This window comes from Oncorhynchus clarkii, chromosome 6, assembly GCF_045791955.1.
Source record: "Oncorhynchus clarkii lewisi isolate Uvic-CL-2024 chromosome 6, UVic_Ocla_1.0, whole genome shotgun sequence".
NCBI lineage: Eukaryota > Metazoa > Chordata > Actinopteri > Salmoniformes > Salmonidae > Oncorhynchus > Oncorhynchus clarkii.
The window spans coordinates 68,350,195-68,494,373 of record NC_092152.1 but is presented as its reverse complement, the minus strand read 5'-3'; the positions used below and the strand labels follow the sequence as shown (position 1 = coordinate 68,494,373).

Below are 144,179 nucleotides of genomic sequence, written 5' to 3'. Positions count from 1 at the left end.
GCAGAAGGAGAGAGTGATGAGAGAGAAGGAGCTACAGTCCAAGGCGATGGAGAGTCACTACCTGGCTGAGCTCCATGCCATGAGAGGACAGGAGGACAGAACCAAGCCTGAGAGACTCACCCCCAACCGGCCAGGTACGACACAACACCGCCCCACCGTCCTTCAAACCTCTCAAGCACAGTCCTGCCTAACTTTATATTGTACCACTGAAAATATTTGACATGACCCATGTCACCTCAATAAAAACAGTTCACATCACACTGATATGGGTCTTCAATAATCAGGATAAAAACACATTTTCCCCTTCTTCTCAGACAAAACCAAAGAGCCCGCCCTCCAAGCTCCTAAGCCAATGCCACCAGGCCTCCACTCCTCCCTGAGCCAATCACATCACGGCGTTTCCGGCCTGGTCTCTGCCCATGGCCTCTACCTGGGGCCCGGCGGCGTGGGGGCGGGTCTCACCGCCGCCATGATGCTCCAGCGGACCAATGAGGAAGAGCGCTGGTTGGCGCGGCAACGGATGCTTCGCCAGGAGAAGGAGGATCGTCAGTACCAGGTGTCAGAGTTCAGACAGCAGGTCTTAGAGCAACACCTGGACTTGGGACGACCTGGGGAGGGAGGAGAGCTACGCTCCGACACACACAGGTTAGACACACACACACACATACATACAAATCAATCAAATTCAATCAATCAAATGTATTTATGAAGCCCTTCTTACATCAGCTGATGTCACAAAGTGCTGTACAGAAACCCAGCCTAAAACCCCAAACAGCAAGCAATGCAGGTGTAGAAGCACGGTGGCTAGGTAAAACTCCCTAGAAAGGCCAGGACCTAGGAAGAAACCTACAGAGGAACCAGCATATGAAGGGTGGCCAGTCCTCTTCTGGCTGTGCCGGGTGGAGATTATAACAGAACATGGCCAAGATGTTCAAATGTTCATAGATGACCAGCAGCGTCAAAAAATAATAATCACAGTGGTTGTGGAGGGTGCAACAGGTCAGCACCTCAGGAGTAAATGTTAGTTGGATTTCATAGCCGATCATTCAGAGTTAGAGACAGCAGGTGCGGTAGAGAGAGAGTCCAAAACAGAAGGTCTGGGACAAGGTAGCACGTCCAGTGAACAGGTCAGTGTTCCATAGCCGCAAGCAGAACAGTTGAAACTGGAGCAGCAGCATGACCTGATGGACTGGGGACAGCAAGGAGTCATCAGGTCAGGTAGTCCTGAGGCATGGTCCTAGGGCTCAGGTCCTCCGAGAGAGAGAGAGAGAGAAAGAGAGAAAGAAAGAAAGAAAAAAAAAGAGACAGAGAGAGAATTAGAGAGAGCATACTTAAATTCACACAGGACACCAGATAAGACAGGAGAAGTACTCCAGATATAACAGACTGACCCTAACTCCCTGACACATAAACTACTGCAGCATAAATACTGGAGGCTGAGACAGGGGGGGTCGGGAGACACTGTGGCCCCATCCGATGATACCCCCGGACAGGGCCAAACAGGCAGGATATATCCCACCCACTTTGCCAAAGCACAGCCCCCACACCACTATGGGATATCTTCAACCACCAACCTATTACCCTGAGACAAGGCCCGAGTATAGCCCACAAAGGTCTCCGCCACGACACAACACAGGGGGGCGGGGGGGCAACCCAGACAGGAAGATCATGTCAGTGACTCAATCCACTCAAGCGACGCACCCCTTCTAGGGACGGCATTGAAGAGCACCAGTAAGCCAGTGACTCAGCCCCTGTTAGAGGCAGGGTTAGCGGCAGAGAGGCAGGGTTAGAGGCAGAGAATCCCGGTGGAGAGAGGGAGACCGGCCAGGCGGAGACAGCAAGGGCGGTTCGTTGCTCCAGTGCCTTTCCGTTCACCTTCACACTCCTGGGCCAGACTACACTCAATCGTGGGACCTACTGAAGAGATGAGTCTTCAATAAAGACTTAAAAGTTGAGACCGAGTCTGTGTCTCGCACTTGGATAGGCAGACCATTCCATAGAAATGGAGCTCTATAGGAGAAAGCCCTGCCTCCAGCTGTTTGCTTAGAAATTCTAGGGACAGTATGGAGGAATGCGTCTTGTGACCGTAGCGTACGTGTAGGTATGTACGGCAGGACCAAATCAGAGAGATAGGTAGGAGCAAGCCCTACACAGGAAACCAGTGTAGAGAGGCTAGCACTGGTGTAATATGATCAAATATTTTTATTCTAGTCAAGATTCTAGCAGCCGTATTTGGCACTAACTGAAGTTTATTTAGTGTTTTATCCGGGTAGCCGGAAAGTAGAGCACTGCAGTAGTCTAACCTAGAAGTAACAAAAGCACAGATGAATTTTTCTGCATCATTTTTGGACCGAAAGTTTCTGATTTTTGCAATGTTACGTAGATGGAAAAAAGCTGTCCTTGAAACAGTCTTGATATGTTCATCAAAAGAGAGATCAGGGTCCAGAGTAACGCCGAGGTCCTTCACAGTTTTATTTGAGACGACTGTACAACCACCAAGATTAATTGTCAGATTCAACAGAAGAACTCTTTGTTTCTTGGGACCTAGAACAAGCATCTCTGTTTTGTCCGAGTTTAAAAGTAGAACATTTGCCGCCATCCACTTCCTTATGTCTGAAACACAGGCTTCCAGGGAGGGGCAATTTTGTGGCTTCACCATGTTTCATCGAAATGTACGGCTGTGTGACATCCGCATGGCAGTGAAAGTTAACATTATGTTTCCGAATGACATCACCAAGAGGTAAAATATATAGTGAAAACAATAGTGGTCCTAAAATGGAGCCTTGAAGAACACCGAAATTGTTGATTTGTCAAAGGTTTGTCAGAGGACAAACCATCCACCGAGACAAACTGATATCTTTCCGACAGATAAGATCTAAACCAGGCCAGAACTTGTCCATGTAGACCAATTTGGGTTTCCAATCTCTCCAAAAGAATGTGGTGATCGATGGTATCAAAAGCAGCACTAAGGTCTAGGAGCACGAGGACAGATACAGAGCTCAGTCTGGGGCCATTAAAATGTAATTTACCACCTTCACAAGTGCAGTCTCGGTGCTATGATGGGGTCTAAAACCAGACTGAAGCATTTCGTTGTTTGTCTTCAGGAAGGCACTGAGTTGCTGCGCAACAGCTTTTTCAACATTTTCAACAGGAATGGGAGATTCGATATCGGCCGATAGTTTTTTATATTTTCTGGGTCAATGTTTGGCTTTTTCAAGAGAGGCTTTATTACTGCCACTTTTAGTGAGTTTGGTACACATCCGGTGGATAGAGAGACGTTTATTATGTTCAACATAGGAGGGCCAAGCACAGGAAACAGCTCTTTCAGTAGTTTAGTTGGAATAGGGTCCAGTATGCAGCTTGAAGGTTTAGAGGCCATGAATATTTTCATCAATGTGTCAAGAGATATAGTACTAAAACACTTGAGTGTCTCCCTTGATCCTAGGTCCTGGCAATGTTGTGCAGACTCAGGACAACTGAGCTTTGAAGGAATACGCAGATTTAAAGAAGAGTCCGTAATTTGCTTTCAAATACCCTATACACTCTAATAGAGAGGGATTTGTACTCTCTAGTTCTCCAGATGTAGTTCTTCTACTCACTTCACTGGTGCAGTTTGCAGGAGCTGTGAGATATGGTAGAATCTGAGTTGCTCTCCCTCTTTCTCTCTCTCTCTCTCTCTCTCTCTCTCTCTCTCTCTCTCTCTCTCTCTCTCTCTCTCTCTCTCTCTTTCTCTCTTTCTCTCTTTCTCTCTTTCTCTCTTTCTCTCTCTCTCTCTCTCTCTCTCTCTCTCTTTCTCTCTTTCTCTCTTTCTCTCCCTCTCTCTCTCGCTCTCTCTTTCTCTCCCTCTCTCTCTCGCTCTCTCTTTCTCTCCCTCCCTCCCTCCCTCTCTCTCTCCCTCTCTCTCTGTCTCTGTGATGTGTGCTGGCTGTGATCGTGTCACTGCCTTCCTGATGGGGACAGTTTCTAGCTGCGTACGGTGCAGTGCCATGCTGCTGTATGGCAGCCTTCACAAGTCTGTTAGGCAAGAGGATGTAGGGGAAGATAAAGGCAGTCACATGAATCATCCTCTCGATTCCTATCTCCTAACACCTGACAGCCCCATCACACACTCACACACACTCACACACACACACTCACTCACTCACTCACTCACACACACACACACACACACACACACACACACACACACACACACACACAGTAGGCTCTAAGGCTTCTGGGGTAGTGATGTCAGTTAGTTGGGGTCCTAATGCCTGATGGTTATTGGCTCATCAGGAGGATATTTACATTATCATTCAGGCAGTGAGGGGGGCAGCTAAAATATAAAAAGGTGAATTCTTGCCTAATCTTCTCCACCTTGTACAGCTTAAGCCCCCTGTTCTCCCTCTGTGTGTGTGTGTGTGTGTGTGTGTGTGTTGCTGGCCCTGCCATGTGTTTTAGTAGGTAGGTCAGGTTTCATGGGTGGGGTTAATACAGGTCTGGTAGACACACTGTTCCTATCTGTAATCCTGCTATATAATCACCTTGATACGGTGTGCTGGGTTCTTTACAACCCAGGGCCTGCAGATTGCAGATACACACACCCACACTCAGAGAGAGTCCATATCGCTGGAGGCATGTAGAGTCAGATTAGGAGGTAGAGTGCCAGGTTTGGTATTGAGAGGTTCTGGACAGTTCTGTCCCTCCGTCTGTGTACTTCCATCTGCCAATCTCTGTCTCTGTTTTTGTTATCTGTCTGATAGTTGTTTTCTCTCCCTCATCCTGAGTCTGTCTGTCTGTCAGTTGAATCTGTGTCTGTTTCATCCTGTCATGTTTGTCCGTCTGTCAGTATTCCTCTGTGTGAACCGTGTGTGTTGAAAGGCAGTGGTAGATCAAAGCAACCCAGGCTGGCTGTCGAGGTGTAGAGCAGAGGCCTGTGTACTCTGACCACATCCTCCTCTCCTTTCCTCTCCACTATACTCCGGGCTACTCTGCCTGGACCTGATAAGACCATCACAGAGAGGAAAAGAGAGAGAACAGAGGGAGGGAGGTGCCTACCTATAGGTGTGTGTATCTGGGAGAATGTGTATCTGTGGAGTTTAGGTGTGTGAATTACAGAGGAATGTGTGTGTATTTGGGAGAAGATGTATGTGGGGAGTTTAGGTTTGTGAATCACAGCGGAATGTGTGTGTATCTGGGAGAAGATGTATGTGTGGAGTTTAGGTGTGTGAATTATTGAGGAATGTGTGTGTATCATGGCTCATTGTGACACAACACAGTGCTCATTACAGTCTCTCTCTCTCTCTCGCTCTCTCTCTCTCTCTCTCTCTCTCTCTCCCCCTCTCTCTCCCTCCCACAGGTCCATACCAAATCACCACGAGCCGGGTGGCCGCGACATCCACCCCCACCTGGGCGCCCCTCCTCCTCTCATCTCCCCCAAACCCCTCCAGTCCCGCGACCACCTCCACCCCCCTCCTCCCACCACCCTGTGGAACCCCGCCGCCCTCATCGATACCGCCTCGGACTCACGACGCACCACCCACCACGACCCACCGGGCTTGGGCCACTACGACCTCAGCCGCTTGCCTCCCAAACTGGAGGATGGGCTCCGGAGGGGCAGGGACCGGGACGGGGGCCTGGAGAAGTACCACCCCCCACTCCGAGGCCCCCCGGGGCTGCCTGAGCCCAGCACCTTCCTGGCAGAGCTGGAGAAATCCACCCAGACCTTCTTCAGCCAGCAGAGGGCCTCGCTGTCCCTGCCCAGCCAGTACGGAGAGCTGGGGGGAGGGATGAAGAGCAGCGGGGCCCTGAAGAGCCTCCAGGGGCCCCCAGGAATGGGGAGACAAAGCCAGGCCCAGGGACACAGTCTGGGCCAAGGAATGGGGCCCGAGTCTGGCCTAATGTATGATGAGTTTCTGCAGCAGCACCGTAGGCCTGTCAGTAAACTGGACCTGGAGGAGAGGAGGAGGAGAGAGGCCAGGGAAAAAGGTGAGAGATACCCTACTGCTGCTAAACCCATTGTTTCAGGCTTGTGTTTTTAGAGTTTAGTTGATTTTGTTTCGATGTTTAGTTTTTGTGTTATGTTGAAAATGCATTCCAGGCTAAAAAAGTGTTAAGATTCGGTTTGTGTAGTGGTAGTATGTACTGAAGTTGTTAGTTGTGGTTGTGTAGTGGTAGTATGTACTGAAGTTGTAGGTTGTGGTTGTGTAGTGGTAGTATGTACTGAAGTTGTAGGTTGTGGTTGTGTGGTGGTAGTATGTACTGAAGTTGTAGGTTGTGGTTGTGTGGTGGTAGTATGTACTGAAGTTGTAGGTTGTGGTTGTGTGGTGGTAGTATGTACTGAAGTTGTAGGTTGTGGTTGTGTAGTGGTAGTATGTACTGAAGTTGTAGGTTGTGGTTGTGTGGTGGTAGTATGTACTGAAGTTGTAGGTTGTGTTTGTGTAGTGGTAGTATGTACTGAAGTTGTAGGTTGCGTTTGTGTAGTGGTAGTATGTACTGAAGTTGTAGGTTGTGGTTGTGTGGTGGTAGTATGTACTGAAGTTGTAGGTTGTGGTTGTGTAGTGGTAGTATGTACTGAAGTTGTAGGTTGTGTTTGTGTGGTGGTAGTATGTACTGAAGTTGTAGGTTGTGTTTGTGTGGTGGTAGTATGTACTGAAGTTGTTAGTTGTGGTTGTGTGGTGGTAGTATGTACTGAAGTTGTAGGTTGTGGTTGTGTGGTGGTAGTATGTACTGAAGTTGTTAGTTGTGGTTGTGTGGTGGTAGTATGTACTGAAGTTGTAGGTTGTGTTTGTGTGGTGGTAGTATGTACTGAAGTTGTAGGTTGTGGTTGTGTGGTGGTAGTATGTACTGAAGTTGTAGGTTGTGTTTGTGTGGTGGTAGTATGTACTGAAGTTGTAGGTTGTGGTTGTGTGGTGGTAGTATGTACTGAAGTTGTAGGTTGTGGTTGTGTGGTGGTAGTATGTACTGAAGTTGTAGGTTGTGGTTGTGTGGTGGTAGTATGTACTGAAGTTGTTAGTTGTGGTTGTGTGGTGGTAGTATGTACTGAAGTTGTAGGTTGTGTTTGTGTGGTGGTAGTATGTACTGAAGTTGTTAGTTGTGGTTGTGTGGTGGTAGTATGTACTGAAGTTGTAGGTTGTGGTTGTGTGGTGGTAGTATGTACTGAAGTTGTAGGTTGTGGTTGTGTAGTGGTAGTATGTACTGAAGTTGTAGGTTGTGGTTGTGTAGTGGTAGTATGTACTGAAGTTGTTAGTTGTGGTTGTGTAGTGGTAGTATGTACTGAAGTTGTAGGTTGTGGTTGTGTAGTGGTAGTATGTACTGAAGTTGTTAGTTGTGGTTGTGTAGTGGTAGTATGTACTGAAGTTGTTAGTTGTGGTTGTGTGGTGGTAGTATGTACTGAAGTTGTAGGTTGTGGTTGTGTGGTGGTAGTATGTACTGAAGTTGTAGGTTGTGGTTGTGTAGTGGTAGTATGTACTGAAGTTGTAGGTTGTGGTTGTGTAGTGGTAGTATGTACTGAAGTTGTTAGTTGTGGTTGTGTGGTGGTAGTATGTACTGAAGTTGTAGGTTGTGGTTGTGTAGTGGTAGTATGTACTGAAGTTGTTAGTTGTGGTTGTGTAGTGGTAGTATGTACTGAAGTTGTTAGTTGTGGTTGTGTAGTGGTAGTATGTACTGAAGTTGTAGGTTGTGGTTGTGTAGTGGTAGTATGTACTGAAGTTGTAGGTTGTGGTTGTGTAGTGGTAGTATGTACTGAAGTTGTTAGTTGTGTTTGTGTGGTGGTAGTATGTACTGAAGTTGTAGGTTGTGGTTGTGTAGTGGTAGTATGTACTGAAGTTGTAAGTTGTATGTAAGTCAGTACTAACTGTCTCTGGTCATTCCAGGTTACTACTATGAGCTGGATGACTCGTATGATGAGAGTGATGAGGAGGAGGTCAGGGCCCACCTCAGGAGGGTAGCAGGGCAGCCCCCTCTCAAACTGGACGACTCCACAGAGGTACGGTTTTATCCTGCACACACACTCTATACACACTGTTATCTCTTGGCTTTATAATGCGTTCCTCTCCCCATGTAGAAAGTGGACTTCCTGTGTGTTTTTGGTCTGACCACGGTGTCACGACGTGACCACCTGGTGCAGCAGAAGAGGAGGAAGAGGAGGAGGATGCTGAGGGAGCGGAGCCCCTCGCCCCCGGCTGTTCTGTCCAAACGCACCCCTCCTCCCCCGGCCCCCCTCAGCACCCACTTCACCCCAGAGGAGATGGACAGAGCCCCCCAACTGGAAGACAAGAAACGCTTCCTCACCATGTTCAGCCTGTCCCATGTCTCTGTACAGCAGAGGAGAGGTATGTACCCTACATCCTAAACACTACACCCTAACCCCTACTCACCATCCAACCTCACTGCACAGAGCAACTAACCCCCTAAAGCTGTCATGAACATGGTTATCATGCCACTGTGCTCTGGAGACATGTACACAGTGTGACAGACACCTGACATTTCACTATCTGTATTTTACATTATAAACTGGGTGGTTCGAGCCCTGATTCTTGATTGGCTGAAAGCCGTTGTATACCAAACCGTATACCATGGGTAAGACCATTTGTTTTGACTGTTCTAATTACGTTGGTAACCAGTTTAGATGTGTTGTGCCTAAGAACAGCTCTTAGCCTTGGTATATTGGCCATATACCACAACCCTTGTGCCTTATTGCTTAATTATACGTTATATATTAAACACACTGCTGCTAGCATGCATTACACATTACTCTGCCTCCCTCTTCAGTGTGACAGCTGGACTTTCTGTGAGGAGAAACAGATACAAACACACAAATATACACACACACTGCTGTGGCGAAGCGGGGAGTGGCAGCGGCAGGTTTATGGTGAGCCCACGCTAATCCTGTGGATTTACCACATGCTGCCTGCAGATGGCAGCGTGCAGCCTCCCACACACACACACACACACACACTCTCACAGCAGAGGTGCAAGGATTAAAGAGATGGGGGTGAGATGTTAATGCTCTCTTTCTCCCTCTCTCCCTTCTCTCTCTCCTTTCTCTCTCCCTCTCTCTCTCTCTAAATATATCTCTCTTTCTCTATCTTTCTCTCTCTCTCTCTCTCTCTCTCTTTCTCTTTCTCTCACTCCCTTCTCTCTCTCCCCCTCTCTCTCCCTTCTCTCTCTCCCTCTCTCTCTCTAAACCTATCTCTATCTCTTTCTCTCTCTCCTTCTTTCTCTCTCTCTCTCTCTCTCTGTCTCTCTCTTTCTCTCTCTCCCTTCTCTCTCCCTCTCTCTCTCTCTCTCTAAATCTATCTCTCTTTCTCTCTCTCCCCTCTCTCTCTCTCTGTCTCTTTCTCTCTCTCCCTCTCTCCCTCTCCCTCTCCCTCCCTCTCTCTCTCTCTCTCTCTCTCTCTCTCTCTCTTTCTCTCTCTCTCTCTCTCTCTCTCTCTCTCTTTCTCTCTCTCCCTTCTCTCTCTCCCTCTCTCTCTCTCTCTCTCTCTCTCTCTCTCTCTAAATCTATCTCTCTTTCTCTCTCTCCCTCTCTCTCTCTCTCTCTCTCTCTCTCTCTCTCTCTCTAAATCTATCTCTATCTCTCTTTCTCTCTCTCCCTCTATCTCTCTCTCTCTCTGCCAGATAATGAGACAGTGGTAGAGTTGCTTCAGGCTATTAAACAGAAGAGCGTAACCTTGGATACCATCAGACATGCCCGTCACCCCCTATGTAAGACCCCCCCAGCACAGAACTCAGGTAAGCGCACGCGCGTGTGCGCGCATGCACAAACACAAACACACACACACACACACAAACACACACCCTTCCTCATTCCTTCCCTGCTGTTTGTGGTTAATCTAGCAGACAGGTGTGTGAGAGACATCTCTGTAGTAATGTTACAGCAGTAATGTTATGGGTTGGGGTTCAAATGACTGATTGCCTGCTGATGTCTTGATACAGTATATTTATATGAATCTGGGTGGGAATGTGTCTCAATGCGTCTCAGTTCATTGACAGTAACATACGCCTGTCCCGACAGATCCTGCCTCAGCGCTTTCCAGCGAATCAGATGAGCCATTCAGTGTCAGTCCCTCCTCCCCCGGCGGACTCCTGGGGCAGCCTAAACCCCCCTCCTCCTCTGACGCACTGAGACCAAAGGACCCCCCTCCTCCGCTCCCCTACTCGGAAAAGACCCGTGGGCTCCCTGAGGGCCCCCCCTCCAAGAGGAGCTCGTCATCCAGCCTGCTGAATAGCCTGCGCCCCCCCGTGCAGCCTAAAGATGCTCCCCCCAGCCTGAACGGCCGGACCAAGCCCTGGGAGAGCTTTACTGCTGAAGAGTTTTCCCAGCAGTTCCACGAGTCCGTCCTCCAGTCCACACAGAAGGCCCTGCAGAAGCACAAAGGTACCACAGCAGCTCTCCTTCATACTCCAGGTAGAAGTTATCCTCAGGCACAGATCTAGGATCAGCTTGTACTGTGAATCTACAGATCAAATCGAATTGCATTTGTCAGATGCGCAGAATACAACCTTATCGTGACATTCTTACTTTCAAGCCCTCAACCAAAAATGCAGTTTTAACAAAAATAAGAGTTAAGAAAATATTTACTAAATAAACTAAAGTAACGCAATGAAGTATCAATAATGAGGGTATATACAGGGGTTACCGCTACTGAGTGAATGTACAGGTTAGTCGAGGTAATACTGTATGTACATGTAGGTAGGGGTAAAGTGACTAGGCATAGATAATAAACAATATACAGTGAGTAGCAGCAGCGTAAAAAAAGGAGGGGTAAATGCAAATAGCCTTTTGTCTAACTGTTCAGCAGTCTTATGGGTTGGGGTTAAAAACTGTTGAGAAGCCTTTTTGTCCTAGACTTGGCGCTCCAGTACCGCTTGCCATGCGGTAGTAGAGAGAACAGTCTATGACTAGGGTGGCTGGGGTCTTTGACAATTTTTTTGTTTAATTTAAAAAAATATATCCCTCTCTCTATATTCTCCCTCTCTCTCTCTCTCTCTCTCTCTCTCTCTCTCTCTAGGTGGAGCCACAGTGATCTCAGCGCCCTCTCACCTCCAGGACTCCTCAGTGCACTACAACATTCCAGAGCTGCAGAGCGCCCCCAGCCGGCCGCCCCCGCCACACACACACCCTCACACACACCCGCACGCACACTCAATCCAACACCCGCAGTCACACCCGCACCCCCAGCCCAATGGGCAGCACTGTCCCCCGCACCCCCACCGAGAGCCCCCAGGAGTGAGGGAGGAGCAGTCTGCACCAGAGGACTCAGAAGAAGAGGAGGAAGAGGAGGAAGAGGAGGCCCCAGTACCCAGGTGGCAGGGGATTGAAGCGATCTTTGAAGCCTATCAGGAATACATTGAAGGTAAGCAGTCAGTCACTTGTCTGTTTATTTAAAGGCCCAGTGCAGTCAAAACGTCATTTCAGCCTGTAATTTAAAAAAATTAAATATATTATTGTTATTATTATTTTTTGGGGGGCTGTTTTAGTGGGGTGAAGTTTTGTCCTGCCTGGTGTCATCACCAGGCAGGGATTTAGTTAATAGACCAATAAGAAAGAGAGTTCCAAACCTCTCTGCCAATAAAATATAGTTTTCAGTTTTCCCCTTCCCACTTAGAGCACTAATATTATATAGAGCACTAATATTTTTTGTTGTTGACCATTTTAATTGAAAACAATCACAATAAGGTACTTAATTGTTACCCAGAAATTATTTGATATTGAGATAAAAATGGCTGCATTGGACCTTTAATGTCTATTGTCCTTGGTTTTGGAATGATTCATGTATGGTTGAAATCTGGAGACCAATTAACATTTATGACTTTGGTTAAGAGTAGTTGTAGCGTATTCCCAACACTAGAGGGTAGTATTTATCCTTTTCTACTACTCTCTGTTGGTCCAACAAATAGGATGTAAACAGTCAAACATACATACACACACTATCTGTAATGAGTTGTGTAGTGAGTTGTGTGCTGTATGCTGCTTGCCTGTGGCAGTATGGTCTGTTGTAGCTCTAGCTGTGTGCTGTTCTCTGGTTATTGGTACATGGGGAGACAGACAGGCAGGGAGTGTTAGCGTGGATGCTAATGAGAACCCAGGTCACATCCCTCAGGCTCATTGTTATTATCTTCTCCTTCCACTCTCCCTCTCCTCCTCTGCCTCCATCCTCTCCTCCTCTTTCTCCACTCCCCTCCTTCTCTTCCCCTGCCTTCCCCTGTCCTCCCTCCCTCTTCCAGAGCAAGGTGTGGAGCGCCAGGTGCTGCAGAGCCAGTGTCGGAGACTGGAGAACCAGCACTACAACCTGAGCCTGACAGCAGAACAGCTCTCCCACAGCATGGGGGTAAGACCCTGTCTGCTACATCTATCATCACTGAGCTTCCTTTAAATCGTTTGGAGAAAATATTCTTTCTATTTTAATCAGCTATGTTCAATTGTAGTCTTCATACTGTACAATAATATTAAATAATGCCACAGAATTCTAAGTAAGTGTGTGTGTGTGTGTGTGCGTGTGTCTGTCTGTGTGTGCGTTTTTGTTACTTTCTCTTTATGCAGTAGTTACATTTTGTTAATGTGGTTTTATTGACTCTACTCCTCCTCCCTATACTTCTCTCTCTCGCTCTCTCTCTCTCTCGCTCTCTCTCTCTCTCTCTCTCTCTCTCTCTCTCTCTCTCTCTCTCTCTCTCTCCCTTCTTCTCTCTTTATAGGAGTTGATGTCTCAGAGACAGAAGCTGGCGGTGGAGAGGGAGAAGTTACAGGCCGAGTTGGAGCACTTCAGGAAGTGTCTGACGCTGCCGCAGCCCCACTGGGCCAGGGGAGGGCACTACAAGGGTTACCCCCCCAGGTGACAGCTCCACTGACCCCCAGGCCTGGCCCCCTCCCTCCCCGCCCAAACAGAGTTTATTTTTATGACCTAGCCTGGATCTGGACCCGGATGGACAGCTCCACAGGAGAGAGGGATGGACAGCTCCACAGGAGAGAGGGATGGACAGCTCCACAGGAGAGAGGGATGGACAGCTCCACAGGAGAGAGGGATGGACAGCTCCACAGGAGAGAGGGATGGACAGCTCCACAGGAGAGAGGGATGGACAGCTCCACAGGAGAGAGGGATAAAGGATTAATTGATAGATGGATGGGGCAGCAGGGCCAAGCAGTGAAGCACTGACTGGGGCTGCTGCCAGCCTGCCAGGGATGGTGCCACCAGCCAGTGGTCTGTGCTGACCCTGGGGTCAGAGGGTGCAACGGGCACGTCACACATGGGGCAAAGCTCTAGGACGGTATGGTCAACACACACACAAACATACAAAGAGGCACACACTCACACCATTCTCTTCAGCAGGCACCAGTTACTCTCTTACATTGCTGTCCCAGACCCATCCTAGGCTCCCCTCACAGCCACGCCCACACGGACAATCCTGCCCTGGAATGGGTGTGGTCACGTGACAGAGCGCCATCTACCACCAATCCAATGCCCCTACCTCTGGCCAATCGGACAGGACTGAACCTCCCAGCATCTCTCCTGGTGGCAGGTCAGGCCAGCTTTCAAACTTGAAATGCACTTAAAGAGAAAGACCTGAAGAACTACCTGGTGGTACTGTGTTACGACAAAGAACTGTTCAAATTAGGGAAGAACTTACAAAATGCACATTTTGGCATGAATAAAGGAAATGTTTTATTTCGAGATGAGAATAAGAATTTAAAAGGTGCTTCAGCCTTGTATTGTAAATACTATTATGACGAAAAATAATTTTGTATGTTTTTATTACTTTAATCATTGTTCTTTTAAGAAGAAAATAAGCCTGCCATTTTTTTATATGTTCATGCTTTTTTGGGTGAAACAGAAAGCTTTGCTTTTAGTGTTTGTTCTGCTGCTGGTCAGGACTGCCCTGTTCAGAGGTGTAGATTGAAGGAGAAAAGGAGAGAGAGAACATGCTCCTCTTCTCCTCTTCCCCTTTGACCCAGCCATGTGTGCTGCCGTGGCAGCAGCCTGAGCTCCAGCCACAGCCCTCCCTCCCCTGGCCTCCAGGCCCCGTAAGGCTCACTGACTCCAGGCCCCACAGGCCTCCCAGATCCATGCACTCCGTCAGAACACCAGCCCCACACAGAACCCCTCCTGTCAGGAACAGCGTGTTTTACCACTCTCCCTGTGTGAGTAGTTACCCATGGGAAATAGTGAGTGACAGCTACAGTTACAATGTCATCCTTTATTTCTCTCTCTCTCTCTCTCTCTCTCTCTCTTTCTCTCTCTCTCTCTCTCTCTCTCTCTCTCTCTCATTCATATATATATATATATATATTCCTATTCAGCCCTAGTCAAGGGATGAGCCCTTAGTAAAACTGTTGTCTGATAACTAGACCCATCTCTCTGGGCCTTATCATTAAGAACAAGGGACACAACACCCATTATAATGAGACATTCATATCATCACTAAACCCAGAGAGAGGAAACAATGCAGACAGTACCATGTGACAATGCACCGAGGGAGATCTTGTGAGATTCTTCTCCTTTGTGTTTGCCATAAAAGGAAACAGTGCCAAAAAGTAGCCCTCCCTCTCACAAAATATCATGAGGCTTTTTTTAAACCTCAAAATAGAGTAATTAAGCTAACTCCCTGAATTTAAATGGCCAACCCACTTCAAAACTTGTTATATTACTAAATTGATCCCACTTATTATAAATGTCAAAGCCCTTGCCAACAATTGGATAATGGACGATTTTTTTCTCCACTTGAGGGCCCTCAAATCCAAAGTCAATGAAAGGTTCTCTTTTGCCAAGTATATGAATCATTGTCCTGCTCTGCACTGTGCATCTATAGTGTGTGTTTTCATGCCTACATCAGTCCACCTTGCTGCTGGCCATAGCTGTCTCCTGTGCCTCAGTACCCCTGTTCCCCAGTCTCTCTATTCCCCTACCTTCCTTCTGTGGGAGTGTCTGGCCGGTAGTTTTGTAAAATAAAACGTTTAGCCTTACAAGAGGACCTCCGGCAGCATAGATCGCAATGCAGCGTGGGTATTGTAGTGCTCAGTCAGACTTGACAAGGCTTTGAGTATGTAGTCCTAAAGGGGTTCTGTTTGAACTCCAGTCTGATGCTGTGGATGTGAGATGACAGGGAGGGGAGGGTGGCTGCAGGTCTGGTCCCTACATCCCTCTTTGTTCCACTCCTGGTGAGCTTTCAGAGGAACACCCAGTTAGGGAGGCGGAAGCATGTTTACAGACCAGAGCAGAGCTACAATAGGAGCACCACCTGTCAATCAGACAGCAAGCGCTACCACTGAGTTAAGCAGCCAATGAGCGGGAGGACCCTAGGCCTTTCCCCAGAGCCTCCTTACTCTACCATGCACACGCAATAGCCCCCTGACTCTATGGAGGACGTCTAGACTCTAGATGCTGTGAAACTCTGATTTTAAAATGTACTTGTTTGAATTAATTGTAATGTAATATATTATTTGTTGAATGTAGTAATTAGGTATTTATGAATATATTGCTGTAATTTCAGACAAAAAATAAAATAAAATATTTGAAAAATGTACTTGAACTTACTTGAATGTACTTGAACTTACTTGAATGTACTTGTACTTCCTGCAGGTTCACCATCTATTTTCAGTGTCTGAGTCAAATTCGAACATTGATGTTTGTTTAACAGTGAGAGTGAGAGTGCATCTGATAAGAGATGGGGGTTATCAATTAAGTGTTTCTACTACATTGGATTTACCATCTGTTTATTATGAGGCAGGCAAAAACTGACAGACACATATAGTGAAATCATCAAATCATGTGATTACTGATCATAATATGTGATGGTTATAATGATAGAACATACATGTGATGGTTATAATGATATAACATACATGTGATGGTTATAATGATAGTTAGAACATACATGTGATGGTTATAATGATAGTTAGAACATACATGTGATGGTTATAATGATAGTTAGAACATACATGTGATGGTTATAATGATAGGTTATAATGATAGAACATACATGTGATGGTTATAATGATAGAACATACATGTGATGGTTATAATGATAGTAGGAACATACATGTGATGGTTATAATGATAGAACATACATGTGATGGTTATAATGATAGAACATACATGTGATGGTTATAATGATAGTAGGAACATACATGTGATGGTTATAATGATAGAACATACATGTGATGGTTATAATGATAGAACATACATGTGATGGTTATAATGATAGTTAGAACATGCATGTGATGGTTATAATGATAGAACATACATGTGATGGTTATAATGATAGGTTATAATGGTTGGTTATAAAATGACAGTGTAGGTACATATTGTTCCAGTACTTAACCATTACACAGCATATCTTTCTATAGTTTTCTAAATGGTTAGTTCTGGCCTGGCATTATGAATAGTTCAACCTAAAAGGTGTTTTCCATTCATGCTATATATCACTGTACTATATCAACAACTCTTTATTAATATTACTTATGATTCAAATCAAAAGGTTCACAACAAAGTATCCAGTGATAAAGTACATATGAATCTCATCACAGCCTGAAGAGCAGTCATGCAGTCACAGTCAGACAAGTTTCTCTACTCCTCCATCAAACCCTATCTACCCTACATGCATGTTCAAATGGAAAACAGCCATTTCAACTTAACAGCCATGTTCCCATGTTTGTGGAGACTGCGTTCACGGTAAAGGCTGCATATATCGACTCAATTACAAATGTACATTTCAATCACACTGTAGCGCAGCTCTTTAGTGCTATGTGTTGAATGGAGCAATTATATAGGACACAACAAATATGTATACAGTAGGCTGGAAGTGGTGTTGGAGGGCCAGTAGGGGGCACTCTTCCCTCTGGTCTAAGGAGTTCCCAATGCCCAGGGGCAGTGACAGGGACATTGCCCTGCGTTAGGTGCAGCCTTTCAGATGGGACATTAAACAGATGTCCTGACTGTGGTCATTAAAATTCCATGGCACTTATTGTAACTGTAAGTGATTTAACCTTTGTTTCATGAATAACTTATTATACCCGTCAATTCCTAATTGTTTTATACTGTATTTCACTCCTCACCTCTACACCATTAAAGCTGATGTCTGGTGAGTATTCTGGCACAAATGGTTACACCCATAGTTGTGTACGACTAGAGATTCATCCAGGTCATTTAGCAACATTTGAGTTTATGTCTTGTTTGGAAATGACATTCTTATTCTGGATTGGATAGATTTGTATAACTCTTATTTCTACTTGTAGGTATTAAACATTACCTCCAACAGAGGACTTGTGGAATAACTCTTATTTCTACTTGTAGGTATTAAACACTACCTCCAACAGAGGACTTGTGGATTGGCAATAAAAATAACACACGGGCTACAATGGAAAACTGTTACGTGTAGTTGAATTTCTCTGGACCAAGACATACAGCCACGCAGTCATTAACATCCACTCTGTCTTTTTCTCCACACTCTCTCAAAGGTGCCTCTGGGAATATTATCGCTTTCAAAATAAAAGTCCCCAGGCTACAAACAGTGTCTCAATACATTTTGGCAAAATAAAAGTCGTAACAAAAGTAAGGCTACAGATTTTTATGTCAACATAAGTCTAGGCTTTAGAAGTGCCATGAATTGGTATGCGTTACATCTCTGGTTGCTTTGCTCTGCTCTCTGCCGGACTCCTCTTATCCTGTTGGTTCTCATACCCCCTCACTTTCTTTCTGTATTCTCGGACCTCACCAGCTGCCTTACACAGGCTCAGAAATGCATCATTATTTACCACAGGAAGTTTTTTACACTTGTCCTCAAATTCCTCATCTGGACAAGTCAACAGTTCCATCAATAATCGTCTTGTTTTACCAAAACTTCCTTGGCCCATTAGTTCACTCTTTATCTCACCATGGATGTATGCACTTGTTGCCCAAACTCTAGGATTAAAATGTGATTGAGCAGTTGTCAGGCCATCCTTATTTATTTTACACCTTGCTGGAACAGAGGTAATTATGGGATTGTCAGCGGTAAAGACTGCTGTGAATTGTTCACGCTCCTTAACTTTTTTGATAATTTTTGGCGACTCCATTGTTTTGTCTTTTCCAAGAAAGCTCTCTGTTAGTGTGTCCTCCCTGTTTAGGAGTAATACACAGAAGTTGGGCTCTGGATAGTATGTGCCTAGAGAAAAGTGTTTTGCTGTCTCAACTCGAATCGCTCTGTCAACCTGGCTTGACCTCTTAAAAGCCCCGTCCGGAAACTCATAGCCTGTTGACATCACCGTTGGGGGGATGCCAGAGTGAGTGTTAGAGTGCTTTCTGACTATCTCTAAATAAGAGCTGTACACTTGGTTAAAGCTTACAGTATCAGCGTCAATAAAACTGAAATAGATCAGAGCGTCAGGATCCTCTCCTCTCAACTCTCTAACAAGCTGTTTAGTTTCTTCATGATCTTTTAGATTTTCTCTGATATCCGTATATGGTATACCTTTTATTTTATTTCTACTGTCTACATATTTAATGTCACCATTGGGTCCCCAGGTAAATGAAATCTTTTTAAACTTCAATACCGTATTCTCCTTCATGTTCATCAGCATTGTCAGCTGTCTCCTGAGCTCAGGAGAATCTTTGCCATTGAGGCCAATGATGATGGCCACATCTTTCAGGTGCTCCTCATCTTCCTCCTTAAATCCTGTATCCTCCATCAACTTCAGTAACCTTTGAACCTGTGACTGGATGTGGTCCAGTGGTCGGTTGTTGTCAGGTAGTGGGACCCACATGGGCACATTGATCAGAAACTTGATCTTTTGATCCTGGTTCTGCTTCTGGGTTTGTCAGGAGAAACAACAAAAACAAACCATGTAAGGTTAAAAAATGATAATACTTTTGGTTAAAGGTGTCACGACTCTGACCGAAGGTGGCTCCCCTTCCCGTTCGGGTGGCGCTCGGCGGTCGTCGTCGCCGGTCTACTAGCTGCCACTGATTCTTTCCTCCCCCTCCTTATGTGTTTATTGATTACACCTGTTTTGAGTTTGTTGTAATTAGTTGGGCTTTATTAGTCAGCCGGCCCGCCCGTTTCTTTGTGCGGGATTGATTATTGTAACCCTGGTGTTTGTTACAGACGAACGTGTTGGTTTATGTTCGTATATAGTGCTGGACTGTTTCGTTCCCCGTGTCTGGGGCATTTTGTTGTGAGCACCCAGTGTTTAGTGGGGTGGCCGTGGTTCACCGTGTCTGGGGCATTTTGTTGTGAGCACCCAGTGTTTAGTGGGGTGGCCGTGGTTCACCGTGTCTGGGGCATTTTGTTGTGAGCACCCAGTGTTTAGTGGGGTGGCCGTGGTTCACTGTGTCTGGGGCATTTTGTTTTGAGCACCCAGTGTTTAGTGGGGTGGCCGTGGTTCACCGTGTCTGGGGCATTTTGTTGTGAGCACCCAGTGTTTAGTGGGGTGGCCGTGGTTCACCGTGTCTGGGGCATTTTGTTGTGAGCACCCAGTGTTTAGTGGGGTGGCCGTGGTTCACCGTGTCTGGGACATTTTGTTGTGAGCACCCAGTGTTTAGTGGGGTGGCCGTGGTTCACCGTGTCTGGGGCATTTTGTTGTGAGCACCCAGTGTTTAGTGGGGTGGCCGTGGTTCACCGTGTCTGGGGCATTTTGTTTTGAGCACTAAGTGTTTAGTGGGGTGGCCGTGGTTCACCGTGTCTGGGGCATTTTGTTGTGAGCACCCAGTGTTTAGTGGGGTGGCCGTGGTTCACCGTGTCTGGGGCATTTTGTTTTGAGCACCCAGTGTTTAGTGGGGTGGCCGTGGTTCACCGTGTCTGGGGCATTTTGTTGTGAGCACCCAGTGTTTAGTGGGGTGGCCGTGGTTCCCCGTGTCTAGGGCATTTTGTTTTAAGCACCCAGTGTTTAGTGGGGTGGCCGTGGTTCACCGTGTCTGGGGCATTTTGTTTTGAGCACCCAGTGTTTAGTGGGGTGGCCGTGGTTCCCCGTGTCTGGGGCATTTTGTTTTGAGCACCCAGTGTTTAGTGGGGTGGCCGTAGTTCACCGTGTCTGGGGCATTTTGTTGTGAGCACCCAGTGTTTAGTGGGGTGGCCGTGGTTCACCGTGTCTGGGGCATTTTGTTGTGAGCACCCAGTGTTTAGTGGGGTGGCCGTGGTTCACCGTGTCTGGGGCATTTTGTTGTGAGCACCCAGTGTTTAGTGGGGTGGCCGTGGTTCACCGTGTCTGGGGCATTTTGTTTTGAGCACCCAGTGTTTAGTGGGGTGGCCGTGGTTCACCGTGTCTGGGGCATTTTGTTTTGAGCACCCAGTGTTTAGTGGGGTGGCCGTGGTTCACCGTGTCTGGGGCATTTTGTTTTGAGCACCCAGTGTTTAGTGGGGTGGCCGTGGTTCACCGTGTCTGGGGCATTTTGTTGTGAGCACCCAGTGTTTAGTGGGGTGGCCGTGGTTCCCCGTGTCTGGGACATTTTGTTTTGAGCACCCAGTGTTTAGTGGGGTGGCCGCGGTTCACCGTGTCTGGGGCATTTTGTGGTGAGCACCCAGTGTTTAGTGGGGTGGCCGTGGTTCACCGTGTCTGGGGCATTTTGTTTTGAGCACCCAGTGTTTAGTGGGGTGTCCGTGGTTCACCGTGTCTGGGGCATTTTGTTTTGAGCACCCAGTGTTTAGTGGGGTGGCCGTGGTTCACCGTGTCTGGGGCATTTTGTTTTGAGCACCCAGTGTTTAGTGGGGTGGCCGTGGTTCACCGTGTCTGGGGCATTTTGTTTTGAGCACCCAGTGTTTAGTGGGGTGTCCGTGGTTCCCTGTGTCTGGGGCATTTTGTTGTGAGCACCCAGTGTTTAGTGGGGTGGCCGTGGTTCCCCGTGTCTGGGGCATTTTGTTGTGAGCACCCAGTGTTTAGTGGGGTGGCCGTGGTTCACCGTGTGTGCATTAAAAGAGCACTATATTGAACTCTCTGTTTTCCTCCGACTTCACACTCACGACACCCAGTACCTTACAAAAGGTCACTGTTAGAAATTTGCAGTATCCCTTGGAGAGGACCGATTTAAACTCTGAAGATCATTGACCTCTCACTGTATTTCATATATTTGATCCCTGATGTTTTTCTATTACAATGACACTGTTGTTGGCTCACCTGACTGGACCCCTGGTTGAGCTCGTTCCTTCCATCTTGGTCCCCTCTTTTATTCTTCATCTTATTAGAAGGCTCTGGCTGCCCTGGTTGTGGGGTGTTGTTCGACCTCTTGGCACCAGTGGGAAACATTTGCAGCTCAGTATTCTCCAATCTGCAGAACAAAACGGAAATAAATCATGGTTTAAAAAAAAAAGTTATAACAAGTTATAACATAGCTACCAGTAATAGGAAAACGTACTTTGAGAGGACTGTGCCCCCCCCATCACCCATATGTTTTCCTCCAAAACATCCTTCATGAGTCATTTTCTCCCTACCGTAGTATGCGTTCGCTGGTGTCTGGGTTGTTGACATAAGACTGTCTGGTGGGCTGCTTCATAATAGAGCCTGAGGGGAGAAACAGGCTATTCAGAGACAGAGCATTTTGGGAAAGAGGTAGAGTTAGTTAGATTGAATGTGTAGTGATAAACCATTCTCTTCTAACCTTGTGTTACATTACTAGCTGGGACGCCTACAGGTTCATCAGATGCCATCCCCAAACAGCAGGAGAACATTGAGGAGCGTGGCTGGGTTACCGGAACCGTCATAGGAGACATCTCTGGGGATCTTTCTTCTGATCTTTCTCTCTGTTGTCTGTTGTTACCCTCCATGATGTCTCAGACAGACCTACTGTATAAAAGCACAAGACTCAGAGGAGGAAAGGATCTATTTCAAATCAAATGATATGTGCAATACATCTCCTTTTCATAAATCTTCTTCTTAATTTGCTAAATAATTGTAAATAGTAATATTTTTTTGCACTGTCCTGTTACCGAGAATGGATTCTCATTTCATTACTGGCTATTGACATTTTATAAATCCAACCATGCTTCATTGATACTTGAATGTTGATAGAGAATATACTAGAGCTTAGAATAGCATACTACATTTGATGAAGATATCGATAAACGCATTCACTATTTCCTTGTTTCTTAGTGAAACAAAATGATTCAGATGAAGGTTTTTCCTAATGCCTCTAAAGACGGAGATGAGATTAGGCCTATCTAAAAATACATATCTGTTGATGTTCTCAGCAATCTACCCCAGTAGTTTCCCTGTGGGACTTGTGTTGTGTTGCAGGTCACCAACATTCCTCCACCATGCTGAATCTTTCATTAGAGACCCATCTTCCTTTTCGGATATGTTCGCAAGAAAACACCCGATATATCTTGTCACATTATAGCCTATATAGGGGTTAATATTTAAGTGCGTAGCCTGAATGGTCCCAGAAGCATAGCAATGACTATGCATCCGGGACCATCCCGGACGAGACCATTGTGGCTATGCTTCCGGGGCCATTCTGGCTACGCTTCCGGGCCATTCTGGCTACGCTTCCGGGCCATTATGGCTATGCTTCCGGGCCATTCTGGCTATGCTTCCGGGCCATTCTGGCTACGCTTCCGGGCCATTATGGCTACGCTTCCGGGCCATTCTGGCTACGCTTCCGGGCCATTATGGCTATGCTTCTTGGACCATTAAGGCTATATGTGATAACCTCCCCTCCTGCAATGCTTTATTATAAAGGTCATATTACTTCACCCTTCCCCCTCGCGGTGAGTCAGCCCCAAGAAAACACCCGACGGAACTTGAGAGGATCTGCAGAGAAGAATGGGAGAAACTCCCCAAATACAGGTGTGCCAAGCTTGTAGCGTCATACTCAAGAAGACTTGAGGCGGCGGTTTAACAAAGTACTGAGTAAACGGTCTGAGTACATATGTAAATGTTATATTTTCGTTATTTATTTATTTATTTATTTTTAAATGTAACAAAATGTGGAAAAGTCAAGGGGTCTGAATACTTTCTGAATGCACTGTATCTGTTTTTCCATTTCGAAATAAAAGCATTTTATGTATCTAGCCCCTCTTATGAAACTACTATATTTTAGTTATAACATTTTCATGAATCTTCAAAAAATGTTAGAATTTTTTCCACTTTGTCTTTACAGAATATTTAGTGTAGCTCATTGACAAAAAAATGGCAATCAAATCATTTTAATCCCACTTTGTAACGCAATCAAATTTGAATAAATGCAAGGGGGTTGTAGACTTTCTAGAGGCACTGTATATCCAAAATGTAAAATGTAGTTCCACTGTCAAAATTCACAGTGCTTGACTTGTGTAGGAGCTCACCAGAGCTGAGTACCGGCACTTAACATTTTCTACTGCTTGAGCTCAAATACAAATAAGTTTCAAACATACACATCATACCAACTTCAAAGGGATATTTTCATCAAATACAAATTAACATTATTTTCCACCTACTGGTACCTTGGCTGTAGTCGATTCAACAAGGCCGTGTTTAGATATTCCCGTAGATACTTAGTCTTATATTTAGTTTTGTTAATATTACTGTTAACACTTATGCCGCTGTAATAACACTAACATTTTATTAACATTGCATTTTCCCAATTGCATAGCAAGGTAGTTGAGTTGATCATTTACAGTAAAGGTAATTTAAAGGCAATTTACACTCGAGTCTTGTACTGAATCCCCACCCTAGTCCTTTAGTGTCAATAGAATTACATAACAAAAATACTTTGCTAAGTTGTCATATAGGCCTATATTCCCTGTTTCTGATAGTCAATCCTGTCAATTTAGACAAATACGTAAATATACAATCAAAAGTCTTACCCACTATTCGTCTGCTGATCACTCCCCTGTCTTTATATTCCTTTTTTATTTATGCTTCAATGAGTGTTCCTTTGAGGCAGAAGCTCTGTATGTGAGCTGTTGAAGGTTCCTCTTTATGAAGCCCAGAATAGGATGTGGCCTCTTATACCTCTGAAGAACGAAGTTATCTACATATTGTGCTCCTTTTGTAATAGGTGGAGGGAAGCATCTGAGAGGGAGAGGCATACTGTATAGCCTTCCCTGCAGTCATCTGTCGTGGTAATTTCCTGTATTACTAAATAAACAGAAGCCACATTTCAGGCTTCAAACATAAAGATATAAAACTGTATTTTTTTGTGAAGAATCAACAACAAGTGGGACACAATCATGAAGTGGAACAACATTTATTGGATATTTCAAACTTTTTTAACAAATCAAAAACTGAAAAATTGGGCGTGCAAAATTATTCAGCCCCCTTAAGTTAATACTTTGTAGCGCCACCTTTTGCTGCGATTACAGCTGTAAGTCGCTTGGGGTATGTCTCTATCAGTTTTGCACATCGAGAGACTGACATTCCCATTCCTCCTTGCAAAACAGCTCGAGCTCAGTGAGGTTGGATGGAGAGCATTTGTGAACAGCAGTTTTCAGTTCTTTCCACAGATTCTCGATTGGATTCAGGTCTGGACTTTGACTTGGCCATTCTAACACCTGGATATGTTTATTTTTGAACCATTCCATTGTAGATTTTGCTTTATGTTTTGGATCATTGTCTTGTTGGAAGACAAATCTCCGTCCCAGTCTCAGGTCTTTTGCAGACTCCATCAGGTTTTCTTCCAGAATGGTCCTGTATTTGGCTCCATCCATCTTCCCATCAATTTTAACCATCTTCCCTGTCCCTGCTGAAGAAAAGCAGGCCCAAACCATGATGCTGCCACCACCATGTTTGACAGTGGGGATGGTGTGTTCAGCTGTGTTGCTTTTACACCAAACATAACGTTTTGCATTGTTGCCAAAAAGTTCAATTTTGGTTTCATCTGACCAGAGCACCTTCTTCCACATGTTTGGTGTGTCTCCCAGGTGGCTTGTGGCAAACTTTAAACGACACTTTTTATGGATATCTTTAAGAAATGGCTTTCTTCTTGCCACTCTTCCATAAAGGCCAGATTTGTGCAATATACGACTGATTGTTGTCCTATGGACAGAGTCTCCCACCTCAGCTGTAGATCTCTGCAGTTCATCCAGAGTGATCATGGGCCTCTTGGCTGCATCTCTGATCAGTCTTCTCTTTGTATGAGCTGAAAGTTTAGAGGGACAGCCAGGTCTTGGTAGATTTGCAGTGGTCTGATACTCCTTCAATTTCAATATTATCGCTTGCACAGTGCTCCTTGGGATGTTTAAAGCTTGGGAAATCTTTTTGTATTCAAATCCGGCTTTAAACTTCTTCACAACAGTATCTCGGACCTGCCTGGTGTGTTCCTTGTTCTTCATGATGCTCTCTGCGCTTTTAACGGACCTCTGAGACTATCACAGTGCAGGTGCATTTATACGGAGACTTGATTACACACAGGTGGATTGTATTTATCATCATTAGTCATTTAGGTCAACATTGGATCATTCAGAGATCCTCACTGAACTTCTGGAGAGAGTTTGCTGCACTGAAAGTAAAGGGGCTGAATAATTTTGCACGCCCAATTTTTCCATTTTTGATTTGTTAAAAAAGTTTGAAATATCCAATAAATGTCGTTCCACTTCATGATTGTGTCCCACTTGTTGTTGATTCTTCACAAAAAAAAATACAGTTTTATATCTTTATGTTTGAAGCCTGAAATGTGGCAAAAGGTCGCAAAGTTCAAGGGGGCCGAATACTTTCGCAAGGCACTGTAACTGTAGTACATGCATTTGTGGAAAGAATTACAGTAATGTGTGACTGGTTATTTTAATGAATACATTTAGTTTTAATGAGGCAGTAGTGTAGGCCTACAGATATCTCTATAGCCAGGTTTGGCACGCCCTGATCTGTTTCACCTGTCTTTGTGCTTGTCTCCACCCCTCTCCAGGTGTTGCCCATCTTCCTCATTATCCCCAGTGTATTTATACCTGTGTTCTCTGTTTGTCTGTTGCCAGTTTGTCTTGTCTTGTCAAGCTTACCAGCATGTTTTTCCGTGCTACTGTTTTCCTAGTCTCTGTTTTTCTAGCCCTCCCGGTTCCCTGACACTGAGCCCGCCTGCCTGACAGTTCACCCTGCCTTGACCTCGAGCCTGCCTGCCCCCACTGTAACTTTCAGACTCTAACCTGGTTTATGAACTTCTGCTTGTCCCTGGCTTGCCTATTGCCTGCCCCTTTTATTTCAATAAACATCAGAGACTCAAACCATCTGCCTCCTGTGTCTGCATCTGGGTCTAGCCCTGTGTCAATATAAGGTTAGCTGACAATGTCCCGAAAACGATGTGCACGCTTCAATGGGGCAGAAGTCCATGTGTTGTTGCCTGATTGTTCGCAACAATGACAAGAAGCTGCCTTGTGGGGAATCGTAGGTGTCTCGTTTCAACTAGTTTTAACTTGCTCTTGATACCATGTCTTGTTTTTTTTAGGTGTTTTGACTGTTGCCACATCTATGCTAATATGCCAAAACATTTGCTAGCTAGCTAACCAACAACTGTAACCATGTATTTGAGAGACAACAAGTGCTCATTGTGTAAATGTATTTATGTTTTCAATAAACATTGGAGATGAAGAATAGTTTACATGTTGTCAACAATCTTAGCCAGCCCCATTGGTCAAAATTATCCAAGATTAGACCAGAAATAGATCCCATTTGTGACCGATGTAAGCAGGCTCCTGCTACTTTATTACACATGTTTTGGACATGCCTGAAATTGACATATTTCTGGATATCAATTGTTGATGTTTTCTAAGATACTGGAGAGATTACTGCATTATTGGGAGTGGCACCACAGGAGGTCCCTCTAAACAGTTCTATGGAATGGTATCACAGGAGGCCCCTCTAAAAAGTTATATGGAATGGTATCACAGAAGGCCCCTCTAAACAGCTCTATGGAATGGTATCACAGGAGGCCCCTCTAAACAGTTCTATGGAATGGTATCACAGGAGGTCCCTCTAAACAGTTCTATGGAATGGTATCCCAGGAGGCCCCTCTAAACAGTTCTATGGAATGGTATCACAGGAGGCCCCTCTAAACAGTTCTATGGAATGGTATCACAGGAGGCCCCTCTAAACAGTTCTATGGAATGGTATCACAGGAGGCCCCTTTAAACAGTTCTGTGGGCAACATGCTGGCATACTATTTAAGTGGAAGGATTGGTTTTCTCTTACTTTTAGGAAGAAGGAAGGAAGTTATGCAACATCTCAAGCTAGAGAAAATACGCTCCTCCATTAGGGGATCTCCAGTCCCATCTGTTTTGTCCCATAGTTGACACGCGTGGGTTGTGTTGCTAAAGAACCATACTATACTTCCTGAACAGAAACGTCATCAGAGTTTCAGAACATTCAGGGCTCTGCCCTGAAAACTTGGGTCTGATTCACCGCGAGGGGGAAGGGTGAAGTAATATGACCTTTATAATAAAGCATTGCAGGAGGGGAGGTTATCACATATAGCCATAATGGTCCAAGAAGCATAGCCATAATGGCCCGGAAGCATAGCCAGAATGGCCCGGAAGCGTAGCCAGAATGGCCCGGAAGCGTAGCCAGAATGGCCCCGGAAGCGTAGCCACAATGGTCTCGTCCGGGATGGTCCCAGATCCATAGTCATTGCTATGCTTCTGGGACCATTCAGGCTACGCACTTAAATATTAACCCCTATATAGGCTATAATGTGACAAGATATATTGTACATTAATTCATATTTAATAGGATTAATTCAACCAGAACAACAGTAGTCATGGCATGGGTTAACCAGAGATGGAAGAGGAAGGACTTTTGTGTGGGTGGAGGACATTTCTCAAGTATGCTGAGATCTAATTCTCCACCCTATCGTTTCTTAGGAACTGTGCAACATGCGGCAGGGCTACCCATGAAAACACTTCCTGAGGTGTAACTTCTCATCTACAGTAAATAGATACCTACCAGTAAAATGCAAAATCAGCAAGAAACCACTCCTATAATCATTTCTTAGGAACTGTGCAACATGTAGCAGGGTTGACCACTCCTATAATCGTTTCTTAGGAACTGTGCAACATGCGGCAGGGTTGACCACTCCTATAATCGTTTCTTAGGAACTGTGCAACATGCGGCAGGGTTGACCACTCCCACATGGAAAACACTTCCTGAGGTGTAACTTCTATTCTGTCAGTAAATAGAAAGGCTACACAACATTGTTAATAATAAAACCTGTATGATTCTATTCTATGGTCTTACCAGGGAGGAAGACTCATACTAGTTAGCTGTAGTGTGACAGGTGTGTTGTTCTTACTAGCGCTATCTAGGGCTGTAATTCTCCTGCAGCAAACCATATTCTTGTGAGGACATTATTACATGAAATCATGTCAGTTTACACTGACAACACTGCAACACTAGACATTTTATGAAGAATGCATACGCTGAGGCAAAGTTCTGTGCATAGTTATTTGGACATAGATTGAAGCTAAAACTTTTCATTTGGTTGTATACTCCAGCATTTTGGATTTTAGATCAAGGTGACAGTACAGAATGACGCCTTTTATTTGAGGGTATTTTCATACATATGTGTTTTACCGTTTAGATATTAAAGCACTTTATGTATCTAGTCCCCCCATTTGAAGGTGTCATAAGTATTCTGAGAAATTCACTTACGGTGTATTCAATTTCATCAAGTTTAGTATTTGGTCCCATATTCCTAGCACACAATGACTACATCAAGCTTGTGACTCTACAAACTTGTTGGCTGCATTTGCAGTTTGTTTTGGTTGTGTTTCGTATTATGTTGTGCCTAATAGAAATGAATGGTAAATAATAGTGTGTCATTTTGGAGTCACTTTCATTGTAAATAAGAATAGAATATGATTCTGAACATTTCTACATTCATGTGGATGCTACTATGATTATGGACAATCATGAATGAACTGTGAATAAATTTGGCTCCATCCATCTTCCCATCAATTTTAACCATCTTCCCTGTCCCTGCTGAAGAAAAGCAGGCCCAAACCATGATGCTGCCACCACCAAGTTTGACAGTGGGGATGGTGTGTTCATTGTGATGAGCTGTGTTGCTTTAACTCCAAACATAACGTTTTGCATTGTTGCCAAAAAGTTCAATTTTGGTTTCATCTGACCAGAGCACCTTCTTCCACATGTTTGGTGTGTCTCCCAGGTGGCTTGTGGCAAACTTTAAACAACACTTTTTATGGATATCTTTAAGAAATGGCTTTCTTCTTGCCACTTCCATAAAGGCCAGATTTGTGCAATATACGACTGATTGTTGTCCTATGGACAGAGTCTCCCACCTCAGCTGTAGATCTCTGCAGTTCATCCAGAGTGATCATGGGCCTCTTGGCTGCATCTCTGATCAGTCTTCTCCTTGTATGAGCTGAAAGTTTAGAGGGACAGCCAGGTCTTGGTAGATTTGCAGTGGTCTGATACTCCTTCCATTTCAATATTATCGCTTGCACAGTGCTCCTTGGGATGTTTAAAGCTTGGGAAATCTTTTTGTATCCAAATCCGGCTTTAAACAGTATCTCGGACCTGCCTGGTGTGTTCCTTGTTCTTCATGATGCTCGCTGAGCTTTTAACGGACCTCTGAGACTATCACAGTGCAGGTGCATTTATACGGAGACTTGATTAACACAGGTGGATTGTATTTATCATCATTAGTCATTTAGGTCAACATTGGATCATTCAGAGATCCTCACTGAACTTCTGGAGAGAGTTTGCTGCACTGAAAGTAAAGGGGCTGAATAATTTTGCACGCCCAATTTTTCAGTTTTTGATTTGTTAAAAAAGTTTGAAATATCCAATAAATGTCGTTCCACTTCATGATTGTGTCCCACTTGTTGTTGATTCTTCACAAAAAAATACAGTTTTATATCTTTATGTTTGAAGCCTGAAATGTGGCAAAAGGTTGCAAAGTTCAAGGGGGGCGAATACTTTCGCAAGGCACTGTATGCTCAAAAACCCTCCCACTTGCTGGCCAACAGATTTTCTCGTGGAGTTTTCATTCAATAGGATTTTAATTTATCTAAAGCTATTCCTTTAAATTGGTGTACCTCTTAAACTGACAGTCCCTGAAATCAGGCATTAGAATTACTTCAAAAAATGTGTATATGTTTACATTACTGATACTGTCATTTAATCATGCCAATGTGTTTTCATTAATTGAAAACCCTTCATCTATTTTATGAGAATTTGTAAGATTCTTGTTTGCATAAAATAGACCGAGACCAGCCATTTCAATAATAGGTAACAGAATTTATTCTCGGAGCGCGCTGCCACTTTACCATGAGCAACAGTTTATCTACAATAACATGACATCATTTCATTGCTTAACAGAATCCCCTCCTCTCGACCGGGACAAAGTGAGGTTAATAGTTCATTCTAACTTACTAACACACACACAGGTCACACAACATAACTGAATTAACTTTTGACCCCCCCAACATTATCAATCACCACTTAGCTGACAGTTCTAATTAACAGAAAACCTAGGAATGCACTCACTTCCTTATCTAAAAACCCCAGAGCTCAGTTTCGTCGGTTCAACCATAGGTTAAATACCTTATCTGTTTACTTAATCCACAACCCATTATTTTCTTCCTAGTTGGAATGGTGTTCATTAACTTTAATTACTCCTTGTCCATGTCTCACAATCCCTTCTTATGAACTCATATTGTTAATCAGATATAACAAAACAGAGTTTAAGTTTTACTTAGTTACAGTTCTATTTAAAATGATTTGTTCAGTCATTTAATCATAATTTCCCAACAATGACTTATTTTATTGATTTCCCTCCGTTTTATAAGTCAGGAGACAGACCTCCCTCTGGTGGTCGGCTGCATCATCACATCGATTTATATCACTTCACTGCGACCAATGGTGTAAAGTACTTTAAGTAAAAATACTTTAAAGTACTACTTAAATATGTTTTGGGGGTATCTGTACTTTACTTTACTATTTATATTTTTGACAACTTGTCAAAAACTTACTTCACTACATTCCTAAATAAAATAATGTACTTTTTACTCTACACACTTTCCCTGAAACTCAAAAGTACTCGTTACATTTTGAATGGCTAGTATGACAGGAAAATGGTCCAGTTCATGCACTTATCAAGAGAACATCCCTGGACATCCCTACTGCCTCTGAACTGGCAGAGTCACTAAACACAAATGCTTTGTTTGTAAATTATGTCTGTGTTGGAGTGTACTCCTGGTTATCCGTAAATAAATCAAAACAAATCGTGCCATCTGGTTTGTTTAATATAGGGAATTTGAAATGATTTATACTTTTACTTTCAATACTTAAGTATGTTTTAGCAATTACATTTACTTTTGATACTTAAGTATATTTAAAACCAAATACATTTAGACTTTTACTGAAGTAGTATTTTACTAGGTGACTCACTTTTCTTGAGTCATTTTCTATTTAGTTATCTTTACTTTTACTTACTGACTGCGTCATGTCAATGGAGCAGTCCTTAGTAAAACATGTATCCAGCTGGACTGCTTCATAGCAGACATGGCAAAGCAATCGCTGAATTTATCTAGAGCAGGTGGATCTAAATATTACTATGGATTTCACATGAATGGGCAGGGGTGCAGCATTGGGTGGGCCTTGGAGGGCATAGGCCCACCCACTTTTTTTTCAGCACAAAGGGACTTTATTACAGACAGAAATACTTTATCCCCCCGACAAAAAAAATCTGTATGTTTTATTATACTTTTGCTGTGTACTAGATCATGTGGGTTGAAAAGTGTTTTTTTTCCTCAGACATAAATAAACAATTCCAGGTAAGTCAAAGGTAAGATTAATAAAACATTGCCCTCTTGCTAGATTATTGACTACAGACATAGCAAAACAGTGCAAATGGCTGTCAGCTCAACTTTAATTTGAATTTTCGACAGATTTAACAGAATGTATGGACAGAACAGTTCAGAATATTAGGGATCAATGAAAGAAAGCCATGTCAATACACGCATTTTCGTCTCTTTTTCAACCCCAATTTGTCAATAACATTTTTGTTCTAATATTGTATATTATTTAGGGTTAGGAAAGTATTCATAAATAATCATAACAAATATGTTAAGAGAGCCTTTACACACTAAATATATTGGTGAATAAAAAATACAGTGGTTTGATTCATCCTGAATGTTGCCATATTCAAATGTTCAATCTATGAAATATTTGAAGATTAGACAAATTTATAATTACAACATTCTAGAAATCATAAATCAACTTGGTAGGTTTGGCACTACATTGTCATTTGTGCTTGGTTACAGAAGCCTATACTTGGGTCTCCAAATATCATCTCTGCCAGCATTTCATAAACTTAATTTTGTCTCCAGCAATCATAAGGTAAGAGATTCTAAACAATTGTCATTTATAATTACAATCCCATTATCCAAACAGATTACTCATTTACCTAGCTCTTATCGAGTTGTAAATTACAGTGCATTGAGAATGGTATTATTTCTGTCTGAAAAAATAAAGTAGATGTTGTTCCACTTGGAACCGACAAGTTGCTCTACCTTATTAGTTTTGTCATGCATAATGGGTGTGGAATTATGAGGGAATTACGTTTTAAAAAACAGTGTAGAATACAGAGTATCTTTAGACACACCTCCACCACACCTGCATTCCTTTCATCTCCACCTCAAACCTCAAAGTTGCAAGATGGCGCTGACAGAGATGGTCGCCTCGCTTCGAGTTCTTAGGAAACTATGCAGTATTTCGTTTTTTTATGTATTTTTTCTCACATTGCTACCCCAGGATATCTTATGTCTTACCACACCTCCTGGGTGGTTCATTTCTTTACTATCAAAAGAGGAGAGACAAACGTATCACACAAGTCAGAGTTATACTTAAACCAAATCTTTAATAGTGAGAGCTTTGCAATAGCGATGGCTTGTCAACGAATCACCGTCTCTTTGATGATTCGTTGAAAGCGCCCGAGACAAAAGTACAAAGGTCTTTTATAGCCAAGATACATCCCTTTCAACCTACATGACGATCAACAGATATATGGAATGGGTCACAAGGTTCAGATCTGTATGAAATATACCTATTATACATAGCAGACAGTATCTGCTGTGTCAACAGTTTTCACTGTATAGAGACCAGTGTCTGGCCCTCCGACTCCAAACTGGAACCATCTCTCCCTGGTACGGTATAGGACAGAAACAGTAACTCATGCTCTGGAATGCTCTTTAGGTTTTATCACCCAAAAGACATTGTAAATCTCCTGTCAGTGTGATCTCCCAGAGGCCCATCCTCAGTAGAACACACAAAGAATAGTTAACAAAATACTCTATTATGTTGAATAAAACAACCATTTGATGTAATAAAAGTATTATAAAATAATCTTGCAATTTCTCCTCTGACATATGTCTTATTACATACAACCTGGAAGAACTATTGGAGAGCGACGTCAACATTACGACCAGGAATTCAACTTTCCCGAAAGCGGATCCTCTGTTTGAACCACCACCCAGGACAATGGATCTAATCCCAGAAGCCGACCCAAAACAACGGCGCCACAGAAGGGGCAGAAGGATCAGCCTCCTGGTCAGTCTCCGTAGACGTGCACACCGACCACCGCTCCCGAGTATACTACTCGCCAATGTCCAGTCTCTTGACACGGTAGACGAAATTCAAGCAAGGGTGGCCTTCCAGAGAGACATCAGAGATTGAAACATTCTCTTTTTCACGGAAACATGGCTATCTCGGGATATGTTGTCGGAATCGGTCCGACCACCGGGCTTCTCCATGCATCACGCAGACAGATATAAACACCTCTCTGGGAAGAGGAAGGGTGGGAGGGTATGCTTCATGATTAACAACTCATGGTGTAATCATAACAACACACAGGAACTCAAGTCCTTCTGCTCACCTGACTTAGAATTCCTTACAATCAAATGTCGGCCATTTTACCCCCCAAGAGAATTCTCATCAATTATAGTCACAGCTGGGTACATTCCCCCTCAAGCAGACACCAAGACAGCCCTAAAGGAACTTCACTGGACTCTATGTAAACTGGAAACCACAAGGGTGCGTTCTCAGCCCCCGCCTGTACTCCTTGTTCACCCTTAGACTGCGTGACCATGCACACCTCCAACTCAATCATCAAGTTTGCAGATGGCACAACAGTAGTGGGCTTGATTACCAACAACAACGAGACAGCCTACAAGGAGGAGGTGAGTGCACTCGGAATGTGGTGTCAGGAAAACAACCGCTCACTCAACGTCAACAAAACAAAGGAGATGATCGTGGACTTCAGCAAAAAGCAGAGGGAGCACCCCGTTATCCACATCGAAGGGACAGCAGTGGAGACAGTGGAAAGTTATAAGTTCCTCGGCGTACACAACACAGACAGACAGAAATGGTCCACCCACACAGACAGTTTGGTGAAGAAGGCGCAACAGTGCCTCTTCAACCTCAGGAGGCTGAAGAAATCTGTCTTGTCACCCAAAACCCTGACAAACTTTTACAGATGCACAATGGAGAGCATCCTGTCGGGCTGTATCACAACCTGGTACGGCAACTGCACCGCCCTCAACCGCAAGGCTCTCCAGAGTCTGCACAACGCCTCACTAGGGGGCAAACTACCTGCCCTCCATGACACCTACAGCACCCGATGTCACAGGAAGTGTATTTTTTGCCTGATTCCATTCGATTTTATTCAAATTTTCCTTTTGTTTTTCAGGTTTTTGTCCAGTTCTAGTCCGTAAATTCAGGTTTTCACTAAAAAAAAACATTTTTTAATAGAAAAGTTACAGGAAATACAAATCACTGATGCATTCTGTTCATGCCTTATGATAAACTTGGGCTAATTAATGTTCAATAACATTCCCTACTAAGTTCAATGCATTTTAGAATTTAGTTGAATTCTGTTTTAATGTCTGGATTCCGTGATTCCGTTATTTTACTTTGCAGCCGGTGCAAATGTTTAGTATAGCTGGGCCTAAGTCTGCTCCATCTTGCTTTGGAGAGGAGAGGCTGCGGCCCAGGTCCAGTTCTAGTCCGTAAATACAGATCAGTGGTGCTGGGCTTTGCCCCCACTGGAGCCGAGCTGGAGGTTTCAGCGCAGTTTATACATGCAGTTGAGAGTGTCCAGCCGGAACGACTGTGTCATGTTAATCTACATCAGAGTTAGGTTATCCAGCTGGAGAGGGAAAGATGGAGAGGGAGATAAAAAAAGAATGTAAATAAGGGGACAAATAATGTTTCTACACAAAGTTCACACATTTAACAACATATACAGATGCATTCATCTAACTATGCTTTACTTCTATCATCTTATTAATGCCAGGTGTCTTTTCTTGTGTGTGTTGGGACCGTTGTGTAAATGTATGTGAAATGAAGTTGGATTGAGTGAGTTTGTTTTGCTTGAATTTCTTGTTTTCACATGCAAAACGGTTTGCTCTTGATATAAACCCATGTATCAATTTATCTGCCTTTCCAGACTAGCCTATGTTTCTGAACAGTCTATCATGCTGCCTTGTTGACAATATGACCCGGTGGCGCCACCTACTGTTCGATTTGAGCAAGGCAGTCCGCCCTCATCGGTTTTGCTCGGTCACATGAAGGGCCACAACCTGGTTCTAATCGAACTTCCTCAGTGATTGATTGATACCAAGGCGTGTGCTTCCTGCTGGCTGATGAAGCTGTCAGCGGAGAGGCGGAACTTGGCGATGCGCGTGTCCCAGATGTCCTTCACCAGTGTGCGGATCTCATCCACTTTGGGAATGTTATCAGATGCACTGCAGAGAAACAGGGATATATGACAACACACTAAACACACAATTAGGAGCCACCTTCCAATTCCAGTCAAATTATAAATCAATAGCTGTATCCAAACTAAGACAACATATCCAAGCTTAAAGTTAGGAAGTGTAGGATGATACTGACTGATTGAGTAGCAGCTTGGTCAGCTCCATGTAGTATGGACTGGGGACAGGGGTGAATGTGTCTTCCTTCCTCTCTAGCTCTCTTATCTCCTCCAGTTTCTCTGTACATAGATGAAAAAGGAAAGAAGTTCAACTCTGACAATGGTTTAAATAGAAGTACCATCTTTGTAGAGAATATATTAACATACATCATTTATACATATTGATATTTAACCATGACTATGATAAACCCTCTGGGAGACATCTGTCTCCTTAACTTACCTACATCCATCCACTCTGGTGGCACTATCCTTCAGATTAAGGGCCAGCCACACAGGCACGTCGACCGGTAGCCCTGGGTTAAAAAGACCAAGGTCACCCTGGAGACAGAAATCCACTTCTGAGTCATACTTGGCAGAATGTAAACAAACGTACAATATCAGTAACGTTAGCTAGTTAGCCATGTCCCATCCCCATGGATCTGATGGAAACACATGGGAGCCTGGAGTGTAGCTAACTAGTTAAATGGCTTTCCCCCTCCCCAGATTTTTGGTCTTAATTGTGGTTAGTTTTGCTACATTCTCTTAGTATTTTTTTACATTTTAAAAGGATTGTATGGTATTCTATTCAGACTGAAAATAGTTTGGGGAAAATGGTTCATATTAAGTTATGGCTGCAATCCCACTAACAGGATAAGTGTCATCAACAACCGCTGAATAGCATAGCGCTACATACAATAAATATTACTACAAATATTTATATTCATGAAATCACAAGTGCAATATAGGAAAACACAGTTTAGCCTTTTGTTAATCCACCTGTCGTGTCAGATTTTGAAATTATGCTTTACAGCGAAATCAATCCAAGCGTTTGTGTAAGTTTATTGATCGCACGACAAAACATTAAGTACACTTAGCATCAAGTAGCTTGGTCACAAAAATCAGAAAAGCAGTCAAATTAATCGTTTACCTTTGATGATCTTCGGTTGTTTTCTCTCATGAGACTCCCAGTTACACAACAAATGTTCCTTTTGTTCCATAAAGATAATTTTTATATCCAAAATACCTCCGTTTGTTTGTCGCATTATGTTCAGAAATCCACAGGAAAGAGCGGTCATGACAACGCAGACGAAAATTCCAAATAGTTTCCATAATGTCCACAGAAACATGTCAAACGTTTTTTATAATCAATCCTCAGGTTGTTTTTAAAATATATAATCGATAATATATCAACCGTAAACTTCTTTCACAGTAGGAGAGGGAAAAGCAATACATATCCAAACTCTGTTGCGCGAGCAAAACTCATGTGACCACTTGACGCAATGTTATTGTTCTGGCTCATTTTTCAAAATAAAAGGCTGAAACTATATCTGAAGACTGTTGACACCTTGAGGAAGCGATAAAATAAATCTGGTTCATATCCCTTTAAATCCAGCAAAGGGAGGCTATGGAACATGGCGTTTTCAAAATAGAAGCCACTTCCTGTTTTGATTTTCCTCAGGATTTCGCCTGCAATATCAGTTCTGTTATACTCACAGACAATATTTTGACAGTTTTAGAAACTTTAGATTGTTTTCTATCCAATACTAATAATAATATGCATATATTAGCAACTGAGACTGAGGAGCTGGCCATTTACAATGGGCACCTTTTCATCCAAGCTACTCAATACTGCCCCTGCAGCCATAAAAAGTTACAAATCTTTAAAAATATAATTTAAAGACAGAAAGAAAAAAAAAGAAACTGGTTAGCAATGCTAATGACATTAACCAACTCACCCCGATCAAGTAGATTTTGTCAAGACTGAAATTGGGGATAATCTTCACTACCTCCTTCTCGGCAACGAATTCGACTTCAGAAGGGTCCATTCTAACCTTACTTTTATCGTTTTACGTGTAACGTTACCTCCGCAGCAATATTGCCTGTAGTATCGCTGTTGTTGCAAGTTCCCGCAAAATATTCAAAGAGGTGTCACATGGAACGCGGAAGTCCCTCCTCCTCTCCAAATCAGTCAATTGCATACAATCGTCACTGGGTGGCAGTATTTCCCACACTAGAGGCACAGACGCACAACATAGCCAGAGACGTTAGAGAAAGACCTCCAGATAGAAACAACACTTCATATTGCCACCTGAAATATTTGGATGGGTGTAATAAGCAATATGGGGTCGATTCCGACCCGAGTTAAGCGTGCGTAAATGGAACATAGGCTAATTCCCTTTTTATGCACTTTTCTCTCTATGTGTATGCTGACCTTGATTCTATTCAACCCGCTATTCGTTCAGGCTGGAGAGCTAATACATTAAGGTGTGATGGAGATATGTCTAATAAGAAAAACGTGCTGAACAGTGTTCAAAAGGAATCGGGTAATTAACAATGGGATTTAAAAAGTGTTTTCTAAAATTAAACATTATAATTATTATTAAAGTATTATTATTCATATTGTTATTACTATTATTATTAATAGTAGCATTATAAATAATGTTTGTTATTTTGAACTGCTCTTACCATGATAACTATTTAGTAATCATTACTTTTAATGCCGTTAACAATAATGTCAATGTTACACGGAACCCAAACCGGCTGCGCGTGTGCGCCATCGTGCGCTATCGTGCATAAATGTATTTTGTCCCCCTACACAAAATGCGATCACGACACACAGGTTAAAATATTTTTAAAAACTCTGAACCAATGACATTCATTTGGGGACAGGTCGAAAAGCATTAAACATGTATGGCAATTTAGCTAGTTAGCCTGCACTTGCTAGCTAATTTGTCCTATTTAGCTAGCTTGCTGTTGCTAGCTAATTTGTCCTGAGATATAAACAATGACTTGTTATTTTACCTGAAATGCACAAGGTCCTGTACTCCGACAATTAATCCACACATAAAATGGTCAACCAAATAATTTCTAGTCATCTCTCCTCCTTCCAGGCTTTTTCATCTTTGAACTTATATGGTGATTGGCATCTACACTTTCATAGTATTACCACGACAACCGGCAAAACAGTTCGTCTTTCAATCACTCACGTGGGTATAACCAATGAGGAGATAGCACGTGGGTGTAACCAATGAGGAGATGGGAGAGGCAGGACTAGCAGGGCGATCTGCGTCAGAAATAGAAAGGAGTTCTATTTTAGCCCTTGGCAATGCAGATGCTCTTTGGCGCGCGCGAGCAGTGTGGGTGCAATAACTGAATAACATGGATTTCAAAATTCATTTTGCAACGCTCACGCACGCGATGTGTCCTTGACTGGTCAGCATGTTATAATCACACTGTATATATACTTTTTCTATTGTGTTATTGACTGTACGTTTCTTTATTCCATGTGTAACTCTGTGTTGTTGTTTGTGTCACACTGCTTTGCTTTATCTTGGCCAGGTCGCAGTTGTAAATGAGAACTTGCTCTCAACTGGCCTACCTGGTTAAATAAAGGTGAAATACATTTTTTACATTTTTTTAATCAGGCTGACTGGCTCTTGTTCAGGCAAATGAGAAATAAGTGCACTCAGGCTATCCGGAAGGCCAAGGTTAGTTACTTTAAGGAGCAGTTCTCTCTCTGTGGGTCTAATCCCAAGAAGTTCTGGAAAACGATTAAAGACCTGGAGAATAAACCCTCCTCCTCACAGCTGCCCATGTCCCTTAATGTTGATGATGTGGTTGTTACTGACAAGAAGCACATGGCTGAGCTCTTTGAATACCACTTCATTAAGTCAGGAGTCCTATTTGACTCCGCCATGCCTCCTTGCCCGTCCAAAATTTCCTCATCTCCCACCCCTTCTAATGCGTCTATCCCCAATGGTTCTCCCTCTTTTCCCCCTGCCCATCTACAAAGTTTCTCCCTGCAGGCAGTCACTGAGTCCAAGGTGCTAAAGGAGCTCCTGAAACTTGACCCCCAAAAAACATCTGGGTCAGATGGTTTAGACCTTCTTCTTTAATGTTGCTGCCCTTATCATCGCCAAGTCTATCTCCGACCTTTTTAACCTGACTCTCCTTTCTGGGGAGGTTCCCATTGCTTGGAAGGCAGCCACGGATTGTCCTTTATTTAAAGGGGGAGATCAAGCTGATTCTTACTGACCTATTTCTATTTTTCCCTTTTTATCAAAAGTGTTGGAAAAATGTGTCAATAATCAACTGACTGGCTTTCTTGATGTCTATAGTATTCTATCTGGTATGCAATCTGGTTTCCGCTCAGGTTATGGATGTGTCACTGCAACCTTAAAGGTCCTCAATGATGTTACCATTGCCCTTGATTATAAGCAATGTTGTGCTGCTATTTGTATTGACTTAGCCAAAGCTTTTTATACGGTAGATCATTCCATTCTTGTGAGCCGGCTAAGGAGTATTGGTGTCTCTGAGGAGAGTGCAGTGTATAAAGTCGAATCTGCTATCTCAGCCACTGCCTGTCACCAAGGGAGTACCCCAAGGCCCCATGCTCTTCTCAATTTACATCAACAACGTAGCTCAGGCAGTAGGAAGCTCTCTCATCCATTTGTGTGCAGATGATACAGTATTATACTCAGCTGGCCCCTCCCCGGAGTTTGTGTTAAATGCTCTACAACAAAGCTTTGTTTGTGTCCAACAAGCTTTCTCTACCCTTAACCTTGTTAGGAACACCTCCAAAACAAAAGTAATGTGGTTTGGTAAGAAGAATGTCCCTCTCCCCACGGGTGTGATTACTACCTCTGAGGGTTTAGAGCTTGAGGTAGTCACCTCATACAAGTACTTGGGAGTATGGCTAAAGTTAAATCTAGGCTTGGTTTCCTCTATCGTAATTGCTCCTCTTTCACCCCAGCTGCCAAACTAACCCTGATTCAGATGACCATCCTACCCATGCTAGATTACGGAGACATAATTTATGGATCGGCAGGTAAGGGTGCTCTCGAGCGGCTAGATGTTTTTTACCATTCGGCCATCAGATTTGCCCCCAATGCTCCTTATAGGACACATCACTGCACTCTATACTCCTTTGTAAACTGGTCATCTCTGTATACGCATCGCAAGACCCACTGGTTGATGCTTATTTATAAAACCCTCTTAGGCCTCACTCCCCCCTATCTGAGATATCTACTGCAGCCCTCATCCTCCACATACAACACCCGTTCTGGCAGTCACATTCTCTAAAGGTCTCCAAAGCACACTCATCCCCTGGGTCGCTCCTCTTTTCAGTTCACTGCAGCTAGCGACTGGAACGAGCTGCAACAAACACTCAAACTGGACAGTTTTATCTCAATCTCTTCATTCAAAGACTCAATCATGGACACTCTTACTGAGAGTTGTGGCTGCTTTGTGATGTATTGTTGTCTCTATCTTCTTGTCCTTTGTGCTGTTGACTTTTCCCAATAATGTTTGTATCATGTTTTGTGCTGCTACCATGTTGTGTTGCTACCATGTTGTTGTTATGTTGTGCTGCCGCCATGTTATGTTGTTGTCTTAGGTCTCTCTTTATGTAGTGTTGTGTTGTCTCTCTTGTCATGATGTGTGTTTTGTCCCATATTTATATATATATATTTTAATCCCAGCCCCCATCCCCACAGGAGGCCTTTTGCCTTTTGATAAGCCGTCATTGTAAATAATAATTTGTTCTTAACTGACTTGCCTAGTTAAATAAAGGTTAAATAAAATACAAATAAATAAATACAAAAAAATGTTGTGCTATAATGGCAAATCCCTTTATTCCTTTTTGTCTACAGATATGCTCTATAATTCCCTTATTATTCCACAGCCTTTATACCCTAGGAAACCATGAATAAGGTCAAGTGAACCTGCCCTTTCCTAGTGGAAAAAGCATCTACTTCATTTTTCCCCCATAGAAATTACAGCATTCTCCATGCACTGTAATTCATCAACTGATAAGAGCTATTGTTAAGATCTAGGTAAATTAGTAATCCGTTTGGTGAAAGGGATGGTAACTAGACATAGCAATTTTTTTTATATGATTTTCCCTTATGATCCCTGGAGACTAATGTGAAACCAGTCATGTGGAAGCAAACAGGAAATCATATAAACACTAACAGTTAAATAGGCTACAAATAGCTGTGCCGTTATTCAGAATTGCAATTGTGTGCCTTCACAATTTAAGTGGATGAAATTTGGAGACCCAAGCTATAGGCTTCTGTCGCCTCTTCACTGTTGATGTTGAGACTGGTGTTTTGCGGGTACTATTTAATGAAGCTGCCAGATGAGGACTTGTGAGGCGTCTGTTTCTCAAACTAGACACTCTAATGTACGTGTCCTCTTGCTCAGTTGTTTACCAGGGCCTCCCACTCCTCTTTCTATTCTGGTTAGAGACAGTTTGCGCTGTTCTGTGAGTGAGGGGAGTTGTACACAGCGTTGTCCGAGATCTTCAGGTTCTTGGCAATTTCTCACAGGGAATAACCTTCATTTCTCAGAACAAGAATAGACTGACGAGTTTCAGAAGAAAGTTACATGTTTTTGGCCATTTTGAGCCTGTAATCGAACCCACAAATGCTGATGTTCCAGATACTCAACTTGTCTAAAGGCCAGTTTTATTGCTTCTTTAATCAGAACAACAGTTTTCAGCTGTGCTAACATAATTGAAAAAGGGTTTTCTAATGATCAATTAGCCTTTTAAAATTATAAACTTGGATAAGCTAACACAACGTGCCATTGGAACATAGGAGGGATGGTTGCTGATAATGGGCCTCTGTAGATATGTAGATATTCCATAAAATATATTAAGTTTCCAGCTACAATAGTAATTTACAAAATTAATAATGTCTACACTGTATTTCTTATTGTTTGATGCTATTTTAATGGACAAAAAAGTGCTTTTGTTTCAAAAACAAAGACATTTCTAAGGGACCCCAAACTTTTGAACGGTAGTGTATATACCTGGTCTTTTCTCCATTTATGTTACAATTTGTACCATGTTAAATATTGGCTAATATCAGGACCCACCATCAGTAATACCCACATACATTTATAACTGTCACGTTAGTGTTTGTTTTCTTCAATTTGTAGCTGACATTTTGCATCATTCCGTTTACCTGTCTTTCCTGTCACGCCTGTGTAGTTATTCCTGAGGGTCGCTAGCATTAGTGGATCATGTAAAGGTAATGTTGTGCAATAGTGTGGGACATGTAGCCTATTTGAATAATTATGGAACTCAGACCCCACATACACATTGTCATACAGTTCCGTGATTGGTGAGGATTAGAGTAGATTAATAGAACTGTTGTTCAACCCTTATTGTCCGCTTTTTTCCACCTTCCAATATTTAATGGTTTGAACTCGAATTTGACAACCTTCAGGATGAATCAAACTGCTCTCCAAACCTGTTTTTTTTTATGACTCATATATACTTTCTTAACCCTAAAATGTATCTAAAATATCAGTGCATTTTATAGTCTACCAGTTGGTGCTGAAACAGAGATGAATATCCATATATTTAGATATCTTTCTTTCATTGATCCTATATTCTGAGCCCCGTCTCGCTATGTTTCCTAGTCTGTCTACAAAAATCGAATTAAAGGCACACCATATTTAAAGGGATGGCTTAAGATAAATGTACTTACTATAAATCCTATTGAATGAAAACTCTGTTGGCCAGCAAGTGAGAATGTTTTCAACGTTGAATTCAATGTAATCAGCTCATGCAAGGGAACCACCTCAAATGTTCTACTGCTAGAGCTCCTGTTCCGCTTATAAAATATTAGCTCTAAAGTATTGTGGAGCTCCTGCACCTAAATGTAAATAGTAACGGAACCAAAAATGAGTACCGACATCAATCCAAGCTCTGGATAAGTTAGACTACTAACTACTGAGAAGTACTTAGGAAAGGTGTGTGTAAGAAAGGCGTACATTTCCTGTCGGAATTGAGCCCTATGGTAGTAGTTCCATCATATTCTCTGATAGGTTATGGAAAGTTCTTTGGGGTAGGGACTCTTTCAGGAATATTTTTTTTACCACACCATTTGTCATGGCCCCTTACTTCTAACAGAGATGGTTTGGCTGTGACCGGGAGTCCCATAAGGTGGCAATGCAAATGCTTTAATCCCAAGTGACTTAGTTTATTACTTATGCAATAACAAGATTTATTTCAACAAATAAAGTAAAGAATAATCAGATCATCCTTTAACAAATAAATACTAAGCCATCTCTTATAAGAAAACAGGAGTGAAACAGTTCTCTGAGAATATAAACATTAAGGTAGTGAAATAAAAAAACATAACATCTCTTGTTGATTACAATTCTGTAATATTTCAATAAGTCAAATCTCAGAACAATAATTTATAATGTCTATCATCTCTGAAACACTACTATTTCTAAAGAACCTAAAGTATTCAATATAAGTCTAAATAAATTATATTCATGTTTCCCTACCATTCAGAATTTCGCATACATCTTCATTAACTATTAGCATACAAAACCCGTACTCAAAAAATTAGAAAGAAAATTAACACGTTGCATTGAATGACACCTAGGTCTTGATCACCTTGATCCTCCCTACTACGGGAACAAAGATCCCAATGGTACCTGTGTCCTGCTTGCCCATGAAAATAGACTGACCAGTGCTCTGAAAGCTCTCTTCCCTGTGAGAGCAATTCACTGGGAACAAAGCCTTAGCATTCAGCATTCCTGCGCTACAGTAGTATTAGCACGTCCAACGCCGTTTTGGCCGCAATGTCTTTGTCTGGTGCAGTGCAGTCACTCAGCTGGGAGGCTTAGCACAGGTGCAGGACAGACTTGTTGATCTCAGGGTTGGTCCAGTCATTCCTGAGGTCGTCTAGGTGATTGTCGAAGTCGATCAGGCTCTCGTAGGACCTGCCCTCCAGCAGAGCCGACGTGATCTTCTGAGCCTCACACCAGTCGTCAAAGCTGTCCCTGCAACACACACAAGCCAACACTCCAGAACCTCAGCTCCACATTCGGGAATCACAAATCAAATCGTATTTGTTACATGCACCGAATATAACTGGTGTAAACTTCACTTTGAAATGCTTGCTTACGAACCCTTCCCAACAATGCAGTTTAAAAATAAAATAGTAACACAAGGGGAATAAAATACACAAGAATAAATAAAATACACAAGAATGGAGCTATATACAGGGAGTACCAGATCAATGTGCAGGGGTATGAGGTATTTGAGGTAGATATGTACATGAAGGCACGGTAAAGTAACTAGGCATCTTGATAGATAATAAGAGTAAAATAAATATCTACCACACTGGGTTCTATTTCACTAACAGATATTGGCATAGTATACCATGTCGTTCCAAATCTTTTTGGATAAATGGCTGTTCAGTAGCTGTGATATTCCACATGACATATTTGGTCAGCTCAGGAACACTTACACATTACAGTCCCTGCATTTCCACTTGTTTTCATGGTGGTCATAGATGGCTAATATGGGCTCAAAGCAGCCCATGGTGAATCTGGTGCTGTCCACCTGAGGAGCACAACCTTATTAGAGATAGTGGTCAGTGTAGATCTTATGTGTGAATTCAGTAATGTGGCAGTTCTGATACTGGACAGCTAATAGAGGATTACCATAATCATTGCTGCTTCGCTGAAGTTCTCTGCAATCCTGGCCCCAACTTTTTCAGCAACCTGGTTAGGTCTGTGGGAGTCAAAAGAAGACAGAGTACATTGTGTATCATATCAACACAACTCTCCACAGAGCTTGAAAGGGATCCTGCATCAAAATCTTGTTACCTGAAGTCCTTTGTGCGCTCGTTGGCCTGGTAATACCCAGCTATGACATATTTGTTCTCTTTACACCACGTGTCAATCTGGATGTGGGGAAAGAAAAAATATATTCGCTTGTTTGACTTGCTGACTAAACTCAACACCATTGTGAAGGACGTTTCTGATAAACTCCACCAATGTACAAGTTGAAACATCAGAAACTTCTTTCACCATGATGTTGAGTTTAGCTTGACAAGTCAGCAGGACTGACAGCTGTTAATGCACTTCTACTTTAACAGGCCCAGTAACTTGCAGTGGTGAACATGCAGTGGTGAACATGCAGCGGAGTAACATGAACATTTTTGAAACATGACATGTGAATAGAAGATAAAGACGATCAATTCACTCACCAATGTAAGTGCCACTTCCAGCATAGGTGCCAATGCAAGTGTGCCGTGGAATAGCGGTATACAATCCACACAGAGGATTGGAGTGGAGTGGCTGTCTTTTTTCTTCTCCTTCTGTTTCTCAGCAACCAGTAATCCGTTCACGGCGCAATGGGGATATTTAGCAGCATGCAAAAGCATCTTGCAATAGGCCTGAGTTGTCAATTTAATACTCATTCTCATTTCGAGATAAACACTAAACTAGCTAATTGTACAAGGATGGTCTGGAGACTGCTAGCTTTACAGCTAGCCAACGGATATCATACCCGATACAACAGAGAGACAGTGACAGCTCTGCCAGGTTGACTACGGTAATCGAGTCTCTTATAACTAGCTACCTACATAAAGGTAACTCTTCGTGAATGTTACAGTGCATTAATGTTGTTGGTCACGACGGTAACGTTATATCCTACTACAAATGAACGCTGCTTGGCTTCTCTCTGGTGGTTTGCACCGGCACCATATTACACACACACACACACACACACACGCACCGCTGTGAAATAGGCAAGAATAACTAAGTACTTCCGGGTCACGGATTTTTTGAATAATTCATAATAAAATCCAGCCCTGTAGAATGAATAACTAGGGCGAAAATTATGGAAAATGTGCACAATTATCGATACATTGTATACTACTTATCATACAAAGAATAATTAAAAGTAATTATATAAGACATGTCATTTATTTGTTGATGTTTATTTTTTAAAGCCCAAATGGTCATCAATGATTTTTTTTGTGTGAGTACTCATTTATTGCACATTATAAAAGTATCTGTACATTGTGTCACAGTAAAAGGGGGTTCCACTCTACTCAGGAGTACTTCGAGTTTCCAAATCCAGAGTTTACACCCAGAGCATCACTGCTGATTTGGTGACCTTTAAAGAGTGGCCCATCAATTTAAATCCAATGTCCAATATGAAAAATCTGTTTTATTTAAGTTGATGGGCCACCCTATAAGGCCCAACCAAATGAGCAGCGACACTCCTCTGTAAACTCTATGGATTTGGAAACTTTGAGTGCTCCTAAGTAGAATAGATTGTGTACTACTGTGCAAAAAGAAAAACGTACTGAACAGTTTTCAATATGAATGGGTTAATTAAGAATGGTATTTACAAGTCTTTTCAAAAGTTGATTATTATAATTATTATATTATTAATATTGTTATTACTATTAGTATTAATAGTAGCATTATAAATTATGTTTTGTTATTTATTACTGTTCTTACCATGATAACTATTTAGTCATCACTAGTTTTGTCACAATCTCTTCATTCAAAGACTCAGTCATGGACACTCTTACTGACAGTGGTGGCTGCTTTAAGTGATGTATTGTTGTTTCTACCTTCTTGCCCTTTGTGCTGTTGTCTGTTCCCAATAATGTTTGTACCCTGTTTTGTGCTGCTGCCATGTTTTTGTCATGTTGTGTTGCTACCATGCTATGTTGTTGTCTTAGGTCTCTCTTTATGTAGTGTTTTGTTGTCTGTCTTCTTGTTACGTGTGTTTTGTCCTATATTTTTAAATGTAATTTATTTTTAATCCCAGCACCCATGACCAGCAGGAGGCCTTTTGTATTTTGGTAGGCCGTCATTGTAGATAATTGGCTCTTAACTGACTTGCCTAGTTAAATAAAGGTTAAATTAAATTAATTGGAATGCTGTTAACAATAATGTCAATGCTATAATATTATTTGTGCTATAATGGCGATTAACTGTATTGCTTTTTCACAAAATTCTAAGTCTGCTAACATTTCCTCATAAAATGTTACGAATTTCGACCATTTGTATAATTGTTCACCATCTTCATTGCGAAACTTTTATTTTAAAGTAAAATCCTCGAGGTCACGGCCTTGTTCTTGCTAGGTCTTTCTTATTCTTGCTGGCGGGACGAAGGTAACACACACCCGGGATGAATCCCACACCATATGGCAGGCCGCAAACACCATTTTGGTTCATCTCAGGGCACACCGTGTGACAGGAAGAATGCCAATGCTGCGCAACATGGTAGCAAATTAACACTAGTTTTCTACATTAATGTCGTAAAAGTTCGAATTCAATTGCACAGCTAAATGAATCACCACTCACATTATTTTACAAACATATTTTAATATGTATATAATAGTGTGACTACATTTGCACCGAGCACAGGTTCCCTCACCAGCTACGTATTTCCGGTTAATCACACTTCCTTTATGGTTTTTGGAGCGTCGGCGAAAGGAGAAAAAGTAAGAGATGGCGTGTGAATTTTCTAAATTATTAGACGTCTGATATTCAGCTATCGTAGAACATATTATGTATATTTTAATTAAGACAAACATGCTACATGTCTGCTGTGTTATCAGAAATGGATTTGTCAATGTTTCCGAACGAGCCGAGTGAAGAGATTGACATTGACATTGAAAAGAGGCAGACAAGACAAGGGGCAAATATGCAATGGTTGGCTAGGCTAGCATCCTAGCTAACGTTAGTTAAGGTGCCCTTTTCCTGTATGTAGTATAATGTTTTGTGCGTATTCCTCCTCATAGTCATTTGTAATGTTACCGTGGAGGTTAGTCCGGAGCAGGAATATTACACAAGGGATAACATGTTGGGTGTCTGCTATGTATTTGACCTTGTACCAGTTAGCGATGATTAGCATCGTCAGCTTGCGTGTGAGCGTTCCTGCTACTAACGTTTGAACCAATGATGTGTATAAACCCCGGATGCCTGACTGTATTGAGATCACTGCGTAGTCATCTTGGCATTCCTCAATTGTAAAACCGTTTTTTGGATGCAATAGAAATTCCTTTTTTAATTTCGCCATTCGTTTTTGACACGTTAATTCTATTAGACACCTTCATGCATACGTTTACATTGAGAGCGAAGCAAGCAATTTCCTAATATATTTGTTTAGTACTAATGTTACTGTCCAACAACAAATATACTTAAATACATAACATTTTGTCTCTCAATGACCAATACATAGGTTGCAGTCCAAACACTTAAAAGGCACACTATTCCCTCAGCCCTCAAATATTAAGTGGACACTTTCGATGACGTATCATGATGTCTGACGAGTATACACTTGCAGGGTGAGGAAGGAATGATTTTTAAATTTGATTTTTTTTTCTGTAATGCTATTAAGACTATACAAATGGTAACAGCTATATCAAATTGAAATATGGCACCTCACCTAGATTTGAGTTAAAGAGAGGAATTAGGAAAGGTTGTCTTATCTCCCGTACCTGTTTTTATTAATCACCCAACTTCATACAAATTCTTTCAATAAGCTGGTAAAGAAATTATTATAAGCCAGCTGGCTGACAATACTACACTTTTTCTGAAAGATGCTAAACAAATTCCCATATCGATCAATGTGATACAATCCTTTTCCAAAGCTTCTGGTCTATATTGTAACATTAATACATGTGAACTCATGGCTGTCAGATTGTGTGACACCTTCATATTATGGTATTCCAGTAAAATAATAACTTACATATTTAGGCATAACCATTACAAAGTATCAGAAGTCTATAGGTTTACTCAATTTTAACCCTCTTGTTTAAAAAAACAAAACAAAAAACAGAAGAAGCTAAATCAATGGCTACAGAGGGACTTATCTTTAAAAGGAAGTGCCCTAATAACCAAGGCTGAAGGTATCTCTAGGCTAACATATGACGCTCTATCTTGACGGTAAAATAAGCAAGGAGATAGACCAGATGCTTTTCAACTTTGTGGAGAAACCGTACCCATTAAATTAGGAAAACTGTTGTAATGAACACTTATGAGAATGGTGGGCTGAATTTTTGACTTTACTACCTTAAATAATACTTTTTAATATCAATTGGATAAAACAATTCCTAAGAAGTTCTATGTGGAATTGTATTCCTCATCATGTCTTCTCTTCTTTTGGTGGCCTTCATGTTGGTTTGCAATTATAATATTGACAAAGTTCCAGTGAAACTTTAAGGAAAACATCAACTCAAATTGTTCCTTTTGTAATGACCACCCAGAAACTGTGTTGCATCTTTTTTGGCATTGTATTCATGTAAGAAAACTGTGGAAAGACATCAGTAGATTTATAATTGACACATTTATGAAGATCTTACACTATTGCGGAGAGATGTACTGCTTGGATTCTTTACCTACGATAGAAATAAGCTGAAACATTTTTATATAATTAATTTCATAATTTTTTGGGCCAAGTTTCATATTCACAAATGGAAATTTACAAACAAACACCACATTCTATTACCTTACAAAAATAAATTGAACTGTATTTTAAGACAATTAAATACTCTAACAAAAAAGCTGTTAGAATAATAAGTGTATGTATGTCCCTTAAGGTCCTTGTGTAATGTGATATTATACCCCCTAGCCCAATTGTCCTTTGTATATTATTGATATATACTTTTCTTCCCACATGTACTTCCTGTATTGATTTGTTGTTCATAAAAAATAAAATAATGATTTTTTAAAATTATTATTTTATTTATTATTAACAACAAATCAATACATAAAGCACATGAGGGAACACAAGCATACATAGATTACAAACAATGGACAATCGAGATAGGGGGTACAATATCACATTACAATTACACAAGGACCTTAAGGGAAATGCATATTCTAACAGCTTTTTTGTTAGTAGAGCATTTAACCGTTTTAAAATACAGTTCAATTTCTTTTTGTAGGGTACGAAAACGAATTTTCAGGCAAGGGCGGTCCATTTAAAAATCATTATTTATATATTATTTGGTAAATAATGATTTTTAAATGTACCGCCCTTGCCCGAAAATTCGTCACTCGTTCGTCCTGCGATGATTGTTTTCAGCCACCGTTTGTGGGTGCTTTATATGCGCTACGTCAATTATGATTGCATGTTTACTTATATTAACTATATCATTTTATATACGCCTACTGTATGGTAGCTAGCAAATTAATTAGCTAACTAACGTTAGCCTGCCTAGCTGGAACTTCTGATAAAGGAACATTTCTACAATTTCCAAAAGCTAACCAAACAAAAACATCATTACTTTTACGAGACGTGTTTGTGCCGTCATGTGCATTAGTAGCACAATTTATAACCTTTTTACAATAATTTTTACTTACACTTGTATGTTCACTTCTCCATTCATGTTTTTAAGTTTTGGCTGACTTTTCTTAGCGGAGGGGCTTACGTTGCGGTTGTACATCCGCTAAGAAAAGTCCGCCAAAAATTAATAACCAATGGAGAAGTGAACATACAAGTGTAAGTAAAAATGATTGTAAAAAGGTTATAAATTGTGCTACTAATGCACAAACACGTCGCATAAAAGTGCATATGTTTTTGTTTGGTTCGCTTTTGGAAATTGTAGAAATAAAACATTTTCCTTCAGAAGTTCCAGCTAGGCAGGCTAACGTTAGTTAGCTAATTAATTTGCAAGCTATCATACAGTAGGCGTATATGAGTAATTATATAGTTAATATAAGTAGACATGCAATCATAATTGACTGTAGTGCATATAAAGCTACCGGTGGCTGAAAACACAATCATTGGAGGATGAACGAGTGACGATATCCGGGCAAAGGTGGTCGATTTAAAAATCATTCCTTGCCCTGCAAGTGTATACTCGTCGGACATCATGATACGTCTCCACTTAACCTGTTGCGACGACCAAACCCGGATCCGGGATTCTATTTATAGACCTAAGCTCATTACCATAACGCAACGTTAACTATTCATGAAAATCGCAAATGAAATGAAATAAATATGCTAGCTCTCAAGCTTAGCCTTTTGTTAACAACACTGTCATCTCAGATTTTTTAAAATATGCTTTTCAACCATAGGAAAACAATCATTTGTGTAACAGTAGCTAGCTAGCGTAGCATTTAGCGTTAGCATTAGCGTTAGCATTAGCGTTAGCATTTAGCAGGCAACTATCACAAAAACAAGTAAAGCCTTCAAATAAAATAACTTACCTTTGAAGAACTTCTGATGTTTTCAATGAGGAGACTCTCAGTTAGATAGCAGATGCTCCGTTTTTCCAAAAAGATTCTTTGTGTATTAGAAATAGCTCTGTTTTGTACATCACATTTGGCTACCAAAAAAAAAAAAAAAAAACGAAAATTCAGCCCTCAAAACGCGAACTTTTTTCCAAATTAACTCCATAATATCGACTGAAACATGGCAAACGTGGTTTAGAATCAATCCTCAAGGTGTTTTTCCACATATCTCTTCAATGATATATCCTTCGTGGAAGCCTGGTTTCTCCTTGCTCTCAAATGGAAAAATAATTGCACCTGGCTTTACGCTCCAATTTCGACGCAGGGACACCAGGCGGACACTTGGAAAATGTAGTCTCTTATGGTCAATCTTCCAATGATATGCCTACAAATACGTCACAATGCTGCTAACACTTTGGGGGAACGACAGAAAGTGTAGGCTCATTCCTTGCGCAATCACAGCCATATAAGGAGACAATGGAAAACAGAGCTTCAGAAATTCTGCTCATTTCCTGGTTGATGCATCATCTTGGTTTCGCCTGTAGAATGAGTTCTGGGGCACTTACAGACAATATCTTTGCAGATTCTGAAACTTCAGTGTTTTCTTTCAAAAACTGTCAAGAATATGCATAGTCGAGCATCTTTTCGTGACAAAATATCGCGCTTAAAACGGGAACGTTTTTTATCCAAAAATGAAATAGCGCCCCTAGAGATCAAAGAGGTTAATATTTGAGGGGATAGTGTGTGTCTTTTACATCTGCGTTGCTTGCTGTTTGGGTTTTTAAGCTTGGTTTCTATATAGCACTTTGACATCGGCTGATGTAAAAAGGGCTTTATAAATACATTTGATTTGAAGTGTTTGGACTGCAGCCATAGAATCAGCAATCCATTGTTTATATACGTTTAAACCAGTACCTGGGCTTGAGGAGATGATCAGATCCCTCAATTCAAAGTCCCATTAGCCAGTTCTGCAAATGTTATGTCAAAATGTTCGGTACTCAACAATATATGGAGTTTCATAGAGCAACTATTGTCATTACTGTCGTTACGCATGGTTTGTACTTCCAAAAAAGATCAAAGTAAAATAACTGTTTTTGTTTACCTTTTTTTGAAAGTGCGTGCCATGCATAAAATCAGTAATAACGATAGTAATTCTGCGAAACTACATATTTTGATGAGTCCAGAACGCGTTTTGACATAATTCAAGTTTGCAGAGCTGGCTAATGGGACTTTGAACTGAAGGATCCTGAGTGTCGGAGGAAATCTCATCATATTCATCCCCTCCACAAACCCAGGTACTAGTTCAGTTTACGTTAGCCTAGTTTGAATATAACTCAATATTTTCAACTAGCGTCTATCTATTAGCCTGTTTGTTACCATTGAAACGTCCTTTGCAGATGGATGGCTAAATCGAAAGATGGCAAGCTATATTTAGTTTGCTAGGCAACTTTTTAGCATAGACATTTTAGCTGGGTAACTTTATCTAGGTTAACGTAGCTAGCTAGTTTTTCCTCTTTTTTTGACAGTTCTGTTAACTAGATTTTATTTGTAACAAAAACTGGTTGCTAGTTACGTGTGCTTGAGCAGTGACCATAACTAGTTGCTAAATGTCAGATTAGGGATGCGTGCAGTTTCATAAATTCTTGTTGAACAGTTGCTATTTTTCTATACATTTAATTGACTAAGAATAAAACTAACCAAACTATTTTACAAATACCTAATGGCTAGCCTTAGGCTATAGTTTCATGTCATCAGAATAACTTCTTTGTGATTCGTTGGTCAGTAATGTTTTGTTACGGTAGTAACTAGCTATATTCATTTTTCATCAAGGGTTTTCTCATGCATGTTATTTTCTTTCAGAATGCTGGCCACCAGAGCCCTTAGCCTTGTTGGCAAACGTGCCATTTCCACATCAATCTGTGTACGTGGGGGACATGGTGAGTGACTATGTTGGCAGTACACACCACATACTTGACCTTCATGGTATGGACCTTTAAAACCATCCTCTGTAAATTGTACCTACCACTAAAAAGTTGGCACACAAACAAATGTAAACAATGGATAAAATATACCTGCATGGTTTGGAGATATACAGATATTTAAGATGTACAGTAATCAGACAATACCGGCTTATTGTAGAATAAGATATTTAAGATGTACAGTAATCAGACACTACCAGCTTATTGTAGAATAAGATATTTAAGATGTACAGTAATCAGACAATACCAGCTTATTGTAGAATCAGATATTTAAGATGTACAATAATCAGACAATACCGGCTTATTGTAGAATAAGATATTTAAGATGTACAGTAATCAGACAATACCGGCTTATTGTAGAATAAGATATTTAAGATGTACAGTAATCAGACAATACCAGCTTATTGTAGAATAAGATATTTAAGATGTACAGTAATCAGACAATACCAGCTTATTGTAGAATAAGATATTTAAGATGTACAGTAATCAGACAATACCGGCTTATTGTAGAATAAGATATTTAAGATGTACAGTAATCAGACAATACCGGCTTATTGTAGAATAAGATATTTAAGATGTACAGTAATCAGACAATACCAGCTTATTGTAGAATAAGATATTTAAGATGTACAGTAATCAGACAATACCAGCTTATTGTAGAATAAGATATTTAAGATGTACAGTAATCAGACAATACCAGCTTATTGTAGAATAAGATATTTAAGATGTACAGTAATCAGACAATACCGGCTTATTGTAGCATAAGATATTTAAGATGTACAGTAATCAGACAATACCAGCTTATTGTAGAATAAGATTTACAGTAATCAGACAATACCGGCTTATTGTAGAATAAGATATTTAAGATGTACAGTAATCAGACAATACCGGCTTATTGTAGAATAAGATATTTAAGATGTACAGTAATCAGACAATACCGGCTTATTGTAGCATAAGATATTGAAGTTTTTTAGGTAAACTGAAAAAGCAGTTATGCGGCTCCCAAAGGCACACAGTATGTATTCGCGTATGCACATATTTGCTATGCAGGTCCCATGCAGGTTTGAATACATGTATTGGTTGTGTGTGTCAGTCCTATGTAGTAACAGGGTGAGTTTCCTGCAGGTGTTGCCAAGGTAGACGACTACGCTCTCCCAGCCTACTTTGACAGGCGGGAGAACCCCCTCCCAGACGTCCAGTTTGTGACAGAGCTGAGTGCAGTGCAGAAGTCCTTAAAGGAGAAGGAGAAGGGCTCCTGGGCCACACTCTCCAATGAGGAGAAGATTGCATGTAAGTGGTTTTTACCTTTGTTGTTGAATACTTGACATTTGTCAGTTTTGTTGCTTACTCAAAACAAGACAGAAGTATTGTTTGCCTATCTGTTCTGTTAGTAGGGATATTTTTATTTTTTTACCTTTATTTAACCAGGTAGGCTAGTTGAGAACAAGTTCTCATTTGCAACTGCGACCTGGCCAAGATAAAGCAAAGCAGTGTGACACAGACAACAACACAGAGTTACACGATTCGCCGATACGCGTCAGTCCCCGGTTCAAATGTTTAAGATGTGAGTGCATCTGTCCGTGGGAGCCCAAACCGATCCATATGTAGCATGCATCGGTAAGAACCAATGAAAATGTTACAAATCGCAGGTTCACTAATGTTTATTATGCTATTTTTTTTGTTGCCTTATTCTGAAAATACCTCATCTGTTTGAATTGATGCGTCCTCTCCTTCAGCCTATCAAACTTCTTTTCATGTATCTGCATGTGATATTGCTCTACAAGTCAGATAACTGTGCAGTGCAGGAGACGCAGCTGCTCGCGCCAACGTGAGCTAGGGCTTCCATATCCCTGTTCTAATATTCGTAGGCAACATCTGCACAGCACCTTCAGCATTAAGATGTTTTTAAACTGGCTTTCACAATATTAAATAGGTTTTATTGAGGGATAACCGATGTCATTTAGTTAGGCTTCCGTCCAATTGGTGAGAGATTTTCATGCGAATATTCTCAAATCTGCAATAAAAGAATATGCACATTTTCTTAAATTTTTACATTAAATTGACTTGTTGAGGATTAAAGGCAGTTCAATTCCCATGTACCGAATAGAAAATACAAGTTAAGTGGGTTTCCACTGCATCTCTACTGATGGGTTTGTCACAAAAAAATGTGCGTTATATAGCACGTGTGCCCACTCTGGTATTGGCACGTGCACTGTAGCCATCAGGTCACAGACACAGTGTGGGTATAGCCTACATTAGATTATTATGGACACGAGAGATTATTCTTGACACGGCAGCCAAGTGTCAACGATCATGTCACCAGAATAAGACCCTTTATTTATTGGAAAAGAGCATCACGCTCATCACCTGCACTTTCACCACCCTGTGAAGTTCATCAGAACTTATTTCATCTGTATCCTAATAAACTGCTGGTTTTCCTAATGTGGGAGGATCACACGTCATCGCGTGACTCCAAGTTTACTTCGATATGATGGTTATTATATCAATATTTGCTCATTAAAGCGTTTCCACCGACATTTCAAGCATAATTAGTTTACAAACACTACAGGATCCCACCTTGTCTAGCGTGTTTTGTTGACATTTGGAAAGTTTACCGACAAATTTTCCATCAGGAATGGCATAAATTGTTTGGGGTTCCAACAGGTACTTTACTTGCATTAACAGGTTGGATGGAAACCTGATTTGTGTTACCAAATGCGCTGTATAAAATAATTTTACTGGTGGAGCTCTGTGGGCTACCGGAGTGGACATAACTCACATCTTGCTGATTGCACATCTAACTGCTGATTTGGGGTTTTTCGATTGCCAGGTTCACCGTACAAAATATTTTTGTTAGTTCTGTTTGGATTTGGTCATTTTTACATGAACAGGGTAAAGGTGTAGTTTCATAGCAAGGACCACAGTCATTTTCTCCAGCCGCACTTGTCAGAATGGGAGAATAGATCACCTCTGGTTCCAAATGGTCAAAACCATTCACTTTGGAGGCAGGTGAAATCCAAAGCTGTGTTTATATTAATTGGCTATGTATGTCAAAGCTAATTTCTTAAGATAAATATATACATTTTACTAGCTCAATGTATATGACAAGTTATAGCAGTGTGGGGACAAAACATAAATTGCGCCCCCTAATCTGCTAGTGGTAGATGCTCAGTCTGCCCTATGGATCAACTCACACATTACATTACACACACACACGGCAGAAATACTTTTCTATCATACAGCAACGACAAGCCATGGTTCATTCACTCAGCTCAGAGAAGTCAGCTCAGACATCCAACTCAGCTCCTGAGCTCCATCACTATCAGATATGAATTTAGAATGGAAAATGAATGTGTTCATGCCATCATTGTTAATCGCATTGATTCATTCCACTAATTAAATTGAATTGCGTCAAATCGTTTCAAACTAAAAATATCATTCCTGTATCGGAGCCCATGTATGAGAATGTATGCATATTGAATCGTGCTTGTAAGGAGAGATGCACATCCCTACCCGTTAGGCTGTGTTAAATTGTTATTTAACCAAGGTCTTGCATTTTCTCTTTACCAACAGTGTACCGTATTAGCTTCAAGCAGAGCTTCGCAGAGATGAACGAGGGCACAAAGGAGTGGAAATCGGTTATCGCAGGAATGTTCTTCTTTATTGGCATGACAGGACTGGTTGTCCTATGGCAGAGGAAGTTTGGTATGTCTTCTAATAAGAAAAGGAATGGGAACATTTATTGTGGAGGGAGTCTGTGCTCATTCAGTTGTAATATCCTGAAAAAATATCAATGCAACAATTTCAAAGATTTTACTGAGTTACAGTTCAAATAAGGAAATTAGTCAATTGAAATAAATAACTTAGGCCCTAATCTATGGATTTCGCATGACTGGGTAGGTGTGCAGCCATGGGTGGGCCTTGGAGGGCATAGGCCCACTCACTGGGGACCCAGGCCCAGCCAATCAGAATGAGTTTTTCCCCAGAAAATAGCTTTATTCCAGACAGAATTACTCCTCAGCATCCCCCACCCACCCACCCTCAGACGATCCTGCAGGTGAAGAAGCCGCATGTGAAGGTCCTGGGCTGGCGTGGTAACACATGGTCTGTGGTTGTGAGGCCGGTTGGACGTACTGACAAATTCTCGAAAACAACGTTGGAGGCAGCTTATGGTGGAGAAATTAACATTCCATTCTCTAGCAACAGCTCTGGTGGACCTTCCTGCAGTCAGCATGCCAATTGCAGGCTCCCTCAACTTGAGACATCTGTGGCATTATGTTGTGTGACACAACTGCACATTTTAGTGGCCTTTTATTGTCCCCCAGCACAAGGTGCACCTGTTTAATGATCATGCTCTTTGATCAGCTTCTTGATATGCCACACCTGTCAGGTGGAGGGATGATCTTGGCAAAGGAGAAATACTCACTAATAGGGCTGTTAACAAATTTATGCACAAGATTTGAGCAAAAAATATTTTTGTACAACATTTCTGGGATATTTTATTTCAGCTCATGAAACATGGAACCAAACGTTTTACATGCTGTGTTTATATTTTTGTTTGGTGTACATTGATGTTCATGGTTTTTCCACCCACCTGTTAAAAGCCATAAGTCAGCATTCTTTCTCAATGAGATAGATATACAAGATGTTATTTATGACATAATTCAAATACTGTATTTGGCCATCAGTGCCCCTTCAAATAAATAGGTTATGTGTCTTCTCTCCCATTGTATTGCCTCAACCATAATTGTTTTAACAGACAAGCAACCAGGTTGCTTTTGTGAAACAATGTTCTCAATAATGATTACCTTGGTAGATAAATGTTCAATACAGACTATTAAAGAATATATGTTCATGGGTGAACTTTGAGGCAGAGCCTAACAAGCTGTCTGTCTCGCTGCAGTGTACGGACCTGTCCCCCCCACCTTTGAGTCAGAATGGAAGGAGAAGGAGGTACAGAGGATGCTGGACATGAGGATCAACCCGGTGGAGGGCTTCTCAGCCAAATGGGACTATGAGAACAAGGAATGGAAGAAGTAAACCAACCATCCAGAGGACCACATTACATACCATGACACCAACAAACGTACAAACGTACCAATTACTTGTCTGTATTTATCTATTGTCCACATTACCTCAGTCAATACGTTTTGGAAGGTCTCTTCCTCTTAAGGTCATCATGTATTATAGAGCAAAATAAAAGTTCCTATGTTTACCCAATAGTATGTCTCCCCTTTGCTGTTATATCTACCATGTTGTGGAGGGTTAAATGCCACTGGAGGAGTAGGCCCTACATGTCAATAATATGTAGGGTTTACTAGTACACCGCATAAACAGAGCATAGGTGTGATATATCCACATCCATGGATTTACCCTATTTTGAAACCTGGCAAGACTTTTCCTGCCTCTTATCTAATTGTGTGAATATCGTACTAGCATCATGTTTTTAGTTGCCATTTTTAAGGAATCAACGCTGTAGTCCTGGATTAGGCTATGGCAGGCATGTGTGGGTTTACAGGAATTAAAAAGCATAGGCTATTCGATACTTCAAATCCATTTATTTAGGACATAGTACAAATAAGTAGTACTGGATGAATTGATGATAATCCTAACAGGGTCTAATGTCACGAAACCCGCGCGGACTGGGCTGCATTACGATCCCATGTACCAATGATATCATTTCTAGGGGGGAACCCGGAAGAGGATTATGGAGCGAAGGTTATACCGAGCAGCATTATGGCGATCGTCTTGTGAAGCAATGTAGACAAAGCGGTCAAAATACACCCATGTTGTTGAACTACAGGGAAGCAAAGTGGTCTCACAAGTGACGGACCGACCATTTCGCAATCACTCGCACCCCTTCGTGTTATTGTCCAATATTTTGAGTTGTTGCATTGAGACGTAAATACTTCATTTTTGTCGCTGCGAGAGACATGGGAAATGGAATGAACAAGGTAGGGAGGGGCCTTTGTGTTTTTGTTATTAATGTATCTGTTCTGTTCAATGGCTTGATTTTTATTTTGTAACATGGCACTTCCTCAGAGGGGCGTAAACGTTGCACATAGATATGCGCTGAATATATTATGTCATGGTATTTACATCAGTCATCTACATGTCTATCTGCAATACTGAACGTCCCTATGGTCCCCTGAATAAAACCAAAGGGTAGGCTACTCATCACACACTGTCAATTAATATAATAACGTGAAAACTCATACAGGTTTGGATTTAGGGTTTCAAATGGAGAAAAACACCTAGCCCTACTATTTTGACTGTTTTAAAGCCCTTATTGTTATCTGTCAATAGTTGGGTGTTTAAATGTTTTGTATATACAGTACCAGTCAAAGTTTGTACAGAAGTATTCATTCAAGGGTTTTTCTTTATTTTAATAGTGAAGACACCAAAACTATGAAATAATACATGGAATCATGTAGTAATTAAAAAAGTGTTAAACAAATCTAAATATTTTAGATTCTTCAAAGTAGTCACCCTTTGCCTTGATGACAGCTTTATACACTCTTGGCATTCGCTCAATCAGCTTCATGAGGTAGTCACCTGGAATGCATTTCAATTAACAGGTGTGCCTTGTTAATTTTGGGAATTTCTTTCCTTCTTAATGCGTTTGAGCCAATCAGTTGTGTTGTGACAAGGTAGGGGTGGTATACAGAAGATAGCCCTATTTGGCAAATTACCAAGTCCATATTATGGCAGGAACAGCTTAAATAAGCAAAGAGAAACAACAATCCATCATTACTTTAAGACATGAAGGTCAGTCAATGCAGAATATTTAATAAGTGCAGTCTCAAAAACCATCAAGCCCTGTGATGAAACTGGCCCTCATGAAGACCGCCACAGGAAAGGAAGACCCAGAGTTACCTCTGCTTCAGAGGATAAGTTCATTAGAGTTACGAGCCTCAGAAATTGCAGCCCAAATAAATGGTTCACAGAGTTCAAGTAACAGACACATCTAAACATCCACTGTTCAGAGGAGACTGTGTTGAATCCTGCCCTCATGGTCAAATTGCTGCAAAGAAACCACTACCCAAGGACACCAATAATAAGAAGATACTTGCTTGGCCAAGAAACTCAAGCAATGGACATTGGACCTGTGGAAATATTTTCCTTTGGTCTGATGAGTCCAAATTTGAGATTTTTGTTTCCACCCGCTGTGTCTTTGTGAGACAGAGTAGGTGAATGGATAATCTCTGCATGTGTGGTTCCCACCATGAAGCATGGAGGAGGAGGTGTGATGGTGTGGGAGTGCTTTGCTGGTGTCATTGTCAGTGATTTATTTAGAAATCAAGGCACACTTAACCAGCATGGCTACCCCAGCATTCTGCAGCGATACGCCATCACATCTGGTTTACACTTAGTGGGGCTATCATTTGTTTTTCAACAGGACAATGACCCAACACACCTCCAGGCTGTGTAAGGGCTATTTGACCAATAATTAGAGTGATGGAGTGCTGCATCAGATGACCTGGCCTCCACAATCACCCAACCTCAACCCAATTGACATGGTTTGGGATGAGTTGGACCTCAGAGTGAAGGAAAAGCAGCCAACAAGTACTTAGCATATGTGGGAACTCCTTCAAGACTGTTGGAAAAGCATTCCAGGTGAAGCTGGTTGAGAGAATGCCAAGAGTGTGCAAAGGGTGGCTACTTTGAAGAATCTAAAATCAAAAAAATGTTTTGTTTTAACACTTTAACATTTTGTTTGGTTACTACATGATTCCATATGTGTTATTACATAGTTTTGATGTCTTCACTATTATTCTACGATGTAGAAAATACACTGCTCAAAAAAATAAAGGGAACACTTAAACAACACAATGTAACTCCAAGTCAATCACACTTCTGTGAAATCAAACTGTCCACTTAGGAAGCAACACTGATTGACAATAAATTATACATGCTGTTGTGCAAATGGAATAGACAGGTGGAAATTATAGGCAATTAGCAAGACACCCCCAATAAAGGAGTGGTTCTGCAGGGGATAACCACAGACCACTTCTCAGTTCCTATGCTTCCTGGCGGATGTTTTGGTCACTTTTGAATGCTGGCAGTGCTTTCACTCTAGTGGTAGCATGAGATGGAGTCTACAACCCACACAAGTGGCTCAGGTAGTGCAGCTCATCCAGGATGGCACATCAATGCGAGCTGTGGCAAGAAGGTTAGCTGTGTCTGTCAGCGTAGTGTCCAGAGCATGGAGGCGCTATCAGGAGACAGGCCAGTACATCAGGAGACGTGGAGGAGGCCGTAGGAGGGCAACAACCCAGCAGCAGGACCGCTACCTCCGCCTTTGTGCAAGGAGGAGCACTGCCAGAGCCCTGCAAAATGACCTCCAGCAGGCCACAAATGTGCATGTGTCTGCTCAAACGGTCAGAAACAGACTCCATGAGGGTGGTAATGAGGGCCCGACGTCCACAGGTGGGGGTTGTGCTTACAGCCCAACACCGTGCACGACGTTTGGCATTTGCCAGAGAACACCAAGATTGGCAAATTCGCCACTGGCGCCCTGTGTTCTTCACAGATGAAAGCAGGTTCACACTGAGCACATGTGACAGTCTGGAGACACCGTGGAGAACGTTCTGCTGCCTGCAACATCCTCCAGCATGACCGGTTTGGCGGTTGGTCAGTCATGGTGTGGGGTGGCATTTCTTTGGGGGGCCGCACAGCCCTCCATGTGCTCGCCAGAGGTAGCCTGACTGCCATTAGGTACCGAGATGAGATCCTCAGACCCCTTGTGAGACCATATGCTGGTGCGGTTGGCCCTGGGTTCCTCCTAATGCAAGACAATGCTAGACCTCATGTGGCTGGAGTGTGTCAGCAGTTCCTGCCACAGGAAGGCATTGATGGACTGGCCCGCCCATTCCCCAGACTTGAATCTAATTGAGCACATCCTGGACATCATGTCTCGCTCCATCCACCAACGCCACGTTGCACCACAGACTGTCCAGGAGTTGGCGGATGCTTTTGTCCAGGTCTGGGAGGAGATCCCTCAGGAGACCATCCGCCACCTCATCAGGAGCATGCCCAGGCATTGTAGAGAGGTCATACAGGCACGTGGAGGCCACACACACTACTGAGCCTCATTTGGACTTGTTTTAAGGACATTACATCAAAGTTGGATCAGCCTGTAGTGTGGTTTTCCACTTTAATTTTGAGTGTGACTCCAAATCCAGACCTCCATGGGTTGATAAATTTGATTTCCATTGTTAATTTTTGTGTGATTTTGTTGTCAGCACATTCAACTATATAAAGAAAAAAGTATTTAATAAGAATATTTCATTCATTCAGATCTAGGATGTGTTATTTTAGTGTCCCCTTTATTTTTTTGGAGCAGTGTAGTACAAATAAAGAAAAATCCTGGAATGAGTAGGTGTGTCCAGACTTTTGACTGGTACTGTATATATTACACGTCTTCGTGTCCCGTTAACGGTGATGGGAGTGTCCAGAAGCACCTCTGGGCACCACTGTAATTCCACCCTGACTGAAGCTCTGAGCTTTTCTGAATTTCAGAGGACACTAACATCATAGGCAGGCATATACTTTTTATTTTGACGTCTTAAATAATGCAGGAGTCTTGTAATGTCTAGAGATGAGATCATGATCGGATCGCTACAGCTTTATTGCACAGCTTTGTGTCAACATGGCCTTAACCATCAGAGTTGGTTCAGTGCTCCTCACTCCCAGTCATGCCAGGCAATACTATTTATTACATACCCTATAAGGCTTGATTTAGCCATGAGAATGGTTCTTGTTTGTTTTCTCAATTGGGAAAATACTGTTTGACCAAACTGGACACCTGAATATGTCCTACGATCATAGATAAGGAGCATCACTAAGGTTAAGGCCATGCTCAAATTGTGAATATCTAACTAGTGAAATGTCTCTTTGTTTTCATATTTGCAGGTTGTTGATGGGCTCTACCTGGGAAATATCAGAGGTGAGAACAGGATTCTGTTGAAATCCATTCAGTTGTTTTATATGTTGCACAGTCAGGCATCCCACCCAAGAGACAACACTCACTAATTCCCTAGGTGAGGCACCAGCAGCAGCTTGCTTGAATCCAGGGCAGCTTTCAAAGAGACTCGGGCATTTTCTTCTGTTATTGATGCACACGAGCTTTACTTTCTCTGTCCCTCTGTTGTTATAATGTTGTTGATACGTTACCTGTAAGGTACGGTCAAATCTTACAAGGGAAGAGATAACAAGAATATCTAGTGAGTGGAGTATAGTTATGTATAGATCAAAATAGAGTAGCAGAAGGTTATACGTGTACTGTAGCTCAATGAACTAAGGCATGGCCTGAATTAAGGCTGCTGCATGCATCATACTGTATCCATCAGTAGAATATGGCACATTTACTCCCTCTGGTAGTGTTGGTGATGTATCTGTTCCTCAGCCAAGGGGGTTTCTGCCCTACCAGCTTAATGTGACATAAACCCTGCTATAATTTTAGCCATACTGATGATGGCTTCACTAGATGGTCCAAGTACTGCTCACACACTGAAAATAGCTTTAAGTGTCAAGGCCAAATGATTGCTACCCAAATTACAGCCACACAGTCACAGATGCTGCTTCTGGGCAAGCCACTCCTGGGTCTTAAACACTTCAAATGATGCATTTCCTCTCTCTCCTTATGGCATTGCTTTGTCTACTGAGGGTCTCATAGAAATTCACTGAGAAGAATCACTGATCGACATTTTCTCCCTCCCTTCGTCTTTTGCCAGACTCGGAGAACAGAGAAAGTTTGTCCCAGAACAACATCACCCACATCCTGTCTGTGTATAACAATGCTAAACCCGTGCTGGAGGTGAGTGGAGCAGGCAGCCATGGAGGACACAAGGCCAGTTTCATAGACAGACTGAATACATTGTTGTGTATTGAGTCAGGCTGGAGTAGGCTTCATTCTGGTTTAGTTGGTCAAGAACTGAAATGGGATTTCATGACCATTGACCATAACCTTGAATAACATGTCTTACATGAGTCAAACCTAAATATTGAAATGATTTTTAACTTCCTCATACTCAGTCAGTGAATATGGGATGTTGTCTCAAATTCTAGAGAGACGTCTAATAACGTTTTGGGTCAATATTCAGTTCCTTGATTTGATTCATGGGAATTGTGTAGTGTAATGAAATCCGTACAGTATGACATCATTTTGTAGAAGTGGAAAACAGAGATTTTGTAGTACATAGTTGAAGCCTGCTGGGGGTAGTGGTGTCTCAGTTTAATACATACCAGTGACATTGGGCTGAAGAACTTCAGACAAATCTTTAACTGTTCAATAAAGCACTTCACTCTTGAAGCATCATATTTTAGTTTTATTTTACCTATGTGGTTCATTTATAAAACTCAGTTGAGTATGTATTTACTTGACTCATCCAACAACAGTGTGCAGTTGATGACCACACACCTTACCTACTAATTACTGTTTCAAACAATAGAAAACATTACAAGAATGCTAATTGGCAGAAAGTGAATGATATACCGCTGATAAACTGTACTGTGACCACACGTATATGGTATGTGTTGTGTGCAGAACAAAACTGACCCTCGTGTTGTGTTTGTACTCCTATCTGTTTACCTCTCACAGGACATGACCTACCTGTGTATCCACGCAGCTGACGTGTCTAGCCAGAACCTGTGAGTTACCACACACACTCACACACACACCATTCATTGTCAAACAAATCCACCAACACAAGCCACTCCGCTGTGTACCATCGTCAGAGGTCCCTCTTTTCTTCCTGTGAACAAGACATGACTCATGTGTCATATTGTTTCAACAACATCAGTTGAACGTAACTCTTCAGTTTGTGTCTCCAGGGTGACACGCAGGCAGGAAAAGTAGATTCGTCACTTTGTCTTTGAAACGACTGAAATAAGCCTGGAAGTCTTTTAAAGGTTCATACAGTATGTATCAGGTAGAGATAAACAAGGTACCTACATTATCAAGTCAGAGACCAAAACAGTAAAAAAAAACACTAAGACCTGGTAATCTAAAGGACTCTGAGAGAAAGACATCTCAGTTTGACTTGTCTGGCTTTGCTATCAGAGCAGGAAAGAGTGTGGAGATGGTGCAGTATTTTAAATGGCTGTAGTTTTATATAGACCCCATCACCACTGTGTGAAATGAGCTAGATAGACTGCTGCTGCTTCACGTGTGTTGTCAAGTCCCCCTCTGTCATTATAGCAGCAGACCAAAACATTTACTTCTCTGTCTCTAAGCTGCTCTCATGTTTGGTGGGTCTCCATTGGCATACTACCATTTAGTATAAATACTGTTATAAAAGAAGTTGCAGAAATGTAACAGTTGAAAATAAATAATAATTTTATAATCAGGGGTTGGAATAATCAGGGGTTGGAACCGAAATCATTTCCCAATCATTTCGTTCTGAACAGAACCACTATTTATTTTGTTCCGTTCCACTGTTCCGACAAGCAAAATAAAGTTCTGAACCGGTTTGAATCCCAAAAAAGTACCAGTTTATATCGTTCCTTTCTGTTTCTTTTTTAACCTGTGAAATCTTCTGTTTTTTACATTTTACTCATTATATTACTTCCCCAATCAGTACAGATAGAGCAGGCAAGCTAGTTGTTTACATGCATGATGGACAGACAAGTGTAGCCTATTGCGCAAGATGTGACTGAAATTTTCTGAGTGGTGAGAGAACAAGAGTGGGTTAAGAAGCAGGCTTGAAGCACTAGGCATCTTGTTATTATATGAATTAGTTCCACAGAGTTATACAGTAACTAGGCCTATAATATTCTTAACTAGCATTGAAAAAGTTAATGCATTTTTCTTTAGCTAATGAAAAATAGCTCTCCCCATCTTCTCACGCTTTTAACGTCAGTACAGTAGCCTATGCTTCGGAAGGGGAAGAGGCAGGTAACTTAAACATGCACACACACCGGCAAAGATTTTTAGCTTGCAGGCAGACGCTGGAATAAGTTTCTGAGTGACAGAGTGTGGGCTTTGCATTGGCGCTTTGTTGCTTGGAACGTAAAATAACGTTATTAACCGGTTTTCCTTGCTAATAAAATAACGCTTCTGTTCCGGAACGGTATGGATCACTTTCATTCCCGGTTCCATTTCTGTTCCTTGAAAAATGTCATTCTTATCTGGTTTTCGGTTCTGTTCCTTGAACCGGTTCCAACCCCTGAAAATGATAATACAAATGCTGTAACAGTGTGAGACGAGAATCATTTCAGTAGTAAGGGACTCCGACTCTAGTGTTGTTGTGGTCATTGGAGGCAGGTCTTTCATGTCACTTGATTACACATTGTGGTTATTTGAAAAGAAAAGTAGGGTCAGAGTCCCCCTAGCATCACATGGTAACCCTGTGATGTCTCTCCAAGTGACTTGACAGCTGAGGGTAGAGTCCCTGTAGCACTGAGAGCGTTCTCCTCAGCTCTGCTCTGCTCTGTGTGGGTGTCCTTCCTTCCACCCATGCCATTATCACTTTCACATTCAGTCTTGAGTAGAGTTGAATATTTTCCCCGGATTTAAAAAATGTTCCATCCCGAGAATAAATCACTTTTCTCTCAGCTGGTATCTGAGAGGTATTTCCCCCAAAACCGGAAGTGTCATTCCAAAGCATATAAAACATATACACTGAGTGTACCAAACATTAGGAACACCTTCCTAATATTGGGTTGCTCCTCCCCCTTTTGCCCTCAAAACAGCCTCAATTCATCGGAGCATGGACTCCACAAGGTGTCGAAAGCGTTCCACAGGGATGCTGGCACATGTTGACTCCAATGCTTTCCACAGTTGGCTGGATGTCCATTTGGTAGTGGACCATTATTGATACACATGGAATATTGTTGAGTGTTAAAAATACCAGCAGCGTTGCACTTCTTGACATTCTCAAGCCAGTACACCTGGCACCTACTACCATACCCCATTCAAAGGCACTTAAATCTGTTGTCTTACCCATTCACCCTATGAATGGCATACATACACAATCCATGTCTCACTTGTCTCAAGGCTTAAAAATCCTTCTTCAACCTGTCTCCTCCCCTTCATGTACACTGATTTGAAGTGGATTTAACAAGCGACATCATTAAGGGATGATAGCTTTCACCTGGTCAGTCTGTCATAGAAAGAGCAATGTTTTGTACGCTGGGTAAGTACAGTTGAAGTCGGAAGTTTCCATACACCTTAGCCAAATACATTTAAACTCAGTTTTTCACAATTCCTGACATTTAATCCTAGTAAAAATGTCTCGTCTTAGGTCAGTTAGGATCACCACTTTATTTTAAGAATGTGAAATGTCATAATAATAGTAGAGAGAATGATTTATTTAAGTTTTTATTTCTTTCATCACATTCCCAGTGGGTCAGAAGTTTACATACATTCAATTAGTATTTGGTAGCATTGCCTTTAAATTGTTTAACTTGGGTCAAACGTTTCGGATAGCCTTCCACAAGCTTCCCACAATAAGTTGGGGGAATTTTGGCGCATTCCTCCTGACAGAGCTGGTGTAACTGAGTCAGGTTTGTTGGCCTCCTTGCTCGCACACGCTTTTTCAGTTCTGCCCACAGATTTTCTATAGGTTTGAGGTCGGGGCTTTGTGATGGCCACTCCAATACCTTTGTTGTTCTTAAGCCATTTTGCCACAACTTTGGAAGTATGCTTGGGGTCATTGTCCATTTGGAAGAACCATTTGCAACCAAGCTTTAACTTCCTGACTGATGTCTTGAGATGTTGCTTCAATATATCCACATCATTTCCCTTCCTCATGACGCCATCTATTTTGTGAAGTGCACCAGTCCCTCCTGCAGCAAAGCACCCCCACAACATGATCCTGCCACCCCCGTGCTTCGCGGTTGGGATGGTGTTCTTCGGCTTGCAAACCTCCCCCTTATTCCTCCAAACATAACAATGGTCATTATGGCCAAACAGTTCTATTTTTGATTCAGCAGACCAGAGGACATTTCTCCAAAAAGTACGATCTTTGTCCCCATGTGCAGTTGCAAACCGTAGTCTGGCGGTTTTGGAGCAGTGGCTTCTTCCTGGTTGAGCGGCCTTTCAGGTTATGTCAATATAGGACTCGTTTTCCTGTGGATATAGACACTTTTGTACCTGTTTCCTCCAGCATCTTCACAAGGTCCTTTGCTGTTGTTCTGGGATTGATTTGCACTTTTCGCACCAAAGTACATTAATTTCTAGGAGACAGAACGCGTCTCCTTCCTGAGCAGTATGGCGGCTGCGTGGTCCCATGGTGTTTATACTTGCGTACTATTGTTTGTACAGATGAACGTGGTACCTTCAGGTGTTTGGAAATTGCTCCCAAGGATGAAACAGACCTGTGGAGGTCTACAATTCTTTTTCTGGGGTCTTGACTGAGTTCTTTTGATTTTCCCATGATGTCAAGCAAAGAGGCACTGAGTTTGAAGGTAGGCCTTGAAATACATCCACATGTACACCTCTATTTGACTCAAATTATATCAATTAGCCTATCAGAAGCTTCTAAAGCCATGACATTATTTTCTGGAATTTTCCAAGCTGTTAAAAGGCACAGTCAACTTAGTGTATGTGAACTTCTGACCCACTGGAATTGTGATAGAGTGAATTATAAGTGAAATAATCTGTCTGTAAACAATTGTTGGAAAAATTACCTGTGTCATGCACATAGTAGATGTCCTAACCGACATGCCAAAACTATAGTTTGTTTACAAGAAATTTGTGGAGTGGTTGAAAAATGAGTTTTATTGACTCCAACCTAAGTGTATGTAAACTTCCGACTTCAACTGTATGTCTGGATTTGATTAGAGCTTTGATTGGCATAAAAATTCAAGACTGAAGCCACCTGAGTCTGATGAGCCATACATTAAAGACATTTTATGAGCCTAAGCCCAAAAAAGCACAAATGATTGTGTCATTTTCCAATACATAGCCACACATTACGCTGGCCACGCACCACTTTTAGAGATCCTATAAAAGAGAGAGCTACTTCCCTGGTACCTATGACCTGCACCATCTGTTGAGTTTGTTCTGTGTCCACTATCCATGTTAATTACGGCTCATTACATTAGTATTGTAGAACGCTGTGTAGCGCAGTAAGTATAACTACCAGGGTGGAATATCCTACCCTGCTTTTCATACCTGGACAGAAACACCCTGTCTGCCAGTCAGTCAGAAAAAGACAGACACTAGTGTTATAGACATGCTCCTTAACTTTGGCGTCTAGTAAGTATTTTTTTTAACCTCCCGTAAGCAGAGCATAACTCAGTCAGTCTGTCAATCACTTGTCTTCTCAGAGGAAAATAAGAAGGAGAGAGATGATGATGAGGGTCGTTGGAGGTTGCGGATGAGGGGAGGAGGGGATGTTGTTGGGTTGGGGGGCCTCTGACCCCCCTGTCGCAACCAACTGGTCTGCAGGCAGCAGGAAGGAAGCCTTGCTGTGACATCCTGCTGTGCCTCGGTCACCAGGCCTATTATAGTCCCTCTCTGTCACAATCCCTAGGCTGGGAAAACAGGGCTAACGGTCTCCCTACTGGTTTCAACACGTCCCCCTGTTCCCCGCTTTTAGAGACCAGGCCAGGGACTGACATGGCTAGGGGCCCTAGGGGCTAGGACTGGGGGCCTCTCTCCTGATGAGTCTCTGAGAGTATGTCATTATTGTGGTAGGATGCTGACCTGACCCCCACTTCATGTTGTTTTATTAAAAACTCAAGAAACAAGAATTAGAATTAGATTCAGGTGGACATGTCCTATATCTTCAGTTACCAGATATCACAAACTAAAGCACTACAGAGTCTTTGTTTGGATTCAACCATACAGTTTGCCACTGTCCTTCATTTGTGATTATAATATGGGTGGTTGAATGCTAATCAGCCCTGAATGCTGATTGGCTGACAGCCGTGGTATATCAGACCGTATACCACGAGTTTGACAAAACATCTATTTTTACTGCTCTAATAACGTTGGTAACCAGTTTATAATAGCAATAAGGCACGTCAGGGGTTTGTGATATTTGGCCAATATACCACGGCTATGGGCTGTGTCCAGGCACTCCGCGATGGGTTGTGCGTAAGAACAGCCCTTAGCCATGGAATATTGGCTATATACCACTCCTCCTCGTGGCTTATTGCATAAATATACACTGAGTATACCAAACACGCCTCCCCTCCCTCATTGCAGTTCTTGACACAAACTGGTGCGCCTGGCACCTACAACCATATCTGTTTCAAAGGCGCTGAAATATTTTGTCTTGCCTATTCACTCTCTGAATGGCACACAGACACAATCCATGTCTCAAGGCTTAATTTTTCTTTAGCCTGTCTCCGCCCGTTCATCTACACTGATTGAAACGGATTTAATAAGGGTTCATAGCTTTCACCTGGATTCACCGGGGCAGTCTGTCATGGAAAGGGCAGGTGTTCTTAATGTTTTGTAACCTCAGTGTAAGATCCTAATTGTTTTTGTTTTCATTTGGAGTTCAGCCTCTCAAAACACAAAACAATCACCACATAATACATTTCTGCACATTTAACAAGATAGCCTGAAACCTCTGGACCAGAAATCATTTGAAAAGTGCTGAGGAGACTTCCTTCAGCAAGAGTTTGACTCCAAATGAGAAGGAGGGAACGTGCAATCCATCTATTTTAGCCCCTGGCTGTTGAGTTGGTTGGGTAACCAAGCAGACTTTGCTGTTATAGGACAATACTCCCCACCATATGACTCTCCTATTGCGCAACACTTCACTACTATTTCCTAATAGTGTTTGGAGTGGTAGTCATCAACACCAAAAAACAGTTTAGGGTAGACTGAAGGAGAATGTTAGTTGGGGTATATGCTGTATTGAGCTACATTACAGTTTAGGGTAGACAGGAAGGAGAATGTTAGTTGGGGTATATGCTGTATTGATCTACATTACAGTTTAGGGTAGACAGGAAGGATAATGTTAATTGGGGTATATGCTGTCTTGATCTACATTACAGTTTAGGGTAGACAGAAAGGAGAATGTTAATTGGGGTATATGCTGTATTGATCTACATTACAGTTTAGGGTAGACAGGAAGGAGAATGTTAATTGGGGTATATGCTGTATTGATCTACATTACAGTTTAGGGTAGACGGAAGGAGAATGTTAATTGGGGTATATGCTGTATTGATCTACATTACAGTTTAGGGTAGACAGGAAGGAGAATGTTAATTGGGGTATATGCTGCATTGATCTACATTACAGTTTAGGGTAGACAGGAAGGAGAATGTTAATTGGGGTATATGCTGCATTGATCTACATTACAGTTTAGGGTAGACAGGAAGGAGAATGTTAATTGGGGTATATGCTGTATTGATCTACATTACAGTTTAGGGTAGACAGGAAGGAGAATGTTAATTGGGGTATATGCTGTATTGATCTACATTACAGTTTAGGGTAGACAGGAAGGAGAATGTTAGTTGGGGTATATGCTGTATTGATCTACATTACAGTTTAGGGTAGACAGGAAGGAGAATGTTAGTTGGGGTATATGCTGTATTGATCTACATTACAGTTTAGGGTAGACAGGAAGGAGAATGTTAGTTGGGGTATATGCTGTATTGATCTACATTACAGTTTAGGGTAGACAGGAAGAAGAATGTTAGTTGGGGTATATGCTGTATTGATCTATATGAAAAGATGATCTCTAAAGATGGAATGATAGTGGTTGTAAAGTCTGGAAGGGGAAGCTGAATAGGAGTCCCCTATACTCTCATTACCTCACAGTCCTACAAAGGTGCATGAATTGACAAACCAACGGGTTGTGTGAGAGAGATTAAGACTTTCTTGGGTGACAATGGAAGTTGAATAGAAAATAATTCTAGGTTCTCCTGGTAGTGTCCAGTGGAGAGTTCTACTAAACAAGACAAGATCACTTCCACCAACATCTCGAGAGTAAGCTACCCATCCCTTCCCCCTCCATAACATTGTTATGCGTATTTTCCTACTAGCACTGACTTTGCTGATAACCACTTTGTTCAGGGAAAATGTACTTGCTACGATTGTGATGTGTTGTTGTCTCACCTACAGTAGCTATCTTAAGATGAATGCACTAATGTAAGTCACTCTGGATAAGACCGTCTGCTAAATGACTAGACTGTAAAATATGTCCTGGGACTTCCCAGTGGTGTGATGTTTAGACACAGATACTTGGGTATAATACAGGACAGGTCTGGACATCATGACTAAGATGAAACGGATTGAAGGAACTTGTGCTGTGCAGAGATGGGGTCCAGATGACTTTTACACCTTAGTTTCACTTCTTCCTGTTCTTTCTCATATCCCATAAAATGTGACCTGAAATCAATTTATATATTTATAGATCTGGTCTCACCTAAGGCTGTGGCGGTCATGACATTTGCTCAGCCGGTGATTGTCAAGCAAATAACTGCCAGTCTCACGGTAATTGACCATTAATTAACATGAACACATTTAGCTTCTCCTGGCTTCCACACATTGCCACTGATGCAGATCTTTGGTACATCTACATTTTAAAAAGTTGAATATATCCATGTAAGAGCCTACATCATCACAATAAATCTGTGATTTATTTTAGACCGGTCTAAATAAACATAATATGAAGAAAATGTAGTCTATTTCAGAAGAACAGAATAGCACACTCTGAGTTGTCCTTGTGTTAGGCCCTGATCTGGCTATGCCATATGGCTGTGGAACTGTACACTAGTTCATTAAGCAGACAAGATTTGCTTAGAATTCTGTGACATTATTTTACATGATTGTATAGAATGAAGAATACAATTGAACATAGCTGAATAAAATAGAAAGGATATTTTCTCCAAACATTTTAAAGGAGTGTGCATATGCAGCTATTCTGTGTTGAGCGCTTAACAAAGAAACAGGTACTCCTAAAATACTTAATTTCAAGTTATTTATGTATCTTTGGTTGTGATACAAACATCGGGCGATATCTTCTGATTTTTAATACAATAAGGCTGCATGATGCGACTCTAATGATGTTTTGAAAAAAGTTGCATGAAAGGCATGAGCTCTGCTTGGTTTTTTGCAAAGGCTGTACACACTTTGACAAGCTCTTGATAATGCCTCAAATTTTCCGGTGGCATCACCTTTGTGTGGCTGTAATGTCACATAAAAAAAAATCTTTGTATTTTGCGGCCAGTGGCCATTGTGCTCTTGGGCTGAATATAATGATTATAATTCCCTTCTCCCGGTTGCACGCTCTGAAGCACCTCTCACTCACATGGCTCTCCATCATGTGACGGGTCTTTCTCACAGGCTACAAGTGAAGACAGACACATCGGGGAGGCAACTGTGTGCATCCTTATCCAATTCCGAGGAAGAACTGTCCACATTTACTTTTCGTCAGCCAACAAGTTGAGTAGGTCTAATGAACAGCGAAAGCACTATTCTATGTCAATCTACTTTCCCCCATAGTACAAAAGTCAACATATTCTGTGCGAGAAATAAATATTCCAAATATAGTGTAGGACAGTTGTGGGATGTGATAGATTCCAAATTAATCCAACCACTAGCATCAAAACAACTTTTTTAAGCAATGAGCCTGAAGCAACAGATCAGAACATTTAGCTTAAAATGTTGATAAACTATTAGGATATTTCTTCACATTATAAGTGCAGCAATGTGCACACTGTAGTAAGCTATAAGCACAAATCTTCCATTAGCAGGAAAACACAATTCTCAAAAGTGACCGCAAAGGTAATTATGAATGTAATGCTTTTATTATACAGTGGGGAGAACAAGTATTTGATACACTGACGATTTTGCAGGTTTTCCTACTTACAAAGCATGTAGAGGTCTGTCATTTTTATCATAGGTACACTTCAACTGTGAGAGACGGAATCCAAAACAAAAATCGAGAAAATCACATTGTATGATTTTTAAGTAATTAATTTGCATTTTATTGCATGACATAAGTATTTGACCACCTACCAACCAGTAAGAATTCCGGCTCTCACAGACCTGTTCGTTTTTCTTTAAGAAGCCCTCCTGTTCTCCACTCATTACCTGTATTAACTGCACTTGTTTGAACTCGTTACCTGTATAAAAGACACCTGTCCACACACTCAATCAAACAGACTCCAACCTCTACAAAATGGCCAAGACCAGAGAGGGAGTAAGGACATCAGGGATAAAATTGTAGACCTGCACAAGGCTGGGATGGGCTACAGGACAATAGGTAAGCAGCTTGATGACAAGGCAACAACTGTTGGCGCAATTATTAGAAAATGGAAGAAGTTCAAGATGACGGTCAATCACCCTCGGTCTGGGGCTCCATGCAAGATTTCACCTCGTGGGGCATCATGATCATGAGGAAGGTGAGGGATCAGCCCAGAACTACACAGCAGAACCTGGTCAATGACCTGAAGAGAGCTGGGACCACAGTCTCAAAGAAAACCATTAGTAACACACTACGCCGTCATGGATTAAAATCCTGCAACGCACGCAAGGTCCCGCTGCTCAAGCCAGCGCATGTCCAGGCCCGTCTGAAGTTTGCCAATGACCATCTGGATGATCCAGAGGAGGAATGGGAGAAGGTCATGTGGTCTGATAAGACAAAAATAGAGCTTTTTGGTCTAAACTCCACTTTCCGTGTTTGGAGGAAGAAGAAGGATGAGTACAACCCCAAGAACACCATCCCAACCATGAAGCATGGAGGTGGAAACCTCATTCTTTGGGCATGCTTTTCTGCAAAGGGGACAGAACGACTGCACTGTATTGAGGGGAGGATGGATGGGGCCATGTATCGCGAGATCTTTGCCAACAACCTCCTTCCCTCAGTAAGAGCATTGAAGATGGGTCTTGGCAGGGTCTTCCAGCATGATAACGACCCGAAACACACAGCCAGGGCAACTAAGGAGTGGCTCCGTAAGAAGCATCTCAAGGTCCTGGAGTGGCCTAGCCAGTCTCCAGACCTGAACCCAATAGAAATTATTTGGAGGGAGCTGAAAGTCCGTATTGCCCAGTGACAGCCCCGAAACCTGAAGGATCTGGAGAAGGTCTGTATGGAGGAGTGGGCCAAAATCCCTGCTGCAGTGTATGCAAACCTGGTCAAGAACTACAGGAAACGTATGATCTCTGTAATTGCAAACAAAGGTTTCTGTACCAAATATTAAGTTCTGCTTTTCTGATGTATCAAATACTTATGTCATGCAATAAAATGCAAATTAATTACTTAAAAATCATACAATGTGATTTTCTGGATTTTTGTTTTAGATTCCGTCTTTCATGGTTGAAGTGTACCTATGATAAAAATTACAGACCTCTACATGCTTTGTAAGTAGGAAAACCTGCAAAATCAGCAGTGTATCAAATACTTTTTCTCCCCACTGTAAATGTGCATTTTTATGGTGAAAATTATCTTCCCCATACTTGAAACTCACATGCTTCATATGTATGCCAGTTAGTCTCTACACCTGTTGTAAAACAGATTATTGTGCTCCATTTTGGAGCACAATAATTAGGCTTGGAGAAGCCTAAAAAGTGTATCACTGATCATATCAGGATGTGGATTGTCTTGTCATAGGTGAGACTAGGGCTGTTAAGATGACCATATTACCATATTAAGATGACCACCAGCGGTCGAGTCATGATGGCAATCAAATTCCACGTGACCATTTAGTCATGGTAATTAGGCTTGGAGAAGCCTAATTACAGTGAATAAATGGTCACGTGGAATTTATTCTGTACTTGTACCTATAAGGCCATATGTTTGTGTCTTTGCAGATCACAGCATTTCAAAGAGAGCATCAGGTTCATCCACGAATGCCGTCTAAATGGAGGGGCCTGTCTGGTGCACTGGTACGTACACCACCTAACCATAAACCACTAACTTTCTGTTGACCGTACCTGACACCTCATGACTATGCTCTCCCTGTCCCTGTCCCATAATGCAGCCTGGCCGGTGTGTCCCGTAGTACTACCATGGTGGTGGCCTACCTGATGACCGTCACCACCTACAGCTGGGAGGAGTGTCTGTCGGCTGTTAAGGCCGTGCGTTCCTTCGTAGGCCCGAACTATGGCTTCCAACAGCAACTACAGGAGTACCAGATGAACCAAGTCACAGAGGTAGGTACACAGACATTGAAACACACACACCCTGTATATCAAATCCCATGCCACATGCGCCGAATACAACAAGTGTAGACTTTACCGTGAAATGCTTACATACAAGCCCTTAACCAACAGTGCAGATCAAGAAGAAGAAAGTATTTACCAAGTAGACTAAAATAAAAAGTAAGAATAAAAGGTAACACAATAAGAATCTGTCTTGGTACGTTTGGACCATGATAGTTCGTTGGTGATGTGGAAACCAAGGATCTTGAAACTCTAGACCCCCTCCACTACAGCCCCGTCAATGTTAATGGGGGCCTGTTCGGCCTGCTTTTTACTGTAGTCCACAATCAGCTCCTTTGTCTTGCTCACATCGAGGGAGAGGTTGTAGTTCTCTGACCTCCTCCCTATAGGCCGTCTCACCGTTGTTGGTGATCAGGCCTACCACTGTTATGTCGTCAGCAAACTTAGTGATAGTGTTGGAGTCATGTTTGGCCATGCAGTCGTGGGTGAACAGGGAATACAAGGAGGGGACTAATTACACACCCCTGAGGCGCCCCAGTGTTGAGGATCAGCGTGGCAGACGTATTGTTGCCTACTCTTACCACCTGGGGGGGGGCCCTTAATGCTCCAGGGGCGCTGTATAATGGTGACCCAGTCCGTGACCCCACTCCCTGCGGGTGTCTCACGGGGAGTTGGGATATGCAACAAAAAAACAGGACAAATATAAGCACCCCCCAAATTGTTGTTATTATTCTACAGCTTCCCGCAATTCAATGTGGGCAGAAAAACACCCTGTAACACAGCTCAAGTGTAATATTTAGACTTGAATAGTTCAGGTAAACAATTTCAGTGAGTAAGAAGAATGCCGGTTAAGGCCCACCTTTTCTCTAACACCCTCTCGGAAGCCAAACTGTTAGCTTACTCCCACTCATCGTACAGAGTCACAGGAATGTGTCATCATTCAGCTGCTATCAGTTAATGATGCAGTCGTTTTTTACAAGGCCACTCCTGCCCTGTCAGGTTCATACTTTTGGTTTACTTTCACTTCTGTAGATGGAGGTGGGTCTCTGACAGTAAACCTGGAGCCCATCCTTCCTGGTTGCCTGACTTAACTTTGTATGGCCTACCAGGGATCTTCCTAAACTCATCATACTGCTCATTAGCAATCTGGGAGATGATCTTTGTGATGGCTGATGGCTTTCTCTGGACTTGCTGTTATGACCGAGGTGGGTTATGAACCCTCAATGTATCTAGGCAAACAGAAGACCACTAGATCATGTGTAAACTGTTACTATGTGACTTTCATCTGGGCCACCAGAAATACATAAGTTATTTAATTAGAAGTGCCACCATCATGCATATGAACCGTGACTTCACTCTCATGTCACTAGACCTACACTAAAGTGTTTGCTGGTTTCAAAGTGAGTATCTGTGTTGTCAGTTTATTTATACGCATCTGCAAATTATTCACAGAAGATGTAGTGGGGTGAGAAAATGGCTTTCCTGTTGTGGGACAGCTATTTCCACACACATCAGACTTCAAACCTCAAATCAAATCAAATCAAATCTGTGAAATGATGTGTGACATGTACACGCACAGACACACACACACACACACACACGTTTCTAGACCATTCTGCAAAAAGAGCTGTGTATGGAGGTTGCTGAGAAGGGCTTTGTTTCTCTAGCTGATGACATGCACCCAGCCAGTGGTACTCAGTATGTGTGTGAGGTATACAGAAAGGGAACTGGAGGGGCTTGCTGAAATTGCATTAGCCTGGTACTAACCATCACGTGACTGTAATTACTGTCAAAAGCTTGCAACATGTCTTCACTGAAGAAAAAAACATTTATTTTCTTATTGTTTGGTTGAGTTGGCAGTGATTTTGAGGATCAAAGGGGAAATGGAATTCCTTTCTTCATGTTTTTCCCACGACTGTGTCTTAGAGAGAATTTGCTCTTGTCATCCCAATAGTTTTATCTATAGTGTTATACTTTATATAGAGGTGATCAATTGTATATTTTTTTTATTTCACAACACTTTGCCTAAAACACTGATACAACTAAGGCATGTCTGTTGTTAAAAATGATTATAAATGCATTGTTATGTGGGTGTTTTGTTGTGCGTAAGTAAGGTTCAGTAAGTGTGATAGTGTCTTAGGGGTTGTGTCCAGGTCACTGTTCCTTAGTTTGGACTTTGACTTACTTTAAATGGATTCAAAGCAGGGAGATGTTTTCAAACAAACAAAACTGAAATTTACATAATTTGTTCCAATTTTGAGTAATCCTTTTCTAATGAATAGTTGATCTGGAAGTGAAAACTGGTAAAGGAATGGTGTAGAGTCTGACTCAGCTGGGTTTGGGACTCAAGTCTCCCATCTGTCCTTATCGTGTGTAGTCTAACTGTTCATTGTACCTACCTGTGTATTTTTGTAACACAGTCCATTTTCTTGTAAAGAGGTTTGAGTATGTTGTATGACTGGTTATGGATGGTGGTAATGTGTGGGAGTCGCTGTGACACCTGACGGTTGTGTGGGAGGAAACATACACAGTGACACACCTGATGTCACGACTTCCACCGAAGGTGGCTCCTCTCCCTGTTCGGGTGGTGCTCACACCTGTGTCTGATTAGTTGATTTCGGTGGGTATATTTACCTCCACTGCCTGCTAGTCTTTGTGCGGGATTGTTTTCTGTGGTTACGTTATTTAGGGGTGCGTGTCTGCACCACGGGGTTTCTTTTCTCTTGGCAGTTGTGCCGTTTAGGTATTGAGTTTAGGACTAGAGGTTTCTCCTCCGTGTGTAGCACTTTATTTCCCTGTGTGTGGCAACCTCGTTTGGGCGTGTTTCAGTCCCATGTTGTAGTTGTGTTTTGGACTACTCATTAAACTATTTTGCCACTGGGAATTCCTTGCTCTCCTGCTCCTGATTCCTGCACCTCCCTCTGTCAGGAGGCACGTAACACCTGAACACAACTCTTCTCTTTTACCAGACATGGGAACTGTCTTGGTTCATCTGGAACTCCTGCATATATTTTGTATATAACATTAAAATTATACTGTATTTCATGATTACTCAACTAATGTAAATAATGTACCACAAGTTTGTTAACCTTTACACTACTGTAATAAATTATAGGTCATTTATAAGAAAATTACTAAATAAATACACATTGCAATCTTTTGTTGAACTATCACATTGGTGGCTATGCATTGATACTAGTAGCCACCCACCACTCCATCCAACACCTGTCTACCAGAAGCCCATGATGTGATTTTCAACACCTGTCTACCAGAAATCCATGATGTGATGTTCAACACATGTCTACCAGAAGCCCATGATGTGATGTCCAACACCTGTCTACCAGAAGCCCGTAATGTGATGTTCAACACATGTCTACCAGAAGCCCATGATATGCTGTTCCGTTGTTTAAAATGTTAGCCATGTCTTCCCACAGCACAGCTGAGAACTACACTGATCAATCCCACTGTCCTGTGTGGAAGTCTGACCCAAAAGAGCATAAACTCCACTATACTCGGCTGGTCTTACAACGACATCCATGTTTGATGTGTTCGGTGAGGGGTAGCAATGTTCATGTCAGAACAATAATATGTCCAACTGTGTTGTTGTTTTAATGTGTCACTGCATTTCCAAAATGTTCATAAATTATGTCTATAGATCCAGCAGTGTGGAGCACATCTAAGCTGCATAACCTTGATTAGTGAACACACAGGTGGCAAAAGAATATGACAACTGAAGCGAAACGAAACTGAATGTTTAGGTTCATTAAGTTCACACTAGTGTGAACATTTTATTTGTCTCTTTATAATCTACAGTTCCCTCTTTGTATTCATATTGCGTTACTGAAATGGAACATAATTCCATATATTACTTTCAGAAACACTTTCAGTTCTTCCTATTTCGCAATATATATGGTGTTACACAACAAATGATTAGATGGAATTTCCTGGATTCCCTCCAGAAACTGCAGATCTGGATGGTCTGTTGGACTTGTTGACCTAAATGGTTAGAGCTTTACTGTAAGGGCAAGATGGAGCATGTCCCACAGGTTGTGGTTCCACTGCGGTGAAAGGAGGGCTGGGTAATGTTCAATTAACGTATGGTGTGTTACACTTACAGAATCACCAGGACTGACATAGAAATGGAACACATGAATAGAAGGAATGAAAAACAATATCGGTCAAATACAATTTCTTGTGTATTTGTATTTATTATGGATCCCCATTAGCTGCTACCAAGGCAGCTAATGAAGATGGCGCCGGAGCTAATGAGGATGGCGCCGGAGCTAATGAAGATGGCGCCGGAGCTAATGAAGATGGCGCCGGAGGGCTGCCGTCTTATCGGCTCTTAAACAACCATGCTATTTTTTTTGATGCGTTGTTCTTTACTTGTTTTGTACATAAAGCTGCTGCTACCTTCTCCTATGACCGAAAAGAGCTTCTGGACATCAAAACTGGGATTACTCACCTAAAATTGGACGAGGAGTTTTTCTTCAATGAGTCGGACGCGAGGGATATACTACGGACACCCGACCAGGCCCAGATCCCCGTGATTCGCTGGAAAAGGAAACGTAGGTTTCGCGGAAAGAGATCAGGATGCCTTGTGAGGATCAGGCGACGAGTGGCTAATCTGCCCATGACTTCCATTCTGCTAGCTAGCTAACGTTCAATCGCTGGAAAATAAATTAGATCAACTGAAAGCACATATATCCTACCAAACAGGACATTAAAAACTGTAATATCTTATGTTTCACAGAGTCGTGGCTGAACGCCGACATTAAGAACATACTGCTGGCGGGTTATACACTATTGGCAGGACAGAACCGCAGCCTCTGGTAAGACATGGGCGGGGGCCTGTGCATATTTGTAAACAATAGCTGGTGCACGATATTTAAGGAAGTCTCAGGGTTTTGCTCGCCTGAGGTAGAGTATCTCATGATAAGCTGTAGACTACACTATCTACCTCGAGATTTCATCTGTATTTTTCGTAGCTATCTACAGACCGAGGCTGGCACTCAAACCGCACTCAATTAGCTGTATTCCGCCAAAAAGCAAAGAGGAAAAGCTCATCCAGAGGCTGCGCTTCTAGTGGCCGGGGACTTTAATGCAGGGAAACTTAAATCAATTGTACCTCATTTCTATCCGCATGTTAAACGTGCAACCAGAGGGAAAACATAGAGACGCGTACAAAGCTCTCTCTCACCCTCCATTTGGCAAATCTGACCATAACTCTATCCTCTTGATTCCTGCTTATAAGCTAAAATTAAAACAGGAAGCACCAGTGACTCTGTCAATAAAAAAGTGGTCAGATGAGCCAGTTTTGACCAGTATTTGGCTGAGCTGAACACACAAAGCAAAACGTGTGAATTTGAAAATCTGAAAGACTCACTAGTGAAAGACAGGATAGTCTGTGGCATACTTGATAATGGACTCAAGGAGAGATTGCTGCGGATCAAGATTTAACTTTGGATAAAGCAGTGAATATGTGTGGAGCAGCTGAAACCACCAGAGCACAAGCTAAAGAGCTGTGCAGGGATGTCAGTGCATGCAATAAAAAGAGAGGAGCACCACACACAAGGCCTTACAAAACAAAAACAAGCAAAAGAGAGAAATCAAAACACTACATGTGGAAAATGTGTATTTATCCACAAGCCAAAAAAATGCCCTGCACATGGCAAATCATGTAACAACTGTGGGGAAAATCGAGCAGATTGAAGAATTCTTTGATTATTCTTTGGAAATATGCAATGCAGTAAATGCTGAATGGATTGTGCCATTGAAGGTGAATGAACCTATAATACCATTCAAGCTTGAAACTGGAGCACAGGTAAACCTGTTGTCTCTGGATGACTACAAAACACCGAAGGTGAAGAGCAAAATACACCCAGTGAAAATGAAGGTTACTGGTTATACTGGGGAGAACGTACCAGTCAAAGGAAAACAGTTCAGAGCACAGCTGCTGATTGTGGAAAAGAGTGTACAGCCTATTCAAGGAATCAATGCATGTGAAAAGCTCAATTTGTTGAAAAGAGTATATGTAGTGACAGACTGAAAATGACCAAGAATCGCTACTGGGTGAGTATGAGGATGTGTTTGAGGGTCTTGGATGTTTACCAGGAGAACACAAAATATGTACTGATGACAAAATTACTCCAGTTGTGCATGCATGCAGAAAAGTTCCATTTGCACTGAGGGAAAAGCTCAAAGAGGAACTCTTTGACGTCTATCTCATGGAAAAGTTAGACGTCATCACAAAAATGGATGAACCTACAGACTGGGTAAGCTCAATGGTTATTGTGGTGAAAAAGAACGGCGATCTCAGGATATGTCCAGACCCGAGAGATCTCAACAAATCAATCAAGAGAGAGCATTTCAAGTTGCCAATCAGAGAATAGATAATGTTGCAGTTTGATGGAGCAAAGTGGTTCAGTAAGCTTGATGCCTCATCAGGATTCTGGCAAATGAAGCTAGATGATGCAAGCTCAAGGCTATGCACATTCAACACACCTGAGGGCAGGTACAGATTTCTTCATCTACCATATGGGATTCTCTCAGCACCAGAGGTCTATCACAAGACAATCCGCATGATCTTTGTGCGCATCCCAGGAGTGGAGACTATGATGAATGACATCATCGTCTGGGGGTCCACAAAAGAAGAACACGATGCGAGAGGGAGACAAGTGCTGGACCTGACACGGAAAGTCAACCTAAAACTAAACATGGACAAATCCGAGTTTGGTGTGAAAACACTTACTTTCGTGGGAGACATACTTTCAGAGGATGGAGTCAAACCAGACCCAAGGAAAACATCAGCCATCAACAACATGGAGCGCCCAAAGAACAAAGACGATGTGAGATGCTTCATGGGCATGATCACCTACCTTGCAAAGTTAATACCTCAACTGTCAGCACAGTCCGCTCCACTCAGATGTCTTCTGGAGCAGAAAAATGAATAGGAATGGTCCCATGAACAGGAAAACTGCTTCAAAACCTAAAGAAGACAATCACAGAAGAGCCAGTTCTCAGGTTCTATGATCCAGAGAAAAGCACAAGGATTTCTGCAGATGCGTCACAGTTTGGCCTGGGAGCAGTTATTCTGCAACAGCATGACGACACATGGCAATCCATCGCTTATGCGTCCAGAGCCTTGACAGGCGCAGAGACGAGGTATGGTACAAATAGAGAAAGAACTACAGGCGAGCACATACGCTTGCGAAAGGTTTCACCAACACATCTACGGACGAGATTTCGAAGTAGAAACTGACCACAAAACATTGGTGTCAATCATGTCTAAGCCACTGAATGATTGTCCAATGAGAATCCAGAGAATGTTGATCAGACTGCAAAAATATGATGTGAAGATGATCTATACCCCGGGAAAGTTCATGTTCGCCGCCGACACTCTTTCTCGAGCAGTCGACAAGAAGGAGAGATTCGACACACAGAAAAACACATTCAGGCCTACGTCGACATGATTGTAGCATCACTTCCTGTGTCTTCTGAGAGAATGGAGCAGATCAAAAGAGAGATCACAGATGACCAGACAATGACAGAGTCGAAAGAAACAACACCGATAGGATTGCCCGCACAGAAAAACAACTGTCCAAGGAGAATACAGGATTATTGGATGTGCAGAGCAGAGCTCACCGTTGTGGATGACATAGTGTTCAAAGGCAACAAAATTGTCATTCCCATGACACTACGCAAAGAAATGCTACAGAAAATACACGAGGGCCACTTGGGTGAGGAAAAATGCAAACGACGAGCATGCAAAGTAGTGTACTGGCCAAGAATGAACCAGGAAATCAGCCAGACCACTGTTTCATGAGAACTGTGTTTGACCTACAGGCCAAAGCAGCAAGCAGAGCCGCTAATGCCTCATCCAGTACCCAACAGACCCTACTACAAAGTTGGAGTTGACGTTTTTGACTGCAATGGCAAAAGTCACATTGTTGTTACCGGCGACTACTCAAACTACCCTGAAGTAGCAACACTGCCAACTACCTCCAGCAAAGCTGTAATCACCTACCTGAAATCAGTCTTTTCAAGACATGGGGTTGCGTCTGAACTGTACTCGGACAATGGCCCGCAGTTCTCAAGTTCCGAATTCCGATTGTTCGCTAACGACTGGGCATTCCGACACAACACCTCCAGCCTCAACTACTCGAGATCCAACGGCTTAGCAGAGAGTTCAGTCAAAATTGTCAAAGGTCTGATGAAAAAGGCACACAATGTAAAGGAGGATTTCTTTAAAAATCTGATGATCTACCGCAGCGCACCGCTGCAGAACGGACTTTCACCTGCACAAATGTTAATGGGACGTCGCATCAGAACCAACCTAGCCATCCATGAGGACTTGCTAACAGTCAGAGGTGCTCACAAAGTCAAACTCGTGAAGAAAAAACAGAAAGACAAAAACAGCGACACAAAGTGCAAGACCTGAACTGAAACCTGGAGATCATGTACGACTCAGAGACATCACTACAGGAACCTGGATGCAGCAAGGGTGTGTGCACCGTGATCCTATGAGATCCAAACTAAGCATGGATAACAACTGAGACGAAACAGAGTGGATCTAAGGCTTCAGCCATTCACTCAAGGGACTGAGGATCACCTGGAGGATACTGCTGAAGCGTCAAATGCCTTTAGAAATGGACAATTCAGTCAGAACACCCTGACTGACAATGAACGCTGTCCAACTGTTTCAGGAAGCACTTCAGCAGAACAACCAAAAAGGACTATCAGAGCCCCTGAAAGGCTTATTGAGAATTGCTATTAAAAAAATACAAAAAAGGGGCACCTGGACTGTTTTGTTTATGTGAAAGGAAATAGAGCCACAATAGAGTATTGTTGGACAAACTATATTTAGTTGAAAAAGATTATATTAAAAATAAAAAAAATTGGGGGAAAGAAATGTGTGTTATTGAAAATGGCATGTTATGCAGGTTGAGTAAACAAATGTGATGTGTAGTTACATTGAAAAGTAGTTTTATTTTAAAGGTAAGAAGATGTGTTGTTATGTTTCAATAACATTTAGGCTATGTTACCCAGCAGGCTATGCAGGTGGTTGAAGAATGCCTTTCATGGCTAAACATGGAGTTTTCTAGCTGAAATATATGTTCATTAAAAGTAGTTTAACCTTTTTTGTCATTATATAAGGAACAAACATAACACACTCCAATTTGCATACCGCACCAACAAATCCACAGATGATGCAATCTCTATTGCACTCTACACTGCCCTTTCCCACCTGGATAAAAGGAACACCTATGTGAGAATGCTATTCATTCACTACAGCTCAGCGTTCAACACCATAGTGCCCTCAAAGCTCATCACTAAGCTAAGGACCCTGGCACTAAACGCCTCCCTCTGCAATTGGATCTTGGACTTCCTGACGGGCCACCCCCCAGGTGGTAAGGGTAGGTAACAACACATCCGCCACGCTGATCCTCAACATGAGGAACCCTCAGTGGTACATGCTCAGTCCCCTCCTATACTCCCTGTTCACTCATGACTGCACGGCCAGGCACGACTCCAACACCATCATTAAGTTTGCCGATGACACAACAGTGGTAGGCATGATCACTGACAACGATGAGACAGCCTATAGGGAGGAGGTCAGAGACCTGACCGTGTGGTGCAAGGACAACAATCATTCCATCAACATGATCAAGACAAAGAAGATGATTGTGGACTACATGACCGAGCATGCCCCCATTCTCAATGACGGGCCTGTATTGGAGCAGGTTGAGAGTTCCTTGGCACCCACATCACCAACAAACTAACGTGGTCCAAGCACACCAAGACAGTCGTGAAGAGGGCACGACAAAACCTATTCCTATTCCCCCTCAGGAGACTGAAAAGATTTGACATGGGTCCTCAGATCCTCAAAAGGTTTGACAGCTGCACCATCGAGAGCATCCTGACGGGTTGCATCACTGCCTGGTATGGCAACTGCTCGACCAGTACATCACTGGGGGCCAAGAGGGAAACCGGTTTGTCTTCCAGTACTGCTGCTCTTTAAATATTTGTTATTCTTATCTCTTACTTTTTTAGGGATTTTCTTAAAACTGCATTGTTGCTTAAGGGCTTGTAAGTAAGCATTTCACTGTAAGGTCTACCTGTTGTATTCGGCACATGTGACAAATAATATTTGATTTGATTTGATTAACTCATCCTGGTATCCAGAAAAATTAAAGCAGTTTATACAATTTGTCAACGATTAGGTGAATCGATAAGGCGAAGTCAGGCGCAGGACACAGGTATGAGTAATAATCAGAGAATTTCCTCAAAAATTAAGCAACGTTCCAACAAGGAAAAACACAAATATCCAGAGCACAAAATAACGAAACCACATGACAATGACAATAACGCACAAAACAGAAAGGGACGCCAGAGGGTTAAATAAGGAACATTGATTATGGAATTGAAACCAGGTGTGTAATAATGAAGACAAAACAAAACGAAAATGAAACATGGATCGGTGGTGACTAGAAAGCTGGTGACATCGACTGCCGAAAGCCGCCCAACAAGGAAAACGGGGAAATCCACCGATAGGTGTGACCACAGTCGTTGTTGAACGGGAAGGGGTTGTAATTTCCCTCTGGGCAGGTGTCTAGGTGCCTTGCACTGTGCGCACACCAAGCAGGAGGAAACATAAACCCTCATGTCCTTAGCTAACGTGGGCCACCAGTACTTCCCAGCAAGACAGCCCACTGTCCGACCGATGCCAGGATGACCAGAGGAGGGTGACGTGTGGGCCCAACAGATCAAACGATCGCGGACATCAAACGGAACATACAGACGCCCAACTGGACACTGTGTGGGAGTGGGCTTTGCACGTGACGCCCGCTCGATGTCCGCGTCCACCTCCCATATCACCGATGCCACCAGGTAAGAAGCTGGAAGTATGGGAGTGGGATCCGTGGACCGCTCCTCTGTATCATACATCCGGGACAGTGCGTCTGCCTTAACTTTCTGGGAACCTGGTCTGTAGGATAGGGTAAAAACAAAGCGGGTGAAAAACATGGCCCACCTCGCCTGGCGAGGGTTCAGTCTCCTCGCTGTCCGAATGTACTCCAGAATGCGGTGGTCAGTCCAAATGAGAAAAGGGTGTCTAGCCCCCTCAAGCCAATGTCTCCATGCCTTAAGAGCCCCGACAACAGCCAACAGCTCCCAGTCCCCCACATCACAGTTTCGCTCCGCCGGGCTGAGCTTCTTTGAAAAGAAAGCACAGGGGCGGAGCTTAAGTGGCGTACCCAAGCGCTGAGACAGCACAGCCCCTATCCCAGCCTCGGATGCATCCACCTCAACTATGAATGCTAAGGAGGGATCAGGATGAGCCAGCACGGGAGCCGAGGTAAACAGAGCCTTCAGGTGACCAAAAGCCCTGTCCGCCTCAGCTGAGCACTGCAGTCGCACCGGTCCCCCCTTCAGCAAGGAGGTAATGGGAGCCGCTACCTGACCAACCCCCAGATAAACCTCCGGTAGTAGATGGCAAACCCTAAGAACCGCTGCACCTCCTTTACCGTGGTTGGAGTCGGCCAATTACGCACGGCTGAAATGTGGTCATTTTCCATCTCCACCCCTGACGCAGAAAGGCGATACCCTAGGAAGGAGACGGACTGTTGGAAGAACAGACATTTCTCACCCTTGACGTACAGGTCATGCTCCAACAGTCGACCAAGCACCCTGCGTACAAGGGACACATGCTCGGCGCTTGTAGCGGAGTATATTAGAATGTCATCTATATACACCACTACACCCTGCCCATGCAGGTCACTGAAAATCTCATATACAAAGGATTGGAAGACTGATGGAGCATTCATTAAAACCTTTTGTTACTCCAAAACCCGCATGCTGGAGCGTAATCATCGCCTGAAACTAATTAGCATAACGCAACGGACATAAATATCCCTAGAAAATATTCCTATTCCTGAAAATCACAAATGAAATATATTGAGACACAGCTTAGCCTTTTGTTAATCACCCTGTCATCTCAGATTTTCAAAATATGCTTTACAACCAACGCTAGACAAGCATTTGTGTAAGTTTATCGATAGCCCAGCATAGCATTATGCCTTGCTAGCAGCAGGCAACCTTGTCACGGAAATCAGAAAAGCAATCAAATTACATCGTTTACCTTTGATGAACTTTGGATGTTTTCACTCACGAGACTCCCAGGTAGACAGCCAAAGTTCATTTTTTCCCAAAATATTATTTTTGTAGGCGAAATAGCTTCGTTTGTTCTTCACGTTTGGCTGAGAAATCGCCCGGAAATTGTGGTCACCACAACTCCAAAAATGTTTCAAAATTAGCTCCATAATATACACAGAAACATGGCAAACGTTGTTTAGAATCCATCCTCAAGGTGTTTCTAGGACCGATTGGAGTAATGGCTACCTCTGTATTTTAGGTGAGAATCTCTCTCGGAGCCACCATGTGACCACTTACGCAATATAGCCTACGGCTATTCTTCAACAGAAATGCGTAAAACTACGTCACAATGCTGTAGACACCTTGGGGAATACGTAGAAAGCGTAAGCTTGTTAATGGTACATTCTCAGCTGAGTAGGGAGTCATTGGAACGCAGCGCTTTCAAAACCTGGGGCACTTCCGGATTGGATTTTTCTCAGGCTTTCGCCTGCAACATCAGTTCTGTTATACTCACAGACAATATCTTTACAGTTTTGGAAACGTTAGAGTGTTTTCTATCGAAAGCTGTCAATTATATGCATATTCTAGCATCTTTTCCTGACAAAATATTCTGTTTAAAACGGGAACGTTTAAAAAAAAAAATGAAAATACTGCCCCCTAGTACCAAGAGGATTAACCTCTCCCGTACGGCATGATGAGGTACCCATAGTGCCAGAAGTGGTGCTAAATGCCGTCTTCCACTCATCCCCCGCCCAGATACGCACCAGGTTGTAAGAGGTCCAATTTTGTGAAGAAGCACGCCCTGTGCAATGACTGTCATACTGGCTATGAGAGGTAGCTGGTAACTGTATTTTACCGTGATCTGATTTAAACCTCGATAGTCAATACACGGGCGTAAACCTCCATCCTTCTTCTTCACAAAAAATAAACTCGATGAGACAGGTGAAGTGGAAGGCCGAATGTATCCCTGTCCCAGAGGTTCGGTGACATATGTTTCCATAGCCGCCGCCTCCTCCTGTGACAGAGGATACACGGGACTCCTGGGAAGTGAAGCGTCTACCGGGAGATTTATCGCACAATCCCCCTGTCGATGGGGTGGTAATTGAGTCGCCTTCTTTTTACAGAAGGCGAGTGCCAAATCAGCATATTCGGGGGGAATGTGCATGGTGGAGACCTGGTTGGACTCTCCACCGTAGTTGCACCTAAAGAAACACCTCCCTGAGCACTGACGGGACCATCCCTTGAGAGCCCTCTGTTGCCACAAAATAGTGGGGTCATGAGAGGCCAACCAGGGAATGCCCAACACAACAGGAAACGCAGGAGAGTCGATCAGGAAAGAGACTAATTCTCTCCTCAAGACCCTCCTGCGTTATCATACAGAGTGGAGCTGTGACCTCCCTAATTAGCCCTGACCCCAAAGGACGACTATCTAAGGCATGTTCAGGGAAGGGAACATCAACAGGAACAATAGAGATCCCTAATCTAAGTGCGAAGGAACGGTCAATAAAGTTCCCAGCTGCGCCTAAATCTACTAGCACCTTATGCTGGGAACGCGGGGAAAGCTCAGGAAATTCTATATACACCCACATGTGTGCAACAGGGAGCTCTGAGTGAGTCACCTGGGATGATCCACCAGTGCTCCGCCTGCTACCTCGACCCCCTGGCGAACCTCCCCAGCACCGACCAGCAGTGTGCCCTCTGCGGCCAAAGGTGGTGCAGGGAATGGTCCCCCCTCCGGTCCCCCTCATAGCAGCACCTCCCAGCTCCATCGGTGTTGGATCAGAGGTGCTGGGGGATGGAACTGACGGACCCCGATCCGGACGTCCGCGGGAGGCCAACAGATTATCCAGCCGGATGGATAGATCCACCAGCTCAAATCAAATCAAATCAAATCAAATTTTTATTTGTCACATACACATGGTTAGCAGATGTTAATGCGAGTGTAGCGAAATGCTTGTGCTTCTAGTTCCGACAATGCAGTAATAACCAACAAGTAATCTAACTAACAATTCCAAAACTACTGTCTTGTACACAGTGTGAGGGGATAAAGAATATGTACATAAGGATATATGAATGAGTGATGGTACAGAGCAGCATAGGCAGATACAGTAGATGGTATCGAGTACAGTATATACATATGAGATGAGTATGTAAACAAAGTGGCATAGTTAAAGTGGCTAGTGATACATGTATTACATAAGGATACAGTCGATGATATAGAGTACAGTATATACGTATGCATATGAGATGAATAATGTAGGGTAAGTAACATTATATAAGGTAGCATTGTTTAAAGTGGCTAGTGATATATTTACATCATTTCCCATCAATTCCCATTATTAAAGTGGCTGGAGTTGAGTCAGTGTCAGTGTGTTGGCAGCAGCCACTCAATGTTAGTGGTGGCTGTTTAACAGTCTGATAGCCTTGAGATAGAAGCTGTTTTTCAGTCTCTCGGTCCCAGCTTTGATGCACCTGTACTGACCTCGCCTTCTGGATGATAGCGGGGTGAACAGGCAGTGGCTCGGGTGGTTGATGTCCTTGATGATCTTTATGGCCTTCCTGTGACATCGGGTGGTGTAGGTGTCCTGGAGGGCAGGTAGTTTGCCCCCGGTGATGCGTTGTGCAGACCTCACTACCCTCTGGAGAGCCTTACGGTTGAGGGCGGAGCAGTTGCCGTACCAGGCGGTGATACAGCCCGCCAGGATGCTCTCGATTGTGCATCTGTAGAAGTTTGTGAGTGCTTTTGGTGACAAGCCGAATTTCTTCAGCCTCCTGAGGTTGAAGAGGCGCTGCTGCGCCTTCTTCACAATGCTGTCTGTGTGAGTGGACCAATTCAGTTTGTCTGTGATGTGTATGCCGAGGAACTTAAAACTTGCTACCCTCTCCACTACTGTTCCATCGATGTGGATAGGGGGGTGTTCCCTCTGCTGTTTCCTGAAGTCCACAATCATCTCCTTAGTTTTGTTGACGTTGAGTGTGAGGTTATTTTCCTGACACCACACTCCGAGGGCCCTCACCTCCTCCCTGTAGGCCGTCTCGTCGTTGTTGGTAATCAAGCCTACCACTGTTGTGTCGTCCGCAAACTTGATGATTGAGTTGGAGGCGTGCGTGGCCACGCAGTCGTGGGTGAACAGGGAGTACAGGAGAGGGCTCAGAACGCACCCTTGTGGGGCCCCAGTGTTGAGGATCAGCGGGGAGGAGATGTTGTTGCCTACCCTCACCACCTGGGGGCGGCCCGTCAGGAAGTCCAGTACCCAGTTGCACAGGGCGGGGTCGAGACCCAGGGTCTCGAGCTTGATGACGAGCTTGGAGGGTACTATGGTGTTGAATGCCGAGCTGTAGTCAATGAACAGCATTCTCACATAGGTATTCCTCTTGTCCAGATGGGTTAGGGCAGTGTGCAGTGTGGTTGAGATTGCATCGTCTGTGGACCTATTTGGGCGGTAAGCAAATTGGAGTGGGTCTAGGGTGTCAGGTAGGGTGGAGGTGATATGGTCCTTGACTAGTCTCTCAAAGCACTTCATGATGACGGAAGTGAGTGCTACGGGGCGGTAGTCGTTTAGCTCAGTTACCTTAGCTTTCTTGGGAACAGGAACAATGGTGGCCCTCTTGAAGCATGTGGGAACAGCAGACTGGTATAGGGATTGATTGAATATGTCCGTAAACACACCGGCCAGCTGGTCTGCGCATGCTCTGAGGGCGCGGCTGGGGATGCCGTCTGGGCCTGCAGCCTTGCGAGGGTTAACACGTTTAAATGTCTTACTCACCTCGGCTGCAGTGAAGGAGAGACCGCAAGTTTTCGTTGCAGGCCGTGTCAGTGGCACTGTATTGTCCTCAAAGCGGGCAAAAAAGTTATTTAGTCTGCCTGGGAGCAGGACATCCTGGTCCGTGACTGGGCTGGATTTCTTCCTGTAGTCCGTGATTGACTGTAGACCCTGCCACATGCCTCTTGTGTCTGAGCCGTTGAATTGAGATTCTACTTTGTCTCTGTACTGACGCTTAGCTTGTTTGATAGCCTTGCGGAGGGAATAGCTGCACTGTTTGTATTCGGTCATGTTACCAGACACCTTGCCCTGATTAAAAGCAGTGGTTCGCGCTTTCAGTTTCACACGAATGCTGCCATCAATCCACGGTTTCTGGTTAGGGAATGTTTTAATCGTTGCTATGGGAACGACATCTTCAACGCACGTTCTAATGAACTCGCACACCGAATCAGCGTATTCGTCAATGTTGTTGTCTGACGCAATACGAAACATGTCCCAGTCCACGTGATGGAAGCAGTCTTGGAGTGTGGAGTCAGCTTGGTCGGACCAGCGTTGGACAGACCTCAGCGTGGGAGCCTCTTGTTTTAGTTTCTGTCTGTAGGCAGGGATCAACAGAATGGAGTCGTGGTCAGCTTTTCCGAAATGGGGGCGGGGCAGGGCCTTATATGCGTCGCGGAAGTTAGAGTAACAATGATCCAAGGTCTTTCCACCCCTGGTTGCGCAATCGATATGCTGATAAAATTTGGGGAGCTGGTCAAGGTTAAGGGTGGTGTCCCTGCAGGCTAGCTCCCTATGAACGTCCTCGCATAAACTACACCTGTAGTGGTCGATCAGGGCCCGCTCATAACATTCTGCACCGGCGGCCAGAGTTCTAAAGTCCAGAGCGAACTCTTGAGTGCTCCTCATCCCCTGTCTTAGATGATACAAGCGTTCCCCCGCCGCTCTCCCTTCAGGAGGATGATCGAAAATCTCCCGGAAGCGGTGGGTGAAATCCTCGTAATTGTCCAACGTCGGGCCTTCCCTTCTCCAGATGGTGTTGGCCCATTCCAGTGATTTACCAGTCAGACAAGAGATGAGGGCGCTCACTCTCTCGCATCCCGAAGGGGCCATCTGAACGGCTGCCAGGTAGAGCTCCAGCTGGAGTAGAATACCCTGGCACCCGGCAGCCGTTCCATCATACGCTCCCGGGAGCGAGAGCCGAATCCCACTGGATCCTGATGAAGGAGGGGTGGACATCAGTGTAGGTTGTTATGGGAGCTGGGGAGGTGCTGATGGGTTAACCGGAAAAACCCCTTTCTCCCATCGGTCCATGGTTTGCAGCACGCGATCCACGGCTGTACCGAGACTCTGTAACATAATCACATGCTGCTGGACTCGCTCCTCCACTGGGAGAGGAGGGCTGGTTGCACCTGCTACTCCATTCTATGGTGCGTGATTCTGTCAACAATTAGGTGAATGGATTAGTCAGGCGCAGGACACAGGTATGAGTAATAATCAGAGAATTTACTCAATAATTAAGCAATATTCCAACAAGGAAAATCACAAATATCCAGAGCACAAAATAACAAAACCACATGACAATGACAACCACGCACAAAACAGAAAGAGAAGCCAGAGGGTTAAATAAGGAACATTTGATTATGGAATGGAAACCAGGTGTGTAATAATAAAGACAAAGGAAAATTAAACATGGATCGGTGGTGACTAGAAAGCTGGTGACGTCGACCGCCGAACGCCGCCCAAACAAGGAGAGGGACCAACTTCGGCGGAAGTCGTGACACAATTTTTAAAATATTACAATACGTTCACAGACTGTGTGCCCTCAGGCCCCTACTCCACCACTACCACGTATTTACAGTACAAAATCCATGTGTACGTGTGTATATAGTGCGTATGCTACCGTTTGTGTGTGTGTATGTACAGTGGGGCAAAAAAGTATTTAGTCAGCCACCAATTGTGCAAGTTCTCCCACTTGAAAAGAGAGGCCTGTAATTTTCATCATCACTTCAACTATGACAGACAAAATGAGAAGAAAAAAATCCAGAAAATCACATTGTAGGATTTTTTATGAATTTATTTGCAAATTATGGTGGAAAATAAGTATTTGGTCAATAACAAAAGTTTATCTCAATACTTTGTTATATACCCTTTGTTGGCAATGACAGAGGTCAAACGTTTTCTGTAAGTCTTCAGAAGGTTTTCACACACTGTTGAGGGTATTTTGCACCATTCCTCCATGCAGATCTCCTCTAGAGCAGTGATGTTTTGGGGCTGTTGCTGGGCAACACGGACTTTCAACTCCCTCCAAAGATTTTCTATGGGGTTGAGATCTGGAGACTGGCTAGGCCACTCCAGGACCTTGAAATGCTTCTTACGAAGCCACTCCTTCATTACCCGGGCGGTGTGTTTGGTATCATTGTCATGCTGAAAGACCCAGCCACGTTTCATCTTCAATGCCCTTGCTGATGGAAGGAGGTTTTCACTCAAAATCTCACTATACATGGTCCCATTCATTCTTTCCTTTACACGGATCAGTCGTCCTGGTCCCTTTGCAGAAAAACAGCCCCAAAGCATGATGTTTCCACCCCCATGCTTCACAGTAGGTATGGTGTTCTTTGCATGCAACTCAGCATTCTTTGTCCTCCAAACACGACGAGTTGAGTTTTTACCAAAAAGTTATATTTTGGTTTCATCTGACCATTATGACATTCTCCCAATCTTCTTCTGGATCATCCAAATGCTCTCTAGCAAACTTCAGACGGGCCTGGACATGTACTGGCTTAAGCAGGGGGACACGTCTGGCACTGCAGGATTTGAGTCCCTGGTGGCGTAATGTGTTACTGATGGTAGGCTTTGTTACTTTGGTCCCAGCTCTCTGCAGGTCATTCACTAGGTCCCCCCGTGTGGTTCTGGGATTTTTGCTCACCGTTCTTGTGATCATTTTGACCCCACGGGGTGAGATCTTGCGTGGAGCCCCAGATCGAGGGAGATTATCAGTGGTTTTGTATGTCTTCCATTTCCTAATAATTGCTCCCACAGTTGATTTCTTCAAAACAAGCTGCTTACCTATTGCAGATTCAGTCTACCCAGCCTGGTGCAGGTCAATTTTGTTTCTGGTGTCCTTTGACAGCTCTTTGGTCTTGGCAGTAGTGGAGTTTGGAGTGTGACTGTTTGAGGTTGTGGACAGGTGTCTTTTATACTGATAACAAGTTCAAACAGGTGATATTAATACAGGTAACGAGTGGAGGACAGAGGAGCCTCTTAAAGAAGAAGTTACAGGTCTGTGAGAGCCAGAAATCTTGCTTGTTTGTAGGTGACCAAATACTTATTTTCCACCACAATTTGCAAATAAATTCATAAAAAATCCTACAATGTGATTTTCTGGATTTTTTTCTTCTCATTTTGTCTGTCATAGTTGAAGTGTACCTATGATGAAAATTACAGGCCTCTCTCATCTTTTTAAGTGGCGAGAACTTGCACAAATTTGTGGCTGACTAAATACTTTTTTGCCCCACTGTATGTGTCTGTGCCTATGTTTCTGTTGCGTCACAGTCCCCGCTGTTCCATAAGATCTTTTTTTAATCTCTTTTTAAATCTAATTTTACTGCTTGCATGAGTTACTTGATGTGGAATAGAGTTATTCAGTACTGTGCGCCTTCCATAGTCTGTTCTGGACTTTAGGACTGTGAAGAGACCGCTTGTGGCATGTCTTGTGGGGTATGCATGGGTGTCCGAGCTGTGTGCCAGTAGTTCAAACAGACAGCTCGGTGCATTCAACATGTCAATACCTCTCATAAATACAAGCAGTGATGAAGTCAATCTCTCCTCCATTTTGAGCCAGGAGAGATTGACATGCATATTATTAATATTATCTCTCTGTGTACATCCAAGGGCCAGCCGTGCTGCACTGTTCTGAACCAATTGCAATTTTCCTAAGTCCTTTTTTGTAAAGTGTACTTTTATACAAGCTTCAATGGAATTGGGTGACGTCACTTACACAGTCACTACAATCGAGGTTGGTCCTAGATCTGTTTTTGCTTGAGAGCCCGTAGCTAATGTGTGAGCAGGAACGTCAGAGGAGGAGTGACGGAAGTGGAGGCAGGTTCCTGGTAAAGGTCTGATTCAGAGCTAACTTTCCCCACCCCTTCCTCAGCTCTCACTGGTCCCTATGTGGGCCCACTGACCGCTGGGTTGAAGACCTGGGACTTCTGCCAGGGGTTTCCCACCCAACCCCTGCTGCCTCCTCGAGTACCGTTAAACCCAGACACTGGGCCATTTTAGAGGACATTGTCTATGTAAATATATGATACTTTCAGTCCTCATAGAAGGTCACATCTCATCTTGAGATCAGCATGTGTAACTTGAATTTTCACAAGTTACACATGCAATGACATCAATGCATGATTTACGTGCGCAGATTTCAAGTTGGGATCAAGCCCAGAAGCAATGTTGTTAAAGCCAGAGTGAGTGTGTTGGGGGCACAGCTGTTGGACCTCTTATGGCTCTCTGAGCTGCTGAGAAAAGTCCCTTGTTTTCAGGAATGTCTGCTGTCCGTTTGCCAACCACACACAGAGATTGATCTAGAGATAAATTGCTTAGATTGTAGCTAACTCTATCTACATCTATCACCATCTACTGGGAAGGAAAAGAAACCAAGTGAAAGTGTGGTAATAGAAAAATAACTTCTCACCCACACACTCTGTTCTGACGCCAGAACACTGCTCTGACTCCAGAACACTCTGTTCTGACGCCAGAACACTGCTCTGACTCCAGAACACTCTGTTCTGACGCCAGAACACTGCTCTGACTCCAGAACACTCTGCTCTGACACCAGAACACTCTGCTCTGACGCCAGAACACTGCTCTGACTCCAGAACACTGCTCTGACTCCAGAACACTGCTCTGACTCCAGAACACTCTGTTCTGACGCCAGAACACTGCTCTGACTCCAGAACACTCTGCTCTGACGCCAGAACACTGCTCTGACTCCAGAACACTCTGTTCTGACGCCAGAACACTGCTCTGACTCCAGAACACTCTGCTCTGACGCCCGAACACTCTGCTCTGACGCCCGAACACTCTGTTCTGACGCCAGAACACTGCTCTGACTCCAGAACACTCTGCTCTGACGCCAGAACACTGCTCTGACTCCAGAACACTCTGTTCTGACGCCAGAACACTGCTCTGACTCCAGAACACTCTGCTCTGACACCAGAACACTCTGCTCTGACGCCCGAACACTGCTCTGACTCCAGAACACTCTGCTCTGACTCCAGAACACTCTGCTCTGGCGCCCGAACACTCTGCTCTGACGCCCGAACACTCTTCTCTGACTCCAGAACACTCTGCTCTGACACCCGAACACTCTGTTCTGACGCCAGAACACTCTGTTCTGACGCCCGAACACTCTGCTCTGACTCCAGAACACTCTGCTCTGACACCCGAACACTCTGCTCTGACTCCAGAACACTCTGCTCTGACTCCAGAACACTCTGCTCTGACTCCAGAACACTCTGCTCTGACGCCCGAACACTCTGTTCTGACGCCAGAACACTGCTCTGACTCCAGAACACTCTGCTCTGACACCAGAACACTCTGCTCTGACGCGCGAACACTCTGTTCTGACGCCAGAACACTGCTCTGACTCCAGAACACTCTGCTCTGACGCCCGAACACTCTGCTCTGACGCCCGAACACTCTGTTCTGACGCCAGAACACTGCTCTGACTCCAGAACACTCTGCTCTGACACCAGAACACTCTGCTCTGACGCCCGAACACTCTGCTCTGACGCCCGAACACTCTGTTCTGACGCCAGAACACTGCTCTGACTCCAGAACACTCTGCTCTGACACCAGAACACTCTGCTCTGACGCCCGAACACTCTGTTCTGACGCCAGAACACTGCTCTGACTCCAGAACACTCTGCTCTGACACCAGAACACTCTGCTCTGACGCCAGAACACTGCTCTGACTCCAGAACACTCTTCTCTGACACCAGAACACTCTGTTCTGACGCCAGAACACTGCTCTGACTCCAGAACACTCTGCTCTGACACCAGAACACTCTGTTCTGACGCCAGAACACTGCTCTGACTCCAGAACACTCTGCTCTGACTCCAGAACACTCTGCTCTGACGCCCGAACACTCTGCTCTGACGCCCGAACACTCTGCTCTGACGCCCGAACACTCTGCTCTGACTCCAGAACACTCTGCTCTGACTCCAGAACACTCTGCTCTGACGCCCGAACACTCTGCTCTGACGCCCGAACACTCTGCTCTGATGCCAGAACACTCTGCTCTGACGCCCGAACACTCTGCTCCTACTCCAGAACACTCTGCTCTGACGCCCGAACACTCTGCTCTGACGCCCGAACACTCTGCTCTGACGCCAGAACACTCTGCTCTGACGCCCGAACACTCTGACGCCCGAACACTCTGCTCTGACGCCCGAACACTCTGCTCTGACGCCAGAACACTCTGCTCTGACGCCAGAACACTCTGCTCTGACGCCAGAACACTCTGCTCTGACGCGAGAACACTCTGCTCTGACGCGTGAACACTCTGCTCTGACTCCAGAACACTCTGCTCTGACTCCAGAACACTCTGCTCTGACGCCCGAACACTCTTATCTGACGCCCGAACACTCTGACGCCCGAACACTCTGCTCTGACGCCCGAACACTCTGCTCTGACGCCCGAACACTCTGCTCTGACGCCCGAACACTCTGCTCTGACTCCAGAACATTCTGCTCTGACTCCAGAACACTCTGCTCTGACTCCAGAACACTCTGCTCTGACTCCAGAACACTCTGCTCTGATGCCAGAACACTCTGCTCTGACGCCAGAACACTCTGCTCTGACGCCAGAACACTCTGCTCTGACTCCAGAACACTCTGCTCTGACTCCAGAACACTCTGCTCTGACTCCAGGACACCCTGCTCTGACTCCAGAACACTCTGCTCTGACTCCAGAACACTCTGCTCTGACGCCAGAACACTCTGCTCTGACATCCCACCCTTGGGGGACCATAGAACACTAATTGATCTGAACCATCAAACATGGTATTTTCTGTCTGTCTTCTCTCCAGTACCGGGCGTGGCTGCGGGCCAGTTTCTGCCACAGTCCCTTCAAGGACCAGGAGCAGGTGGGAGCGCTGCTGAACCAGTACATAGAGCAGCAGCAGCAGGAGAACCAGAGGAGAGGAGGGGACCAGGGCTGGATGAACCAGGCCTCCAGTGTCTACCCTCTACCCTACAATGCCTACAACGGCTCTGGGGGAAACAGATGAGCCAAGGTGCCACGAGTCTCCCTGGTCCCACCAACCTCCAGCTCAGGCCTGCCTGTAGAGTGAGACAATTTCCCAATCCCTAGGCACTTAGATCTGAAAGGATCTGATGGGTGTAAGTAGGGCCAGGGGTTTCTCTTGACCAAGACATTCTCCAGAACCTAGTCCTCCTAAGCAATATGGGAACAGCTCCACCCTGCCCTCTGATAGACTAGGTGGAATTGTCACCTTATTGCCTGTAACTATTTAGTACTTGCAGGTCCCAAGTGCATAGGGGTATTGTCTGACTCTCTCACCACTGCACTACCTCCCATGTCCATCGCCACTGAACTGACCTTAGTGCAGCCTGATCAGGAGCTCTGATGCTCACTGAAGCCTTAATCCAAACACCTCCACACCTCAACACCTTGACCTTACAGCCACATACTACCATGAGGCTTCACCTGTCCTATAACGTCGCCTCAACTTATCTCTAAACTCAACATGTCAACTGTTAAGGCCAAACAGATAAAGAAGTGTAGGACTAGCATTTTTTTTATCATCTGCCTAAGACCTATAACGAGGACCTGGTTAGGTCACATGATCAGGAAAAAGTCCTACACCTAACATTACATTATAATAAATTATTATTAATATGTTTATCAATATGTTATTACATGGTACCATGATTACATCATGTTAAATGCAGTCCGCTGGTTAGATGGAAAATCTGATTGGTGTTGAGGGTTGAATGGCATATGAATGAACATAAGATGCTCTCCGCCCTAATTTAAACTGATCCAGCTTCTGTATACCTACATGTGATAAAGCTTTAAATAACAGCAGCTTTGCCATAGAAAATTAATGCCTCGTTCCAGCTAGTAAAATGAAGGATCATCACAGCCCAAAGTCATAATATGGGGTCTTCCTAAAAATCTACCGTAAATCTTCTTTGGAAATTTGCTTGTCAATTTATCAGAAGTTCTAAATATTATTTTAGTTTTAGGGAATTTTTAAGATCTTTGTTAAATGTTTAGTGGTACAAATGATGTTTTATCATAGTGTATGTATCTGCTTTATTAATATTCAAATGTACACTTTCATTGTTTGCCAAAAAAGATATGCTAATAAATACTATTATGAAGCCAAAGCAGCATATTGAGACTGAAACAACCTTACAGCATTTGTATAAGGCTGGCTACAAACCGAAGTATAATCAAATCATAACTAAACTAATGTGTGTGTGTGTGTGTGTGTGTGTGTGTGTATGTGCAGAGATAGAGAGAGCTTGTGCTTGAAAGTGTATGGTACCAGAGCATCAGCTCTTGGACCAACAGGCTCTGCAACAGTTTCTATCCCCATGCCATAATATTACTAAATAGCCATAAGACTGCTAAATTGTTAATTGTTACCCGGACTATCCACGCTGACCCTATCTTGCACTAATTCTATGCACACTCACATGACTATATATACACACTCTCTCACACTCACACTACATTGACACTCTCACAAAAAATCCTTACTGTAATAACCAAAGAAGTGTTAAACAAATCGAAATATATTTTATATTTTATATTCTTCAAATAGCCACCCTTTGCCTTCATGGCACACTCTTGGTATTCTCTCAACCAGCTTCACCTGGAATGCTTTTCCAACAGTCTTGAAGGAGTTCCCACATATGCTGATCACTTGTTGGTTGCTTTTCCTTCACTCTGCGGTCAGACTCATCCCAAACCATCTCAATTTGGTTGAGGTTGGGGGGTTGTGGAGGCCAGGTCATCTGATGCAGCACTCCATCACTCTCCGTCTTGGTCAGATAGCCCTTACACAGCCTGGAGGTGTGTTTTGTCATTGTCCTGTTTAAAAACAAATGATAGTCCCACTAAGCCCAAAACAGATGGGATGACGTATCGCTGTAGAATGCTGTGGTAGCCATGCTGGTTAAGTGTGCCTTGAATTCTAAATAAATCACAGACAGTGTCACCAGCAAAGCACCCCCACACCATAGACCTCCTCCTCCATGCTTTACGGTGGGAAATACACATGTGGAGATTGTCCGTTCACCCACACAGCGTCTCACAAAGACACGGTGGTTGGAACTAAAAATCTCCAAAGGACAGATTTCCACCGGTCTGATGTCCATTGCTCGTGTTTCTTGGCCCAAGCAAGTATCTTCTTCTTATTGATTCGACCATGAAGGCCTGATTCACACAGTCTCCTCTGACCAGTTGTTACTTGAACTCTGTGAAACATTTATTTGGGCTGCAATTTCTGAGGCTGGTAACTCTAATTAACTTATCCTTATCCTTAACTCTGGGTCTTCCATTCCTATGGACCTGATCTTCTACCAAATACGGCTATCTTCTGTATACTACCCCCCCCCCCTACACACACACACACCTTGTCACAACACAACTGATTGGCTCAAACACATTAAGAAGGAAAGAAATTCCACAAATGTACTTTTAAGAATGCACACCTGTTAATTGAAATGCATTCCAGGTGACTACCTCATGAAGATTGTTGAGAGAATGCCAAGCGTGTGCAAAGCTGTCAAGGCAAAAGGTGGCTATTTGAAGAATATAAATATATTTGGATTTGTTTAACACTTTTTTGGTTACTACATGATTCCATATGTGTTATTTCTTAGTTTTGATGTCTTCACTATTATTATTATTCTACAATGTAGAAAATAGTAAAAATAAAGAAAAACCCTTGAATGAGTAGTTGTTCTAAAACTTTTGACTGGTAGTGTACACACACACACACACACACACACACACACACTCACTCATACCGACATAACACAAACACACACACACACTTCTACACGTCATATGCTGCTGCCACTATGTTGTTTACGGCTATCTCTGAAGATGTTGTGGTCGGACATCGGCCAACTGGCGACCATCCAAGTGCCTGGACAACATGGAGGAAACAGCTATCTCTGAAGATGTTGTGGTCGGTCATCGGCCAACTGGCGACCATCCAAGTGCCTGGACAACATGGAGGAAACAGCTATCTCTGAAGATGTTGTGGTCGGTCATCGGCCAACTGGCGACCATCCAAGTGCCTGGACAACGTGGAGGAAACGGCTATCTCTGAAGATGTTGTGGTCGGACATCGGCCAACTGGCGACCATCCAAGTGCCTGGACAACGTGGAGGAAACAGCTATCTCTGAAGATGTTGTGGTCGGACATCGGCCATTACTTGCACAGCTCATTGTGTTTCTCAATCAAATTGAGCGGGCCTGTCATGGTGAAGGGTCATTGTGTGGGACAATGCTAGGTTCCACCATGCAGAGGTGGTTCAGGCATGGTTTCGGGCCCATCCCCAATTCATGATGCTATACCTGCCCCATACTCTCTATTCTTTCAACCCTATTGAGGATTTTCTCTGCATTTGACCACATGGTTATAGAATCTCCCAAGTGCTTCAAGGGGTATTCAAGGCATTTAAAACATTTTTATACCCATCCCCTGATCTGATCTTCCACAACTTTGTCCCAGAGTTCTTTTGAAAGCTCCCTGGTGCTTATGGTTGAGTGTTTGCTTTGCAATTCACTACCCAGCAGAGGGAACCTACAGGAAAGAGGTCAGAGACCTGGCCGTGTGTTGCCAGGACAACGACCTCTCCCTCAACGTAATCAAGACAAAGGAGATGATTGTGGACTACAGGAAAAGGAGGACCAAGCACGCCCCCATTCTCATTGACAGGGCTGCAGTGGAGCAGCTTGAGAGCTTCAAGTTCCTTGGTGTCCACATCACCAACAAACCAACATGGTCCAAGCACACCAAGACAGTCGTGAAGAGGGCACGACAAAACCTATTCCCCCTCAGGAGATGGAAAAGATTTGTCATGGGACCTCAGATCCTCAAAAGGTTCTACAGCTGCACTATCAAAAGTGTCCTGACAGGTTGCATCACTGCCTGGTATGACAGCTGCTCGACCTCCGTCTGCAAGGCACTACAGAGGGTAGTGTGTACGGCCCAGTACATCACCGGGGCCAAGCTTACTGCCATACAGGACCTCTATACCAGGCTGTGTCAGAAGAAGGCCCTACAAATTGTCAAAGACTCCAGCCACCCTAGTCATAGACTGTTCTCTCTGCTTCCGCATGGCAAGAGGTACTGGAGCGCCAAGTCTAGGTCCAAGAGACTTCTAAACAGCTTCTACCCCGAATCCATAAGACTCCTGAAAATCTAATCAAATGGCTCCCCAGACTATTTGCATTGCCCCCTTCTTACGCTGCTGCTACTCTCTGTTATTAGTATCTATGCATAGTCACTTTAATAACTCTACCTACATGTACATATTACCTCAAATAACTCAACTAACCGGTGCCCCCGCACATGAACTCTGTACCAGTACCCACTGTATATAGCCTCGCTATTGTTATTTCTTTAATTATTTGTTACTTTATTTTTTTAGGTATTTTTCTTAACTGCATTGTTGGTTAAGGGCTTGTAATTAAGGGCATTTCACTGTAAGGTCTACCTACACCTGTTGAAAACGGTGCATGTGACAAATACAATTTGATTTGAACTGCTGAATTTATCCTGAAATCATGCAAATCACTTCAATTTAACACAGATGGAGGCCAATAAACTTAGTGTGTGATTTTGAAGGTGATTGGTTACACCTGAGGTAATTCAGGATTGTTATCACTTGTCTAACCAAGCTTTTCAGTCAATTTAAAAAAAAAATAGATTTAATAAAAAAATCCAGAATATTTTTTTCACTTGGTAGTTGTGGGTAGGATATGTAAATCAATGGGGAAAATGACATTTTAATTCCAGTCTATGAGCTGAAAATGTTGAAAGGGGGAGTAGACTTTCTATATCTACCTCAAATACCTCATACCACTGCACATTGACCTGGTACTCCCCGTATATACAGTACATATTTACATTTGAGATTTTTGTCATTTAGCATATGCTCTAATCCAGAGCAATGTACAGTAGAGTGCATACATACTGGTCCCCCTTGGGAATTGAACCCACAACCCTGGCGTTGCAAGTAACTTGCTCTACCAGCTGAGCTACACAGGACCTGTATACAAGTATGTGGACACCCCTTCAAATGAGTGGATTCGGCTATTTCAGCCACACCTGTTGCTGACAGGTGTATAAAATTGAGCACACAGCCATGCAATCTCCATACACAAACATTGGCCTTACTGAAGGGCTCAGTGACTTTCAATGTGGCACCATCATGGGATGCCAACTTTCCAACAAGTCAGTTCTTCAAATTTCTGCACTGCTAGAGCTGCCCCGGTCAACTGTAAGTGCTGTTATTGTGAAGTGGAAACATCTAGGAACAACAAAGGCTCAGCCACGAGGTGGTAGACCATGCAAACTCACAGGAGAGGATTGCCGAGTGCTGAAGCACATAGCACATAAAAATCATCTTCCCTCAGTTGCAACACTCACTACAGAGTTCCAAACTGCCTCTGGAAGCAACGTCAGTACAAGAACTGTTCGTCTGGAGCTTTATGAAATGGGTTTCCATGGCCGAGCAGCCGCACACAAGCTTAATAAGATCCCCATGCACTATGCCAATCGTCGGCTGGAGTGGTGTAAACTCGCCGCCATTGGACTCTGTAGCAGTGGAAACTCGTTCTCTGGAGTGATGACAGAAACTGAAAAATCTGGATTTGGCAGATGCCAGGAGAACGCTACCTGCCCCAATGCTTAGTGCCAACTGTAAAGTTTGGTGGAGGAGGAATAATGGTATGGGGCTGTTTTTCATTGCTTGGTCTAGGCCCATTAGTTCCAGTGAAGAAAAATCTTAACACTACAGAATACAATGACATTCTAGTGATTCTGTGTTTCCAACTTTGTGGCAACAGTTTGGGGAAGGCCCTTTCCTGTTTCAGCATGACAATGCCTCTGTGCACAAAGCGAGGTCCATACAGAAATGGTTTGTCGAGATCGGTGTGGAAGAACTTGACTGGCCTGCCAAGAGCCCTGTCCTCAACCCCATCAAACCCTTTTGGGAGGAATTGGAACACTGACTGCAAGCTGGGCCTAATCGCCAAACATCAGTGCCCAGCCTCACTAATGTCCCCCGCAGCAATGTCCCAACATCTAGTGGAAAGCCTTACAAGAAGAGTGGAGGCAGCACATGGGGGAACCACTCCATATTAATGCCCATGATTTTGGAATGAGATGTTCGACGATCAGCTGTCCACATACTTTTGGTCATGTAGTGTAGCTCCATTCTTGTGTATTTTTTTCCTAGTGTTACCATTTAAAAAGATATATGTTTTTACTCTGCATCGTTGGGAAGGCCACGTAAATAAGAATTTCACGATTCAGTCTATACCTACTGTATTCAGCACATGTGACAAGTAAAATGTTATTTGTGTATGTGTTAGGGAAAGACCCAGAGATGGGGGGTTGGTCAGAGACAGAGTGCCTTGGCAGTGCCACCCCAGACTGGCATGGACACAGTAGTAACAATGAGTGTTCTGTTCCCCTCAGTGAGAAGTCCTTCTTTGACCCAGAGACCATGCCACCCCCAGCTTCCCCAAACAGTCCCCCCCTATACAGACTCCACCCCCGCCATACAGGTGAGGCCAGACCACGACATGGCTCAAATCCTCAAAACGCACCCTGGACATGTGACCTTACCTTCACCACAACTGCTTTTCTCAGTTTCGAAATGATACATACAAAGGCTGTCTGAATACAGTACTGAGGATAGGGCACAACAAGTTAACCCTCTCCGCCAACATTCAGTCCTGCAGTATCTGTTGAAACCACTGAACCATTCCTGTGTAGTTTTAATATTAGTCAGATGAAATCAGCTCTCTACTGTAGGGCAGGCTATTTTTAGCATATACACAGAGTTTACAAAACATTAGGAACACCTTCCTATTACTGAGTTGCATCCCTTTTGCCCTTTAGAACAGCCTCAATTCGTCGGGGCATGGACTACAAGGTGTCGAAAGTGCTCCACAGGGATGCTGGCCCATGTTGACTCCAATGCTTCCCACAGTTGTCTGGATGTCCTTTAGGTGGTGAACCATTCTTTTTTTATAAGATTTTATAAACAATACAAAACATACACACAAATGACAACATCATACAAACAATAACTATATCCCACCTGGCTAGACCCACTAGCACAGACCCCCATCTCCAGGGCCCACGTAATTTTCCGCCACATGGCCTGAAACTGCACCATTTTGTTTCTCTCCATAGCCCACGCACTTTCAATATTTAAATAATAAATTATTCAATTTTCCCATTGTGTTAATGATGGCGAATTGATTGATTTCAAGCTTTTTGTATCCATTTTTTCAAGATGAGTGGTGAGAAGAGAATCGTCCATCTCACTACACCCCCATATGCAATGTCTTGAAATATAAAGACAGAATAGATTCAAGATTAAGTTTACATTGCAATACTTCTGACAGCCAACTTTCTAGCTCCATCCACAACTTCCGGACTTCATAAAAAGCATTGATTATTAAGTCATTATTTGTTTAACACTGAAGACATGATTCTGCCGTTGTACTGTATAATTTGTGAATTTTGTCTCTTGCATAATTAATTCTATACATTATCTTACACTGGATTAAGCATACTCTTTTGTTAGCTGTAATTTCATTAGTTATGCTAACATTCCTTCCATCTTTTGCCAACATCAGTTTTTTAAAGTTTAAAGTTTTTTATAAGAGATTGTCAGTTGGATATGCTCTCTGCAAGGTTTTGTATATCTTCCCGATCATATGAACATCCCTTTTCTGACAAATAAGATTCCCTCAAGGGTGCTGTGATGTCCAAACGTTTTCAAATATACATTTTGTGAGATCTAACTTTTAAGTTGCATGTACAGGGGCAAAAAAGTATTTAGTCAGCCACCAATTGTGCAAGTTCTCCCACTTAAAAATATGAGAGAGGCCTGTAATTTTCATCATAGGTACACTTCAACTATGACAGACAAAATGAGAAAAAAAATCCAGAAAATCACATTGTAGGATTTTTAATGAATTTATTTGCAAATTATGGAGGAAAATAAGTATTTGGTCAATAACAGAAGTTTATCTCAATACTTTGTTATATACACTTTGTTGGCAATGACAGTGGTCAAACATTTTCTGTAAGTCTTCACGAGGTTTTCACACACTGTTGCTGGTATTTTGGCCCATTCCTCCATGCAGATCTCCTCTAGAGCAGTGATGTTTTGGGGCTGTTGCTGGGCAACACGGACTTTCAACTCCCTCCAAAGATTTTCTATGGGGTTGAGATCTGGAGACTGGCTAGGCCACTCCAGGACCTTGAAATGCTTCTTACGAAGCCACTCCTTCGTTGCCTGGGCGGTGTGTTTGGGATCATTGTCATGCTGAAAGACCCAGCCACGTTTCATCTTCAATGCCCTTGCTGATGGAAGGAGGTTTTCACTCAAAATCTCACGATACATGGCCCCATTCATTCTTTCCTTTACACGGATCAGTCATCCTGGACCCTTTGCAGAAAAACAGCCCCAAAGCATGATGTTTCCACCCCCATGCTACACAGTAGGTATGGTGTTCTTTGTATGGTGTTCTGTACATCTTTTGCTTGCCCATTCACCCTCTGAATGGCACACATACACAATCCATATCTCAAGGCTTAAAAATCCTTCTTTAAGCTGTCTCCTCCCCTTCATCTATACTGATTGAAGTGGATTTAACAGGTGACATCATAATTGGGTCATAGCTTTCACCTGGTCAGTCTATGTCATGGAAAGAGCAGGTTTTCCTAATGTTTTGTGTATAGTCCTTTCAGTATAAGGGCTATGAATGCGCATGTTGGCATTAGAGACTTTGTCTTCTTTTTTTACACTCTTATTCCCATGAAATAAAAACGAATTCACATGGTAACATGATAAACACTTTATAATTTCATCTATTTCAGAGTACATATCTGTCCAACATAGCCAACATGAAAGTCACTCTGCTTACACCTACAGTATGTTTGAATGCAGCCTAGGCTGTAGTAAAACCTGCACCAGTGGGGTGACGAAGGAACAATACCTGTTGGACCGACCTTTATTGTAAAATGTAATTTTATGACGCGGTGAAATTCCCTTTATCCTTGACTAATTATTATCCAGGATTGTTCAATACCCCGCCGTCTGTAGCCAACTGTGGCATAGACCCTACTACGATATCTCCTGTCAGATGATTTCTTGTAAATGCCCATGCTTCCAAGAACAAGACTTCCGAATTGGTTTATCTATAAGTATTTCCTAAACCCGATTGGATACAAGTGAAACGCATCTGTCCAATCAGCTTGCAGTCAATACTTCATTCATCTGAAAGAAGAGATGAAACTGTTATGCGAGTAAAGATTTATTCTATTGCCTCTGAGACATCGTCTTGGTGTTAGGGTTTAATAGTCTTCAATAAGCTATTTGAAGGATATCACAAGGATATCTAAAGGACTTATCAATACAAAAATAAAAGGTAAGGTTTAGTTGTCTTTGTTTAAACTCTTCAAGAGTGGTCCCTCGTTAGCTATATAAAAAGATAGTTGTTTTGAAATAATAAACCAATATTATCTTGTTTGACTTTTTACTCTCTCTCTCTTGAAATACATTCATAATTATCACAAATAAGTATCAAATTAAAACAAACGTTCAGCCCATACAGTGACATGTCTTGTGAATGTTTATGACAGATGTCAGTAAACCCGGGCGGTCGGAGGCTGAAACAGTGGCTAGTTGAGCAGATCCAGAGCGGCCAGTACCCGGGGCTGCTCTGGGAGGACGACAGTCGCACTATGTTCCGCATCCCCTGGAAACATGCTGGGAAGCAGGATTACAACCAGGAGGTCGACGCCTCTATCTTCAAGGTAGGTTCATTGGCATACATTTCAAAAGAGGATTTTGTTGATAGCGGTAGATTTGAGAGCATATTTAAATCACTGATATGTTTAGCCTTCCGCACCACTTATGGAAAGACATATAGCACAAACTTTTTTTTCGCACCTACAAATAGAGCAGGTGAGAATTACGTTTTGTAGGTTTTACAAAAACATTCTCACCGCCTGTAACGCGCATAAATAGGCTACACATTAATTGTTTAGTATGCGCCTACAAATAAAGCAGGTGTGCATTACGTGTTGTTGGTTTAATAACACATTCTCACCACCTGTAACGCACATAAATAGGCTACAGAGTATGATGACATAATTGACAATACGTTGATCTTTGAGTCATGGGGCTCTATTTTAACAAACCTAACACAATGCTAAATCTAAGTGCTGGCAGTAACTCTTGGTCTGGGGGTGTGTCAGAAACATTTGTGCTGTTTTCACAGCCAGAATTATAAGCACAATAGCTGGCAGTGGCGCTAAAGGGCTGGGATTTGATAAATAAACAAGTTGTAGGTGTGACAAGGGCTTGACCCCTCAACACATTGCATGGCTTAATAATGCATGCATTTGTCTGAGTTCTCTAGGTTATTGATGATCTTTGTATTGTCATCAACTCCAATTCGGCTGGGCCATGGACTATTCTCGTCCTGGTCCATTGTGGATTTATACTACAGCTTATTAAATAGCATATGCTACAGTAATAAGTAATAGCAACAGTAAAAAAAAACATATGAGTTAGCTCAATAGTCTATGTTTGGAATGGTGTCAGTCAACAGTGTTGTAATTGGCTTCAATGAGCATAGCCTATAGCCTACATGTCTTTACGCATCGCACTTCATCTAAAATAAAAAATACTAGGCTCCCACAAATCGCATTGTATGTGTGAGGCACGTTATCAATAAGCAAAATATAGCCGAGGCCTACCGTTGATTAATTGAATAATTTTCATACGTTTGGAGGAGCGTATCTTTGGTAACCAGATTAAATGCACTCTGTGGAGATGAGGATGGATACTTGAACAAGCGATATTAACTATGCAGGTATGTGAATTGTGAGAAAGCATGAGGGCAAAATATTTCTAAGCACTCTCAGCATACCGTTTAAAACCCCTTTATTAGGCTACTTGGCTAATGGCCCGGATAAAAAGATGCATCTGTGCAATGCTGCTAAATCGGCCTTGAATAAGGGGAGGCTATGATTATTTTAAAAACATTTTTTGAATTAAACATAGTTTTTTTAATGTTTCTAAATACGAGATTCACTGGCATGAAAGGTACATCTCTCTTCCATGGGCACTGTGCACCATGCCTGGAAAGGCCACCTCTCAAAAGCCATGCCATTATCAACTGTGTTACCGTTAAGACCTACTTTTTGTGGCTCATTAAACTCCCCATTAGCGCTCCATGAAATTGTCACTTTTGCGCTTGTATTTAAGGACACATCTCAAATATTGCCCTCAGTGCAAGCGAGCTGATGTTAGACAGGTAAATTGCCGAACCTGGCATAAGGGCTGGAAAATGCCAGTGCACCAGTTTTTACATGATGAAATTGCAAACTAATCTGCGTTTGACACTTGCGCCTCCTTGGAGCCAGCTAAATTAGAGCCCATGGCCAAGTCAAGCAGAGTGAGATTACATTGAAAATCTATTATCTTTGTGTAATTATAACTTAACAGTTAACAAATCATTTAAACCAGAACCTGTCCAGTTTCATGTCATTACAATTCAACCTTTTGTTTCATGTATCCTACCTGTATTTATCATGTGATTAATTGTATTCTGCCTATCAAAGTAGTTGAGTTCTAATTACTTCTATGCATGGCTTCATCACGGACTTTTCTAATCTCTTTCGTTCAGTTCCAGACCTTTTTCAATATAACAAGTTGTTGACAGCACCAGCAGGTATGTGTTATTTTTGGATGTATGTTACTATGGCTCTCGTTCTAATGCACCTGCTCCCTCCCTGCAGGCCTGGGCGGTGTTTAAGGGGAAGTTTAAGGAGGGGGAGAAGGCTGAGCCTGCTACATGGAAGACCAGGCTGCGGTGTGCCCTCAATAAGAGCCCCGACTTCGAGGAGGTGGGAGACAGGTCCCAGCTGGACATCTCTGAGCCCTACAAGGTGTACCGCATTGTCCCCGAGGAGGAGCAGAAGAGTGAGTTCATATTTACACTATGGAGACATTAGAATAATGAACATTATAAACACCTGCATTGAATGGATGTAGAGTCAAATTGCGCCCACGCAGGGCTACCTGGGTGGCGCAGTGGTTAAGGGCGTTGTACTGCAGCGCCAGCTGTGCCACCAGAGACTCTGGGTTCGCGCCCAGGCTCTGTCGCAACCGGCTGCGACCGGGAGGTCCGTGGGCGACGCACAATTGGCCTAGCGTCGTCCGGGTTAGGGAGGGCTTGGCCGGTAGGGATATCCTTGTCTCATCTCGCACCAGCGACTCCTGTGGCGGGCCGGGCGCAGTGCACGCTAACCAAGGTTGCCAGGTGCACGGTGTTTCCTCCGACACATTGGTGCGGCTGGCTTCCGGGTTGGATGCGCGCTGTGTTAAGAAGCAGTGCGGCTTGGTTGGGTTGTGTATCGGAGGACGCATGACTTCCAATCTTCGTCTCTCCCGAGCCCGTACGGGAGTTGTAGCGATGATACAGGATAGTAGCTACTAAAACAATTGGATACCACGAAATTGGGGAGAAAAAGGGGTAAAAAATAAAATAAAATACAAAAATTGCGTCCATGCCCAAATGATCTATTAAAAGTCACTAATGTTTCAGCAGAAGGACGCTGCCTTGATCAGAGTTGAAAACATAGACACCTGGACAAAGACAGCTTCCTGCTGAGACTTGATTTACATTTGACCATCAGCCTTTTCCATAGTAAATATAAAAAATAGCTGTGACAATAATACTTACAACCATGCTGTCCCCTCTGCTCCAGCAGGTAAAAGTGCAGCAGCAGCTTTGACATCTAGCCCTGGTGACAGTACTGACATGGAGTGCAGCTCTGCACACCTGGAGGAGCTCATCAAAGAGGTGAAGCAGGTATGCTTTTCTTCTTTCCATCCATTTCTTCCCTTCCTCTCTCTGTCTATATTTCTCACCAACTTCACTCTCTCTGTCTATATTTCTCACCAAATTCACTCTCTCTGTCTATATTTCTCACTGACTTCACTCTCTCTATCTATATTTCTCACCAACTTCACTCTCTCTGTCTATATTTCTCACTGACTTCACTCTCTGTCTATATTTCTCACCAACTTCACTCTCTCTGTCTATATTTCTCACTGACTTCACTCTCTCTATCTATATTTCTCACCAACTTCACTCTCTCTATCTATATTTCTCACTGACTTCACTCTCTCTATCTATATTTCTCACCAACTTCACTCTCTCTATCTATATTTCTCACCAACTTCACTCTCTCTGTCTATATTTCTCACCAACTTCACTCTCTCTGTCTATATTTCTCACCAACTTCACTCTCTCTATCTATATTTCTCACTGACTTCACTCTCTCTATCTATATTTCTCACCGACTTCACTCTCTCTATCTATATTTCTCACCAACTTCACTCTCTCTATCTATATTTCTCACCAACTTCACTCTCTCTGTCTATATTTCTCACTGACTTCACTCTCTCTGTCTATATTTCTCACTGACTTCACTCTCTCTGTCTATATTTCTCACCAACTTCACTCTCTCTATCTATATTTCTCACTGACTTCACTCTCTCTGTCTATATTTCTCACTGACTTCACTCTCTCTGTCTATATTTCTCACCAACTTCACTCTCTCTATCTATATTTCTCACCAACTTCACTCTCTCTATCTATATTTCTCACCGACTTCACTCTCTCTATCTATATTTCTCACTGACTTCACTCTCTCTATCTATATTTCTCACTGACTTCACTCTCTCTATCTATATTTCTCACTGACTTCACTCTCTCTATCTATATTTCTCACCAACTTCACTCTCTCTATCTATATTTCTCACCGACTTCACTCTCTCTGTCTATATTTCTCACTGACTTCACTCTCTCTGTCTATATTTCTCACTGACTTCACTCTCTCTGTCTATATTTCTCACCAACTTCACTCTCTCTATCTATATTTCTCACCAACTTCACTCTCTCTATCTATATTTCTCACTGACTTCACTCTCTGTCTATATTTCTCACCAACTTCACTCTCTCTATCTATATTTCTCACCAACTTCACTCTCTCTATCTATATTTCTCACCAACTTCACTCTCTCTATCTATATTTCTCACCAACTTCACTCTCTCTATCTATATTTCTCACCAACTTCACTCTCTCTATCTATATTTCTCACCAACTTCACTCTCTCTGTCTATATTTCTCACCAACTTCACTCTCTCTGTCTATATTTCTCACCTTCACTCTCTCTATCTATATTTCTCACCAACTTCACTCTCTCTATCTATATTTCTCACCAACTTCACTCTCTCTGTCTATATTTCTCACCAACTTCACTCTCTCTGTTTTCTTGTTTTACTGTCGCTCAAGTTCTCTCCTTTTCTGTCTCTATCCTCCACTATCAACTAGCTTACCTCTTCTGTTTCTAAATATGTGTGATTATATGTATGATTGTTGATGTATGGTTATTAGAGACTAATTGCATGGTGTGTCATTCCATTGTCAGTCTTCCAGTGATGAGTACCTTGGCATCGTCAAGAGGAGCCACTCTCCCCAGGAGGATGGCTGTAGAATGCAGCCCAGCCCAGAGTACTGGTCCCAGGGCAGTGCCAGTGGTAAGGGTCTTTCATCCAATCTAGTGGAGTGTCTCCAACATGCAGTGGTGTCATGTCCATTTAAACACTTTCATACAGTGGCAACTGGAACATATATATATATATATATATATATATGTGTGAATTATCTGATCTATTTAATTAGTTATCAAATGCCTATACATCATATTGTCCTTTGTTAAAAGTATCTGTCTAGCTGTTTTCCATGATAATTTTTTTTAAGATGTGTAGAGAAACTTGCATGTTTATGACTCCTGTATCAAAATGGCCGTTATTGTGGGTTGTTCTATGAGGCTACGGTTCCTCCTTTGTGAGAGTTGCGATTTATTAATTAAAAAATAACTGCATATATAGCGACGCAAAACTCTGCGACACTACCTTGCAGTTATGGCTTCTAACACAAGCTTGTTTACATGATTCTAGAATTCTAGAGGGGGAAGGATTTGCTAATTTCCTTTAGCACTTTGCTGAATAAGGTGTTTTTTTCTTGGTCACCCCGCCTGTGAGTCTGTTGTGCTTGACGGGCTGTATTTTTTGATGAAATGACAAATCATGACATGATAGAGGGGTCAGATGTTTTTCACGGTCACTCAAGATCATTGCATCTTAACGAGCATATTGCATATGTGAGAGGAAGGTAACATTTGAATTTCATGATAGATATAATATAAAATTATATAAAAAATCTATACCACAGTCAGTTATCTTTATTTTATTTTATTACCCTGCAGTCTTCCCGGGGCATCAAGATCCCTCGCCGATGGGTTCTTTCAATAACGGTATGTTTCCTCAGTATTTCTAAATACAGATGTATTTATTTGCATTCCTCTGCGAGACTTAATAGAAGACAATGCGGTGGCTTACTCAACACTTTCCTCCCTCTGTTTCCAGCCTTCTCCCAGATGATCATTAACTTCTTCTATGGTGGGAAGCTGATGGACAGCGTGGTGACATCTCATGCTGATGGCTGTCGTATCTCTCCGGGTCAGCCTCCCTTGGTCCAGCACAGGTCCCCCTACTGTCTCCCAGACAGCCTGCAGAACGTCCGTTTCCCTCCTGCTGAGCTCATCGAGGTTGAGCGCCAACGCCATGTCACTCGCAAGCTCCTGGGCCACCTGGAGAGGGGTGTGCTGGTCCGTGCCAACCGCGAGGGCATCTTCATCAAGAGGCTGTGCCAGAGTCGTGTGTTCTGGAGCGGGCAGGGGGGATTGGGCCCCCACTACAGCCCTGGGGGGCCATGCAAACTGGAGAGAGATGCTGTGGTCAAGATTTTTGACACAGGAAGGTTCTTCGAAGGTGAGGAGGAAGGAACTCATGTTGTTTTTTGATTTAGGATGTTGTGCTCTGAAGAGGACAGGAATTAATGTACTCTTGACTGACAGACATATACTCTTTGGAGTACATGCCTTTACTCATCAGTGTGCAGTTATGATGAAGCAGTCTCTGTCTGTGTAATAAACTCTTCTCTGTCTGCTTTGTTTGTCCCAGCTCTCCAGCTGTACCAGGAGGGCCAGCTTCCCGCCCCTGACCCCATGGTGACCCTGTGTTTCGGGGAGGAGCTTCATGACCTCAGCACAGCCAAGAGCAAACTTATCCTCGTCCAGGTAGCAGAGATTATATCCCCTGGATCACTGAAACATGTGGTATCCCCCCTGCACAGTCCCATAATGTGTTTGAGTAAATAGAGGTAACTTTAGTCTTTAAGGTGATTTGGTCAAAAGGGCACCACTACACTCTTAGAAAAAAGGGTTCCAAAAGGGTTCTTTGGGCTGTCCCCAAACCTTTTTGCTTCCAGGTAGAACCCTTCTGGGTTCCATGTAGAACCCTCTGTAGAAAAAGGTTCTACATGGAACCTGCAACTAGAAATGGTTCTTCAAAGGGTTCTCCTATGGGGACAGTCAAAGAACCCTTTAAGGTTTTAGATAGCACCTTTTTTTCTAAGAGTGTACCATAAAAATACAAACTGAGCTAACAGTTACCTCTCATCTCTCCCTGTCTGGTTGTGTTCAGATCACTCCAGTCTACTGTCAGAAGCTGGCAGACTGAGCTTACAGTTGCCCCTCTCCTTCTCTCCCTCTCCCCTCCTCTTCTTCTTTCTCTGTCTGTGCTCGGCCACAGGTCACTCCAGTGAACTGCCAGCAGCTGTTGGATGCAGTGAGCATGCGTCGTTCCCAGTACAGCAGTCCTAACCTGGAGATCCAGTCAGACGAGCTGCATGCCGGGGAGCAGATGGCCCGGATCTACCAGGACCTGTGTAGCTACACCGCCCCCCAGAGGGCAGCCTGCTACAGGGACAACATGCCCATCACCGCCTGAACAGAGCACCTTCCTTCACTCCCCCTCATTGATATAACAAGAAAGGACTGACATGACATATGGTGAAATGTGTCACTAACATACACTTCAGCCTCTCACACCTTTTAGCCCTCGCTTACAGCAATGCTTTTCAATTCTTCAGAGCCAATGAGCAAGGGCATACTTTGATGAATGGAGAAAGAGATGGGATAGAGGATCAGAACAAAGCCAACACTTGCAAGGTGTGAACTGATAGGACCCAACGCTATGCAGCTTGGGTGTTACAGAGACACTGTGTGTCAAGAAAGGGAAGTACTATACAACCGTATTACAAATGGTGCTGTAAATGTATTAAAGGGTTTACTCATCAAATATACCACCCCAGGAAGTATACCACATATACCAATCCAGAAATAAAACACAGTACAAATTTAATTAATATAATTCTGAATAAATAGGGGTTTTAACTATTCTGTCTTGTAAACCTACTATCATCAAGGTTATCACTATTCATTTTTAAACAATGTGGTGAGTTTACTAGAGCAGTAAATTTGATTGAATAAACCCTGAAGTATTGAATGTTATATAAGAATTTGTGTCTATCAATTGACTAGCTTTTGTTTGTCAGATTTCTCACCTGCTTTTAATGTATTTTTTTATGATGGAAAATGTGATTGATATTCAATCCAATAGTCCATACTAGTCATCATGTCAAAGTGTATATACATTTATACATGGTAAATCAAGGGCCACTATAGCAGGACATTTAGCTACCAGAACACCAGATTACTTCTTTTCTTTATATGTATAACCTCCTTAAAACTTTTATATTTTTTCAATTTGTACTGTAGAATTGTTTTTCTTATACCGTATGAGAGATTTTAACAGCAACATGATTGCTTGGATTGTATTTGATATAGATAGGTTTTACTATCCTATTCTGCCCACTGTTTTACTCTCTCTGAATTCATTTTTCAAACTTTGAAATGAATATCAAACTTTTCAGTGAATCTGTTCATTTGGCTTGTATTTTATTTATGAGCTGTTATACAACAATATCTATGAAGTCACTTACTGAACATATCTTTGATTGAGTCTTTGGTGATGGCTTGAAAACCACAGCTAAAACTATTCAACACACAATAAACCAGAATAAATTGTAAAATTACATAATTTTCCTGGGTGTGTATTTCATTGAATACTTTGAAAGACGCAGGCGGCCTAAAAAAAAACATTTTTCCAGAGGTGTACCCATACTAGCCACCATAGACTCTCAGTTCCATGGTAGTAGCACCCGTCACCATACATCCCACAAGTGAAATCACGTGTGTCTGAGGGAGGGAATGAGTTTACTAGTAATGGAACAACAGCCAACATTTTCAGAAACCATAGAGAGGACGGACCATAGAGGAGGGAAGTGAGTAAGACATGGCTGATGGAGAAAGGAGGACGAGGGCAGAAGAAGAGAGACAAAGGTCTTTGTGATCTCCCCATTCCCTCTGTGGGGGATTCATTTATTGTTCATCTCATTGCTGGTAACTTCTAAAGAATGGGCTATTCTCCCATCTCAAATCATGAGAAACTGCTAAAGTACAGAAGAACAACCTACACAAACATGCCCACTTCACACCCACACAGATTAGAGTTCTCAGGTCACTCAGCAGTTACTTATTTGGAATTCAGCTACAAAACATTGCTAACAAGCCGCACATGCACACTCTCATCACAAATAGTCTAGGTAATATATTTCACTTGACTTGTGCCTGATTAACACTACAGGGCTGACAAGAACTGTACTGGGCTGGCTCGGATACATTTGTGTGTGTGTGTGTGTGTGTGTGTGTGTGTGTGTGTGTGTGTGTGTGTGTGTGTGTGTGTGTGTGTGTGTGTGTGTGTGTGTGTGTGTGTGTGTGTGTGTGTGTGTGTGTGCGTGCGTGTGTGCGTGCGCCCGTTGTTGTCCAGAGACATGTAGAGGTGTTACACATCTGTCAGACCCCCTCCACAGGGTTTCAACAAGCAGGAACTGACTGCAAGCCGTCAGAAACTTTCACAGGAAACCAAGTCTACCCCCCAAATAAGATCTGTCTGAGACTAGGCTAATTTAACCCCCTGTGTCTCTAATATTCAGAAGAATAGAATTGGGTCTATTGCCTCTACTTATGTGATCTGAGCAGGACAAACTCTAGGCCTAATAACTCAGACTTCCTGGTCAGATCAAGTGGTCAGGAAAAACTGCTGTCCCTAGTTATAATGAGAAAAGTTGGTTATGGGGGTGTTAGAGTGCACTTATGCACGAAGCACAAGCTTCGATTTTCTGTCTATAGTTGCAGTGTCTGCAGTGTGGTGTCTCCTGTTGCAACACTGCCTTGTGGCGTCTGAGGTTTCCCACAATAAATGATCATAAAAAAGCAAGACTTACATTCAACATCAGCAGCTCTGGTGGTAGCATACAGACACTAGAGTAGTAATTGAATGTAATGGTCTCTACACATGCATTATGCCAGATCTAGAGACACTGACATACACTTCAGCCTCTCACAAACTAACTAGAACCATCAAAGAAATGAAAGATTAAATAAAGAGGAATTACTATTCTCCAAAGTATTTCCTTGAAAATCTGCTTTTTCTCTTTCTGGTTTTGTGGCTGAATTTGTTGCTGACTTCTCTTAGAATGTAAAGATGTCTCTGAACTGGGCTGTATAGTCAGCAATGACCCCCCCCCCCCTCCTCCTCTTCCCTCACAATGTTTTGGTCTGTGAATCCCCTCATCTTCTTTCATCACATTCACCATTGACACTCGAAAACACAGGAAATAAAAATATGCCCTTTTTCCTATGTGAGCCCAGTTGTATGTAAAAGCAGAACATGAAAGTAGGATTTTCTGTACTGCCATGTTTTCCATTTATTTGCATTCATTGAATTGCATTCATTCAGTTATACGTAACTAGGCCACATATGAGACTCTGAAACATCATTTTTGTTTGTCTTTCTTTGGAGAAAGACAACATTTACAGGAAACAATGCATGATAAAGCCATGGATGGAGTCATATCTAGTGGCAAACACTTTGTTTTCTTCTCTCACTTGTGTTCAATATTATACATGTTTGTATAGTCTTACTATCTTCGGTATATGTATTTCACTTTCTAAACTGTATTGAGATGCATTTTGAATACTGTATTGTGACTACTGTTATTAAGTTACTGTATCAGTGCTGATGATTGGATGATACTGTGTCATGTGAATCCTGCAGGCAACAGAAACCCGGGACAGAAGATTGTGGAGAAAGACTGTGTGAATTTCCGTAAATAAGGGACATACAGTAAATACAAACCAGATTAAAGATTGATAGTTGTTGTTGATGATGCTTTAGCTGCCCCACCCAAATAGATGATGACTTAAAGTTCAAAGGTCTTGGTGAGATATACAGGTGCATTCCCACTTAACCTTTTTAATAAATGGTATTTTCTACTGCTTGTTTCAATTATATCATTATTTTGTTCAATTGTTATGTGATTATTTTGTTTATATAGCACTCCTTTAAAGCCCTCCTTTATAAACGTCCTACATACATTACTTCATTTTTTACTTCCAGATGTACAGGTATCAGGCCCAGTCTCAGGGATGGCTAAATCTGGAGATCCATTCCATCTCTACTGATTTAGGTAAATCTGAGTTTTAGTTTTTTTGCACATTACTTGTGGAATGATCTCCAAGGATCTCTAAAGGAGGATGAATTGGTGCCTTTAGGGCATTTTAAAAGGATGATTGTGGGACCTTTTTACTGAATGAATGATTCTATGATTGTGTTTAGCTTTTCGTGTATTGATGTTTATTTATTTAACCTTTATTTAACTAGGCAAGTCAGTTAAGAACAAATGATTATTTACAACAACGGCCTAACCCGGCAAAACCCTAACGACGCTGGGCAAATTGTGTGCCGCCCTATGGAACTCCGGATCACGGCCGGTTGTGATACAGCCTGGAATCAAACCAGTGTCTGTAGTTATGCCTCTAGCACTTAGATGCAGTGTCTTAGACCACTGCGCCTCTCGGGAGTATATTGATGTGTATTGATTTGTATACAAGGCTCATCAGTGAAAGAGAGGTTGGTCTCATCATCACTTCCTGTTACAATAAAGGTTAGAAAAAACATTTGACAAAGTAAATACCAAGTGAGAAGCAGAAGCATAACCAAGACATACACAAAACAACAAAATGTACTATTATGCTAGAACCTGTGATTTCCTAAGAAAATTATCTTTATTATGCAATCAGAGTGAGCTGGGAGTCTCTTGTGTCTCTGGGGAGGAGTGGGGTTAGAGACATGCATGTGTGAGATGAGAATAGTCAACAAGAGAGGAACTGGGAGAGCAGTGAGAACACTGAGGGGTGGAGAGACAGGTGGAGAGGGAACCCACTTCCTGGAACCTGGAGGATAGACACCTGACCGCACCCACACAAACACACACACACACACACATGCATGCACACAAACCACAAACACACACACACACACTGACCGGCAGTCCAGGGTTGTTTCCTCTAATCAGTATCGGTTCACTTAGGTCCCTCTGACCCCAAACCCACCACCAAGCCCCTCTGGGAGGGGTCCCTGCAAGACGGAGGAGCCACAAGTTCTGGGGGTCAATGCGTCCATTATCTCACACCTACAGTATCTCTACATTTTATGAATGAGTTACAGTTCATATAAGGAAATCAGTCAATTTAAATAAATTCATTAGGTCGTGATCTATGGATTTCAAATGACAGGGAATAAAGATATGCATCTGTTGGTCACAGATACCTTTTTTTAAAAGGTAGGGACGTGGATCCGAAAACCAGTCAGTATCTGGAGTGAACACCATTTGCCTCACGCAGCGCGACACATCTCCTCCATCGAGTTGATCAGGCTGTTGATTGTGGCCTGTGGAATGTTGTCCCACTTCTCTTCAATGGCTGTGCAAAGGTGCAGGATATTGGAGGGAACTGGAACACATACAGTACTAGTCAAAAGTTTGGACACACCTACTCATTCACAGGTTTTTCTTTATTTTTACTAATGTGTAAAAATGGTGTTAAACAAATCCAAATATATTTTATATTTGAGATTTTTCAAAGTAGCCACCATTTGCCTTGATGACAGCTTTGCACACTCTTGGCATTCTTTCAAACAGCTTCACCTGGAATGCTTTTCCAACAATCTTGAAGGAGTTCCCACATATGCTGAGCACTTGTTGGCTGCTTTTCCTTCACTCTGTAGTCCAACTCATCCCAAACCATCTCAATTGGGTTGAGGTTGGGTGATTGTGGAGGCCAGGTCATCTGATGCAGCATTCCATCACTCTAATTATTGGTAAAATATCCCTTACACAAACTGGAGGTGTGTCTCACAAAGACATGGCAGTTGGACTCATCAGACCAAAGGATATATTTCCACTGGTCTAATGTCCATTGCTCGTGTTTCTTGGCCCAAGCAAGTATCTTCTTCTTATTGATGTCCTTTAGTAGTGGTTTCTTTGCAGCAATTTTACCGTGAAGGCCTGATTCACACAGTCTCCTCTGAACAGTTGATGTTGAGATGTGTCTGTTACTAGCATTTTTTTGGCCTGCAATCTGAGCAGCAGGGTCTTCTTATCCTGTGGAGATCCTCATGAGAGCCAGTTTCATCATAGCGCTTGACGTATTTTGTGACTACACTTGAAGAAACGTTCAAAGTTATTGAAATGTTCCGCATTGACTGACCTTCATGTCTTAAAGTAATGATGGACTGTTGTTTCTCTTTGCTTCTTTGAGCTGTTCATGCCATAATATGGACCAAATATGGCTATCTTCTGATTGGCTGAAAAGCATTCAGAAGGAAAGAAATTCCACAAATTAACTTTTAACAAGGCACACCTGTTAATTGAAATGCATTCCTCATGAAGCTGGTTGAGAGAATGCCAAGAGTGTGCAAAGCTGTCATCAAACAAAGGGTGGCTACTATGAAGAATCTCAAATGTAAAATATATTTTGATTCCATGTGTTATTTTATAGTTGTAATGTTTTCACTATTATTCTACAATTTATAAAATAGTAAAAATGAAGGAAAACGCTTGAATGAGTAGGTGTGTCCAAACTTTTGACTGGTACTGTACTTCGATCCAGAGCATCCCAAACATGCTCAATGTTTGACATGTCTGGTGTGTATGCATGGAAGAACTGGGACAGGAAGAACTGGGACAGATGAGCTTCCCTGAGACGGTTTATGAGAGTTTGTGCAGAAATTCTTTGTTTGTGCAAACAGCTGTCCGAGTGGCTGGTGTCAGACAATCCTGCAGGTGATGAAGCCGGATGTGGAGGTCCTGGGTTGGCGTGGTTACACGGGTCTTCAATTCAGCCACAAGAACATTTGTGAGGTCGGGCACTGATGTTGGGAAATTAGGCCTGGCCGGCAGTTAGCGTTCCAATTCATCCCAAAGGTGTTTGATGGGGTTGAGGTCAGGGCTCTGTGCAGGCCAGTCAAGTTCTTCCACACCGATTTTGACAAACCATTTCTGTATGGACATCGCTTTGTGCGCCGGGGCCTTGTCATGCTGAAACAGGAAAGGGCCTTCCCCAAACTGTTGCCACAAAGTTGGTAGCACAGAATTGTTTAGAATGTCATTGTATGCTGTAGCGTTAATATTCCCTTCACTGGAACTAAGGGGCCTAGCGCGAACCACGAAAAACACCCCCAGACCATTATTCCTCCTCCACCAAACTGTACAGTTGGCACTATCCATTGGGGCAGGTAGCGTTCTTATGCCATCCGTTAAATCCAGAATCGTCTGTCCGTCTGCCAGATGGTGAAGTGTGATTCATCACTCCAGATAACGTGTTTCCTCTGCTCCAGAATCCAATGGCGGCAAGTTTACACCACTCCAGCCAACGCTTGGCATTGCGCATGGTGATCTGCTATAAGCCAGTGGGTCTGAGCCCATGAGTAACCAGCCTCTACAGGGGGCTGTACCCATAGGAAGTTTATTAGTAAGCTTTAATGTTAGAAATAATGAGTTAGATAAGACCAGCTGAAAACACATACTGTGCGTGTGTTGAACATCCTTTAATATGAGGCTGTCTAGGCTGTCTATTAATAGGTATTAATTGTATTTATTTTGTTTTAACCTTTTTTAACTGAAAAGCCCTAAAGGTATACAGTACATAAAACACACTGTATCCATCTCCTACTAGCTAACATGCACGTACAGATCCCAGTTTAAAGTACATAGAACATAAAATACATAGAGCTCTCACTGTGTAAAGTCAGTTGAGAGTTGCAGCATCTGGTGTTCCTGTCCGGAGGAGTGATCTGTGACCTCCTCATCTGGCCCTGGCCTGGACAGGAAGAGCATGTGGACCGGAGAGAATCCGACTGAGCAGTATGCAACTTCCCTATAGAAAAGAGGAAGAAGATACAGAGCATTGGAGCCAGAGACAGACAGTGGTCAAGGAGTCAAAGACCCTGGCTGGAGCACATAGATTATACTCATATAGAAAATACTACATATAGAAGTGAAAGGGGAAATTGTGTGTCGGGGAGGTGTCTGTACACATCGAGTGGACATTGCTGAACAGGAATTGTTCTCCATTGAAATATAGACAACTTTTAAATAGTTTAAAAAAAAACTTGAGTCCTAGGTTGACCCTTTTCTCTTCTGTTCGCATTCGGGTGAATTCGGATGAAACAAAACTTACAGTGTCAGCAGGGTAATAGGGGGTGGGTGGTGGTGATGTAGAGTGGGATGGGGTGTCAGTCCCAAGGGAGAGTATGGGGGCTGCCACAGTGATCACAGGGTCACAGTACAGGGGATTTCTGCTCCAACCTGCCGCTCTGACCCAGGCCATCTCAAACGGCTCAGTGCTCACTGGATTGTGTGTGTGTGTGTGTGTGTCAGGGGACAGGATGTGGTTGGCCAGCTCAAAGACAGGTGACAGTCATAGGGTTCTGATAGGTGAGAGACACAGAAAAGCACCTGAGATGAGAATAGCTGAAGTATACCGTACCTGTCAAAAGTTTGGACACACCTACTCATTCAAGGGTTTTTCTTTATTTTTACTATTTTCTACATTGTAGAATAATAGTGAAGACATCAAAACTATGAAATAACGTAAATGGAATCATGTAGTAACCAAAATGGTTTTAAACAAATCAAAATATATTTTATATTTGAGATTCTTCAAAGTAGCCACCCTTTGCCTTGATAACAGCTTTGCACACTCTTGGCATTCGCTCAACCAGCTTCATGAGGTAGTCACCTGGAATGCATTTCAGTTAACAGGTTAATTTGTGGAATTTCTTTCTTTCTGAATGCGTTTGAGCTAATCAGTTGTGTTGTGTCAAGGTAGGGGAGGTATACAGAAGATAGTCCATATTATGACAAGAACAGCTCAAATAAGCAAAGAGAAATGACAGTCCATCATTACTTTAAGACATGAAGGTCAGTCAATCAGTCGCAAAAACCATCAAGCTCTATGATGAAACTGGCTCTCATGAGGACCGCCACAGGAAAGGAAGACCCAGAGTTTCCTTTGCTGCAGAGGATAAGTTCATTCGAGTTACCAGCCTCAGAAATTGCAGCCCAAATAAATGCCCAAATCAGGCCTTCATGGTCGAATTGCTAAAAGACACCAATAAGAAGAAGAGACTTGCTTGAGCCCTGAAACACAAGCAATGAACATTAGACCAGTGGAAATCTGTCCTTTGGTCTAATGAGTGCAAATTTGAGATTTTTGGTTTTCGTCTTTGTGAGACGCAGAGAAGTTGAACGGATGATCTCTGCATGTGTGGTTCCCACAGTGAAGCATGGAGGAGGAGGTGTGATGGTGTGATGGTGTGGGGGTGTCTTGCTGGTGACGCTGTCTGTGATTTATTTTGAATTCAAGGCACACTTAACCAGCATGGCTACCACAGCATTCTGCAGCGATACGCCATCCCATCTGGTTTGGGACTATCATTTGTTTTTCAACAGGACAATGACCCAACACACCTCCAGGTTGTGTAAGGACTATTTTACCAATAATTAGAGTGATGGAGTGCTGCATCAGATGACCTGGAATCAACAATCACCCAACCTCAACCCAATTGAGATTGTTTGGGATGAGTTGGACCGCAGAGTGAAGGAAAAGCAGCCAACAAGTACTTAGTATATGTGGGAACTCCTTCAAGACTGTTGGAAAAACATTCCAGGTGAAGCTGGTTGAGAGAATGCCAAGATTATGCAAAGCTGTCATCAAGGCAAATGGTGGCTACTTTGAAGAATCTCAAATCTCAAATATATTTTAATTTGTTAAACACTTTTTTGCTTACTACATGATTCCATATGTGTTATTTCATAGTTTTGATGTCTTCACTATTTTATACAATGTACAAAACAGTAAAATCCCTTGAATGAGTATGTGCGTCAAAACTTTTGACTGGTACTGTATATGATATGTATATTGCTCTCATAGCTTGTAGTCCTAAAAAACGTAAATGAGTTGACTCTGGTTTGTTCATCCAGTCCTATGGGGAAAATGAATAGGGAAGGAATAGAGTTTAGGGATAAAATCCCTAAAATAAGGTCTGAGGTTAACACAGGCGTAGGAGATCTTATACATTTTGTTCAATGACATAATATCAGTCAGTTAACATAAATGCTTTTTTTTATTACATAAATGCTTCAAAATTCACAGAATGTGACTTTAGCTGATGAAGATGATCTCATAGAGCAAAATATATACCATTTCCTAAGCCTGTGTTTACCACAGACCTTATTTTCGGCGTTTATCAAAAACCCCTACAAAAACGCCATTCATTTTCCCATAGGTTTTTGTCCAACGAACCAGGGCGGAGTTAGTGCCTACAAAAAGAGGCCATTCGTATTTCTCTCTATAGAATAGGTTGTAAATAAGCAGTGTTACGATGTGTGAATCACAAGTGTCTTGGTGACTGAGGTCACAGCTTTGTGAAGGAATTAAAAGCTAGTTGGTAACAAGGAGGTGGAAATAACTTCCTGCAGACCTGCACTTAAAGACTTTAGCACATTTAGCACAATTCCAAGAAATCTAAAACATAAAGCAAACATTTATAAGCATAAGTTATGCACATTATACCCTCTGAAACTAATGTTGATATATATGTTTTCTTCAAAATGGAATGATCCAACCCTGTCATGTATGATAGAGGAACAACATTTTGGAGGTGAAACCACCACGTCAGACCCCAGATATGTTACCGTGATTACACAACCTCTTACTGAGGAAAAACCGCCTGCCCAGGCCACAGGTGCTGCTGGGATGGATATGAATAAAAGTCGGTCTATAACGGTTGGAGTGCAGCTGGACGTGCATGTGGTCCAACCTCAGCTACAGGGCTACAGGGTTGTCTGTTGACTGCAGAATGCCTGTGTGTAGGACACGCTTCCCTCTCTGAGGTCGACCGGAACCTGAACATGAGCCACCTATTATGTAAACACATTTGAACAAAGGTTGTATATCTTGCAATGTGTAATATCCTGATGTATTTTGATTGAAAAGTAAGAATTGGTTTGATATAATGTAAACACATCACTAGCTAATTAATGTTTGCAAAATATTCTGTTGTAGATGTAAATACATTTAGGCTACTATTTAGTATGAAGGACAATTTTCTGTAATCAACGATCATTACGAGAAAACAAAAAAGGGACCTGGGAACTTTTCTGATAAGAATTAAAGAATAACCACACATGATAACAATCTGGAAGGGACCTGGGAACTTTTCTGATAAGAATTAAAGAATAACCACACATGATAACAATCTGGAAGGGACCTGGGAACTTTTCTGATAAGAATGAAAGAATAACCACACATGATAACAATCTGGAAGGGACCTGGGAACTTTTCTGATAAGAATTAAAGAATAACCACACATGATAACAATCTGGAAGGGACCTGGGAACTTTTCTGATAAGAATGAAAGAATAACCACACACGATAACAATCTGGTAGGGACCTGGGAACTTTTCTGATAAGAATTAAAGAATAACCACACATGATAACAATCTGGAAGGGACCTGGGAACTTTTCTGATAAGAATTAAAGAATAACCACACATGATAACAATCTGGAAGGTTTTCATGCTAACAAGATCTTGACAGCCACCATTCAGCCTGCCACCCATGAAGAATATCAACGTCATGGTTCACAAACGTAACACTGAGCTAAGATAATCTCCCAGTAAACACAGTCTCATCGACAGCCTGGCAGGGTAACATGCAGTCATTTGCATGGTTTTAAACAGCAGCCAGGTGAGCGGGGAAAGTGTATTTCTGTCTGCTCATTTGCATGTAAGTCTAACATGCACCACACTGGGGATTGAGGGGAAGGTAACACAGAGCTGTAGAGCTCACTGAAGCACATCCCCTATGGCTGGCTAACCATGCTAGTGAAGGCTACACTAGCTGTAGAGGATAAACATTGTTATGTAACCAAGAAGAACCAAGAAGAACTACCGGTAATGCTATGGGGAATCTTTCAAAGATACGAAACAAGCGAAGGATAGCTTGTGAAAGAGGAAAACAAGTGAATGGGGTACAGTACGAATGCTATTTCCATACACCTTGGTAAAGCCTAAGTGACCTTGGTAATTCTCTGCCCTATTCAACTCTGTAATAAACGCGAGCCAGTCCAGCGAATCCACCATCAGTTTATGTTACCACATCACCCTCTAGTGGTGCTACTCAGGATTACTTCTTATTGAGTCCAGACATGAAACAGAAAGGGCCGGTTTCCCAGACACATATTAGGACGAGTCTTTGACTAAAAAGCTAACACAGTGGAGGATTTCCATTGAACATGCTTTTCAGTCCAGAATTAGGCTTAATCTGTGTGCAGGAAACCTCCCGGAAATGTACAGTAGTCCTCGGTAATGTACTTTGTTGCAATGACAAATGAAATATTGTGTGAGACAAATCATGTGACTAAAATGAAAATAACCATTGCACAGCATTAGCCATGGTTATTTACCTATGTTGAAATACGGAGGGATTTTCTGCTTTCACTTCTGTTTTTTACTTCTGTGTTTTCAAGTTGCATATTTACAGAGCAAATGTGTTTTCATTTTAATATCAGAAAATTATTGCTATTTCATTACGTGCAAAATGTATAAATAATGGGTCAAGTATGGAAACTTTAAAGATGTAACTAGTGGATGTCTATTATGTATCATTTACTGAATTAAATTAGTACATTTACTGAATAAATAGCACTATTACTTAGTTAATGAAAATCAAATTCAGAATATTATGTAAGTTATTTAATAATAACAGTATTTGAGAGAGAAAAGGTTTTAGTAGATCAAATCTACTGTTAATCTTCCTATCCCTAGTTCGTTCAGACCTGGACACAGCTGCAGTATGCCGTCCATGATAACTTTGCTCCTGACACAAACCACACAATACATTACATTCCCTGATTTCCCAAAATGATTCCTTCAGAACAAACAGATGCTATATTTTCACTTATTTGTTATCTGTTTAACAAAGTTGATTATTTTATTTTCCATGAAAACAGTCTTAGAGTGAGCAGCACCAGATACACTTGTGACCAATGCAACAGTTTCTTGAAGAGGAACAATTATTCAGTAGTTTACTCAACAGCGTTATTTATATCCCAAAACATACACGATTAGTGGCATAGGGTCAAACTAAAATACAACTCCGTATTTGACAAGTTTATTTCTAAAACACTATATCCACCAATTTTTCTGATGTTTTAATTCACAGATTTGAGATGTGAATTCAAATGTGTTCTTTTGCAAAACGCTATATATCCATTTTATCCTGTATATTTGACTCTGATATGTGCTTGTCTCATGTACTGTAGCTATCTTAAGAGGAATTCATTAACTGTAAGTTGCTCTGGATAACAGCATCTGCTAAATTACTAAAATGACAAATGTAAATGTTTTACATACAGAACTCATATTACTTTATTGAATATATATATATATATATCTTAAAATTAATATTGATGTCACAAATGTATCATTTGTACAGTTCTTAATACATTTTTAAAACGTATTTCTTCCATTTGACTGTGTAAACCTAGCAGTACTACTTATTTCTCTGAGAGTCAGGCAGATATACAGCTTTTTGCAAAAAAAACATGATTATTTGTCACTCTAAAATTATCGATTTTAAACATATACATGTCTGTCATTGAACAACCCCATACCATGATTAGATAGTAAAAAAAACACAAAAAAACGATCTCTTTCATAATTTTTTTAAACAATAAACCTAATTTGCCAACATTTCAGAAATGGATATATAGTGCTTTGGAAATAAACTCTTCATTTGATAACTCAATAATAAACCCCAAGCTCATGTATCAAGTTCACTAATATAATGATGCAACAGTTTAGTAGATTGATGGGCAGTTTCCCTTAAACCTTCAAATCAGAACTGTCAAATCAGAACTTTCAAATCAGAACTTTCAAATCAGAACCTTCAAATCAGAACTGTCAAATCAGAACTTTAAAATCAGAACTGTCAAATCAGAACTGTCAAATCAGAACTGTCAAATCAGAACTTTCAAATCAGAACTGTCAAATCAGAACTTTCAAATCAGAACTGTCAAATCAGAACTGTCAAATCACAACTGTCAAATCAGAACTTTATAATCAGAACTGTCAAATCAGAACTTTCAAATCAGAACTTTCAAATCAGAACTGTCAAATCAGAACTGTCAAATCAGAACTGTCAAATCAGAACTTTCAAATCAGAACTGTCAAATCAGAACTGTCAAATCAGAACTGTCAAATCAGAACTGCACACGTTTGCATGTTTCCACCAATACAGCTGTCGCATGTATCTGGGCATTCCCTACTGTACAGTCCCCTGTCTGTCAGTCTCTCACTCTCTATAATTCCAAGAACTACTGTAATCACACAGGAAACACAAACAGGAAAATGTGTCTTATAAGGTTGAGGTGCGTGGAGGTAAAAGGGGGTGTAGTGGGGTGTAGCAGGAGCAGACAGGGGTGGTCAGAGTGAACAGGCCACAGGAGGTGTCTCCTGCCAAACTTCTCATAGGGTCTCCTTCGTGCCTCCACGATGTGAAGTCACCTACTCGCATTGGACATTGGTAACTTGTAAATAAGCATTTCACAGTAAGGTTGTATTGTGTGTGTGTGTGTGTGTGTGTGTGTGTGTATGCATGTGTCTGTGCCTATGTTTGTGTTGCTTCGCAGTCCCCGCTGTTCAATAAGGTGTTTTTTTAATATATATTTTTTTAAATCTAATTTTACTGCTTGCATGCAGAGGGAGAGACCTAAAATGAATTGGCAGGTGTTCCAATATCAATGTGACCCTGTACAATGGGGTCAGTGTCTTGAGGTCAGCGTACTGTGTTATTAACGTTGAGATGACAACAATATAAAAATCTGATTTTTAAAATCTGAATTACTTCAATTTACATTTCTTCCCACCTAGTCTCTAAGGGCTTAAGGGGTCTTTGGCCCTACCTATGACTCCCTCAGCTCTCTGGCATCTTCCATTATCTTTGGTTCCATTAAAGCACCATGCAACCAGAGGGGATGAAAACCCAGGGAGACATATACTGTACAGGCTAGGCGGACTGCTTGCATGCCTCTTCAGAGTGTGTTTACAATGGCATGTGTTTAGAAACCCTCTCTCAGACTGTCACCCTGGACACGACAGGGGAAACAGAACAAGGCTTTCCCATGCAGAGACTTTCCACATCCAGCCTAATGACCGACTCTCACTTACTCATCAACAACACACAATTACTCACTGGGCCACCAAATTGAAGACTTGGCAGACTGAGGGAGGAGGAAGTAAAGTAAGAGAATGTGCATGTATGAGGGAGAGAGGATTGCATGCCTGGGTCCAGAGCATCTGTCTTGGTCTTCAGGCCCCATTGGGCAACTGTAGTGACCTATGATGTCATTGTCTTTTACCTTTATGTTACTAGGTAAGTTGATTCAGAACACATTCTCATTTACAGCAACAACCCGGGGAATAGTTACAGGGGAGAGGAGTGTGGATGAATGAGCCAATTGTAAACTGGGGATGATTAGATGACAGTATGAGGGCCAGTTCAGGAATTTAGCCAGGACACCAGGGTTAACACCCCTACTCTTACAATAAGTGCCATGGGATCTTTAGTGACCACAGAGAGCCAGGACAGCCATTTAACATCCCATCTGAAAGACTGCACCCTACACAAGATAATGTCCCTAATCACTGCCCTGAGGCATTGGGATATTTTTTTTAGACCAGTGGAAAGAGTGCCTCCTACTGGCCCTCCAACACCACTTCCAGCAGCATCTGGTTTCCCATCCAGGGACTGACCAGGACCAACCCTGCTTAGCTTCAGAGGCAAGCCAGCAGCGGGATGCAGTGTGGTATGCTGCTGTCAAATAGGGTCTAATTGGGTACAAGAGGTTCTCATGATATACATCCACAATACAAGTCTAATAAAAACGTATTGATGTTACATTTTGTGTCAAATATGGGCATTGGTGCCCACAGAGATAATATTGTTTGGAAAATAAAAAAATCCTGTTGACTGAATATCTCAACTGTAGTATGAGGCTCAGCCATGGGAGGGAGCTAGTTGGCACTGGGATGAATGCTCATACCTTGACACCAGGACACATTGACCGTATGCCAACATGGCTTGCGAAGAAGGCAGAAAGATGAATCCTGAACATAAATCTTAGAAATATCATAATATCATTCAGGAAAAACAAATGTTTAATGCTTTGTGGTCATAAGTCCTATTCCTCTTTTTGTGAAATAGAGTGAAATAGTGAAAGTTATTTTCTAGTTTTATTTGAGTGTGAGACTTCCCTCAGCTGTTGGGGCTGTGAGAGTGTGATTTTCGCATTTTATGGTTTTGGTCAAACCCAACCAGATTATCAAAGGGGTAGGTGTGTGTGTGTGTCCACCTTTGCCCGGACTCTAGAGGACATCGCTCTCAAACGCAGCCCCAACACTTCACACAGGAGGAACAGATCAATAGACACCCCGCCCAGACCAGCAAGACACTCTCCCAGACCCCCCCCCCCCCCCCCCCCCCAGACCAGCAATACACTCTCCCAGACCCCCCCCCCCCCCCAGGCCAGCAAGACACCCTCCCAGACCAGCAAGACACCCTCCCAGACCAGCAAGACACTCTCCCAGACCTGCAGGACCCCCCCCGGACCTACACATAGAGGACCCACCCAAAAGGACTTACATCCAGACCACAGCACCTCCAGCCACATCCACACCCCCACCCCAACCAATCAACACCCCCCCACGTCAACCATGCCCACACCCCATTTTAGGCCCCCTCAGATCAGACCTATGCCCCTCCTGCCCACCCCATGCACCCCACCCCCGCAAAGAGGGCCTCAACATGGAAGTCACACATATGCCCAGGTAGTGAGCGGGCAAACAGGCCCAACCCCTACTCTTACACTAGCCCAAGCCAATGGCATGTACCAGATGCTCAGCAGGCTCTGCTCACACTTACTGGCCTGAGGCCAAACCACACAACTAACAACATTGGACACTTTATGGAACACAAAGCCTTCACTATATCATCATGGAATATTCAAGGCCTGAGGTCATCTGCCTTTGGCCTAAAGAGCAGGAACCTGGACTTCACCAAATAAATAGTTAATACAGACATTGTCATCCTGCAAGAAACCTGGTATAGAGGAGGCGGACCCACTAGTTGCCCTCTAGGTTACAGAGAGCTGGTAGTCCCATCCACCAAACTACCAGGTGTGAAACAGGGAAGGGACTCAGGGGGTATGCTGATTTGGTATAGAGCAGACCTTACTCACTCCATTAAATTAATCAAAACAGGAACATTTTACATTTGGCTAGAAATTCAAAAGGAAATGATCTTAACAGAGAAAAATGTCCTCCTGTGTGCTACCTATATCCCCCCCCACTAGAATCCCCATACTTTAATGAAGACAGCTTCCCCATCCTGGAGGGGGAAATCAATCATTTCCAGGCCCAGGGACATGTACTAGTCTGTGGCGACCTAAATGCCAGAACCGGGCAAGAACCTGACACCCTCAGCACACAGGGGGACAAACACCTGCCTGCAGGTGTCAGCATTTCCTCCCCCATATGCCCCCCTAGGCACAACTATGACAACATAACCAACAAAAACGGGTCACAACTCCTGCAGCTCTGTCGCACGCTGGGTATGTACATAGTCAATGGTAGGCTTCGAGGGGACTCCTATGGTAGGTACACCTATAGCTCATCTCTTGGCAGTAGTACTGTAGACTACTTTATCACTGACCTCAACCCAGAGTCTCTCAGAGCATTCAGTCAGCCCACTGACACCCCTATCAGACCACAGCAAAATCACAGTCTACTTGAACAGAGCAATAATCAATCATGAGGCATCAAAGGCAAAGGAACTGAGTAACATGTACTTATTAACGCACTCTCAATTGTAATATTTTTATCTACCTTTGGGCAGCATGTGCTGGCCCTGCCACCTGAGCAGTTGGGGGGGGGGGGGGATAAGGGGGGGGGGGGGGGGGGGTAGGGGGGACATCTTCCCTCTTTCTTTCTACGTGTCCTTGTTTTGTATGTCGTGTTTTGTATTATTTGTTCTGCACCCAGAACTCTGGGTCTTGTTGTTCCTGTATGCTCTTTTATGTTTAGATAACAATTGTATACCTGTCTTGTATACCTATACACCATTCTGTGTGTGTTTAATAAAAAATATTTGAAACAAGAAATGTTATAGATGGAAGGAATGCAGTTTGGAAACCTACCAAAAAACAATTAGGCAACAACAAATTCAATCCCTGTTAGACAATTTCCTGGGTAAAACGTTCCACTGTAATAGTGAAGGTGTAAACTTGGCAGTAGAAAATCTTAACAGTATATTTGACCTCTCAGCTTCCCTATCAAATCTAAAAATCTCAAGTCGAAAACCGAAGAAAATGTAGAAAACCGAAGAAAATGAACAACAATGACAAATGGTTTGATGAAGAATGCAAAAATCTAAGAAAGAAATTGAGAAACCTGTCCAACCAAAAACATAGAGACCCGGAAAACCTGAGTCTACGCCTTCACTATGGTGAATCACTAAAACAATACAGAAATACACTACGGAAAAAGGAGGAACAGCATGTCAGAAATCAGCTCAATGCAATTGAAGAATCCATAGTTTCTAACCACTTCTGGGAAAATTGGAAAACACTAAACAAACAACAACACAAATAATTATCTATCCAAAATGGAGATGTATGGGTAAACCACTTCTCCAATTTAAAGAGCAAAAACATATACATGATCAAATAAAAATCTTAGAATCAACAATTAAAGACTACCAGAACCCACTGGATTCTCCAATTACCTTGAATGAGCTACAGGACAAAATTAAAACCCTCCAACCCAAAAAGGCATGTGGTGTTGATGGCTACAATTGGCTATACTAAAACTCTTTAACATCATCCTTAGCTCTGGCATATTCCCCAATATTTGGAACCAAGAACTGATCACCCCAATCCACAAAAGTGGAGACAAATTTGACCCCAATAACTACCGTGGGATATGCGTCAACAGTAACCTTGGGAAAATCCTCTGCATTATCCTTAACAGCAGACTCGTACATTTCCTCAATGAAAACAATGTACTGAGCAAATGTCAAATTGACTTTTTACCAAATTACCGTACAACAGACCATGTATTCACCCTGCACACCCTAATTGACAACCAAACAAACCAAAACAAAGGCAAAGTCTTCTCATGCTTTGTTGATTTCAAAAAAGCCTTCGACTCAATTTGGCATGAGGGTCTGCTATACAAATTGATGGAAAGTGGTGTTGCGGGTAAAACATACGACATTATAAAATCCATGTACACAAACAACAAGTGTGCGGTTAAAATTGGCAAAAAACACACACATTTCTTCACACAGGGCCGTGGGGTGAGACAGGGATGCAGCTTAAGCCCCACCCTCTTCAACATATATATCAACGAATTGGCGCGGGCACTAAAAAGTCTGCAGCACCCGGCCTCACACTACTAGAATCTGAAGTCAAATGTCTGCTGTTTGCCGATGATCTGGTGCTTCTGTCACCAACCAAGGAGGGCCTACAGCAGCACCTAGATCTTCTGCACAGATTTTGTCAGACCTGAGCCCTGACAGTAAATCTCAGTAAGACCAAAATAATGGTGTTCCAAAAAAGGTCCAGTCGCCAGGACCACAAATCCAAATTCCATCTAGACACTGTTGCCCTAGAGCACACAAAAAACGATACATACCTTGGCCTAAACATCAGTGCCACAGGTAACTTCCACAAAGCTGTGAACGATCTGAGAGACAAGACAAGAAGAGCATTCTATGCCATCAAAAGGAACATAAAATTCAACATACCAATTAGGATCTGGCTAAAAATACTTGAATCAGTCATAGAGCCCATTGCCATTTATGGTTGTGAGGTCTGGGGTCCACTTATCAACCAAGACTTCACAAAATGGGACAAACACCAAGTTGAGACTCTGCATGCAGAATTCTGCAAAAATATCCTCTGTGTACAACGAAAAACACCAAATACCGATACCCACTAATTATCAAAATCCAGAAAAGGGAGAGAGAGAGAGAGAGAGAGAGAGAGAGAGAGAGAGAGAGAGAGAGAGGGAGATCAAAGATAGGGCTGAAGAGAGAGAGAGCGAGAGAGAGAGAGAGAGAGAGAGAGAGAGAGAGGGAGATTAAAGATAGGGCTGAAGAGAGAGAGAGAGAGAGAGAGAGAGAGAGAGAGAGAGAGAGAGAGGGAGATTAAAGATAGGGCTGAAGAGAGAGAGAGAGAGAGAGAGATTAAAGATAGGGCTGAAGAGAGAGAGAGAGAGAGAGAGAGAGAGAGAGAGAGAGAGAGAGAGAGAGAGAGAGAGGGAGATTAAAGATAGGGCTGAAGAGAGAGAGAGAGAGAGAGATTAAAGATAGGGCTGAAGAGAGAGAGAGAGAGAGAGAGAGAGAGAGAGGGAGACCTTCCTAAAGTGGTTGGGATTAAAGAAAACCAATCACCAGAATAAATTCCTCTGTGGCTGCCATTTCCCTCCTCAGCTCTTTCTGCAGTAAAGAGAGATACATAGAGAGGGACAGTGAGGTGTATTGTGAGGTGTATACACAGAAGCCACGGCTTCAATATTGATTGAATACTCACTCTACTATAGTTAGCTAACGCACTTTTTTGAAATTGTATTTATTTCACCTTTATTTAACCAGGTAGGCCAGTTGAGAACAAGTTCTCATTTACAACTGTATTTATTTCACCTTTATTTAACCAGGTAGGCCAGTTGAGAACAAGTTCTCATTTACAACTGTATTTATTTCACCTTTATTTAACCAGGTAGGCCAGTTGAGAACAAGTTCTCATTTACAACTGTATTTATTTCACCTTTATTTAACCAGGTAGGCCAGTTGAGAACAAGTTCTCATTTACAACTGTATTAATTTCACCTTTATTTAACCAGGTAGGCCAGTTGAGAACAAGTTCTCATTTACAACTGTATTTATTTCACCTTTATTTAACCAGGTAGGCCAGTTGAGAACAAGTTCTCATTTACAACTGTATTTATTTCACCTTTATTTAACCAGGTAGGCCAGTTGAGAACAAGTTCTCATTTACAACTGCGATCTGGCCAAGATAAAACTTCTGTACATCGTGCTGTAACGTACAATTTACCTTATTTTAGCAGCCATAAAACATAATACTTCCAGGTCAACTGTAATATGAATACCATTGTGAAGCACAACTTCTCCCCTTTCCAGGAAAATGAATGACGAGACCTTCATGCTGCTCGTCTCTGCATGATTGAAGAAGGCAATGAGCTCTGTTGGGTCTTTTTACAATTGACTAGTGGGGAAGAGAAACCTAATTCGTGATAGATATCCAGTGTGGGGAAACAGCTTTTTTCACACAATTTGTCCCACTTAAAATGTAAATAAACACTATAAAGAGTTTATATAATGTGTCATGACATACCTATTTGAAGGTCTGTGTCGAATTTGAATGGGTTTTTTAGGGGGGCGCTGAAGTTATCTTTTGAAGTTAACAGCGGCTGTTGCGGCTTTTGAGAGTCATGTTGGCTTAAAGTGATGATGCAAAAAATGAATGCATTCAGTTGTACATTTGACTAGATATCGTCCCTGTCCCTGTCCCTGTCCCTGTCCCTGTCCCTGTCCCTGTCCCTGTCCCTGTCCCTGTCCCTGTCCCTGTCCCTGTCCCTGTTCCTGTTCCTGTCCCTGTCCCTGTCCCTGTCCCTGTCCCTGTCCCTGTCCCTGTGCCTGTCCCTGTCCCTGTCCCTGTGCCTGTCCCTGTCCCTGTCCCTGTCCCTGTCCCTGTCCCTGTCCCTGTCCCTGTTCCTGTTCCTGTCCCTGTCCCTGTCCCTGTCCCTGTTCCTGTCCCTGTCCCTGTCCCTGTCCCTGTCCCTGTCCCTGTCCCTGTCCCTGTCCCTGTCCCTGTCCCTGTTCCTGTTCCTGTCCCTGTCCCTGTCCCTGTCCCTGTCCCTGTTCCTGTCCCTGTCCCTGTCCCTGTCCCTGTCCCTGTCCCTGTCCCTGTCCCTGTCCCTGTGCCTGTCCCTGTCCCTGTCCCTGTCCCTGTTCCTGTCCCTGTCCCTGTCCCTGTCCCTGTCCCTGTCCCTGTTCCTGTCCCTGTCCCTGTCCCTGTCCCTGTCCCTGTCCCTGTTCCTGTTCCTGTCCCTGTCCCTTTCTTGTTTTTAAACTGTGAGAGCAGCGCTACACCTGGTGGAGAGAGGCTGTAAGACACAGAATCCTTTGCATTATGCGTGCTGTATGTTATATCATGACATGTCACAATTTAGCGTACAGTGTCAGAGGGGTCCGTTTTTTTCACTTTTCTCCAATACTATTGGGCCATTACCATGTCAATCAATGCTTGAATAGAAACGTAGTTCACACCCCAGATTTTGATGCCAACACAGTCGCTACGGTGACATTACTTGCCCTATTTGTGGGCTTTCCTCAAGACAACCAATGTCATGTGTAATGTCACCATAAGCATTACAATATATAATTCGTTTTCACTGCAGCCTCGTTTGAATGCTGCGGTTTTGGTACGGAATGGGGTTAGTCAACAGTACAGTGTCTATGTGTTGGGGTCATTGAGAGTGCACACATGTGGTGCACCAATATGTTTGTTTGCTGACCATTCTAAGTGTGTGATAGTGTGATTGTGATGGAAGCAGACAGTCATGTGTAGGTGTTCCATGACAGTAATGAGTGTGAGATAGTATGTATATGCATCACCTGCAGTGTCCTGGTATCCTACTACAGGAGATAGAGGACAGCTGTGTGTGAAGATTTACTCTCTGTCCCATCCTTCTATCCTAGCCCACTGAGCTCTCTCCCTCCCTCCCTCTCTCTCTCTCTCTCTCTCTCTCTCTCTCTCTCTCTCTCTCTCTCTCTCTCTTTAACCTCTCTCTCTCCCTCTCTCTCTTCAGCCCTATCTTTAACCTCCCCCTCTCTCTCTCTCTCTCTCTCTCTCTCTCTCTCTCTCTCTCGCTCTCTCTCTCTCTCTCTCTCTCTCTCTCTCTCTCTCTCGCTCTTCAGCCCTATCTTTAACCTCCCCCTCTCTCTCTCTCCTCCTCTCTCTCTCTCTCTCTCTCTCTCTCTCTCTCTCTCTCTCTCTCTATCTCTCTCTCTCTCGCTCTTCAGCCCTATCTTTAACATCCCCCTCTCTCTCTCTCTCTTCCTCTTTCTCTCTCTCTCTCTCTCTCTCTCTCTCTCTCTCTCTCTCCCCTCTCTCTCTCTCTCTCTCTCTCTCTCTCTCTCTCTCTCTCTCCCTCTCTCTCTCTCTCTCTCTCTCTCTCTCTTTAACCTCCCCCTCCCTCCCTCCCTCCCTCCCTCCCTCCCTCCCTCCCTCCCTCCCTCCCTCCCTCCCTCCCTCCCTCCCTCCCTCCCTCCCTCCCTCCCTCCCTCCCTCCCTCCCTCTCCCAGAACCTCTTCATCCCTTCCTGAATTCAGGAATAAACTTGTACAGAGCAGCAGAGAGGGGCCTGGTCCTTGTTCATGTTCCTCCACTCTGTGAATTACGGTTTCCCGTCTGCGACTGAACCAGGGAACAAGTCTGAACGGCCATCCATCAGCCACTGTGTCTGCAGCTCTGCATCCTCCTGAACAATGTGTGACCCTCTCCTAACCCTAACGCTGGGCACACAGAGGGGTCAGGAGAGGGGTGACTTCCACACCGTGTTTCCAGCCTACACCGGAAGCCCAGTAACACAGCACAGTAAATCATGAAATGAAAGTGAAATAGTTCCACAGAGGTAGTTTAATATGGTGAGCTGGGAGAGTTGATGGCAACAGTGATGGGATAAAACTCAACAGCTATAGAGCATTATGTTAACCTCAAGGACATTCAAAAGACTTCCTTGGAGGTCAAATCAATCTCAACCAGTACCTGACATCATGTTGCCAGTTGGATGGATGATTAACTAGTCTGAGTAGTGTCTGTCTGGTCTGTTGGCTGAAGAGGCTGGCTGGGTGGCAGAGGTACTGATGCCCTCTCTCTCTATCTCTATCTGTAATGTCTGGGTTTAATCTACAACCTGTCCTGGAACCATCCCTTCACTCTACCCCCTGCCTCTCCATATATCTATAAATCAACTCTAACAGACCACACACACACAGTCACAAATTCATGCACACAGGCACACACATGTTCATATATGCACAATAATACACACAGACATATTTGAGCGATTTCTTATGTAACTTTGACGTCCTCTTTCTCTGTTTTTTTCCTTTTATGGGCTCAAAGAAAATGTATTCAAAACCTCTCTTTGCAAAGTAAGCAAAATATTTTTGGTAACAGTACTGTAGTGTGTGTGTCATGTATATCTATAACATTGAGGGTGTGCAAGAGGGAGGGAGGGAGGGAGGGAGGGAGAGCGAGAGAGAGAGAGAGAGAGAGAGAGAGAGGGAGAGGGAGAGAGAGATAGATATAGAGAGAGGGGGAGAGAGAGAGAGAGATAGATAGAGAGGGGGAGAGAGAGAGACAGCAATACACAGAGGGGGAGGTAGAGACAGAGAGGGGGAAGTAGAGACAGAGAGGGGGAGAGAGAGAGAGACAGCCAAACCCAGAGGGGGAGGTAGAGACAGAGAGGGGGAAGTAGAGACAGAGATGGGGAGGTAGAGACAGAGAGGGGGAGGTAGAGGCAGAGAGGGGGAGAGAGAGACAGCCAAACACAGAGGGGGAGGTAGAGACAGAGATGGGGAGGTAGAGACAGAGAGGGGGAGGTAGAGGCAGAGAGGGGGGTGTAGAGACAGAGAGGGGGAAGTAGAGACAGAGATGGGGAGGTAGAGACAGAGAGGGGGGAGTAGAGACAGAGAGGGGGAGGTAGAGACAGAAAGGGGGAGGTAGAGACAGAGAGGGGGAGGTAGAGACAGAGAGGGGGAAGTAGAGACAGAGAGGGGGAGGTAGAGACAGAGAGTGGGAAGTAGAGACAGAGAGGGGGAAGTAGAGACAGAGAGACAGAGCGGGGGAAGTAGAGACAGAGAAGGGGAGGTAAAGACAGAGAGGGGGAAGTAAAGACAGAGAGGGGGAGGTAGAGACAGAGAGGGGGAAATAGAGACAGAGAGGGGGAGGTAGAGACAGAGAGTGGTAAGTAGAGACAGAGAGGGGGAAGTAGAGACAGAGAGGGGGAAGTAGAGACAGAGAGGGGGAAGTAGAGACAGTGAGGGGGAGGTAGAGACAGAGAGGGGGAAGTAGAGACAGAGAGGGGGAGGTAGAGACAGAGAGGGGGAGGTAGAGACAGAGAGGGGGAAGTAGAGACAGAAAGGGGGAAGTAGAGACAGAGAGGGGGAGGTAGAGACAGTGAGGGGGAGGTAGAGACAGAGAGGGGGAGGTAGAGACAGAGGGGGGGAGGTAGAGACAGAGAGGGGGAGGTAGAGACAGTGAGGGGTAGGTAGAGACAGAGAGGGGAGGTAGAGACAGAGAGTGGGAAGTAGAGACAGAGAGGGGGAGGTAGAGACAGAAAGGGGGAAGTAGAGACAGAGAGTGGGAGGTAGAGACAGTGAGGGGTAGGTAGAGACAGAGAGGGGGAGGTAGAGACAGAGAGGGGGAGGTAGAGACAGAGAGGGGGAGGTAGAGACAGAGAGGGGGAGGTAGAGACAGAGAGGGGGAGGTAGAGACAGAGAGGGGGAGGTAGAGACAGTGAGGGGGAGGTAGAGACAGAGAGGGGAGGTAGAGACAGTGAGGGGGAGGTAGAGACAGTGAGGGGGAGGTAGAGACAGAGAGGGGGAGGTAGAGACAGTGAGGGGGAGGTAGAGACAGTGAGGGGAGGTAGAGACAGAGAGGGGGAGGTAGAGACAGTGAGGGGGAGGTAGAGACAGTGAGGGGGAGGTAGAGACAGAGAGGGGGAGGTAGAGACAGTGAGGGGGAGGTAGAGACAGTGAGGGGAGGTAGAGACAGAGAGGGGGAGGTAGAGACAGAGAGGGGAGGTAGAGACAGAGAGTGGTAAGTAGAGACAGAGAGGGGGAGGTAGAGACAGAAAGGGGGAGGTAGAGACAGTGAGGGGAGGTAGAGACAGAGAATGGGAAGTAGAGACAGAGAGGGGGAAGTAGAGACAGAGAGGGGGAAGTAGAGACAGTGAGGGGGAGGTAGAGACAGAGAGTGGAAAGTAGAGACAGAGAGGGGGAGGTAGAGACAGTGAGGGGAGGTAGAGACAGAGAGTGGGAAGTAGAGACAGAGAGGGGGAGGTAGAGACAGAAAGGGGGAAGTAGAGACAGAGAGTGGGAGGTAGTGACAGAGATGTGGAGGAGGTAAAGGAGGTAGAGGAGGTAAAGGCTAGCAGGATGTTATCCTGTCTGAGTGACCCGATGGTGATTGTATGTAGAGACAGAGAGGGGGAGGTAGTGACAGAAAGGGGGAAGTAGAGACAGAGAGGGGGAGGTAGAGACAGAGAGTGGGAGGTAGATACAGAGAGTGGGAGGTAGAGACAGAGAGTGGGAGGTAGTGACAGAAAGGGGGAAGTAGAGACAGAGAGTGGGAGGTAGAGACAGAGAGTGGGAGGTAGAGACAGAGAGGGGGAAGTAGAGACAGAGAGTGGGAGGTAGTGACAGAGATGTGGAGGAGGTAAAGGAGGTAGAGGAGGTAAAGGCTAGCAGGATGTTATCCTGTCTGAGTGACCCGATGGTGATTGTATGTAGAGACAGCGACCCCCTGGCCTTGACAACCCCTTAGAGACAACCCCTGACCTTAACCGGGTACAACCCAGCCGTAAGAGAGCTGGGTCGAAAGGTGTGTGTGTGTGTGTTCGTGTGTGTCAACTTTAGATATCAGATCACATGATCTAGCTGCTATGTACCCATACCAAGCTATTATCCAAATCAACAAACTCAATCTCTACATTTCTCTCTGAGCAACATAGACACACCATATGTTATTGCTGAAAGAACTGCAGTATGACAGAGTGCAGCCTCCCCCCCCCCCCCCCCATATCTAGAACAGCTGTGTTTGGAGGTGGGGGCTTAAATATGTGCCTTGTGTCTGCTCAGCTCATGAAAATTGCAATCATTTCTCTGTCCTCATCTCCTTATCTAAGCTCTGCTTGACACACACACACACACACACACACACACACACACACACACACGGTGTGACAGTAAATTATGTCCGACATAGCTGCTCTGCCAGATTGCTATGCATTTTCTTCCTGTAGTTTTTAAATACAGCACATTAACCAATGGTGTTGACACAGAGTTCCCTGGAGTCTGATATCATTTTACCCTCAACACCAGTTATGATGGAGAATACTCAGCCGTCAGTGATGAATTCTCTCCCAATTCTGAATTTGTGGCTTTGATTTACTACACAATGGTGAGCACATTGAGACTGTGTGTGAGTGTGTTTGTCTTAGCATAGCCTATAAAACATGCACACACATTCACACACATACACAGTGGTGTAAAGTGATTCCCTCTCTCTTTAGGCCCATGTCAACAGATGGGGTCTCTCTCAGCTGAACCTGACAGGGTGATATAAGGGAGGAGGGAATAAAACAGCCAGGCCAGGCTCAGAGAGTGGTGTGTGTTGTGTGTGAGAGAGAGATTTGACTGAATTAGCCCAGAGCCACAGTCTTGCTAAATGCTCGTAACCCCTCACATGGTGCTGGTTCACATGGGAAAGGGGAGGGGCCGGGGCAGAC

General features: G+C 43.0%; 6 protein-coding genes across 7 annotated transcripts in view; 3 read left to right on the top strand and 3 right to left on the bottom strand.

Moving 5' to 3' along the window:
- The window catches only part of LOC139411526 (genetic suppressor element 1-like), a 452,683-nt gene extending 437,197 nt beyond the window's left edge, over positions 1 to 15,486 (top strand). The window contains exons 8-17 of the mRNA XM_071157992.1: positions 1 to 134; positions 315 to 645; positions 5,339 to 5,967; positions 7,854 to 7,966; positions 8,045 to 8,312; positions 9,601 to 9,714; positions 9,998 to 10,360; positions 10,995 to 11,339; positions 12,211 to 12,314; positions 12,679 to 15,486. The exon at positions 1 to 134 is cut by the window's left edge and continues 234 nt beyond it. Coding sequence (XP_071014093.1) covers positions 1 to 134; positions 315 to 645; positions 5,339 to 5,967; positions 7,854 to 7,966; positions 8,045 to 8,312; positions 9,601 to 9,714; positions 9,998 to 10,360; positions 10,995 to 11,339; positions 12,211 to 12,314; positions 12,679 to 12,819 — 2,542 coding nt within the window. The 3' untranslated portion in view covers positions 12,820 to 15,486. The remainder of the gene's footprint in view (positions 135 to 314; positions 646 to 5,338; positions 5,968 to 7,853; positions 7,967 to 8,044; positions 8,313 to 9,600; positions 9,715 to 9,997; positions 10,361 to 10,994; positions 11,340 to 12,210; positions 12,315 to 12,678) is intronic.
- A 188-nt stretch (positions 15,487 to 15,674) lies between these two features.
- Positions 15,675 to 23,888, bottom strand: LOC139412204 (uncharacterized). Its single transcript, XM_071159021.1, has 5 exons — positions 23,731 to 23,888; positions 21,546 to 21,730; positions 21,379 to 21,448; positions 21,065 to 21,215; positions 15,675 to 18,763 (listed from the first exon to the last, which is right to left on the bottom strand). The coding sequence occupies exons 2-5, from the start codon at positions 21,709 to 21,711 to the stop codon at positions 17,594 to 17,596; spliced, it is 1,557 nt and encodes a 518-aa protein (XP_071015122.1). The 5' UTR covers positions 21,712 to 21,730; positions 23,731 to 23,888; the 3' UTR covers positions 15,675 to 17,593.
- Positions 23,889 to 31,098: 7,210 nt separating this feature from the next.
- Positions 31,099 to 37,073, bottom strand: LOC139412203 (DNA replication complex GINS protein PSF2-like). Of its 2 annotated transcripts, none has more exons than XR_011634673.1 (5): positions 36,712 to 37,073; positions 36,025 to 36,122; positions 35,765 to 35,864; positions 35,388 to 35,616; positions 31,099 to 35,018 (listed from the first exon to the last, which is right to left on the bottom strand). XR_011634673.1 is itself a non-coding variant. In XM_071159020.1 (5 exons), exons 2-5 carry the CDS (start codon positions 36,032 to 36,034, stop codon positions 34,995 to 34,997), a joined length of 261 nt encoding a protein of 86 aa, XP_071015121.1. In that variant the 5' UTR covers positions 36,035 to 36,122; positions 36,712 to 37,044; the 3' UTR covers positions 32,713 to 34,994. The 2 variants fall into 2 exon arrangements, 1 of the variants encoding a protein (XP_071015121.1); XM_071159020.1 differs by having other exon boundaries at positions 32,713 to 35,018; positions 35,490 to 35,616; positions 36,712 to 37,044.
- Positions 37,074 to 43,753: 6,680 nt separating this feature from the next.
- Positions 43,754 to 46,353, bottom strand: LOC139412202 (ER membrane protein complex subunit 8-like). Its single transcript, XM_071159019.1, has 5 exons — positions 45,803 to 46,353; positions 45,420 to 45,496; positions 45,255 to 45,324; positions 45,059 to 45,153; positions 43,754 to 44,588 (listed from the first exon to the last, which is right to left on the bottom strand). The coding sequence occupies exons 1-5, from the start codon at positions 46,019 to 46,021 to the stop codon at positions 44,429 to 44,431; spliced, it is 621 nt and encodes a 206-aa protein (XP_071015120.1). The 5' UTR covers positions 46,022 to 46,353; the 3' UTR covers positions 43,754 to 44,428.
- A 1,437-nt stretch (positions 46,354 to 47,790) lies between these two features.
- LOC139411523 (cytochrome c oxidase subunit 4I1) lies at positions 47,791 to 59,001 on the top strand. The gene is made up of 5 exons (XM_071157990.1): positions 47,791 to 48,061; positions 53,661 to 53,737; positions 54,905 to 55,069; positions 57,353 to 57,484; positions 58,683 to 59,001. The coding sequence occupies exons 2-5, from the start codon at positions 53,662 to 53,664 to the stop codon at positions 58,817 to 58,819; spliced, it is 510 nt and encodes a 169-aa protein (XP_071014091.1). The 5' UTR covers positions 47,791 to 48,061; position 53,661; the 3' UTR covers positions 58,820 to 59,001.
- A 477-nt stretch (positions 59,002 to 59,478) lies between these two features.
- Positions 59,479 to 117,230, top strand: LOC139411525 (interferon regulatory factor 8). The gene is made up of 14 exons (XM_071157991.1): positions 59,479 to 59,733; positions 63,695 to 63,728; positions 64,516 to 64,598; positions 65,382 to 65,431; positions 76,503 to 76,577; positions 76,673 to 76,844; positions 109,711 to 109,884; positions 111,877 to 112,060; positions 112,849 to 112,952; positions 114,578 to 114,686; positions 115,418 to 115,465; positions 115,578 to 115,982; positions 116,175 to 116,290; positions 116,805 to 117,230. The coding sequence occupies exons 1-14, from the start codon at positions 59,713 to 59,715 to the stop codon at positions 117,000 to 117,002; spliced, it is 1,773 nt and encodes a 590-aa protein (XP_071014092.1). The 5' UTR covers positions 59,479 to 59,712; the 3' UTR covers positions 117,003 to 117,230.
- The last annotated feature ends 26,949 nt before the right edge of the window (positions 117,231 to 144,179 follow it).

What these genes read in the sequence shown, in the direction of transcription:
- LOC139412204 (XM_071159021.1), bottom strand. Translation starts at nt 21,711, where the DNA reads ATGGAGGGTAACAACAGACAACAGAGAGAAAGATCAGAAGAAAGATCC. An exon ending in AGCTAGTAATGTAACACAAG is followed by an intron (nt 21,449 to 21,545) that starts GTTAGAAGAGAA and finishes TTCTCCCCTCAG; the next exon opens with GCTCTATTATGAAGCAGCCC. An exon ending in TCAACCAGGGGTCCAGTCAG is followed by an intron (nt 18,764 to 21,064) that starts GTGAGCCAACAA and finishes TGACAAACCCAG; the next exon opens with AAGCAGAACCAGGATCAAAA.
- LOC139412203 (XM_071159020.1), bottom strand. An exon ending in ACCAAGCTGCTACTCAATCA is followed by an intron (nt 35,617 to 35,764) that starts GTCAGTATCATC and finishes GTTTCTCTGCAG; the next exon opens with TGCATCTGATAACATTCCCA. An exon ending in AGCAGGAAGCACACGCCTTG is followed by an intron (nt 35,019 to 35,489) that starts GTATCAATCAAT and finishes TTCCCTCTCCAG; the next exon opens with CTGGATAACCTAACTCTGAT.
- LOC139412202 (XM_071159019.1), bottom strand. Translation starts at nt 46,021, where the DNA reads ATGAGAATGAGTATTAAATTGACAACTCAGGCCTATTGCAAGATGCTT. An exon ending in GCGAAGCAGCAATGATTATG is followed by an intron (nt 45,154 to 45,254) that starts GTAATCCTCTAT and finishes TGTGCTCCTCAG; the next exon opens with GTGGACAGCACCAGATTCAC. An exon ending in AAATGCAGGGACTGTAATGT is followed by an intron (nt 44,589 to 45,058) that starts GTAAGTGTTCCT and finishes TGTGTGTTGCAG; the next exon opens with GGACAGCTTTGACGACTGGT.
- LOC139411523 (XM_071157990.1), top strand. Translation starts at nt 53,662, where the DNA reads ATGCTGGCCACCAGAGCCCTTAGCCTTGTTGGCAAACGTGCCATTTCC. An exon ending in CTGTGTACGTGGGGGACATG is followed by an intron (nt 53,738 to 54,904) that starts GTGAGTGACTAT and finishes AGTTTCCTGCAG; the next exon opens with GTGTTGCCAAGGTAGACGAC. An exon ending in CAATGAGGAGAAGATTGCAT is followed by an intron (nt 55,070 to 57,352) that starts GTAAGTGGTTTT and finishes CTTTACCAACAG; the next exon opens with TGTACCGTATTAGCTTCAAG.
- LOC139411525 (XM_071157991.1), top strand. Translation starts at nt 59,713, where the DNA reads ATGGGAAATGGAATGAACAAG. An exon ending in GGGGCCTGTCTGGTGCACTG is followed by an intron (nt 76,578 to 76,672) that starts GTACGTACACCA and finishes CCCATAATGCAG; the next exon opens with CCTGGCCGGTGTGTCCCGTA. An exon ending in GTCCCAGGGCAGTGCCAGTG is followed by an intron (nt 114,687 to 115,417) that starts GTAAGGGTCTTT and finishes ATTACCCTGCAG; the next exon opens with TCTTCCCGGGGCATCAAGAT.